At 44.0% G+C, this 122,720-nt stretch overlaps 4 protein-coding genes and 1 pseudogene across 7 annotated transcripts; 3 read left to right on the top strand and 2 right to left on the bottom strand.

The window, feature by feature from the left end:
- Positions 1 to 14,511: 14,511 nt before the first annotated feature.
- On the bottom strand, positions 14,512 to 20,441 carry RETREG2 (reticulophagy regulator family member 2). Of its 2 annotated transcripts, XM_080933152.1 has the most exons (10): positions 20,090 to 20,441; positions 19,730 to 19,836; positions 18,556 to 18,586; positions 18,062 to 18,197; positions 17,798 to 17,882; positions 17,404 to 17,547; positions 17,153 to 17,247; positions 16,690 to 16,825; positions 15,824 to 16,113; positions 14,512 to 15,712 (listed from the first exon to the last, which is right to left on the bottom strand). In XM_080933152.1, exons 1-10 carry the CDS (start codon positions 20,353 to 20,355, stop codon positions 15,488 to 15,490), a joined length of 1,515 nt encoding a protein of 504 aa, XP_080789278.1. In that variant the 5' UTR covers positions 20,356 to 20,441; the 3' UTR covers positions 14,512 to 15,487. The 2 variants fall into 2 exon arrangements, with proteins under 2 accessions (XP_080789278.1, XP_080789277.1); XM_080933151.1 differs by having other exon boundaries at positions 14,512 to 16,113.
- Positions 20,442 to 20,550: 109 nt separating this feature from the next.
- Positions 20,551 to 27,016, top strand: CNPPD1 (cyclin Pas1/PHO80 domain containing 1). 2 transcript variants are annotated; one of them, XM_080933153.1, is made up of 9 exons: positions 20,551 to 21,148; positions 21,680 to 21,767; positions 22,195 to 22,303; positions 23,171 to 23,252; positions 23,384 to 23,504; positions 23,589 to 23,717; positions 25,046 to 25,107; positions 25,421 to 25,538; positions 25,803 to 27,016. In XM_080933153.1, the coding sequence occupies exons 2-9, from the start codon at positions 21,699 to 21,701 to the stop codon at positions 26,337 to 26,339; spliced, it is 1,227 nt and encodes a 408-aa protein (XP_080789279.1). In that variant the 5' UTR covers positions 20,551 to 21,148; positions 21,680 to 21,698; the 3' UTR covers positions 26,340 to 27,016. The 2 variants fall into 2 exon arrangements, with proteins under 2 accessions (XP_080789279.1, XP_080789280.1); XM_080933154.1 differs by having other exon boundaries at positions 20,551 to 21,767.
- A 2,281-nt stretch (positions 27,017 to 29,297) lies between these two features.
- Positions 29,298 to 37,510, top strand: SLC23A3 (solute carrier family 23 member 3; the record flags this gene model as incomplete). The annotated part of the gene is made up of 12 exons (XM_080933090.1): positions 29,298 to 29,465; positions 29,592 to 29,749; positions 29,844 to 29,941; positions 30,107 to 30,183; positions 30,374 to 30,555; positions 30,860 to 30,980; positions 31,585 to 31,699; positions 33,623 to 33,876; positions 34,294 to 34,399; positions 34,657 to 34,824; positions 36,803 to 36,898; positions 37,224 to 37,510. 12 exons carry the CDS (start codon positions 29,298 to 29,300, stop codon positions 37,508 to 37,510), a joined length of 1,830 nt encoding a protein of 609 aa, XP_080789216.1.
- Positions 37,511 to 38,079: 569 nt separating this feature from the next.
- On the top strand, positions 38,080 to 120,557 carry NHEJ1 (non-homologous end joining factor 1). Its single transcript, XM_080933285.1, has 8 exons — positions 38,080 to 38,157; positions 42,418 to 42,594; positions 43,235 to 43,462; positions 52,476 to 52,614; positions 53,403 to 53,461; positions 118,983 to 119,100; positions 119,641 to 119,759; positions 120,146 to 120,557. The coding sequence occupies exons 2-8, from the start codon at positions 42,418 to 42,420 to the stop codon at positions 120,218 to 120,220; spliced, it is 915 nt and encodes a 304-aa protein (XP_080789411.1). The 5' UTR covers positions 38,080 to 38,157; the 3' UTR covers positions 120,221 to 120,557.
- LOC308433287 (calmodulin-like) lies at positions 76,687 to 77,280 on the bottom strand (annotated as a pseudogene). Its single transcript has one exon. The product of its transcript is annotated as a calmodulin-like (transcript).
- Positions 120,558 to 122,720: the final 2,163 nt, after the last annotated feature.

Here is a 122,720-nt window from a genome sequence, read left to right as displayed (position 1 = left end):
CACCTCATTGAAACCAGCTGTTCACCAACCTGGCATAGTCTCTCACGCCTATACTCCCAACACTTGGGAAGCAGATGCGGGTGGATCTTGATGAGTTCGACACCAGCATGGTCGATATAGCGAATTCTAGGATAGCAAAGACTACATAGAGACACCCAGTCTCACGAAAAAGAAAGAGAGAGAATTACCTGTCCCTCAGTTCCTTCCTAGAGAACTGTGAGTTGGCTCCCAGATAAAAGTATCTGCCACACAAAGGGGACCTGAGTGAAAAGGGACATCCACAGTGAAAGGAGAGAAAAAAAGAAAAACAACCCAGGAGAACTGCACACCCCTCCCCCCAGTGATAATTAAAATATATGGAAGTCAGAGACCAGGCTTCATATTGGCTTCTGGCACATAATGCTTAGAGTACAGCAGTCTCAGATGTGAAACTTAACCACCTACAAAGCTAGTTTAAACAGATTTCTGGGTCCTAGGACTTCTAGTTCAATGGAAAGCTCCTAAAGGAATGTTAACACATTTCTTGTATGTCTCAACTTGAAAAACATTAGCCTAGCATATTCTCAGTGTTTCTGGAATATTTTTTGAATGAAGGAACCACAGACTAAGACCTTCCTGGCTCAGCACATTTTGCTTCTCATACAGCTTCTTCTACTTGCAAATGGTGGTCTCTTTATCTTCCTGTAGACCTAGACATGGAAACAAACAGGTTAAGTAAAGAAACAGTTTCTGCCCCTCAACCTTCCCCTCCTCTTCCTTTGGTTTTCAGTGTGTCTTCTTCTTGGACCCTCACAACTCTATCTCGGCTCTAACTGTACCCAGACACCTTGACTTGGGTCACCTACCAATTTACATGCCTGCCACACTCATATGCTTGTTGTATAATATCAGCAAACTCTGGGGTTGATTGAGAGGCCTTGTCTCAATGAATAAAGAGGAAAAGCAATCAATGAGATCGATTCCTGACATCAGCCACAAGCTTCCATGTACACATAACTACAAGTCCACATGTGTGACCACACACATGCGAACACACTCACACACATAATTATGTGTACACACATAGGAAATTGGAAAAATAATAGTAATAAAGTCCAAACCTATCTTATGTGGTTTAGTTTAATTTAGTGTAAATAGTATATCTCGTTGGCAAAAAATATTTTTCTGTGACCCTCTTTTAAATCCTCAGCCTTCTAATAAAAAGTAAAAAACAGAAGCCAGGTTGAAGTGGAAATTTCATGTTTCTTTGGAGACTCAGTTGTGTCATGTAATGTTTTTCTGGAAACTGTCTTGTGAAAGGATGTTCTGCTGAGAAGAGACACATGGTGTTTTTCTGGAAGCTGCCTGGAAAGGTGAATGTGATGTTTTGCTGGCATGGATAATTGATGTTTGGAAAAGTCATAAGTATAACCCAACAGACAGTGGATGACTCTCTGGCATTGGTTTGCCTTGCCACTCTTGGCTGGTCTTCCTTTGCCTTTGTTGATGCTGGTATTTTGACAATGCTGTGGCATTGGTTCATCTTGCCTTTTTTGCTGATCATTGCTTGTTGTAACTTTGAGACTTCGTATAGAGAGAAAAGCATCAAATAACTTCTGGCTTGCCATTTCTGTGGACTCTGGCCAATTCACAGAGCCTCAGATTTTCTTCTAGGTTGAACTGCTGTTGCTGATTTGTGAATGGTGTTTGTTAGTGGATTGAGCTATCACTGATGATTCTAGTCCTGACAATGAAGATTGGAATTGCCCCCAAAGAAGTCCACATCCCCTTTTGCCCTATAAACCTTCTCTTTCCATTACCCTTGGTGGGTGGTGGGCTAGAAGAGAGGTTAAAGTGGTTAAGATCCCTTACTAAGGTAGGTTTTAAAAAAATCTAAGCCTATAGTAGGTAATGGTTATATATATGCCTTTAATCCCAGCATAGACAGTTATATTGCTGAATTCAAGGCCAGCCTGGTCTACAGGGCAAGTTCTAGGACATTCAGGACTACACAGAGAAACCATATCTCAAACAAAACAAAGTCAAAGTAAATAAATAAATAAAGATGCATGATGGCTTAAAGTCCAAGAACCACAGTCTCGGCTGCTTGGAAGGCTGAAGCAGGAGAATCACAAGTTCAAGGACAGCCTGGGGGACTCTGTGAGAACTTGCTTGAAAAAGTAAAAGGAGAGTGTCAGGATATCTCAGTGGGACAAGGACTGCTTGCCTAGTATAGGCAAGATTCTAGTTTCAGTCTTCGAGACTATAAAAATAGAAAACTCACTCTATACACCTTACAATCTGACAGGTTAGACTTTGGCCATTTTTAGCTAATAGAGTAAAAAGTAGATAACATGAGCCAATGAGCTGGCTCAGCTGGGAAAGGCACTTGCTGCCAAGCCTTCAGGACCCACATATTGGAAGGAGAGAACAAACACTTAAAGTTCTGTTCTGACCTCCAAATATGTGTTGTGGCGTATATGCATATACAACACACACACACTTTAAGAATTTAATTTTAAAAAAAGCCAGGAGGTGATAGCACACACCTTTAATCCCAGAACTCAGGAGGCAGAGGCAGGCAGACCTCTTGAGTGTGAGGCCAGCCTGGTCTACAGAGTGGGTTCCAGGACAGCAAGGGCTACGTAGAGAAACATTGTCTCAAGCAAACAAAACAAAGCAAAGATCCCCCCCCCCCAAACAAACAAAAAGACATAAAGCAAGGTGTAGTGGGTACACCTTGAGTCCCATCTTGGAAGAAAAGGCAAAGAATAACAGCAAGCCCTAAAGATACAATAGGTAGAAAACAATTTAAGCTGCTACAACATACTCCCACAGTAGCATAAAGAAGAAAGAAGCTTAGTTTGGAGTTTGGACTATAATCCTGAACTGGTATGACATTAAAGGGTCCCAGCCCCTCCTCATTTTGTTGCTCTATCGTCTCTGAGGTACTGCTGTAATCCATCGATTTCCAATTAAGTTCTTATTTCAGGCAACAATACGAGAAAAGAAAAAGGGGGAGGACCTACCTCTTATTTGAGGGCCTAGTCCTGAGTCAGCTTGTATCATCTCTGGATACTTTTCATTGGCTGACACTTAGTAACATGTCATTCTAGGCACCAGGGGAGCTGGAAAATGTAGGTGGCCATGTGCACAGATAAAATTTCAGGAAGAGATATCTGTAAAACAATCAGTGTTACAAAGGTAAGGAAAGGATGGTTTTTGAGAACATGCTAAACTTGAAGTAATGAAACAAATGTTGTGTTGTGTAAAGCTGTGGTCTTGGCTCATGGATTTTGATCTGGAGAGCAACACAGGATTTAGTGTTGCTTTGTTAGATCCTATTGTGACCTGGCTCTGTTGGCTGTCTGTCCAATATCCACATCCCATCTCTCTTCTTAAAGACAAAACCTTAATTAGTGATCATACGCTGAGCAGTTGTGTTTTCTGATGGGTGTCATTGTTCCAGATTGATCTCTCTCTCGTTCTTCTTCCTGTCAGCTTTGGGGATTGAACCAAGAATCTACAGGGTGAGGGCTGTACTATTAAATTACATCTCCAGCCCCTTTTTATTTATTTGGTTGGTTGGTTTTATTTATTTATTTGTTTGCTTTGCTTTGTTTCTCTGTGTGGCCCTGGATGTCTTGAAACTCAATCTGTAGCCCAGACTCAGATATCCACCTGCCTCTGGCACCCAAGTGCTGGGATTAAAGATGTGCTTCATCACTGCCTGGCCCTTTTGATTCTGAGATAGAGTCTCTTTAAGTTGCCCAGACTGATCTCAACTTTGTGATCCTACCCACCCACCCTGAGCCTCAGCTGTGTGAGTAGCTGGGATTGTAGACACTGACCAAGTATCTCCAGTCTTTTAACTCAGATGGTTTTGTTAATGTTGTTTTAGGTTTATGGTGGCACAAGCCTTTAATCCCAGCACATGGATGTAGAGCCATGTTTGTGAATTCCAGACTAGTCTGATCCACAGAGTAAGTTCTGGGCCAACAAAGCCTACCCAGTGAAACCCAGTTTCAAATATTTACCCATCACCCTAATTAACAAAAACTACGTTTTTCCAGGTGGTGGCACAAGCCTTTAATTCCAACACTTGGGAGGCAATGGCTGGCAGGTCTCTGTGAAATTGAGGCTAACCTGGTGCACAGAGCTAGTTACAGGACAGCCAGGGGTACACAGAGAAATCCTGTCTCAAAAAAAAAAAAATAGATAAATAAATAATAAAACATTAAAAAGTTAAAACCATGTTTTTTCAAGTGTGGTGACCTACTCCTATGATCCCAGCACTGGAGCAGGGGGATAACTAGTTTGAAGTCAGCAGCACTACATAGTGAGACCTATCTCAAAAGAAGAAGGAAGAGAAGGAAGAAGAAGAAGGCCTCTAGAGTTCCTGTGAACTTTAAACACATTTTTAAACCTGTATTTTATATTCAATGTACATATGCATATGTTCTCAGACATACATCATACATACTGAGGCACAAAATTCAGACTTGCTCTTATGTTTTGATATGTTTATTTACTTCATTAGTCTTTTTTACATTTGATATTTTATTCCATTCTATTTGTTTTTTAAAAGCTGCTGGTCGCAGTATAATATGGATTTTTTTTAAATCTCACTATGATGGTTAATTTTATGTCAACTTGACACACGCTATAGTTATATGAGAAAATGTCTCCCTAAGATCTGGATTGATAGGGTGGGGCCCAGCCCACTGTAAATAATGCCATCCCTGGGCTCGTGGTCCTCAGTCACATATGAAAGCTGAGCCATGGCCTCTGCATCAGTTCCTGTCTCCAGGTTCCTGCCCCACTTGAGTTCTTGCCCTCACCACTTTTGACTAGATGGGATTGTAAGTGAAATAAACCCTTCCCTCCAAGTTGCTTTTGGTCATGGTGTTTCATCACAGCAGGAGTAATCCTAAAACACCCACCATCCCATTAATAGATTGCAATCTAAAGTTGAGTGGAGGGAATAACTGTAAGCCAATTAAACTACCCTTATTCTCCTTGAGTATCACATGTGTAGAAGAAAAAAAAAACCTTTAAAAAGACAAACATGTTAACCTCTTTCTTTTGAAAAGATGCCACTAGTAACTTTTCTAGTAAACCACTTTACTTTCATCTGTTCCTCTTAGAAAGTGTAAATTTTGCTATAGTGTGTGACTTACAACCCCCTACTGATAAAAGCAGTTTACTCTGCACAAATTGATAAGGCCACTCCTATGTAGCCCTGAAGAGGCATTAACTCCAAATGTATCCTGGGGCTTGCTTCTGTTTGTTTTGAATTTTAAAAATATTTTGTTTGTTTATTTATTTACATGATGAGTACACCATAGCTGTCTTCAGACACACCAGAAGAGGGTATCGGATCCCATTACAGATGGTTGTGAGCCACCATGTGGTTGCTGGGAATTGAACTCAGCACCTCTGGAAGAGCAGTCAGTGCTCTTAACCACTGAGCCATCTCTTCAGCCCTTTGCTCTCTATGTGTAGCCACTAATGACCTTGAACTCTTGAGCTGCTTCTACATCCCCAGTGCTGGAATTACAGGCATGAGACACCACGCATGCTCAGTCTTAGGCAGTACAGAGGAGTAGTGGTGAATTTGTGCTATACCCTGGTTGGTTAGTTTTGCTAGAGACTATCTCACTGTAGCCCTGGCAAGTCTGGGACTTACCATGTAGGCCTATTCAAGACCTGGTCCTGAGATCAGAGTTCTATCTTCTGTCCCTGCAGTGGTGGAGTTGCCCAGCTCATGTTTGTTTGTTTGCTTTGTTTGGAATAGCCGTGCTGTGAAGCCCAGGCTAGTCTTAGATTTCCTTCTGCCTCAAGTGCTGGGATTATAGGCTTGGGCTACCATAGCCACTCTTCCTATGCATTTAAATAAAATTTTTTTTCTGCTTTGGAGTTACTTGTGACAGCTATCACTCAGCCTTTTAAACAAACCAACAAACAAAACAGAGAGCGAACTAGCCGATTTCCTGAAGATGGTAAGAAAAGTCGAAGGTCATTGGTAAAGGGGACTAACCCTAGACAGTAATCTGCACTCTAGTTACAGAAGTGAATAAAAGTCCTTGTTAGTGAGACTGTATTTTGCAACCACAAACTCTCTTTTAGATAACAGCTGTTATGGTAGCTTCTCTTAATAAGAATGAGCATTTGCCAAGTCAGAACTCTACTGGCTTACTGTCTGCATCCGGGTGGTTTTGATGGGAGCTGAAGAACAGGTGCTGAACTCTAAAGTACACCCAACATCTGGAAAGACTTCCCACAGAATGTACTGTATTAATAGTCCATTGACTAGGGCTAAGAATATCAGTCAGTAATAGAATACTTGTCAAGCATAAGTCAGGTCTTGGGTTTAAGCCTCACCAACACCAGTATATACATAGTATGTATGCATGTTCTGCTCCTTGAATTAATATTCTTTGTGAATGATGTTTATTCACTCATTAATTTAGTAGTGAACCTAGATTGGGCATGCCAAGCATACCCTCTCCCACTGACATGTATTCCTAACAACTTCATTTTGTTTATTTGTTTTCTTTTTTTGAGACAGGGTTTCTTTGTGTAGCCCTGACTGTCCTAGAACTTACTCTGTAGACCAGGCTGGTCTCTTAACTCAGAGATCTGCTGCCTCTGCCTCCTGAGTGTTGGGATTAAAGGTGTGTGCCACCAATGCCTGGCTCTAGCCACTTAATGTAGCAAGTGAATTGAAATGATTCTTTCCAAGTTAACAATAATTAGATGGTTTCAGGAGCTCTAGTTTGCTATAGTTTTTATTTTTCATGCTATGCTCATCAGTGGTTTTAGAATTGTAGGCTTCCAGTTGGAGGAACTTTGGTGGGGGACAGACAGAACAAAGATGAACATTATATCATTCCTTATTCCCACTCTATGAATGACTAAAGGGTTTGAGAACTCAAAGGGGAAGGGAGAGACGGGGGGGGGGGATTTGGGAGGTTCTCTATTGAGCATGCATCCGAATTGTTGATGACTTTCGCCTGAGCGTTTATACTGTTGGAGAGAAAAGGAACCCTTACACATGCTGAGCAAGCACTTTGCCACTGACTTTAGAACCCTAACTAGAAGAGTGTACATTTTTGTTTGATTTTGAGACAGGATTTCTCTGTCTAGTCCTGGCTGTCCTGGAGCTCTCCATAGATCAGGCTGGCTTCAAATTCAGAGACTCATCTGCCTCTGTCTCTCAAGTACTGGGATTAAAGGCATGGGCCACCACCTGACATATTTTAATTGCTATAATGAGTTTACCTCAATAAGAGAGGTTGATGCTCCCAACATCCTCTTAGATACTGTTTTCCCTACTGAACTGTTACCATCCACACAGCTGTTAGTCATTACCACTGCCTGCTACTATGTCCCTTAGTTACATCCCTGAGTTTCAGAGAGAAGGCCGGACAAACCAGTCTCCGTTCTCCCAGCACATAGCTCAGATGTACTTTCCTTGGTTCTCAAATAAAGGAGAGTGCTGAAGGAAATCTAATAACGATTTGCAACGTTCATGGCTGTTTCGGGAGATATCAACTATCAGTTGAGCAGTGCTAAATCGTGTCTTTTATAGAGCAACAAAGCATACCTGAACCTGCTAAACGGCTTTGCCCAGCAGCAGTGTTGGCCGTATTAATAAGCCATAGCCTTGTGAAACAGCAGACACTGGCACCACTAAAAATTAGCAAGTGCAGTCGTGGCCAGATATCTCTCATTTCAGCTTCCGTGGGTTTAAAGCAGACAAGGTCAAAGTGAGACTCACCAGTAAGATTGTCTTGGTCCTGATTCTACTCAAGCTGAGACTAAGAGAGATTATGTTACTTGCTTCAAGAGATAAAAATCTGGACCTACATTTTATTTATTTATTTTATGTATGAACACATGGTAGCTATCTTCAGACACACCCGAAGAGGGTTTCAGATCCTGTTACAGAGGGTTATGAGCCATCATGTGGTTGCTGGGAATTGAACTTGGGACCTCTGCAAGAGCAGTCAGTGCTCTTAACCACTGAGACATCTCTCCGGCCCTTTTTTTTTTTTTTTTTCTTGATTTTGATTTTTTAAGACAGGGTTTCTCTGTTTAGCTCTGGTTGTCCTGGACCTTGCTGTGTAGATCAGGCTGGCCTTGACCTCAGAGGTTGGATTATCTCTGCCTCCTGAGTGCTGGGACTAAAGGCATGTGCCACCACACCACACTGAATCCAGATTCTTTAAATTGTCTTTGGTTCTGTATTCTTTTGTTGTTCTATTTTTGAGACAGGGTCTCTGTACCCTGTCTGTCCTGGAACTGGTTATATAGACTAGGCTGCCTCTAACAAAGAGATCTGTCTGCTTCTGCCTCCCAAATGCTGGGATTAAAGGCATGTGCCAGCAAATTCAGCACCTGTTCTGTATATTGTACAACATCACCCTCCATAAATCTATTCTATAATGTCCTTAACAACTGAAAAATAGAGTTGTTTGTTGAAACAGGATCTAACTATACATCCCAAGATGATCTAAACCTTGTAATCCTCCTGCTTCAGCATTCTGAGTGCTGAGATTACAGGCATTCGGCACATTATTTTGGCTCACAACTCTAGTGCAAGGCAAGGGACAAGATTAGACAAAGCTGCTTATCTCTTGCCAGGTGGAAGCAGGGAGGAGAGAGAAAGGGTCTGGGGCAAGAGCATATACCCCCCCAAAGGCACCCCCTCAGAGACATAATCCTCCAGCTCAGTTCCACCCCAGTAGCCCCTTGAGCTATGGTATCATCAATGGATTAACCCATTCATAAAGTGAGCACCTTAATCTCTGCCAACTAGAAGCTGAGAACTTAACACACAAGTCTCTGTGTGTCTCTCTCTCTGTTTCTGTCTGTCTCTCGCTTGCTCGTGTGTGTGTGTGTGTGTGTGTGTGTGTGTGTGTGTGTGTGTGTGTGTGTGTGCGCGCACGCGTGCATGCGTGTGCGCTCGAGCGAGCGTGTGCTGGAGAGGGTAATGGGCAATTGAACATGAGTCAAGGTATATAGTATACCTGCATTAAAATGTCACAATGAGCCAGATGGCGGTGGCACATGCCTTAAATCTCAGCACTTTGGAAGCAGAAGCAGGCATTATCTGTGAGTTTGAGTCTAATCTGATCTACAGGGTGAGTTCTAAGACAGCCAGAGCTACACAGAAGAAACCCTATCTCAAAAAATAAAAACAAAAGTCATATGAAACCCATTATTATGTATGATAATCTAAAAAAAGCTATATAGTAGATATTATCCTCTCTCTCTCACTCTCTCTCTCTCTCTCTCTCTCTGTCTCTCTCTCTCTGTCTTTTGAGATGAGGTTTCTCTTAGCTGGCCTGCTTCTGCTTCCTGAATACTAGGATTAAAGGCATGTGGCACCACCACCCAGCCTAACATTTTCCTAAAAAGAAGAAAAAACAAGAACAACAACAAAATGGATGTGTCATGAGACTTTTTAGGGGTCTAGAGAGCCAACTCCTGAGAGTCGTCCTCTGACCTGCATACCTGCACCACGTCAGTGTGCACCTATATTACACATAAAAATTTTTTTTAAAAAGCACTCAGAAGGCAGAGGCAGGTGGATCTCTGTGAGTTTGAGACCAGCCTGATCTACAGAGCAAGTTCCAGGAAACTCAAGGCTACATAGAGAAACCCTATCCAAAACCAATCAGAACAAACCCTTCCCTGCTTACCACTACCACCAACTTCTCCAAACTGGAACTATTCTGCCAGGGTCCACATCCCAGTGCCAGTGGGCAGACAAGAGAGAGCACAGTGACCTTTGCTCGCATCCCCATGCTTACTTTCTCATCTTTACAGTGAGAAACCTATTTACCTGTCGTGATGCTCACAATCAAGTCTTGAACATGCTAAGCAAGTGTTCTACCACTCCACATTATCCCCATCCTACCAACTTAATTTAGTTTGTTTATTTATACACAGGCCATACTATATCTCAAGCTGGTCTCACACTTCCTACATAGGTAAGGACAACTTAACATTTTTTTAAGTTTGATTTTTTGCATATGGGTATCTTGCTTGTATGTATGTCTGTGACTGGGCATTAGATCTTCTAGGACTGGAGCCACAGAGAGTTTGGGTGCTGAGAATCAAACCCAGGTTCTCTGGAAGAGCAACAGTGAACTTAACCATGGAACTATCTCTCTAGTCTGACTTGGAACTTTTGACTCTCCTGCAAACATTACCCACATTTCCAGCCTTGGCAACTCATTCTTCAAGTAAAATGTTCATCATTTACTTTATAATGTTTTGTTACTGTCCTCACTATTATTGTGTGTGGTGTGTGTATATACAGGCCATGACCACATGGAAGGGTAGAGGACAAGTTTTGCAGTTGGTTCTCTCAATCTTTGAGGTAGAGTTTCTCTTGTTTCTGCTGTGATCCTTACTCTAGGCTAGCCTGTCTACAGGTTTCTGTGTGATTCTCCTGTCCTTGTCCCCCTTCTCCCTCTAGGGATTCTGGCATTATAGATGTACCCCACCAAATCCACCTTTTAAAATGCAGTTTCCAGGGATTGGACTCAGGTTGTCAGGCTTGGGCAGATCAATTAATTTTTACTACAACACACATTAACCTGCTAAACTACCTCACCATCTCAGTGTTTCTAATTTTATAAAGTAGCTAGAAGCCCAGAATAGTCACATTTACTTTCAATCCTAGCACTTGGGAGGCAGAGACAAGAAGATCTCTGCCTGTTTGCAAACTTTGTCTACATGGAAAGTTCTAGATCAGCCAAAGCTACACACTGAGACCCTGTCTCAAAAACAAATTCTTTTCTAAGGTGGAACATACCCATAATTCCAGCATTTGGGAGGTAGAAACAAAACCAGGAATACACATAACAATGTTTCAACCCCAGCACCAAAGGTGTCTACCCTTCATAACCTGCTACTATCATAGTGGGAATGGTGTAGGCCTAGCTGACCTGGAACTCACTCTGTTGACCAAGTTGGTTCCAAATTTGTGGTGGTTCTCTTCTGTGTGAACCAAGTGCTGGGATCACAGGTGTGTACTCTCACAATTGGCTGGAGATTAAATTCAACATAGGAATTTTGAGGGATGCTATGACTGAACATAATTGTGCCTAATTTCATCTATTGAAACTTAATCAATATCCTAAAACATTTTGAGCACCAATGACTATTCATCAATCACTGTTCTACAGTTCCTACTCTAGGGACTCTAAGTCCAACAATATATGAAGTCTATCTTACCTGTATCAGTCAATATATAACTAAGACCTAACACAGCAAAACCTGCAAGAAAACAATTTAATTGCTAAGGTGATAGTGTGGAACATGAGGCCTTCAGAAAGTAATTCATAAGGATGAAACTCTTATGAATAGGATTCATGATTTTATAAAATAAGTGTAAAATTGCTATTTATCCCTTTCATCCTTCTGTCATGTAAGGACATAGCCAGAGTTCTCTGGAAGACACAGTAGTTAATCCTACTTTGAAAGTGGATTAGCCTTCACCAGACAATGAATCTGTTAGATCCTTTATCTGAAGACTCCCCAGCTTCTGAAATGGTGAGAAGTAAAATAAATAAAGGAATAAAAGAAATAAATTCCATTTATAAATGATCCAGATGAAGATGTTCATTATCATCAAAATATCAGCAAGAATGGACTTGAAGCAGGGATCCATCAACATTCAGACCTCAAGTGTGACACAAATAAAAAATCAGATAGCCCAACAAATTCTCATAAACGCAATACTCCCATATAACCAGCACTCAGAATAAATCGGGGGGCTAGGAGTAGTGCAGTGATAATACTTATTTGTATTTGTGGGGCCCTTGGCTTAGTTCCAGCAGCAAAATAGAGGAAAATATAAAAACTAAATTTCAGAAGGTATATATGGCATATTCAAGTGAAGGTGCCTACGTGGAAACTCTGGGAAAGGAACTGAATCAAAATTTAGACAGTATTAGTATATGACTAAGAACCAAATAGGGGGGCATGTGGACTGTGTAGGGTGAGTAAGCAGAGCACAATGGTGAATGGGCCAGTGATGCAAAATGATTTATTCATATTTCAGATAGAAAAAGCTGATTTTAGTGCAGTGGTTCTGTGGGTTGCAACCTGTTTGGCAAACCTCTATCTGCAAAATATTTACAATTCGCAACAGCAGCAAAGTTAGTTATGAAGTGGCAATGAAAAATATTTTATGGCTAGGAGCATAACACAAGGAACTATATTAAAGGGTAGCAGCATTCTGCAGGTTAAGAACCACTGCTTTAGTTGGTCAGGAAAAACAAAGGAACAATGTTCTCTCCACGATAATATTATTCTTAGAACCACTGTAACTTTAAAGATCATCTGGGAATGTTGATGTTCGGTGGGAGAGCTCTTGTTCTGCCCCACCCAATGCTAAAGTCACTAATCTTGTCTATTCTTTGATGTTTTGTGTTGTACATCTGTAATACTAGCCCTCCAAAAACTGTGGACTGAAAACCAGGAGTTAAAGGCTAGCTTAGGCTACATAATGAGACACTGTCAAAGAAACAAAACAAAACCCCACAACCAGCTGCTCCCCCATCCTCATCAGACCATTCTGTTCTGCAGTGTCTTGGCCAGAAAAATAAATTCTATCTAGCATTTTTACGTATCCATGACCAAATAATTAATTTCTGCGTTCTGAAGTCTTTCTGGCCAAACACTTTGAAGGCTGTTGACATAACCCAACCATTTTTTAAACTAAACAGTCCCAGTTCCTTCAAGAAATTCTGCCTACAATATCCAACCTCTGGTAGTCTCTTCTTGGGCATCTTGGAATCTGTTAACTTGCCAATAAACACAATACACAAAGCCATCCTCTGGTAGTATGCTAGCTTGGACATGGCACAGAAGTATTACCTTACTCAAGACTACATTTTCATTAAGGCAGACAAATTACACTATTAGCTATTTGGACACTAAGTTAACTAAAGTGTATTGTCTTCTCCCTGAATATAAACCATGTAACAAAATCTTCTCCTTTGCTTTTTTCTCCTTTTCTTCCCCTTTCTTTCTGAAAGGATGGGGTCTTTTATATGGCTGAGGCTTGCCTCAATCTATCCTTAGTCCTTTAGTTTTGCCCTCCTGGATGCTGTGACTGTGTGTGTGTGTCCTAACAATGGATTTCATATTTTTGCTCATTTTTCTTTTACTCCGAAAAAGCTTTCTTTCCCTCAGGCTTTTCATTGGTGAGCACAAACCAATCAAGACATTTGATAGTGAAAATTATCAGCAACAATACACGCAGAAACAATAGTAAATGTGAAGGGGTGATACAGACTGCTGACCTACTTCCATATTTTGATCCACCTACAGGGTTTCAGTTCTAAGTCCAAACTTTAAAGATTAATATGTAAATGAGTTAAGGCAACAATTCTAATTGGTTATTTCCTTCTGGATCTGACTGTTTTTGCATTCTCTGCATTAGTTAGCAGCACAGAACCAGGCCTCACTCAACAGTGACTCACTCAAATATTAAACAGGAGGAAATGTCTCTTACTTCTGGGATACATCAGGACATATCTGTATAGAAATCATCCTCAGACAACATGCTACATTGTACTTGCAACTAAAGGTTGAGTACATGAACTCACTAAACAAACTATTTGCTCTGTCCTGAGCTGTTCACCAAAGTAGAAGGGCAGCCAAGAGTCCACTTTCTACAAAACTAAGATACTGGATTGGTTTTTCCAGTTCCAGGCTTTGTCCTGTGTGTGCCCATCACTGGATGTTTGCTGGCATCACTTACTGGGTTTGAATCACGCCTCCATTCATTGAGCCTGTGTGGCCCTCAGGAAGTGAAGCTGTGTTTAAAAATGGAGTTGACAGTAATACTTCTATTGTGGTGGGCTTTTGTTTTGAGAGTGTCTTCTCTCTCAATAGACCAGGCCAGCCTGAAGCTCTCAATCATCCTGCCTCAGCCTCCCAACTACTCATATTACAAATGTGAGCTACTATTGTTTAGCAATAAGAAAATTCATTTTAAAAGTTGACGAAAAGCCCCATTTTAAACACTAGTATATAAAAATCACTTAGATAAGCTAGGCAGTGGTGGTGCACACATTTAATCCCATTGCTCTGGAGGCAGAGGCAGGCAAATCAGAGTTCTAGGCCAGTCAGAACTACACAGAAAAAGCCTGTCTCTGAAAAAAAAAAAAAAACTTTTAGCAGTGCCAAGAACATATACTTTAAAAAATCTTGGATACTATTTTAGTCCCTTGGCTTTTAACCAGTTTATATAAATATTTAACCAGTTTATATAACCATTGCTGGTTAGTGGGCTTAGTACAATTAAGATTGAGTTGTTAGATATGTGACTTATACAAATAGTATTAAAGGCACATAGTAGGAAACAGTTACCATGGCTCCATGTTCCACTGACTAGGAAAAGACAAGGCAATTTCCTCCTGCATGTAATTTATTCACATATGCTAAATCTCACTGTGTATCAGTCAAGGAAGATGACTGAGCATCAGGCAGGGTTGTCAGGATAATCCCTGCCTCTGGCTTTTACAAGGAAAATAACCAAGAGAGGCGGTACTCAGATGAAGGGCATAAGGATGAGGGTACAAAGTGCAGCATGGGAGGCAGCTCACAGTGAGACAAGCAGGCAAACAGGCAGTGGTTCTAGCCAATCAACAGTTTATTTTCCAGTTAACACCTACACAGATCTTACTATCCACTTCAGACCCTAGCAGGGAGTCTCAACTGTGGTCTAGACGAGTAGGTTTTGTTCTTCCTCTCTAATACAGAAGGGAAGTCCCTCACCTCAAAAAGAGAGAGAACATGCCATCTTCAGTGCTGGCAAAGTGCGAAGGGACCCTGCCGTCCTGCATCATGGGGGTTGAACTGGGCAAGGGTACAGTGCAGGTTCAAGGCAACAGTGACCCAAGCACAGCACTGCTGGCCCGACACTACCCAGTTTCCTCAGAAGAGAACCTGCCCTAAAACTTGGCCAGTGCCTGTGGGAAAGAGAGTTAGCAAAGAGTGGGGCTCACGATGCGAAGGACAGGACACAGCAGGGCAATAAAGCTGAGGGAAGTGTGGGACAGTAGAGAAAATTATAAAGTGCCTCAACTAAACAACCAAGTGGGACAGGAGGGTGGAGCAGCACAGGTCCCTGAGGATAGGAAGAAAAAGAAAAGGTAGACCACCAGGGCTTGGGACACAGTAGAATAAGAAAGGATGAGGCAGGGAAGCAATTGCAGGCTATGGAAGGATGTCCCTAGCCTTCATCACGTCCACTAACCCAAGTGGAAAATTATTTACAGACATAAAACCAATCCTAGGCACAGGTACTATACCAGGTCCCAGGACAGCAGGCAAGCAGGCAGGCAGAGTGGGCTGGCTTCCATCTGACAGCCAGCTTTTACACAGAGTGCCTCTCCCCAGAGTGGTCAGGAGAGGAGAGTATGTGACATGCCTAGTTAGGAAGCCCTAGTGTGCCTGCAGCTCATTCTGCCATGGCTCATGGCTCAACCACTGCATGAGCCTCTTGGTCTGACTGTACCAGAGAATGGCTGTCTGGCCCCAGGGGAGGAGGAGGCAGAACATCAGGGGGCTTTGGGGGCATTTCTGGCCCCAAGCCCAGCTCTGCATTCAGTTGCTCCAGCTCCCCCTGATCCAGCAATTCAAAGTCCTCAGTGGTGAGTGCCTCTTCCTCCTCAGGAGCAGCCAGGGCTTGAGGTGAGTCCTGGGGAAGGGATGGGAGCACAGAGGGAGAGAGGAGGGTAACTGGACCACTTTCAGCAAGGCAAAGTTGGGGTGAGAGGGTGCTGGATGGAGCCATTAGGTCACCACTCACTGCCTCTGGGCTCAGGGTTTCCACTGGTCCACCAGGAGGACATGTCACTCCATCCTGGGGGGATCCTGCCCCATTGAAGTGCGTATTCACAAAGTGAAGAGGGGATGAGAGCTGAAGCAATGTTTCCTTGTCTGTAGCCCCTTCCTCTTCTGTATCCAGGGCTTGCTTAGAGAGGGCTGGAGGGGCACTTAGCAGGTCTTCAGGAGGGGCCAGCTCTGTCTCTTCCCCTTCCCCCAGTTCTCTGCTCAGAGCCTCTTCTGGCTCACTTGGCAGACTCTGCTGGTCCAAATCTGTGCAGAGAATAAAGGGTTAAGAATGAGCTGATTTCTCTAACCAGCCACAAAAGCCAGTAAGTTCATGAAGATAACTTGAGAAGCCAGGCCCTGTGGCATATGCCTATTGTAATCCCAGCATTTGGAATATGTAAAGAGGAGAGACCAGGAGTTCAGGTCATCTTCTGCTACTAATAAGAGTTAAAAGCAAGCCTAGACTATAATCCATTCTTTCTTAAAAAGCAAAGCAGAACTGAAGAAATGGCTGAGTGGTTAAGAGCACTTGCTGCTCTTACAGAGGACTCAGGTTCAATTCCCAGCACCCATATGGTGGCTCACAACCAGCTATAACTAGCTCCAGGGGATCAGATGCCTTCTTCTGAGTTTTGCAGGCACCAGGCATGCATATACAATCTTAAAACAACCAAATACTACAAACCAAAGCAAAGGGGATGAAGCTGAGGTTCTTGGGAGCTTAGGGTAGATTAGAGAATCTATGTTACAGGAAGCATTTTTGAAACTCAGAGAACACAGTTGGCAACAACTCAGTATCAAGGAGCAGAAAGATAAAGAGGGGTAATAGCCTGCTCATACCCTCAGAAACATCTGTCAGTTGCGGGGTGGTGGCCCGAGATACAGAGAAACCGCCACTCTCTAAGATAGAGGCCTCTTCATCTGACAGCTCAGAGTCAGTAATAGCCAAGGCCAGGGCTGTTTTTTTCACATCCACCTGCAGGAAAACCAGGATGAATCCAACACATGGGGAAAAGCACACTTTACCCCCAAACCTTCTTTCTGGTTCCCAACTACTTGAGAACTGGTTGCTCTAAAGCAGAAGCATTCTTGCCCCTCCCTCTGCCTTTTTCTTTCTCTTTTCTTTGGAGATTGATAGGTCTTATGTAGTCCAGGTTGATCTCAAACTCATAATAAAAATCAGGCTGGTCTTGAATTCTTGATTCTTCTGCTTCCTCCTCAAATAGGATTACATGTGTGCATCACAATACCCAGCTTCCCTTTAGCCTTCTATTCGACCACCACCATCTTCCCTGGACCTCACCACTGGAGAGAAGCCAGCCAACTCTGCCTCGCTTTCACTCTCTGTTTCTGCCAGTGGCTCATCTCCTGCTGGGGGTGCGTTCTTCCCTTGCCGCTCTAGAGAAGGGCAATAAAGCAACAATGAGCAAAGATAATGGTGGCAACAAATATGGCTAAGGAACTGGAAGTGATTTAAATTCCGGGACACACCACGAGGTGCCGTAAACTACAGGCTCTCCCTGCCTCTCCCCACCAGGTTAAGAGAATCCTTACTTCTCTTGTCATGCTTGTGGTGCAGGGCATCGGCTTCTGCTTTCATGCTGTAGTCCAGTTGCATGAGCAAGGGCTCCAGGCGTGTATACATCCTCTGGATCAACTCATGATAAACCACCAGGGGCCACAGCAGGATACTCAGCACTATGGGTTAGAAAGTCCATTCAGAGATCAGAAGGCCACTTTCCCAGGAGCCTTCATCTAAACTGTCCCCTGAACAGGTAGGTCTGAACAAAAATGAGATCCTTTCCTGAGGCAGTGATAACCCCTTCCCCCTATCTGCTACTCTCCTCCCCAGATGGGTAACTAACAAAGAAAATGGGTCTTTCCTTTGGGACAATCCAGGGAAAGAATAGAAAGGGCGTTAGAAATATCAGGGATGCCCTCCACTCACAGACGATGTAGGAAATCATAATCCCTGGAACATAGTGTCCCAACACGGCTAGCACAGCACAGCCACAACAGACTCGAACGCAGAACTGCAGAGAGGAGCACAGGATCTATGATGAACACTAGGCACAATCACAAAAACTACTATTTGTCTGGTAGAAAAAAATGGGGACCAGTCGAGGAAATTTACAATCAACACTGCGCAGCGCACACATCACTCTTCTCCCAGCCCCTCTGGCTCCTGCAACCGATACAGGATGACGTTTACCTGAGCTGGATTCTGCCTCTTGTACTGCAACAGCTCTTGCAGGTGAATCTGGAAGGTGAGCCAGCTCTCAGCCAGGTATCTGCACAACTCGGGCACACTCAGCAGGTGCGGCTGGGCGCCTGACCCCGCACCCTCACTGGGGAGACATGATATGACCCCTGGAAGCCTCAAAAACCAGTTAAGACACTCAAATCATTTAGAGACTGCTGATGAGATCTTCAATATGGAGATATGGAAAACCCCACCTCCCCCAAAGGAAGTCATTCTAGTTCTGGAAAGTAAATTCCCAGGGTGCTCAACCCTCTACCTCCACAGAAGGAACATAGCATCTGCATAGAAAGAAGCCGAGAGCCAGGAACACTGTTGCTTGCTGTAAGTCCCTTCACTATACTGGGGCCTAAGTCTACAAAAGCCACAGCCCCACTCCTCTTTGAGCTGAGCACAGCAAGCTGACCACATTTAAGCATCTTTTTCAAAAGGTGGTCTATACTCACCTGTCAGAGTGCAGTTCTTCAGGGGGTGGTGCTATGGAAAAAGGGGGTGGGGGTAAATTAAGAGTGCAAGAGGCACTTAGAGACAGATTTGAAATCAGAAAGAGCTGCCTCTCTTTAGCATTCTTGGTCTCAAATTTTTAGTAATCACCTGTCCCCTGCTTACAGGCATGAACCACTACAGGAGATTCAGGGCATTTCCTTCATACACAGCCAACAAGCTGTATGAAGTTATTTCTGTACCTTTGTTCCCTTTTTGCAGTAATGGGAATTGAGCCTGGGGTGAACACCAGGCAATGCTGTACCACTGAGCTGTATCCCCAGGGTAGGCCTTGAACTTGCACTCTCCCCTGCCTCAACCTCTTAAGAAGCTGAGATGGCAGGCAGGTCTGTGTCACCAGGTCCATCTTTGCCTCCTTTAGACTTTGCCTTTATCAAACACAGGACCCCACACTTTATACATTTGTGACCCAAGTAATTCATACACAGCCAGATATATAGCTGCTCCAAGATGCAAATTTGTATAGGAAAGCAACTCCTATTATGTTCTCTGTAGACACTCATTTAACCCGCTCCCCCTGTGATTTCCCCATTTCTACAAGTTTTTTCTTCCTTTCTTCGACAAGGTTTCTCTGTGTAGTTCTGGCTATCCTGAAACACACTCTGTATACCCAGCTGGCCTAGAGATCTGCCTGCCTCTGCCTCCCAAATTCTAGGATTAAAGGCATATGCTACCATGCCCATCACTTTTGCAATTTCTTACAAGGCCAAACAGGCTGCCTGCAAAGGAAACAGAACTCAGGTGCTTTGGCCACAAACTTCACACTTATTTATTTACTTATTGAAACATTGTCTCACAATGTAACTCAGGCTGGCCAGTAATTTCCCAGAGATTTCCCCCCTGCCTCTGTCTCCAGAGTTCTGGGATTAAAGATATGCACCACCACACCCAGCTTTAAACGCTATAATTTTGACTACTAAACTCACAAGAACATTATTTTTGGAAAAGAAACAACTCTTGTTTGGGGTAATTTTCTCTTAAAAAAAAAAAAAAAAAAAGATGGAAGGGCATGCAGGATGCCTTAGGAGATAAATGGCCTTGCTGTCCCTTTCCTCAAGTAGCAGGGTGATGTACAGGGCAGGTGCACAATAGTGCATGTGGAATGAAGAAACTCACCTGAAACGTCAGGGAGAAAGCGAGGATGCCAGAGATCCAGGAGAAAATAGGTCAAAAGTGAGATGCTGAGCAGGAAGAAGGGCCGGAGGGACGACGAAGACAACAACCTTAGGGAGACAGGCATCTCAGCCGAGAGTGGGTGAGAGGCTCCCAAATCCATCGAAAATCACAGAAAGACCCAATGATGGGGAGATGGCCCTCTAAGCCTTACCCGTCACTAAAAGACTAAGAAATGGAGCAACCTTGGTGCAGGATCACCACCTCAGACGCTGACAGCCCTCGAAGGGAGGAAGCACCAGGTCCTCCCGCCCCCGCTCTCCCCGCGCAGCCCGACCCCGCCCCCTCCTCCGCGGCCGTTACCAGAAGAGGCCGTTGAGTGTGGCCGCCGTGACCAGGCTGTGCAGCGGCTTCTCCCATACCAGCAGTCGCTGTGCGGCCGCCAGCACCGCCTCCCAGCCGCGGAGCCGCAGCCACAGGGACGTGGCCAGGCGTCCCACCGCCTCGGCTGCGGCCGCCTCTTCCTCCGCGTCGCCGGTGGCCTCACCCATGCCGAGGCTCAGCCCCAGGCCCAGCCCCAGCCCCGAGGTGCCACCCGCGCCGGTGTTACCGCCACCGCTGCTCGCCATCACCGCGCCGCAGCCGCTGCCGGAGCCCGCGAGGAGCCAGGGCTGCGCGGCCGCCGCCGAGGGCGCGTCAGACGGAAGGGGGCGCACGCCCGGGCGAGCAAAAAACCTGCGGCCAAGCGTCACGTGTTCAGGCGCGCAGTCATGTGACGTGCCCTAACAGCCCGGATGGGAGGCCCGCGCGTGCGCGTTGGCCGCTGCCGTGATCCTGCACCCACGAAGGTGTGCTTACAGGGTGCTGGAGTGGTGACCCGGGGCGGGTGTCGAGGCTCCGCAGTCTGAGGTCTTCTCCTGGTGTTTACAAGGCGACAGGAGACCTCTATCTCGCGTTAGGCCTCGCCCGGAGGAAGTGGGCTTCCAGGCCCCCAGGATCTTGGCTAGGATCTGCTTGGGATCGGGAAGGGCGGTGCCATCCCCCTTACTCAACCGTCTTCGCCTCCAGTCCCCTCCCCTCGGCGGATAAACAAACACCGGCGCGTGACTTTAATGACTTCAAAGCAGCTTCACCAACTTCGAAAAGTTGTTTGTTCCTCCTTCGGGCGTCGATTCTTCCCAAAATCTTTCAGCGGCAAATTGGGTGGAAGGCGTGTTTGAAAATTGAAACATCCAGGCGCTGTTTACTTTGGGGAGTCTTGTTTAACATCGTAACATTGAGGCTTCATATCTTTTGAGATTACTTAATTGCTGGAGTAACCCTACAAAATAAAGTATGTATTCGAGCTTTACAATTTCAAATTTCTAAGGGACATAAAGGTTCAACAGATTCCTTTCCACCTTGTTCACAGTTCTCCCACGGGTAAGTTTCTTGCTCATCTTTCCTGTGCACTGGCGATAGAGTGCACCTTCCCTAAAACCCGGGAAACAACTCGCCGTGTTGCCTCTGTTAGGCTCGTCAATATCTGTATCACGGCCACAAAATCTGATCAGCGCCTTCACCCTTGGTGTGTCGCGGTCCCCTGGGAACCGTATCCCAGTTCAACCCCGGGTGCTCGGCGGGAGGTTGGGCTGCGCTGGAGGCGCTTCCTGCGGGGCGTGCAGACTCGTCGGTGACACTCCCGCAGCTTATAAACGCCAGGCGGACGCGGTACGGGCCGAGAACACTTCTGATCGTCGTACCTCCTAGTTCGCCTGGTGAGCGCCGCGCGTGTCGCCGAGCGCCGAGAGGCCCAGTCGCACGCGGAACAGGAAGAGGCGTCCCACGGCTGCCTGCAAGAAGGGAGGAGGCTGCGCGCAGTCGGGCGGCGGCCCTTTTGGGAGAGGTGGGCCACCGGGTGAGGACGGTCTACGGGTCACTTACGATTCCTTCTCTTCCTCTCCACCTTTTCAGGGTGGCGGCTGACGGTACGATGGACCTGGCCGGGCTCCTACTGGACGAAGAAGGCACCTTCTCCCTCACTGGTTTCCAGGACTTCACGGTGAGAGCTCAGTCCGCCTGTTCTCTGCCTCTGGGAGCTGGTACTCCTTGGGTTCTCCTCCAGATCCTAGCGGAATGGGAGCTCTCTCACTTACTTGCTATGCCCTGGATTGGGTGGCTTTTGAGAGCAATGCCTACTTGGAGGCCCATGCTGCCTGGGCCTGAAGGCAAAGCCTTCGGTTATAAGAGGGAAACTACGAGTGATTAGACTGAGGTCCATCTGGTTTCTAGTTGTATAGTCTTATACTGGGATCCCTCAGTGATGGCAGGAACAGGGTGATTGCCTTTCTCTCCCTGTGGATGAGAGTAGGCTGCCATTAACAAATGATCCTGGGAACTTGGGGCTGAGTAGAGTATAGGCAGTACCCAGGATTTCCACCAAACCCTTCCCTGCCCTTCACCCTCCACTACTCCTGGCCCTGTTTCAGTTCCTTCCAGGACACCAAAAGCTGAGCGCTAGAATCCGAAGGAGACTCTATTATGGCTGGGACTTAGAGACAGACTGCAGCCTGGAGGAGCTCTCCAGCCCTGTGGCAGGTTAGACTGTGAGTTTGTGTGTGTGTGTGTGTGTGTGTGTGTGTGTGTGTGAGAGAGAGAGAGAGAGAGAGAGAGAGAGACTGAGCGAGTGAAAACTTGGAGGACTGGGTTGTCAGTCACCCAAATGCCTGGAGGTTTGCCGTCTGAGCTGCACTGTGTCTCATTATAACTAACTCAGTTGGTACTTGGTTTGACAATGCAGGCCATGCTTCAAATTCTTTTCGCCCACATGTGTAAAAACAGCTCATAAATTGCAGTCACTTATTTTTAGGGCTTTGTGTATACTCGGCAAGCATTCTAGCACAGAACTATATCCCAGGTTCTGCTTCCCCTTTTGATTTATAGGTCAGAAATAGTTTCCTAAGTATACATGTTACATGTCTCTCAAGTAAACAAGGCACACTTCTCAAACATTAGGGAAAGATAAACACTAGTAACTTAGAAAAACACGTCTTTCTGATGGACAAAGCTGGGAATCACCCTTGGAGTGTGCTTTTACCCACTTAGAATTTGGGGTGGGGTATGGTGGGGAAATCGAGGGCTGAAGGGTTGAGACAGTATCTTACTATACAGATCTGAGTAGCTTGGAACTCACTGTGTAGACATGGGTGGCCTCCACCTTGTAGTAATCCCTCTGCCTTTATGGCTTGAGTTTGGGGATTACCGGCGTGTTGCATCATGCCTTCCCTCCCATCTTAGGAGAATTTGGTTTTTAGGTTTTTTTTTTTTTTTTTTTTTTTTTTTTTTTTTTTTTTTTTTTTGTGACAGTCCCCAAAGCCTCAGAAACTACAGACCTAGGTCTTCCCTGACAGGAGTGGGGACTGCTGTATATGTTGGAGTTGCTTATTCTCCCCTATCTCCTTGCAGACATCACTGTGGAACTTCTTCAGAAGGCAGCACCCAGTCCCATTCGACGACTCCAGAAAAAATACGTAGCCCACGTGTCCCGGTGAGCCGGGTTTGAGGGGATGGAATGAGATGGGGTGTGTGGATGTTATTGTCTCTAAAGAGACAGTGTGGTAAGCATCTTGAAAGATGAAGGGCCCTTGGGTTTAATTACTGATCCTTTCTACCTCCCAGAGAGGCTTGTATCTCCCCCTGTGCTATGATGTTAGCTCTGGTGTACATTGAGAGGCTCCGGCACCGAAACCCAGATTATCTGCAGCACGTGTCATCTTCTGACTTGTTTCTGATCTCCATGGTAAGATACCTACTCCCTTTATCTTCCCAGTGAGCCAAGCACCAGGTATGAACTCCACTGATGCCATCCCTGGTCTCTCTGCAGATGGTGGCCAGTAAATACCTTTATGATGAAGGGGAAGAAGAGGAGGTCTTCAATGATGAATGGGGAGCTGCTGGGGGAATTGCTGTGCCTACTCTCAATGCCTTGGAAAGGAGCTTCCTGAGTGCCATGGTGAGGGATTCTTCTCTCATCTGTCTTTGTTCATTTTGTTTCCAGACAGGGTTTCTCTGTGTAGCCCTGAGTGTCCTTAAATCTTTGTGTACTGGGCTGACCTTGAATTCAGAGATCCTCTCAAGTGCTGGGATTAGAGGTGTGCACCACCACCACTCAGCTTCTCATTTGTCTCTGTGTTCCTTCATTCTTGTTCTCTCTCAGCTTTCTGTTTTTTATATATTTTCTCTCTCTCTCTCTCTCTCTCTCTCTCTCTCTCTCTCTCTCTCTGTGTGTGTGTGTGTGTGTGTGTGTGTGCCCAAGATAAACTTGAATGTTTTCCTGGGGACTTTTATACCTTGCCTTTTGAAGTAGGGTCTCTTTATTTAGCCTGGTATGCACGGAGAAGGTTAGGCTGCCTGGCAGACCAGCATGTCTTCGGTTTTTGTTTTTGTCTGCTTGTTTTTGGTTTCTTTGTTTTGAGATTGTAAGTGCATACTGTCATTCAGGACAGTTAGGTCTACATAGTCAGACCACCCTTAAAGATTTATCTGTTTTATGTATATGAATACACTGTAGCTTTCTTCAGACACACCAGAAGAGGGCATCAGATCCCATTACAGATAGTTGTGAACCACCATGTGTTTGCTGGGAATTGAACTCGGGACCTCTGGAAGAGCAGTCAGTGCTCTTAACCACTGAGCCATCTGTCTAGTCCCCAGACCCTGACTCTTACTTAATGAATACATTTTAAATCAGGCCGAGCTAGAACTCACTGTGTAGACAAGGCTGGTCTTGATCTTGTGATGAGCCTCCCGTTGCTTCTCCTGCTTTTGTTTCTCTGCTGATTAGATGTATATACTGCACCTGGCTTTGTATGTCTTTTTTGGTAGGCTCTCCCTTTCCTGTCTTTTCAGGAGTAGTTTAGAGGTTCCTGAAGCAATGGGTCTCAAAGTAGAGGGTTTTTTCCTTTTATTCCAAGAACACACTTTGCGGTAGAGCCTGTAGTACTAGCCTTTGAATATTTGCTATCAAGCTTTTTATGCCTTAGCTTTTGAGCTCCATATGGAAACTGACCTTCTTAGGATTATGTTCTCTGTTTGCACTTTATAGAGGGGATAGCTTGTCAGGTTGTTGGGGATAGCACAATACAATATGTGAAAGCTCTTCGGAGAGTAGCTAGCACATCTTGCTGCTGGTGTAGCTGCTCTGTTCGGGTCAGCGTGGTTTGTGGCTAACATTTGTGTGGCTCTTTCCTGTTCTTACTTGTTTAAGATTTGTTGAGGTAGTCTTATACTGTAGTTCAGACTGGCCTAGAACTTTGTTGCCTTTTTTTTCCTTGCACACAGGATTGGCGTCTCTACACTGATCCTCGGGAGATCTTTGAGGTGCTGAGTTGGCTGGAGAGCTGGTAAGAAAGAGGGGTTTGAGGCATTTAGAGGCCTAGGCAAATACCATTGGTGCTAGAGATAAGATCTGTGTACCTGGGAGAAAGAAGAGAAAGAATTACTCAAACTGGTCATTGCCTAACTCTTCTGCCCTCCTTTGGTGGTGTGAGCAACTTATTTAAAGTTTAGATCTTGGTCTCACCTTCTGGATCAATGGGTAGCCTAAGGATCTGTGCATGTAGTCAACTCCTTGATGCCTTCTGATGGATCCTGAAAAGGTTAAAGGTGTCCCTGGGCTAGCTGCAGAGAGTCTCCAACCCCTCATCTTTCTATTAGTGTGGCTGAGCAGCAGGGACGGCGGCGGGGCTGGTACACCTACACAGATCTGTGTGTGCTGCTGGAGCAGCCAGCGTGGCAGCTGTCTCTGGGCTCCCTCTGCCAGCGGCTGGTAAAGGTGAGGAGAGGTTATGAAGAAGAGGGGCTTGTAGGCTTGGACAAGCATATGTGAGAGCTAGTGTGTGTGTGTGTGTGTGTGTGTGTGTGTGTGTGTGTGTGTGTAAAAGCAAGTTCTGAAAGGCTCAGAAGAAGTTGAGAATAGATGGGAGGGTGGAGGAGGCAAAGGGAGCTACAGAGAACTTCAACTTGAGAGACTAGGAGTAGGGAATAGTCAAAGACAGTCAACAGCCTGCCTGTCTGTTTCTTATCTTCTCCCCTACAGCTATCCTGCCTGTTAGCCGTGGCCTATGTGAGCAGCGTGGCCCTGGCGGTGGCATCAGTGGCTGTAATGCACCAGTCCTTGGGGCTGTCCTCCAGCCCCTCACCAAGTCCTCCTGAACTCACAGTGCTCTCCAAAAGCCTCTTGCAGCCCTGCGTGCCTGCCCCTGTGCCACAGTGCCTGACTAATGTCTCCAGCTGCCGGGAAGGCAATGTAGAACTGCCGTCACTCTGGGGCAGTCTTCTGGCCCCATTGACACCCCCTCTGATACCTCCCCCAGACCCTCCTGCCCCACCTACTCCTCTCTACAAATGCCCCTTTTGCCAGAAGTTCCAGAGAAACACCCCCAACTGCCATGCCTCTCACCAGCCTAACCGTACGGTGTCTATTGGTCCTCTCCATCCCTTTTACCATACCTACGGCTTAGCCCCACCCTGGCTCTGGAGCCCTGTGGCCCCTCCATTCCTCCAGCCCCAGCAGTGTTCTCTTTTTAGTGTCATGGAGCTGGCTCGTCTCAAGTCCGTCATTTTCCCAGGCTAGGTCGGGCTCTGAGGAATGCATGAAGAGGGTTTGGGAGTCCTTGAGAATCTGAAAGAGGAAAACTTGATTTAGATTTTTGCTACCTCTCTGGGCCCTTGGCTAGTCCTCTGTCCTCCTGGGTAGGAGCATAAGGGATTGTGGGGGCAGTACAAGGTCACTCACTCTCTTAGACCTCAGAGCTGGCTAGTAGGCCAGGACACCAGTGGTGCCTGGGACAATGTCAGCTCAGTGACCAGGGGCATCACAGATGATGAGATCACCTGTCTCTCTGCCTTCACAAGCCCAGAGAAGTAGATTTTTTGCTTTGAAGTTTCCTAAGATGGAAAGGTAGAGGTGGGAGGTGTGGGAAGTGGGTGAGGAGAGGAGGAAGGCATTGATGGGATTCTCTGTGATGCCTCTGAGTCAGGAAAACCAAGATTAGAGATGCCTAGGGACGGAAAGCTCCCTGAGGCAGGAAGCTTGCCACACCTGTCCCTTGGATTCATTTGTCACAGCCAAGAATTGCTGGGTCCTTTAACATTGTCCCTTTGTCTTCCAATCTTAGCATCCTGGTCCAAGGCTTCCCACTCTGCCTTTTTGGGTGTTCTCTTCACAGGCCTCTCTGGGCACCACTGCTTTTTATCTGGGTTTTTCATGCTTTTATAGAACTGAGGTTTCAATAAACAGTTTCTGTTCCATGGTCTGGCCTTTTCCTTCTGCAGCATTCTTTGATGACCTCCCATCCCCCATCTGTCTCCCAATTCAGATGCACAGTCTGTAATCAACATGTAGGTGTTTTCTCTGAGCTGTTTTAGAACTTCCTAATAGTTATTGGTTCCTGTTTCAAGCTCTCCTGCATCCCTTCTGCTACTTCCTTGGGGGCCCTTGATGTGGCCTGCCATTGGATACAAGTGGTGACTGTCCTAGGCCTGGGGAAGCCTTGTCTGCCGTTGCTTACCCTAAGTGGGTACTGGCTTTGTGGGTCCTTATGGTTCAAAGCACATCCAGTTGAGCTTCTATAACAAGCTCTGCCAGTCTGCACAAAGTGATTTATGGAGGTATCCGGTGCTGAAGAACCAGAACTGGCTTATCACTAGAAGAATGACCTTTGGTGTATTTGGACCTCTAGCCTACTGCTAAAGATCATTTAGGGAGTGTGAGGGCTGGGAATAAAGTTCTGTAGGGTGGTGGGAGCTGCTACCCCCAAGGAGTCATTGTATAATCTGTTAAAATCTTTAGGATTCTACTGGTATTTCTTTCAGCCCAAGTGGAATGTCAGATATTCTAAAGGGCTTAAAACATCCTTTACTATGAGCAATTCCCAAGACATTATCACCACACCTATGAAAATCCTGTTTTATCTGAGCCTGGAGCTTTACCAACCTGCTTTTGGGAATGGTCTCACTAGGTTCAGACTAATCTGGAACTTGCAACTTGCTATCTGCTTACATCTGCCTTCAGAGTGACAGGATGCAGGCATGTGCCACCAACCCTACCCAATCCTAATGTTATATTTTAAGTGTGAACATTTTTGTGCATTTAATAAAAAATAGAGACCTGAGGCCTCAACCCCACTCAAAGAAAGGTGCCTAAAGAATGCTGGGCCTTGGGGGATGGGGGGGGAGTAGTCTTCCTTAGGGATAACAACAGTTGGTCATCCAATTCGGGATGGTCAGCTCCAAAAGCATACCTAGGAATAACTGTACAAACTGACTGGTTACATTCAGGAACATGTATATATATATATATATATATACATATATTCATGTAATAACAATGAAAAAGACAATGAATTTGGAAAATTGGAGAAACATGGGAAAAGGGAAGGGAGAAATAATGATAATCTCAAAAATACAAAAAATTAACCTCAATTTGCAGGGAATTATAAGAAAATGTATACTTTGTTCAATGTTTTACCAAAAGATCACTCACTATTATAGAAAACTGGTTCACCAATGCCCATGATGTCTGAGTTATTAGTAAAGTGTCATTATTGGCTAGCAATGTAGCTGTCACATCCACAGTATTATAGATGTGGGCAGCAGATGGTTCCACTGTCTTCTGGTTTATTTGTGTCCATTCACATTTTGCAATACATGTTGCTGTTAAGTACTCTTGCTTTACAGTGAGTGTGTTCTATACAGTAGTCATTATGGGATGTGTTGGAACCATGACAACCCCCCCATCTGTTTAGGGTTAGCTGCACTGCCCACCTCTGAGAGAGATAACCCCCTTTTGTTATGCTAATTGGTCCAATCGCAAGCCACTCCATGTCAGGCCTTCCTGTTCCCAGTTGCTCAAAGTTATAGACTTCACCCTAGGGGGTGACTCTTACACCCAGCAGCTAGGGAACTTGCACACCTCCCCAGTAATTACCTGAGTGTGTATTACTGAGACTGAAGTCAGTTGTGAGAGACTGCAGTTCAAGATGGAGTAAACTTTCTGGTAACACGAATAATGGACTTGTGTCTTTCTTTCAAACCCTTAGGCCTTCGCCCGGTTCAGAGTAGCCCCACGGGGCCCTGAAGGATGAAGGCATTCTATGGACAGGATTTATTTTGAATTGACCTGGGGCATGCCTTGTTTGGCTGAAGAATGTGTTCCTAACTAACCAAGGCAATGCTGAATGTGATGCTGAGAAGAGGCGGTTCACACAATTTCCTCAAGCTGTTTTAATAGATGTCCCCTAACCCTTATTTCCAGATCCTGGTCTGGAAGCAGAGAATATGGATGGACATTCTTGAGGGAGGGGTCCAGGACTCAGCTGCTAGGTTAATGGCTGATGGAATTTGCACAAGAGCTGGGCAAAGGTGAAAGAGCCATGTCCTGTTCCCAAACCCTTATCCCTTCTTTTCGCTTCGTTGACACCCCCCCACTCCCTCCCCACCGAAGCCAGCTTACTCCACCCAAACTCTGACCTCTTCTTACTCTCTACTCAACTAGCCTCGGGCAGTCAAGACGCAATCGAGTCAGGGCAGCATGAGCCGATCACCTCTCCATCCCATTCCACTTCTATCTGTGGGCTCCCAGGATGCCCCTGCCCCCCTGCCACCACTGCTTCCCTCTCTCCAGAATCCCTCCTCCCGCCCTTGGGCCTCCCGGTGTGGGCCTTCCACCTGGGGGCTCAGCTGTCTTCTGGCTCTACAGGTAGGAGGTGGAGGCGGTAGGAGTTGCCACGGTCTGAAATGGGTATTTGGAGGCAGTCAGTGAGTCATGAGAAACCTACAGATAGGTATTTTGGAAGCCTCTCCCTCTCCATTCCTCTATCTCCAGCATTTCCTGGTCTTGACATCTCTGCTCTGGGCCTCCCACCTGCTGCTGCTTCACAGTCTTCCCTCAGGAGGGCTCTCATACCCACCTGCTCAGCTCCTGTCTTCCAGTTTCTTTTCCTGTGGCATGTCTACCATCCTGCAGACTTGGCTGGGCAGCAGGTGAGGGGAACTCCTTTGAGAGAGGGAGGATTCTCCAGACTCCAGGGAATCCTGTTGACTGCCACACAGTTTCCAAACCTGCTGTTTCTTACAGGCTGCCTCTAATCCAGGCTCCGTCCCTAGAGTTTCTTATCCCCGCACTGGTGCTGACAAACCAGAAGCTACCTCTGCTGACCAAGACACCTGGAAATGGTGGGTACAGAGTAAAGGTGGGCTAGTGGCGGAGGCACATTCTGGCTGGAGGTTGGGCAGTACTAGGCATCGTACAGGTCTTGGGGTTATGCCAGGCATCAGCTAGGACAGGAGAGCACAGAATCTCCATTCCACGTACATCTTCTCTGCACCCCAAACTTCCAGCCTCTCTCTCACTGCGCCTGTGTAATGTGACAAGAAGCTGCCATGGCCTGGAGCTCTGGAACACTTCTCTCCGAGAGGTGAGTACCTAGAAGACAGCAGAGGGACTGGATGGTCCCAGCTTGGAGTGGCTCTTGTTCCCATCATCAGACACTGGTGCTTTGGGGAGGAGTTAGACAGGGGCTTGTCCTTGGTGATAGTTAGAAATCCCAGGCTGAGGTCAACTTGATTGAGTGGAAATTCTATCTGTCCTCCCCTCTACTCCCTTAGGTGTCGGGGGCAGTGGTGGTGTCCGGGCTGCTGCAGGGCACTATAGGACTTCTAGGGGTACCCGGCCGTGTGTTTCCCTACTGTGGGCCACTGGTGCTGGCTCCCAGCCTGGTTGTGGCAGGGCTCTCTGCCCACAAGGAGGTGGCCCAGTTCTGTTCTGCTCACTGGGGCCTGGCCTTACTGTACGTGAGTCCTGAGAGGTGTGGGTGGTAGCCCAGTAGGAGTATAGACTGTGGGAGGGCAGAGCTGCTCAGATTTCATAGACACTTGGGCAGGGATAACAATTTTTGGATTTGGAATCCAAGGCTTTCCCTTAATTTATTCAGTCTCCCTGATATTGATAGTCACATAGTGCTTCAGGGTACCTCGCTACCCTCCCATGGGGAGGTTCTGCCCTGGGACCCCCTTTTATGATGTTCTGCACACTTACATTGCCATCATTTTGGGATTCCGATGCTTCTGACCCGCGAGCTTTCTCTTTCCCAGGCTCATTCTGCTCATGGTGCTATGCTCTCAGCACTTGGGTTCGTGCCAGGTACCCCTTTGCTCCTGGAGGCCAGCTTCAACAGCAACTCACATTTATATCCCGGTCTTCCGACTCCTTTCGGTAGGTGGGGCTCTGGGCAGATGATGCTAGAAGAACTGACTGATGTGCATAGCCAGGTGAGGCACACAGCTGTAATCACACACTGGGGAGGTGGAGGCAGGAAAATTCAGGAGTTCAAGTTCTGCTACTTAGAAAGTTTCAGCCCATCGTGGGATATTCGAACAAAAAAACTGTTAAGATATTGATGCTTTTCCTGAGGACCCAAGGATCCCTGTTTGGTTTCCAGTGCACATGTGGGTAGCTTATAACTGCCTGTAACTCTTGCTTCAGAACCCAAGTCCTTCTTCTCCCTTCAAGCACCCTCCTACCCATAGAAATAAAGTGGTTGAGCTGAGTGTGGTGGCACACACCTTTAATCCTAGCACTTGGTAGGCAGACGGAGGTAGATCTCTGTGAATTTGAGGCCAGCCTGGTTTATAGAGTGAGTTACAGGACAGCCAAAGCTATATAAGAGGCATGTCTCAAAAATAAGATAAAATAAAATAGTAGAAATCACAAAAAAAAAAAAAAATCCTTTGGACTCCTTTCTGAGTTTCTGTTAGGGGTTGCTTCAGAAGGTTCAAGGGAGGAGGGAACTCTTTGTCATGTCAGTATTGGTCTCCAGGTGCTTGTCCCTGTGGCCTGTGTGTGGCTCATCTCTGCCTTTCTGGGTCTGGGTGTTATCCCCCTGCAGCTGCCTGAGCCCTCCGATGCACCATGGGTTTGGCTGCCTCACCCAGGTAGGCTTTTCCCCATGCTCTCTTGCTCAAATAATCAAACCAAGATCTAATAGACTCCAGCCGGATGAGTTGGCACACATCTATAACCCTAGTAGTTGGGAAGTAGAGACAGGAGGAGCCGAAATTCAAAGTTGTCCTCAGTTACATATCAAGTTTAAGGCTGACCTGGGCTATGTGAAGCCCTGCTTCAAAAAAACAAAAAACAAAAAAAACAAAAAAAAAAAAAAAAAAACAAAAACAAAAACAAACAAACAAACAAAAAAAAAAACCACACACACACAGAAAAACCTAACACAAAAGATTTAATGGAACTCACTTTTCACTTCTGAGTTAAATCTCATATTTTCTCAAACACAGGTGGAGAAATTGCCAACTTTCAGGGTACCCCCCCCCAACAATAGCTAGTACGAGGTGTATTGCTTGGGTCAGTGTTAGGAGGTTAACATGTATATTTCTTTCCATCCCACTGTTTACTCCTGACACTCCTGATCAATTAACAACCTGACATTATCAGCCTCCGTGGACATTTCTATTAGTAAATGGTTGTTACAGCCGTAGAGTCAGTGTATGTGAAATTTTGTCATTCATGTTTATTTCTCATGGTGGTATAGGGGTCAAGCCACTCAGAGCCTTGTGTATACGCCACAAGTGCTTTACATGGAACTCTCTACCCCAGCCCTTCAGTTAACAGCTAAATAATGGCCCATTGAGTTCTGATTAGGACCTAAACATATGGTAGGCACAGTGAGAAATACAGGCGTAATAATACCTGATTCATGGAGCTGACCATCTATTGGGGTAGGAATCACATAAGCAACTAAGTAAAGGTGAAATTGTCGTTGTGGTAAGTGTACCTAAGCGCAACTAGGCTTTGTGATGAGAGAATAACAGGGAATCAGATACTATTAGAGGAGTTGAGAATTTTTTTTTAAATTTAGATGATCTTTCCAGAAGTGTTCTTTTTAAGTATATTTTTTATTTATTGATTGATATGTTCCATACACACATACAATGCACCTTGATCATATCCAGCTCTTCCTCCCACACCCTGCCAGCACATCACCATCTCCTTTTCACGGCCTTTAAAAAATTATTCACTGAGTCTGATTAGTGCTGCCTGTATGTGCATGGGGGTGGGGTCATCTACTAGAGCACAGGAAGCACCTCCTCTGAAGGAAAACGACAGTCCTTTCCCCAGCAGCTATCACCTAACATGGCTCCTCAGCTAGGGATGAAACCTCATGGGCCTTTAGTCCATTCATGCTTCCGTGCTGAGTGCTGGCTGGCTTGACCTTGTATGGTCCTGTGTATGTACCCACAGCTGCTGAGAGTTCATGAGTGCAGTGGTCCTGTCACATCCTTAAGACTTCTCCCAGCTCCACCCTCCCCCACTTTGAGACAGAATTTCACATGGCCTTGGTCAGTCTTGAACTTGCAGTATAGTCAAGGATAGTCTTATACTCCAATTCATTCTGCCTGTACCTAGCAAGTGCACCATCCCCTCACCTGACTAGGAGAAATACCCTTGAAGAAGTGAGATGAGATGTTAAGAGAAGGAGAGAGTAGCAGCTAGTTGGATAGGAGGCAGGAGACCAGAGTGTCCTGGGTAAACAGCAGATCAGATGCAAGGGCCCTGTGGTTTTCAGGAACACAGCAAATCCAGGGCCTAAAGCAAGGCTAATGTGTTTGAAGTAAGATGGCCTATGACAGGAAATGAGGCTAGGAACAGAATGTCAGGCCGAAGATGACCTTGTAGATTATAGTGAAGAGAAGGGTCTCTCTCTGAGGATGCAGTAGTTTTGCCTCCACAGTACTATTTCAAAAAGCTAGAACATGTGGGGTTCTCGTGGCACAGGTGTTTAGAGGCAGAGGGATGCTCCAGGCTTGAGTCTGGTCTCCAGGTGATTCCTTTTTCTTTGTTAGGTGAGTGGGAATGGCCCTTGCTGACACTCAGGGCCCTGACTGCAGGCATCTCCATGGCTTTGGCAGCCTCCACCAGCTCCTTGGGTTGCTACGCCCTGTGTGGCCAGCAGCTGCATTGGTCTCCTCCACCACCACATGCCTGCAGTCGAGGGCTGAGCCTGGAGGGGCTGGGCAGTGTGCTGGCAGGGCTGCTGGGGAGCCCCCTGGGCACTGCATCCAGCTTCCCCAATGTAGGCACAGTGAGTCTTTTCCAGGTACGTGGATCTGAGACAGGGCTGGAGAACTGAAGGTACAGGGGCTGGAGCTCACATTGACTGACTGTCAGGCCTTACACTGAGGGAGGTGCCTTGAGGTGCTAAGTGCTTTGACTGTGGAGAAATTGCCATGTCAGGTGCATCAGGAGCTCTGCCAAGGCTCAGTAGAGTGACGAATGAGTTAGAGGAAGCCCTGTTCTTTGAGAACTTCATTTAAGAAGGAAGTCTATAGCCTGGTTTGAGGGAGTAAATACAATCATGAAAGCAGCGGTGTATGGGCCGAGTCAAAGAGGTACCTTTGAATGAGTGGCTAGGATGCTTAGAAGGATCATGTTTAAGCTAGGATACAAAGAATGAGGAGTTGGCCAGGCAAGGAAGTGGCTGTGTTTTCTAGTTACCTCTCCTTCCTCCATACAGACTGGCTCTCGGCGAGTGGCCCACCTAGTGGGGCTGTTCTGCCTGGGGCTTGGGCTCTCCCCAAGGCTGGCTCAGCTATTTACCAACATCCCACTGCCTGTGCTTGGTGAGTAAACAGGTGAAAAGACAAGCACCGAAGTACTATTTCCCCCAGTTGGCTAGGCTGATATTGTTTTTTTTTCTTTCCCTAAATAGCTTCTCTGAATGGGTATGAACCTATGATCTTGTTTTCTTAGCTGAACCCGAGTCTTGCAGAATCAGAAACAAGCCTGCTGGTAGCATTTCCTCATTGCAACCCGCCTGTCCTACAAACTCTGAACTTTGCCCTCTTCCCACCTCCTTGTTTTCTTCTGTGTGAGACAGGTGGGGTACTGGGAGTGACCCAAGCTGTAGTTCTGTCTGCTGGATTCTCCAGCTTCTATCTGGCTGACATTGACTCTGGGCGAAACGTCTTCATTGTGGGCTTCTCCATCTTCATGGCCTTGCTTTTGCCAAGGTGGCTTCGGGATGCTCCAATCCTGCTCAATACAGGTAGGTGGGGTGGAGAAGAAAAGGAGTTCCTCAGTAGTGGAGTTGAGGCTTTAGGCTCTCTGGATTCTATTGATTGATTGATTGATTGATTGATTGATTGATTGTGATTACACTGTAGCTGTTTTCAGACACACCAGAAGAGGGCATCAGATCCCATTACAGATGGTTGTGAGCCACGATGTGATTGCTGGGAATTGAACTCAGGACCTCTGGAAGAGTAGTCAGTGCTCTTAACCACTGAGCCGTCTCTCCAGCCCAGGCTCTCTGGATTCTTAACTCTCACAATGGGATTTTGCATGTACTTCATTCTGTTGTTTAACAAATATCCATTGAGCACTGTGCTAAGTGCATGCCCTGGTCTTATTTCTCTTACTGTGGTAACATGCTTAGATCAAAAGCATTTTAAGGGCAAGCCATGGCAGGAACTCAAGACAGAACCTTGAAGGCAGGCCTGCTTTTGAAGCTATACAGCTTTATCTCCAAACAAGGAACTCACTTCACAGCCCTAGAAGTACAGCAGGAACCATGGAGGATGCTCACAGGCTGGCTTACATGCAGCTAACTTTTGTATACAGTTCAAGACCACCTGTCAAAGAAAGGTACTGCCTGTGGTGGGCCAGGCCCTACTAACTCAATTTCCAATAAAGACAATCTCCCACATATATGCTCAGTAGCCAGTCTGATGTAGGTGATTCCTCAATTGAGACTCTGCTCTCAGATGACTCTAGGTGGTGACAAGTTGACAGTTAAAGCTAACTAATTACAAAACCCTCTCCTCAAACACATTAAAAAAACAAACATCTAACTAGGTCAGAGCACAAAAGTCCTTCTAGGCTGGAGGGTAGTGGTGCATACCTTTAATCCCAGAACTTTGGAGGCAAAGGCAGGTGGATCTTTGTGAGTTTGAGGCCAGCCTGGTCTACAGAGTGAGTTCCAGGATAACCCGGGACACACAGAGAAACTCTGTTTCAAAACAAACAAACAAACAAAGTGTCTAAACCTAGCACCTAGGAAGAAGGTGGGTTTCTATGTGAATTTGAGACCAGATGCTTACATAGTTAGTTCCAGGCCAGTCAGGACTATGTAGTGAGATCCTGACAAAACAAAAACAAAACAACAAAAACCTGTGGTATTCAATGACAAGAGTAGCTTCTACCTGAACTACTGAGGTGACCCAATAGAACTGGACTGGTCTTTGAGGATGGAAAAACTTAAATATTTTTTGGCTAGAGACCATTTCTGTGTGTGAGATAGGGTCTCATTTTGGAACTTAGGCTGGCTTCAAATTCTTGGTAATCTTCCTGCTTCCTCCCAAGTGTCACGATTATAGATGTAAGCCACATGCACAGTTAATAAGGTCATTCTTGATCATGTCTCCATCATATGCAAAGATAAAATATGTGATTATAGGATAGAAATAGCATATGATGAAAGCCTATTTTACCTCGAGCAGCGGTTTTCAACTGGGGGCAATTTGCCTCATGGGGAACATATAGCAATGTCTGGAGACTTTTTTTCTTTTGGATGTCCTAAATGGGGAGAAAGAGGATTGTTATTGGGATTCTGTGCTTAGAGAGGTTATTAAACACTTTGATTCATCAGACAGCTCCTTATAACCGAATTATCTGGTCCACAGTGTTAGTAGTATTGAAGTTGAGGGACCCAGGGTGGAGCAGAGAAGGTCAGAAGTGGGAGAGACTAGGGCTTTGTAATGCCACACTTTCCAGAGAAAGGGGGCTTGGGACAAAGGGTAGTTGGAGAGAATGTGGATGCTTAGAAAACATGGTGCTGAGAAGGGATGCTATGGGAAGAGCCTGAGTGTGGGAAATGGAATGTATAGAGGGACAAAGGTAAATGGGATGGAATGACAGTGTAGTGAGATGTGTCCCTGGTCCGAGACTTAGTTTAGGTCTGAAAGGAAAGACTCATTACTGGGACAGTATCAGTTATCTTCCTTCCTGGCCCCAACTCTTTGTAGGCTGGAGCCCCCTGGATATGTTTCTGCGTTCTTTGCTGGCAGAACCCATTTTCCTAGCTGGTCTGCTGGGTTTTCTCCTAGAAAACACTATATCTGGTAAGTTGAGATGAGGTCCTAAGGGAATGTCTGGGTAGTCATTACTCCCTGGGTTAAACAGTGATCTGAACAACTCCCCCTTTTACTTATTTTTTTTCATTTAAAGATGTATTTTTGTTTTAAATTATACATATGTGTGTTTGTGGTTATCTGTATTTATATAATGCAGAGACCAGTGATGACAGAACCTCCCAGGCCTGGAGATACAGGCAGTTCTGAACATCTGGTATGGGTGCTGGGACTTGGAACTTGGGTCCTCTGTAAGAGCAGTACCAGCTCCTAAGAGCTGAGCTATTATGCTAGCCTGACTATCTCTCTTTTACAGGTACACAGGTTGAGAGAGGCTTAGGTCAGGGGCTGCCAACTTCTTTTGCTGCCCAAGAAACTCAAATACTTCAGAAGTCCAGGAAGAAGGCCACTCAAGAGTATGGGCTTCCCTTACCTATCAAAAACCTGGGTTCCTGCATCCCACAGCCTCTCCGTTGCCTCTGTCCAAAGCCTGAAGACTCTGGGGATGAAGGATCCTCTAAAGCAGGAGAGACAGCCGACTTGTTGCCTAACTCTGGGGAGTCATGCTCTACAGCTGGCAGAGAAGGGTTTAGGGCCCAGTAATTACCAAGACCATCATTTTTGTCTTAATTAGTTTAGCAGTAACTCCCACTTTGCTGGAGTCTCGCCCCCAAGGCTGTACTTTCTCCCAGTGGACGTGTGTGTAGCCCACTAGTAGAATGGGCTGCCTTTCCTCCTCTTAATAAGACTTGAGTGTTCAGGAGCAGAGGCCGTGGTTTAGTGGGTCAGAAGTGAATAAATTAGATTTTTTGCCTGTAAACTGCCAAGGTCGCTTGAATGAACTCTAGCATTCAAATATTTACTGAGTGCTTCCCATGAGCAAGGTTCTACATCAACGGATATGATTACGACAGGGTTCCTGTCCCCTCCCTGCATTTGAGACTTAAATCAGTAACTAACATGTAAAGCAGAAGACAGTCTATAATAAAGATAAAAATAAAGATGAAGAAGCAAGAAGGAAGTAGTATTTTGTTTCAACTGAGGGCAACAGGAAAGGAAAGCTGCAGAGTTGGTCTTAACAAGTGAGGCTTCGGGCCCTGCCCACCAAGGCTTTGGCTCCGCCCCACACTCCAAGACCCCGCCTTCCCGAGTGTGAGTGTGGGGGGGTGGCCGCTACCCTGGGCCTTTCAGTTTGCGCACCAGGGCAGGCCGGCCGTGAGGAGGGGTGGGACTTCCCGCAGCCGTTGACGGTAGGTGGGATCGGTTTCGAATCGGCGCCGAGATCTCGGTCCATCTGGACGCTGAAAAGCAGAGATAACCTTGTACAGCGGGCCCAGACCCGGACACTTTTTCCCAGAAGGGACCGCGCGCAGCCCGAACTTTAGGGCAGACCTCCAGGAGTGGGCGGGCCTGCGCATGCGCAGTCCGCTCTCGACGTCTGTCTGCGGGTGGCTTGTGAGGCTCTTCCCTGGCTGGTTTCGTGTTTCGCCCGCTGTGCTGAATTAGCTTTGTTACCCTTTGGGGCCTTGAGCCGTACCTTTGTGCAGCGGGTGTTGTAAAAATGAGAGACGGGCGACAAAGTTTCTGCAGGGGAGGCGGATGGACGCCTAGGGCGCTGAGGGGTGGGGTGACCTCTGGCGGCAGGGCCTAAGGTTTGCCCTCTTTGGTGGCACAGGGCATGAGCCCGCCCGATGATCTGTAGAGCCTTGCTGCCCCCTTCAGGGTTTTCTAGGACCTATCCCTGAGAGAGGAACCTGAGTGGCAGAATGTGCAACTTGACGTTCTCCCTGTTAAAAGACAAATTAAACCGGCGAGGTTGGTTAACGTGATCTTGGAATACCAACTTGTGTGAGGACTTAGATTTCTTCTCTCTCCATGTTGGGAACAGTCTCAGGCCCCAGTCCATTCTACCACTGGGTTACCTTTGTTTATTTGGCTTTTGTTTGTTTCTTTATTTGTTTTTTTGTTTTGTTTTGTTTTGTTTTTTTGAGAGGCTCTTGCTATGTTGTCCAGGTTTGCCTCCAAATCAGGATCCTTCTGCCTCAGCCTCCTGTGTGCTAGGATTATGGGCATGCCTCATCATGCCTGACTCACTGAGTTATACTTACCTCAGACCAGGCTGAGTGGTAGGAGCAGCCAGACTGAGTCTGGTACTGAATGTTCAGACATTTTTATAGGGCCAGCTGTCCCTGGCCACATTAAAACAGCTTCCTCCCATTCAGACAAAACCATCGATTTGTGGGTTTTGACCTTCAGAACTTAAGGAGGGACCAGTTAGGCCAATAAGCTCAATTTTGGTGAGTTTTGGAGTGCACGCCAGGATGTGCCTATAAGGGAAATTAGAGGGTTTGGCAACTTCATTTGTATTTCGAATCTTTTTCCCAATGTAAACTATTGCCCAGTGAAGACTCTTTAATCATTCCAAGACCAGTCTATCCTGTTGGAACAGCACATGATACAGATAACCATCTCCATACATGACGTATCGAGGCGGCTGCAAACCAACATATATGCAGTCCTATGTCACTTGAAATGGCTTTTTTTTTTTTTTGAGAACTGTGTTGTTAGGTATTTTTATCCCATGCAGATACAGATATCACACAGTGCATGTACTTGAACCAAGATGGCAGTAAGATTACTAGGCTCTATGCTCTTTTAAGGTCCCTGTCATGTGTGCAGTCTTTCTGAGCATATCCATTTATATTCCATTGTGTTAACTGTAGTGCAGGCTAATTAGTGCCACAAGACAGTGCTTTGAGAACTAGGAAAGTAATGGCTTAGGCCAAGTTGGAAATGACTGTTACTCAGATTAAAAATGAGAATTCTGTTATTTTCTTTGTAGTCTTAAGTTTTCACCTCCTGGCACTGCCCTTCCTTTTTGTATTTATGGATGAAAATAATGAAGGAAACTCTATGACTTTTTGTGCCCACAGGTTAAATACATTCTGTCAGACTTAGTTGCTATGTATTTAGGCTGAAGATGCAGCATTCTTGATTGAGGTAAAAGCATCGGTGTCCAGTTCCAAGCTGTGCAGAAGGCATGTTGTTGGTGATGTGGGCCTTAGAGTGGGCATGTACCCAGTGAGTGAAGTGGAATCGTCATTTCCTCTGAGGTGTGAAATGTGCTGCCTGTTCATCTGTTGAGTGGCACTTGGGACATTTCTGTTGTCTTTATTAACATCTTGTGTGTTCCTGTGTGTCTGTCATGTAATGTGAGGTCCCACCATGAATATACGCATGACTTTTCCAGTTGTAGAGGATTAACTTGAATGGACTCTAGGTAAGATTTCTGTTTTAGATTAGGGGGACTATGATTAAGTACACTATATATGTATGAAATTGTGAGAGGACAGATAAATTAAGACTTAAAAAATTAACCCCTGTTTTAGATAGTTTTTTGAAACAGGATTTCATGTAGTCCAGGCTGGCCTTGAACTCACCACTATGTAGGTTGGACTTAGGTTTATTTAATTGAAAACAAATTTTAATATTTATTTTATTTATGAGTATTCTACTGGCATGTGTACCTGCACACCAGAAGAGGGCAATACATCCCAGTATAGATGTTTGTGAGCCACCATGTGGTTGCTGGAAATTGAACTCAGGACCTCTGGAAGGGCAGACAGTGCTCTTACCACTGAGCCATCTCTCCAGCCCCCTGAAGAAAAATTTTATTTCTTTTATTGTGTGTGGGATTAAGGATGTGTGTTTATGTGTGCATGTTCATAGAGGAGTATTTATATGCAAACGAATATGAAGTCAGATGAAGATGATCTCAGAGGTCATCCTCAGGTGCCTCCCACTGTATGTTTGAGGTAGAATCTCTTGTTAACCTAAAACTTTATTATCTAGGCCTGGGCAGCTACACCCTCCTTAGTCTTTCTTGTCAGTGATGGGATTACAAACACATAGCATCCCACCAGCCTTTTATGTAGGTTCTGGGGATCTGAACCCAGGTCCTTATAAGGCAAGCATTTTACTAGTAGGACTAGTTTTACCCTAGCCCAAACCTTGATGCTCTTACCTCTGTCTCCCCAGTGCTGGGATTACAGGTACATCAAGTCTGCTTTAGGATTTTACTGTTCATTCCCAATCTTCCTGAGTTTTGCCTTTTCACTATCTTTTTTTCTTATAAAAATTATAGCACTTAATTTGGTGCATATGTGGAAGTTAGAGGACAAGTTACAGGAGATTTTTTTTCTTTCTAGCATGAGTCCTGGTGACCCAACTCAGGTCATCCAGCTTGGCAGAAGTATCCTTTCTGCTGATCCAGCTTACTGGCCCAAACTTTGCCTTTAGCAATCAATCAATCAATCAATCAATCAATCACTTTGTTTATTTTTGAGACAGGGTTTCTCTGTTCAGCTCTGGCTGTCCTGGAAATCATTCTGTAGACCAGTTTGGCCTGGAATTCAGAGATTTGCCTGCCTCTACTGGCACAAAAGGCCTGTGCTATCATGGCTCAGTGTCCTCCTCACTCAGGACTTCGATTTTGTGTGTGTGTGTGTGTGTGTTTTTTTTTTTTTTTTGTGTGTGTGTGTGTGTATGTGTGTGTGTGTGATGGGGGGGGAGGTAATCATTCTTTTCCTTCTAAAATTTCTGGGAAAGATAGGATTCAAATAAAGATTCAATAGGAATGACTAGGGTCTCCATATTATCTATTTTTTAAAAAAGATTTATTTATTATATATGTACATTGTAGCTGTCTTCAGACACACCCAGAAGAGGGCATCAGGTCTCATTTCAGATGGTTGGGAACCACTATGTAGTTGCTGGAATTTGAACTCAGGACCTCTGGAAGAACAGTCAGTGCCCTTAACCACTGAGCCATCTCTCCAGCCTCCTCCATATTATATTAAATGCATCAATATGCTGAGTTTTAAACACAATGAAAGAAAAAGATCTCTTTTTCTTCCCCTTTCTTCTCTTCCTTTTTTTCTTTTCTTCTTCCCCAAGGTTAGCCTGTCTCATGCATCTTTAACTGGTCTGGGAATCCTGAACTTTCTGCCTCCATCAAGTTCTGGGATTACAGGCAGGCAGCACCTTAATGATAAAGACCTATTTTATATTCTTTAGGAACTTAATGTGAGAACTGTTCTGATCTTTCAAAAAGATGTTACTTATTTTAACTTTATGTGTATGAGTGTTTGCCTGCACATATGCAGATACTACAAGTGCAGTGTTTGAAGAGGTCAGAAGAGGGCGCTGGATCCCCTGGCACTGGAGTTGCAGATGGTTGTGAGCTGCCACGTCACGGGTACTGGGAATCGAATCTCCATCTTCTGGAAGAACAACCAGTGTTCTTAACCTCTGTGCCATTTCTCCAGCCACAGATTCTGAATACATTTTAGGTTGATGCTAGGCTGCTTATATGAAGGGAGATTGTACTTTCATGTCTGTACTCTACTGGGGAGGATTTTCATGCCATTTCAGTTGACAGGGAATTGTGAGTGGCCCTCTTGAGGGCTGAATTTCCTGAGGCTCCGTGCTAAATTAGGACTTTTCTGCAGATGGAAGAACTAGAGCAAGACCTGTTGATGCAGCCATGGGCATGGTTACAACTTGCTGAGAACTCACTCTTGGCCAAGGCTTCTGTCACCAAGCATGGTTATGCCTTGCTGATTTCGGATCTTCAACAGGTGTGGCATGAAAAGGTGGACACTTTGGTGGTCAGCCAGCGAGCCAAGGTAAGAATGTTAGTGTGAAAAGAAGTGTCACTGTGGAGTGGCATGCTGGCTCTAGGACATTAACATCAGCCAGTCTGGCTGGCTGTACAGGAAGGCTGGATTGGTTTGAGGCAAGTTTAGATTCAACATCCTTATTCGAAAGATCCAACCTCTAAAATGCTCTAAACTATGACATTTTTCACATCTTCGAAACTCAAGCACTCCAAAAGTTCTAGATTTTCAAATCATTTCAGATTTTGGATTTGGGATTAAAGTTGTGCAACTGGTTAAAAAAAAATCAATTCATGCATTCCAAAGTCCAAGGAACTCAGAGATTTGAAACATTCTGAAATAAAGATAGATAGATAGATAGGTGGGTAGGTAGATAGATAGATAGGTAGATTCTGCACAAACAATAATGCATTATGTCATCTATATTATATGATTTATATAGTCCCTCATTGATCTTGCCCAGGACAGAACTGTGTTGATTTTGTGACTTTTTGTTGTCTTCATTCTGCTTCCCCTTTGCCCTGTTCTTTCCTCCCCACTGTGTTCATGGGCTCCCCCTTTGCTCCCCACTGTGTTCATGGGCTCCCCTTTGCTCCCCTTTGAGGCATTTTCCTCTCCCACCCTCACTCTGTACTGCTTTTGTCTCTAGGAGCTGAACAAGCGCATCACTGCTCCCCCTGCAGCTTTTCTCAGTCACTTGGATGAAGTGCTTCGCCCACTGTTTAAAGATTCTGCTCACCAGGATGCTGCTCACCCTAGTAAAGCTACTTTCTCCTGTGATCACGGAGAGGAGGTACTGATTCTGCGGGTGCGGAGTGAGCTCTCTGGTCTCCCCTTCAATTGGTATTTCCACTGTCTTCCAGCTAGTTCTTCACTGGTAAGTGCAATTTAGATATGGAGTATAGGTGGGGATCCCAGCTTTACTTCTGGTAAAGACCTGGGTGCCTTTGTATTTCCTGTAAACCTTGTTTAAAATTCTTTTCTAATAATAGTAATAATAAAAGTCTCCCTGACTATACAGGAAGCTAAGGAGATTCTTGACTGATATAGTCCTATTTTGCAAAGGGAGCAGAGTTTGGATCTGCATACTTTATTTGATGACTTCATTCAATATTATTATTTTAATGACAGGGTCTCAAGTATGCTAGGCTCTGCTAGAGTGACCTTATCCTTTTACCTGGGTGTTAGGATTACAGTGCACCATCATGCTCAGTTTATGCAGTATTTATGCAGTGGTGGGGGGTTGAAACCAGGGCTTTGTGCTGGGCAAGCACTCTACCAACTGGAGTACATCCTGGCTTTCTTGATTTATTTTATTTTGAGATAGGGTTTCAGTGCAGCCCCAACAGAGATCTGTCCGCTCTGCTTCTGGTGAGTGTTCTTACCATGCACAATTTTCTTGATTTTTTTTTTTTTTTTTAGAGTTATATTCTGAAGCCTGAGCTGCCATGAACTCACAGTACAGTGAAAGCTGGCTTTGAACTTGAAGCAATCCTCCTGTGTCAACTTCCAAGTGCTGGGATTTACCACCCCTGGCTTAAAGCAGAGTTTTTAATAGTTCCAACTTGTGATTTATCGAGACCACTTTGGGAACAGAGTAGAGTGTGACCTTTTATAAGCATTTTCTCCTCTTTTAGTCCTTATAATTTTTCTACTAGATATTATTTCCTTTTTCTTTTTAGAACAGGAAACCTAAAACTATCCAGCTTATTAATAACTGAGCTAGAATTTGAACTCCAAATTAGTCTGGTCAACTTAAAGCCCTCTTTCTAAGACTAGGAGGATCATACTTTCCTCTTTCTTGTAGCTTTAGTACCCTGAGAGCTTTTGTTTTCTTTCTTTAAAAAATGAATGAATGAATGAATGAATGACTATCTTATGTGCCGTGGTGTTTTGCCTGCATGTATGTCTGTGTGAAGGTGTCAGGTTCCCTGGAACTGGAGTTGTAGACAGTTGTGAAGTTTCATGTTGATACTGGGAATTGAACTCAGGTCCTGGAAAAGCAGCCAGTGCTCTTAACCACTGAGCCATATTTCCAGCCCCGTCCCACAAACTTTTATTAGTAATTAATGATGAAATTCAAGAACACATTTTCAGCTGGATGTGGTTATGAATACCTTGAGCACTCGGAAGGTTGAGACAGGTGGATCCCTGTAGGTTTGAGGTCGGCCTGGTCTATGTAGCAAGTTCTAGGACAATGAAAGTTAGATAATAGAGAGACACTGTCTCAAAAAACTAAAAAAGCCAACCAAATAGCCAAAGGGCAAGTTTTGAAGGCTGGGCATGATGATACATATAATCATAGCATTAGGAAGACAGGCAGGAGGATCCTGAGTTCAAGGCCATCCTCAGCTACATAGTGAGTTTGAGTGTAGCTTGGGCTACATGGCACTCTGTTTCAAAAACCAATGAGTTGCTGACCATGGTGATAAATGCCTTTAGTCCTAGCACTTGGGAGGCAGAGGCAGGCAGATCTCAAAGACTGCCTGCTAGACAGGGAGTTCCAGGATGGCCAGGGCTGCTAAACAGAGAAAGTCTGTCTTGAAAAACAAAACAAAACAATAACAAGAAAAAGAAAAGAAAAGAAAAAGAAAAACTGACTTTGACGTTGGATTTAGTTTGACTGATTTGAATCCCATGTAGCCCAGCAGTGGTAGCTCACACCTCTAATCGCTGTGAGTTTTAGGCCAGCCTTGTCTACAGAGTGAGATCCAGAACAGCCAGAGCTTTACACAAAGAAGCCCTGTCTTAAGAAAAACAAACAAAAGCCTAAACAACAACAAAAACCAAACTTAAGCTAGAAGCCTCGAATTTCTTCCAAATATCCATGGTGGTTGATGGGAATGTAGTAAAATGACATGCTCAGTTTGGAGAATAATGTGTGTGTGTGTGTGTGTGTGTGTGTGTGTGTGTGTGTGTGTGTGTGCATATGCATGCGTGTGAGTAGGTGCATGTGCAAGAATGTTAGAGTAAGTAGAGAGGCCAGATGTCAGCCTCAGGTCCCCCCGACCCCACCTGCCACACACACAGAGTCTGTCTGTGTAGTTGTGACTGCCCTGGAACTCATTAGGTAGACCAGACTGGGGTTAAAGGCATGCATCACCACTGCCCAGTTGCTTCAGTTGTCTTCCAGAGTGACTTCTCTCCCGTGTTTTCTGAGCCATAGTCTCACAAATCCTGGAGCTTGCTCGCTCCTGTCTGCCTCATTAGTGTGGGATAAGGTGTTTACCACTTTTTATGTGGGGGTTGGAGCCTCAAACTCAGGTTCTCATGATTGCACGACAAAACACTTTACTGAGCTCTTTCTTGCCCCTCAATTTGAAGTTGAGTGTACCCTACTTAATCCAGTTGTTCTATTCCATAGATATTTACTTAGGAATGATAGAAAACAGCCTGGAGGTGGTGGTACATGCTTTTAATTCCAGCTCTCAGGAATTAAATTCTCCAGAAACAGAGGGAGGTGTATCTCTCTGAGTGCAAGGCCAGCCTGCTCTACAGAACTAGTTCCTAGAAAGCCAGGGGTGCACAGAAAAACTCTGTCTTAAGAAGAAGAAAAGAACGATGGAAATATAGCCAGGTATAGAGGTGCATGCATGTAATTCCAGTACTCTGCAGCTTGAGGCAGGAAAGCACTGCAAGTTTGAGGGCAGCCTAGGCTATGTGTTGAGTTCTAGGCCAGTCAGAGCTCCAAGGTGAGACCCGGTGTCCCAGAACAAGGGGTATGTCTCCCAGCTTCCTTTTCCCACATTGATCCCCTCAAACATTTCTTCACAGAGGCTTTGTTTATTTGCTTTACTTTTACTTTTTTTTATGTGTATAGGTGTTTTGCCTACATATATGTCTATGCACCACATGTGTGCCTGGTGCCTGCAGAGGTCAGAAGAGGTCATCAGACCCCCTGGACCTGTAGTTACTGATGGTTGTGAGGTGCCGTGTGGGTATTTGAATGAACCCAGGTCCTCTGAAGAGCAAATGTTGCTTGGAACTCCTAAGCCACCTCTCCAGTCTTTGTTTCTAAGCCAGAAATAACCCAAAAACTTAAGAAAATTATAGGATATTCACAATACGTATTTTAAAAAGAACAAACTCTCAGAATCAACACATGCTGTTTGTTATGTTCACTAGCACTCAGTAATCAGAGTATTGTTCGAGAAGTGTGGGGCTCAGGTCAGCCACAGAAGAATCTGCAAAGGTATTTTTTTAGTTCCTGCTTCAAGGTATAGTGTACTTGAAGTTTCCTATAGGCATCACTTGGGCCTGAAGTTACAGGTGCTGTAACTCCCAAACCAAAGTGGGTGCTGACACACCCAAACTTGTGTCCTGTGGAAGAGCTATCTCTCCAGCCCAGCAAAAGATTTCTTGAGAGACTGTTTACTGGTGTTTGTTCATTTATTTATTTTTGTGTGGAACGTTGCAAAGCTGCACTTGAGTGCTGGAACTGCTTATTCATCACAGGCTTGTTTGTAGTTCTGGGTTCAAGCCCAGGGCCTCACACTCAGTAGGCATATGCTCTACCACTGAGCTATACTCCAGCTACGGATGTTCTCTAATATTACCAAGGCAACCGACCACATCAATTTTCCAAGTAGTAGTGACTACAGGTGCGCACCATGTGACTGATTTCATGAAGAAATTTCGAGGCCCATCCACAGGTCCTGCTGTGTAGTAAGCGCTCACATTTGTTGACTTTAATCAAATTTCTTGTGAAATCTTCCATCCTACTTTAGATACAGAATTTTATAACCATTCAAAACTTGTGACACCAGAGGGCACTGTTTCCTCAGTGATGCTTGATCTGGCATCTAACCATTTGGACTACCTTTGAGAATTCCTAGCATTAGCTGGTCTCTTCATGTATTAGTCCCACAAATTCAGAATGGTGTGAAAGCTGTGGGGACGCAGCTTTCCTGGAGGTTGATGGGCTCTAGTATGTCCTTCTTTCAAAGGTGCAGAGTGAGTGGGGTTGCAGCTCGATGTTGGAGCACTTGTTTAGCATGGGGCAGGATCAGCCCAGCTCTGGGTTGGGGATGGCAGTAAAGAACACTTGAATAGTAATAAAAACGTTGAAGGGGAATGAAAGGAGAAGCTAATTCTCTTAGTGCAGTCTTCCAGCTAAGGAGCTGTCCTTCAGTGTTTAGAGGATAAGGAGGCTTGTGATTGACCTAAAGTGGGTGCTGACACCCACACTCGTGTTTTCTGTACAAGCTGTCTCTCCTGCCCAGCAAAGGACTTCTTGAGAGATAGAACAAGTATATTTTAAGTTCAGATTAAGTTCTTATCACTAAATGAAGAAGACATCCCAGGGAAGCCCCGGGGCTACAGGGAGGGAGCTAAACTGGTAGATACTATCAGGGCTGTAGGCGGCCACTATTTCAGGCTGGTGTGTGTGTGTGTGAGGTCATGCGGTTGGAAGCTTGTTACTCATTCTTGTGATAGTTTTCATTTACTTTTTTTTCTGAATGGGTAATTCATGCCAAAGGCAAACATTTCAAGCAGCATTTAAAGATATACAGTCTAAGAAACAAATAAACAAGCTTTCTGTCTACTCTGTTTTTCTTCTAAAGCAATTACTGAGATCAACTTTCTGTTTACCCATCCCCTCTCCCCACACACTTTTTTTTTTTTTTTTTTTTTTTTTTGGAGTCAGTCTTACATAGTGCAGGCTATCCTCAAAATTATCATGTAGCTGAGGACCTTTAAACTTCGACCTCGGGCCTTCACCTCCCTAGCCTGGGATTACAGGTGAGTACCACCTGGTTCCATGCATTCTCGACAAGCACTGTACAAGCTGAGGCACATCCTTAGCCATCTGTTTTCCTTGATATAATGTTACTATAGCCCAGCTCAAGTTTGAAACCCTCTGTCTCTTCTCCCAGATGCAGAGATTATTAATATGAGCCACCACACTTTATTAATTCTGGGGACTTAATAATTCTTAATTCTCAGTAGGAATTGTGCTTTGGGTGTCTGCTTCATAATTCTGCATCTGTCTGCACTTGTGAGGGCTTTCTCTTCATTGCTTCCTGTTTCCTATTGTCTGTTCTTTCCAGTATCTAATATAACTGTTTTCCTGCTTTTTGCGTTTAACTGTTTTTTATTAGACTTATTTATTTTATGTATTTATCTTGCTTGCTTGCATCACATACATGCCTGGTGCCTAAAGAGGCCAGAAGAGGGCATTAGATCTCTTAGAACTGGAGTTACAGATGTTCGTGAGCTACTATGTGGGTGCTGGGAACTGAACCCAGGTCCTCTGCAAGAGCAGCCAGTGCTCTTAACCACAGAGCCATCTCTCCTGCCCCTGTGCTTGTGAGACTAAGTTTTTTGAGACTAGGTTTCACTGTGTGGCTTAGACTGTCCCCATACTTGTGATCTTCCTGCTCCTGCCTCCCTTTCTGCTGAGATTACAGGTGTGCATCTGATATTCTTGATATTTTGTATTTTCATTTACAGATTTGTCATCCCTTTGGTTGTTTATGATCCCCAGGGGTTACATTCCTGAGTTTCGTAGTAGTAGGAAGAACACAAGCTTTGGAACAAGCAGACAAATTCACAATCAACCCTATTACCTTTCTATTATTTAGAATATTACCTTGAATTAGTACAGAATTTTTTGTGACTCAGCTTCTCCATCTGTCAAATACAAGATGGCTTTGCGCTTATGATTAAAGAAGAGGACATGAACAGCATTGGTATAGGAGTGTGGTGGGCTGTGAGAGGCAGTGTCTCAACACTCATTCTTTCCTGTTACAGAGGATAAGGATACTGGAGGCTGAGGTCAAGTGAGGTGCTGGCAGAGCGGGAAGTAGAGTCAGTCTCCTGATCCCCAGTCTGTGGACAGTCTTGCCGGATTATCTGATATGACTTGGTATCTGGGACAACTCTCCTTCTTGGGGCTCTTAAATGTTCTGTGGGGAGTCAGAAGACTTCAGGGGTAGGATTAGAGGTGTCCCCCTTCTGGGGAAGAGTGACAACCTCTGTTGTATCCATCCCAGCCTGTCATGGAGCTCTTCAAAGGCAGAAGCCTCAGAGCCATGGTCCCAGTGGGTACAGGCTGAATTGGCTTGTGATGGAATGTCTTCACATTTTACTTTACTTGAATGTAAGGAGGTGTCCCTGACCTAAAGCATTGTACAGTTTGTTGTTGCTGTTGTGCCTTTGGAGGTATACTGATCTTTCCACATGGTTGCATGCCTTTTATTTTTTTTAATTTTTTACTAGTCTTTTTATGACCATTAATACATATTTTGGAGACTTCTAATCAGCATTCCTCTAAGCTTGAAAACAGAACAAGGCTCTTAGGCCTAAGAGAAATCATTTTAATGTTCATGTAGCTTTGAAATTAATTATAGCTTAGGAATTCAGAGTGGTGTGAAATTATTTGGGAAGTTGAAATATTTCCTGATTAAAAACTCTTTTTCTTTGTATATAGATCTTGCAGTCCAATAGATCATTCCAGTCACCCGAGGCCAGTGTCCTATTTCAGTAGACATGCCATTGGTTAAGAACTATTCCTCTCCATGTTTCATGCTGTTATATTTAGTACCTCAAAGGTGGTATCCCCTCCTCCCTGCCCACCATGGTGAGAGGCTGGTTATTAACATTAGGAGTTTCTGTTTTTGAGGGGTGTCTCCAAATGACCACTGTGGCTGCTTGGTTAGCAATGATAATTATTTTCAGTTCAATCCACCAAACCTCTATTGGCTTGCATACAATTATCCAACTGTTTTTCTAATCTACCTTGACCAGGACCAAACTTATCAAAACTATTTCTAGGGCATAGAGTCTTAATCACTGTATTGAGTTAATTATTATATGTGTGCTTGAACATATAATGTGCATGTGGAGATTGGATGACAACTTGCAGGAATCGGTTCTTCTATCATGTGGGCCTGGAGGACTGAACTCAGGTCACTAAGCTTGGCAGCTTGCTGAGCCATCTCATAGGCCCAGGATATAGCTTAAGGTCAGGAGTTCTGAGCAGTACTTCTTAGAGGCCTAAGTCCTTTCTGAGGACTTCGGATAGAACTCAGTACTAGGTTGGCATTTTCCGGTACCAAAAAAAATAAGGTTATCCATGGCTAGACTTGACTCTGGCTTTCCACCCTGTGCCAGGGTACCTACACTTTTTTTGGATGATAGTAGAAAAAGCTGCTATCCTTATCTGCCCACCCATACCTCCACAGCCAGTGTTTTTTCTTTTCTGACGTAGAAAAGTCTTTTCCTTAGAATCTGAGCTGCATACTAAGCATACTTTAGTTTCCTCTAGAGACTTACTGGAAAGTGTGAACAGAGGTGCCTGGAGACTCATCACCGGGATCCTGACCCAAGTGACTCTGCACAGCACCTCTGATGGCACACTTGTCACCTTTTCCTTATTCCAGGCTTGCAATGGGATATCTTGTCTAAAGTGCTCCCTTTTTAGATCTAGCCAGGGATGAGCATTCTATGGCCAGCAGGCCAAATCTGGCCTGCTGCCTGCTTTTGTAGAATTATATTGGAGCGCAGCCACCTCATTTGTTTACATACTGTCTGTGGCTGCTTTCGAGTGCCACAACAGCGAAGTTGAGTAGCTGCAGCAGAGACTGTGGACCACAAAGCTGAAAATATTGATTATCTGGTCTCTTTGAGAAAAGCTTGCTGACCCCTGATCTAGGACATCTTTTGCATAATGTCTCTTTTGGTTTGTGCCCTTGGGGCTGATGCCATGCTCTAGCCACAGGCTGATGGGCACTGTACGTAGGTGACTTAGGTGACTGTATAGATGCGTGTCATTGTATGGGTACTTGGTGTAGCGGCGCTGTAACAAAGCTACACCTGTGTCCATGCGTGCAGTGGGCTCAGTAACTGGCTACTTTTGTTTTTATTATTATTTTACAATAACTTTAAATTCTGCTGTATTTTTTTTGAGAATGTGTTAAAACTCTGACCTCTTATCAGCCCTGAAATGGTTCTTAAAAAATATCTAGTCAAGTTTGGTGACTTTCTGTTTCCTTTTTTCTCTTGCTTATATTGTTTCAGCCACGATTCTTTCTTGAAGATTCCTTGGATCTTCTGCTTTTCTCTCTGTTGGGAGTTGAGCGAGCACTTCCCTTTTCTCAACAAGACCACCCTTTTATTTTTAGTTATTTTTAAGATTTTTCTTTTATCTTTGTATGTGTATGGGTGTTTTTCCTGCATGTATGTCTGCATACCATGTGTATATATGGTTTATGGAAGCCAGAAGAGAATGCCTGGTCCTCTGATCTGGAGTTACAGATGGTTTTCAGCTATCATGTTGGCTCTGGGAATAGAACCCATGTCTTCAGGAAGAACAGCCAGTGTTCTTACCCATTGAACAGTCTCTCCAGCTCTGTCAGTGGGTCTCAGCCTGTGGGTTGTGGGCCCTTTTCAGTGGGTCTCAACCTGTGGGTCATGACCCCCTTTGGGGTTTGCATATTAGGTATCATGCACATCAGATATTTGCTTTCATAACTGTAGCATAACAGTAGCAAAATTGCAGCTATGAAGTAGCAATGAAATAATTTTATAATTGGGGTCCCCACAACACGAGGAGCTATATTAAAGGGTTGCAGCATTAGGAAAGTCGAGAAACACTGCCCCATCTCTTTTTCTTTAAATCACAACTGTAGATTTTTCTGTCCATTCATATTTTTGTTTTAGTCTTTCCATTCCATATCTGGGCCAAAAGGAAAATCTGAGCCTCTTTAATATGTAAATTTAATATTGTATTTGTGTTTATGTTCATGTAAATTAATTGCTTGTCTATGAAATTGTAAGTTTCTGAGAAAATGTTTGTTCTTGAGTATTTTTCTTCTAGTAGCTCATGCAGTATTTGGTGGTACTTTATAAGCACCTCTTGGCTAATTGACAGCTCTTCTTTATCAAAGGTCTTTCAGCATTTGATTTGCCCTCTGATGGGTGTGAGCCTGGCATTGCAGAGTCATGGGAGGGAGCTGGTGACATTGCTTCGGATGAAGGACCTTGAGATCCAGGCCTACCAGGAGAGTGGGGCTGTGCTGAGCCGAAGTAAGAGGGCATTCCTAGAGGAATGGGTGGGGAGTCCAAGGGTCTTCGAAAGGGGAATATAGTTTTCATTAAGGAATCTTATTGAGCTGGAGGTGTTGGGGGCATGGATCAGTTGGGGGCATGCTTGCTTAGCATACACCAACTCCTGGGTTTGAAATACAGAACTGCATAAATGGGAGTGTTGACATATGCATATGATCACAGCACTCAAGTAGAGGCAGGACATTATTCTTGGTGACACAAGTTCAAAGCTGGCCTGGGGTACATTAGACCTTGTCTCAAACAAAACAAAACAAACCTCCCAAACAACAAATTTTCTCTTCCTAGATAGAAACTCTAGCAGCTGGGGACTTGATACTAGATGTCTCCTCTGTCTGCCTTAGGCTCGGGCCCTTGTGCCCAGTAAAAGCCACAACCAAGTCTAGGCAGTGATGAAGGGAAAGGGGTCAACAACTTTTCAAAACCCTATTAGCAGAACATGGACTCCAGAGTCAAGAAGCCCCTGTAACTCTAGTTTTAAAATGAAAGTTCTATGCAACCTTTATCATTGTGGCATGACAGTTCCCTAGAGCAAATGCTGCTGCTGAACCATTGTTGCTAATTGCACCTGGTCTTCTCCTTTTATTTATCAAAAAACCTCAACCCTCTTCTTGAGGGCCTGGGACCCTGTGGATGTTTGATTGCTGACTTGCTTCCCTAGAAGTCCTGGGCCCACTTCCCTATCATCTGATCAGTGTGAAGCTCATCCTTAGGCTCATGTTCCTTTTTCTATCTCTTCTTAATTACAGGTCGATTGAAGACAGAGCCATTTGAAGAAAATTCTTTCTTGGAACAGTTTATGGTAGAGGTAGGATATTTGTTGTTCCCTTTCTCCTTCTATAAATTTGGGCAGAGTGCCTGGGTGGCAACCTGCAGTTTGGGCGTTAGGTGGCTTGTGTGGTTGGAAAGCCCTTTGCCTGAAAAAGTTGCTTGTGGAAACTTTGATGAAGTTTGGGATGTGTGTAGAGAAGGTGGGAGGAAGAGAGAAGATGGTGAAAGTGGGCTTTTCCTACTTAACATCTCTGTTAAGGTGCCATGTGGGTGTCCTTTAGAATTCTTTTGCCTCAAGAAGGTCGTTTGACCGGTGTTCACTTCTGCTTCCTGAGATTAGTAGAAGGGTGGTCATTTGTTGTCTGGTCCCTTTAGCATCTAGCAATAGAGGAAGGTGTAAAAAGCTCAGGGCTACCATTTGGGGACTGTCTTGTGGGCACGGCAGGCTGTGGAAAATCACAGTGTTTATACAAAGGGACTGGCACAGGAATGAATGGGGAGTAGATAATTGTGGCCTGTCAGAAGCTTCTGCCTAGGTTTCCCTTCTAAGGATTGAGCTTGGCCAAAAGGAATACTCACTGGATGCCAAACAGTGGGAACATTAATAATAGTGACCTTTGATAATACCAGTCAATATTAGTCTTTCCCTTCTCCACTCTTCTGGAACTTGTTGGTTATGTGGGTAGTACCTTAGTATTGTTGCTCCATTTTAAACTGTACATGTTAGTTACCTATGCTGCTGCTTTAGGATAAAAGTAGACAGTGCCTTTATAATACTATGTATGGATTGTTCATATTTCTGTCTTGCCATCTAGACTAATTGTAAGCTTTTTATGGACAAAGTCTATGTCTCATACTTTTCCTGAACCAGAAAGTTAGCATTCCCCCCCTCCCCCCAGGGAGGGACATAAAGTGAGTGTACTTGACTGAAAACCTTCTGTTCTTCCTCTGAACATTGGCTAAGCTCTTATATCCAGACCCTTAAGAAAAACTGTGAGATGGGTGCTCTGTCCTTGTGCTGGAAAAGTAATGGTCTGCAGGAGTCATACATGTAACGTCTTGAAGCTTAGTAGGAGTTAGCTTAACACATGTTTTCTTTATTATAGCGTGCATGTGTAAATGGTCTACATGAGTGGGAGCACACATGTGGCACAACTCTCAGGAGCTGGCTCTCCCCTTCCAGCCTGGTGTCCTGGGATTATGTGGCAAGTGCTTTTGTCCAGTGAGCCATGCTGCTGGCCCCAGGTGTTAATCTTGTATGGAAAAAGAGGTAATATTAAACAGAACTTGTAAGCGTGGCTTCTTCTCTCTATTAAGTTGAGCATGGGGAGGTTAATGTAGTCCAGGAGAGATTAGTGATGTGCTAGTTCCCTGCTTGAGAGACTCAGGGAAGCAGTACAGTGCTAATTCTCCTGCCTCACACCTCTCCAGTTTAGCTTCTACATATTTTACTCTGTATGCTTTCTGTGTTAGCAATGTGGAATGTCTTTCAGTTTTCCCAAGGGTTATTTTCCTTTGCCTGTATCTTTGCATACATTCTTCCCTTTGTCAAGAGTGTCCAGTGGCTTCCCCTAATCTACCCTGAACACTTCTATTCATCTTTTAAAGCAATAGTTGCAGGTTCTTGGGAGACCTTTCTAGACCTTCCTTGTAAGGGTAATCCTTCCCTACTACTAAAGTGCTGTGGCTTAAATCTATACTTTCTGGCTCACTGCTTCTATGTCAGTAAGACTGTGGCTCTCTTTTGTACTGACCTGTGGGCATGTCTGAGATCAAGGACTGGGTCAGTGCATTTCTACATCCTTTACACGGATGGCAGTGGCTAGAAGTGGTCTAAGGTTTTTGAATGACTATTTTGATACATTTGTGCAAAGGGAATCTTGTGAAAATTATGGCAGGGGTCCTGAGTTCAATTCCCAGCAATCACATGGTGGCTCACAACCATCTGTAATGGGATCTGATGCTCTCTTCTGGTGTGTCTGAAGACAGCTACAGTGTACTTACATATAATAAATAAATTCATCTTTAAAACAAATGGAAAAGATTGGAAAGGCAGGAAGCTATAGCCTTCTGGTTTTTTTTTTTTTTAATTCTTTTTTAAGTTTGAGAGGCTTGACTGTATTCTATTCAGCTCCCAGAGGACCAGAATTATTAGAGCAGTTGGTTCTAAAACATAATCCTAAGTCAAGTGTGTGGCTCATGTCTATAAAGTCCTAGTCATAAGGAGACCGAGGCAGGAAGATTTAGGCTACCTTGGGCAGTGAGTACCAAGCAGCTTACATAGTAAGACCCTATAAAACAAAATTGTGTGTGTGTGTGTGTGTGTGTGTGTGTGTGTGTGTAGTTTAGAGCACTTGTGGGAGTCAGTTCTCTTCTTCTACCATGTGTGTTCTGAGGATGAAGGCCATTGGGGTTGGTGGCCTTTTGCTCTCTGAGCTATCTCACCAGTTTCAGATTTCTACTGTGAAGATAAGGAACTGAGCCCCAGCAGGTAAGTGGCTGAAGTCTGTATGCTTAAGGCCCTCTCCATCTACCCCTATTATATCTCTCCTATCTAACTGCATATACACTCCAGTGAGGAAAGCCATGAATGCTTGGGAAATGAGAATTCTCGGAACCTCCGTGCTGTCTTCAGAATGTCTCACGGAGCTGGTAGGACTGAAAGGTGGGTACTGGGACTGTAGAGCTACAGTATCTTTTCAGTTACTCTGCTTGTCTGGGGTCCTATAAACAGGACATAAAAGGGTCAGGAGGTCATCCAAGACTGGATTGAAAGGATGTGCCATCAAAATAAGCAACATGGAATAGAAAATAAACAAACCAGAGAGACAGTTTGGGATGAACAGGCAAGAAGGCCAGGCCAGTGTCAGAGAGCCATACAGTCAGTGCCTGGGGTTACTTCTATTGCCATTGGAGATCAACAGACAGAGCACAGGGCCTCAAGGGCATAGAGAGTTCTAGAGAAGATATTTATGTACTGAACAGGGGTTACTTCCTCATATTTGGTCTCTTTGCTTTACTTCTTCCTTTAAGAAACTCTGACTTAGTCAGGTGCATACCTTTAGTCCCAGTACTCGGGAGGTAGAAGAAGCAGGCAGATCTCTGCAAATTCAAGGCTAACCTAGTCTATATGGAAAGTTCCAGGCCAAATAGGACAGCATAGAGACCCTGTGTCAAACAAACAAACTACAATAAAATAAAGAACCTCTAATTTTTCTCTTTCAGAGAACATATGGACACCAATTACTAGTGACCCAACTAAAGGGGAAATTTGCTATGGAGAGCATCTTGATCTTGAACTCATAGAGATCTGCCTGCTTCTGCCTACTAAGTGCTGGGGCTAAAGGTGTGCACATGGCTATGTCAGAGTTTCTTAAAGGTAGCAGTAAAGCAAAAAGATCAAATATTGGGGAAGTAAGCCCATTCAGTGGTTAAATTAATCTTCTCTAACTTTGGCATTCTAGAACATTCCTAGTAATGATGATAGTGTGGTGTGCATTGGCATGATCCTTATACAGGCTAAGATTCCCATAGACAGTTATGCTCAAGACTAGCAGCTGAGAGGCACCTTTAGGGAAAGAGAAGCTGAGAAGCTGGGGACTGTTACACACAGCAGCATGACTATGTTAAGGATGAGAATGGGCTGGTGAAGCTCTTTAGGCTGTTCTGTTGGAAGAGTTCCTTTCCCCGCCCCTGCCCATACCCATGCCTTTCTCCCCATCTGCTTGCTATCAGGCTATGGCTGCTGGCAGGCTCTTTATTTATTTATCCCAGTGTAATGGGGTGAGGAGGGAGCTGGCCTGAGGTTGTCTTTCTGAGGCCATGCCACTGAGCCACAGGCGGTTAGAATGGGTGTGTGAGTCACTGGGGCTGCATGCTGCTCAAACCAGACTTGACCAGGCTCAGGGACAGCGGGCAGCCCAAAATAGAGCCCCGCCCTCTGCAGCTGGCAACCTCTGGCTAGAAATCAGCCTTTTACACCAAAACCTGGGCAAATGCACGGCATTGGCTTTCTCTGGGTGGGGGCACTTAACAGAGATAGGGATTTTGTAGTTTTCTTCTCAGACTTTACACAGGATAGCCAGCACACCAACATCTCCCATTGCTGTGCTTTGAATGTCTCAGAGCACTTAAATAATTTTCTTGCTATAAAATGCTAGCTAAGAAGTTTGGGGGCAATACTTAACATTGATCTCACTTAGTATCCTAAGTGTAGCCATAGTTGTAGTCTAGTTCCAGCCTCATTCTAGAGCGTTACTTTACGTTAAGTTACCCACTGCTGCTCTTCCTAAGCTTGAGTTTATGCCAAAGGCACTGGACAGACTTGGGGAGACTCAGGAGCAACATGAAAACTGCTATCTATATCTGTTACGTGCATCCATAGTGGGTTCTCCTTTGTTTTCTCTGGGTGGGTCGGTCTATCTATCTATCTATCTATCTATCTATCTATCTATCTATCTATTTATCTATCTATCTATCTATCCATCCATCCATCCATCCATCCATCCATCCATCCATCCATCCATCTATCTATCTATCTATCCATTTTTATCTCCCTCGGGAATGTTCATGGTACCCAGGATTGGATCCAAGATATTATTCATTCTCCCTTCCCCTAGGTTGTCTCATTGAGAGCCCAGTCTCCACACCACTATTAACTACTGAGAGCCAGTTTTATAGCACCACGTCATAGAGACCCCTGGCTTTGTCTGCATCCTTGATCTTTCTGCATGGATATCTCACTAGTACCATTGCCTCCCATGCATGCCCCACAGGAATTATTTACTTCTTTCTTTAAACCCATTCTTTATTTGTATTCTTTACTTTGGCAAATTGAACCATCATCAATCAGTTCCACAGTGGAGTCTGTTCTTCTTTAGTCTAGTTTTTGTTGCTTTAGATAAGCCAATACCCTTTTGCTTTCTCCATCATCCCCGTTCTGCTTCTCAGTTGAATTTACGTTTATCAGAACAGTCTCTTTGAAAAAGAGCCCTGATTGTCTTGCTTTCTTGCTTATAGTCCTTTAGTGGTTCTTAATAGTGACATGGAGGGTAAAGCTCAAACTCCTTGTATGCTATACAAGACCATTCACTATTTACCTCTTTGCCTTGGTCCTCCAACGTGGTGCCTTGCACTTATACACCTAAAGAGTTGATAGCTTCCTGCTTGTACACATCTCATTCATTTGTTTGGTATTGTTTATTCTCATCCTATTTAATATTCCTAGCTCTGTGTGGGTATTATCTCTTTGTGGGCCTTGGTCTTTCTTTCCTTCAGCCTGCTATTCTTTCAGATCATGGTGTTATTCCTGTAACCCTCTGCAGACTGTTTGGCATTTGGGATGATCCAGATATCAAGAAGGGAGGCAGGGGAAATTGAGTTGGCCAACCCTTCTCCATTTAGATTTTTTCCTGTATGGTGCTTGGTAAGTCCTTTTCTTCACTTTTCTTTTTTTCTTTTGAGACAGTCTCATTAAGAGGCCAAATTGGCCTCAAACTCATGATCCTCCTCCCCTAGACTCTCAAGGGTTGGAATTATGGAAATGTGCCAGGGTGCTGCAGTGTTTCTTAGTATGGTTTCTACAGCACAATCCTGCCTTCTTTTCCCACTACGTCACTGTTTGATTCCTCTCACAAGCCGTGCCACTGCATTGCTGCACTGTTGGAGTGCCCTTGGAGCCAGTCCGTGGTCTTCTTATGTTGCCCTCGCTGTCATTCGTCTCAGCTGGCCCAGCAATCCCGAGTACTCACTGACAGCCTTCCTTACAACTCCAAACTTTTTCCTCAGTATTTCCAAGTGGCAGCCTGGCGTGCTGGTACACAGTGTAGTCTGAACACTCAGAAGGCTATGGCAGGAGGGCAATGCAGTTTCAAGTCATCCTGGGTATATAGTGAGCTCAAAGCCAGTCTAAACTACTCAGTAAGACTCAGTCTTAAAAACAAAACAAAACAAAACAAAAACCCTCAAACATATGCAAATAAACAACAAACCAATAAACATTTCTGTGTGGAGATATTGTAGACATTTTTACATTCAATATTTCCCAGACTGAATTCTTACTCTTATATACCAAGTTGCTTTCTCCAAGAACCCAGTAACTTCCTATTTAAGTTAGTTAAATTAAACCTCACTTAACGGAGCCAAAAACCTTGTCGTCACCCTTGGTTTTTATCCTCTTGCATCCTATATCCAGTCCCTCAGAAAGCGCCATTGGCTCTGTCTGAAAGAAGAAAACCATAATCTCACTGCCTTTTTTCACTGCCCTGAGCTGCCATCATCATAACTGCACTTCGGAAATGGCCTCCCCACTGGCATCTGTTGCAACCTCAGGAATCTAGGAGTGTTTAGCTGGTCAGTTCTAGTGAAGAGTCAGAGTTTCTCATGAAGCTGGTTACTCCCATAACCACCAACGCCAGTATTTCACCTGTAGATACAGCTTCTGGGGAGGTTGGTATAACATGCAGGGTCTGGTGCTAATTAAAACCATGGATGTCTTTTCTTCCCCAGTAGCCAGCAGGGAACCAGTTTCCTGATCAGTTTAAGGTTGGTTTCTTTATGTCCTGCATCCAAAGAAAATGATGTGTCTTCAGTAATTTAGTCTTATAATATAGATATCTAACAGTAACATGGTTTTACAGTATAGTTATGGTGAACAATTAAGAGTAATGGCAATAACCTGTGTTGTTCTTGGTACCTCTGGGGCTTTTCTAGCCAATAGCTTGTAGGGTGTATCCCATGCCAGGTACTGAGATTTGTATTTAATAATCTGTCTATTTCCGGAGTAGCATTCTCCATTCAGAGAAGGCATTTCTGTTCAAACTCCTTTTAAAATATATTTTAATTAGCCTGTAAACTAATGGATTTTCATAAGGCCTCTTCATATATCCTTGGGTTGAAATAAGGACCTATAAGGAAGATATGGTGAAACATGCCTTTAAATCTCAGAACTTGGGAGTTAAAGGCAAATGGATCTCTGTAAGTTTAAGCCAGGTCAGTCAGCATAGTGATTTCCAGGCAGCCAAGGCTATATAGTGAAACTATCTCAAGACCTTCAGGAAGAGAAGGAAAAAGGAACCTTTGGAAATTGAAGCTTAGATTTTAAAGACACAGACACAGATTTGAGAATCTTCTGCAAAGGAGCAGTGTTCAAAATCATGAGGATGGATTCATCATTTGCTGAAAAAAGCAGAGAGAAAAGACAAAGGCTTGGTGATGGAGATTTGGGGAACTTTCATAATTGAATGGAGCAGGAATTTGTGAAAGAAATTTTAGGGATGAAGAGAGTAAGGATAGAGTAGTAGATAGCCAAGAAAGAGAAACTATTAAGTTCCTCTTATATAAAATATGCAGTGTGTGTGTGTGTGTGTGTGTGTGTGTGTGTGTGTGTGTGTGTATGTGTGGTGTATGTGGGTACTAAACCCCATACTGCTTCTTCATCTAAGCCATAACTTTAAATTTGTCTTTGTTACTTTCCTATTGCTGTGAAGAGGCACCATGACTAAGGCAACATATAGGAGAAAGAGTTTATTGGGAGCTGACAGTTTCAGAGGCTAAGTTCATGATTACCATGGTAGGGAGTGTAGCAGCAGATAGGCATGGCACTGGAACACTAAGCACTGGAAGCTTCTATCTTGGGGCACAATTATAAGGTAGAAAGAACCAACTGGGAATGGGGTGGGCTTTCCAAACCTCAAAGCCTACTCCCCAGTGATATGCCTCCTCTAACAAGACCACACATCCTAATCCTTCCCAAACAGTTCCATCAGCTAAGGACCAAACATTCAGATATATGAGCCTCTGGAATCCATTCTCAGTTAAACTACCACAGAATCCTTACAACAAACCTAAGTATAGCTATTGTCTTTGTGATAACGATAGAATAGCAGAGTGTTAGGAGGAAAGCAATTTGCTTAAGGTCATTAAGCTGATTCACCTTTATTTGTCTTGAATCAGATACTGTGCTGTTGTCATCACCAGAGAGAATGTATGAGCCACAGTGCCAGAGAATGACTGACTGACAAAGAACAGATCTTAGGAAATGTGTAACCTTGGACAGTCTCTGCAAACTGTAGTCAGTTCAAGAAGGATAATAAATAATACAGAGGAGATAATTAATACAGATCTCTTGTCAGAGAAGTTTCACAACAAGTAAGAAAGAGAGAACCAGAAGAATGGGGTTAGCCAAAATAAAATGGGGAGGCTCATGCATTTGAAGGCAAAGGAGAAAGGTGGAAAGGGGGAGTGTGTTCTGGCAAAGAGATGGGGGAAATGTGGGAGCAACAGTCTGTGGGGCTGACTGTGGGATATATGAATGGCATGCAAGTGGTAGTTTGAACATAGATGACTAGTTTTATGCTTTCTTTTCAGCTTCTTTCTCCCAAGAAATGCAGTATTTTCATTCAAGAATTTAAAACTCTTTTCTGAGGGCACCCCATTCATCCTTCACTAAAAATAGGGACATGAGGGTCTCCTTATAATAATATAGGAAAAAAAAAAGAGAGGGTCAAATGATTGTATGATTTGTGTGTGTGTGTGTGTGTGTGTGTGTGTGTGTGTGTGTGTGTTAGGAATGGTGGAAAGAACAGAATTTAGAGTCTGAGTGATACTCTCCTCTTCTGAATTCCTATAACGTACTAGATTTTTCCTGTGTTTTACTGATGCTGCTGTTAGAAAAAAAATCTGTACTTGTTTCCCAAGTGTTTTTTGATGGGAAAGACATGGCAGCAGGAGGGTGAGGCAGCTGCTCACATTGTATCTACGTTCAGGAAGTGGAGAGAGATGGATACTGCTGTTCAATTGATTTTCTCCTTTTTATTCATCCCATGGCTTAGCCTATGGTGTGATGCTGCTTCAATTTAGGGCAGGTCTTCCTCCCTCAAACTAGACACTGTCACATTCACACACCCAGAAGTGTGCCTCCTAGATAATTCTAGATCTTGTCAAGGGGATAGTCAATATTGTTTATCACATGATGGTTTAAGGGAATCCTTTAAGAGCTCATTTAGTCCAGTTAATTTTATACTTAAAGTCTGAGAAATTTTGATGTTATATATTGACCTTTTAGAATCTTTATTCCAAGATCTCCTTCCAATCCAGTGCAGGTGAAGACAGGAATGGGGCAGCACATGGAGATGTTAATTTAAAGAAGAAATGATTAAGGTCTGGTTACATGACTCACCAGGAAAAGATACTAAGTCTGACAACCAGAGTTTGATTCCCAAGACCCACATAGAGGAAGGAGAGAACCTACCTCCACAAGGTGTTCTCTGACCTTTACATATGGCATACATGTGTCCACATACAGCTACATATATACAAATGTAATTTTAAAAATTAAAAAGAACAAAGGAACAGTTAGTTATCTAGGTGTAGTGGCTTATAATTCTTGCAGTTGAGTATGGACTGACACAGGAGGTTTACCATGAGCTTGTGGCTAGCCTTGGCTATGTTGTGAGGCCCTGTCTCAAAGAACAAAATTAATTAAAGAAAGAACAGTTAGTGGAAACTGCAGTGTTCTATTGAGAGGCTAAGGGAGAGCAGAGTGAACTTGTTTAATTTAATGTCCTTATACACAATTTAATAAAAACATTTCATGATGTTTGAGGGCATGTAGTAACAGAAAAGATAAATCAAAGGATAATTATGTACTTAGCATTTTGGGAAAGATTGGCCCAGTGTAACAGCACAAGTTTAGCTCATACAATGTATGAGAACTCCCTGTAAAACTGTTTGCTACTTTTTACCTTTTCTGGTTTTAGCAAGTAGCTTTCTCAGTGTGTTTTCAAAATAACAGCTGCAGATGTTTTAGTTATTGGAAGAGCATAACTTCCAAGTAGTAAGTAATAAATTGGTTTTAAATGTCTTCATTTCTAAATGAACTAACAAAAACCAGGTTAAAGGTGTTAAACCTTTCTGTTTTGACTAGGCTGGTGGGACCAGCCTGTCTCTGCTTACTCTGTGTGCTAGGGCGTGCGCCTGGCCTTTACATGGGTAATGGAGATTCTAACTCAGTTCCCCATGCTTACACAAAAAGTGTTCTTACCCACCGAGTCAGCTCAACCCCAGCAAAGGCCTTCCAACCCATACATTTCTTTCCTACTCCAGCTCTGTCTCCTGCTCTCCTCCTCCTCCTCCTCCTCCTCCTCCTCCTCCTCTTCCTCCTCCTCCTCCTCCTCCTCCTCCATCATTCCCTTTTTATCTTCAGTGGAAGCCTGTTCCCTAACATGTCCTTGAGCCCATAGCTTGTACCCAACGTTCCAGGTAACCAGAACAGCAGGCTTAGGTTTACCTCCCTTTCTTGTTTGTACTGTCATCAGAAATTCCGGGTCGGGGGTACCTTCATGGTTACCAGATGATGCCAGGGATAACAGTGTTTCCTCTTGGTGTTCTTGGTCTCATTAATAAAGGAATTTAAGAATGGGCTCAAGTAGAAGCTTGAGGACAATTTTATTGGAGTAAAAAAAAAAAAAAAAAAACCCACAGGGCAGGCAAGCTAAATCTCTATAATGCCTGGGAGAGGATAATGGAGGAGAGCAGGAGAAAGGCCATGTTGTTAGGGTTAAACTGGCATAGAGATGAGGCACAGGGCGGCAGGCAGTCACATGGTGGGAAAGGAAGCTCCAGAGAAAGAATAAGAAAGTCCAACATGCTAGGGAAGCTCAAAGTGTTAGAGAAAGCATGCTTAGAAAAGAGATAGGGAAAAAAAAGGAAGTAACCCTTTTCTGGGTAATTTAGAAAAGTGGGCAGATGTATTATCTTCCACCTATCTCATTAGCATGGCTTAAGGAGAACCCACTTTCCTAGGTGTAGTCCCATCTCCCTGAGGGGTGGTTCCTCTTGGCCTGGTGATGGAGATGTCTAATCCACCCACACTAGAGATTCTATTCTCTTGACCAGTTTTCTCATGAGTCTTCTTACTGCTTTTGTGTCACTGTGTGTGAGTGTGTGTGTGTGTGTGTGTGTGTGTGTGTGTGTACAGATCTTTGTAGAGGAGGCAGAGATCAATATTTGAGTGTTTTCACCAATCATTCTCCCCCTTGCTTGAAAATTCATCCAGACTGCCTGGCCAGCTCACTTGCCCCTGTGCTGGGACTTTAAGCATGTGCTGCTGCATTTGGCTTTTTACATGGGTGCTAGGGATCAAACTCTGGACCTTATGCTTACAGGGTGAGCACTTTACCAGCTGAGCCATCTCTAAACTGCCCTCCCTCCTTTTTGGGCCTTCTGCTTTTTCTTACAAACACTGAAGATGGGAGGGGGCATTCCTCTAATTGTATATTGAGTTTAAAAGTGTCACAGATGTTTGGAGGTTGGTTTTTGGATGTTGTGCCCTTCTTCAATGAATGGTGCAGATTCAGTTATACAACTTTCATTGAATCTCATGAATTCAGTGAGAAATCCTCCCTCACTTCTAGGACTTTGCTGTCTAGAGAAGTTCTGGATAGTAAGTGAGCAGTGTACAAGTTCCAATTTGGAAAAGACCCATCTCTTAACTCACAGCTGCCTTTCTGTACCTGTGTTGGCCAGAGAAGGACTAAACATCTGTGGCCATTGGCTTTCTGTTGTTTTTCTGTATTTTGGACAGTTTAGGATCTAGAGTTTTTAATTCTTCCTGGTCCTAGAGAGCCCCAATGACCAGGGGAATGTTCTAGCTGTACTGGCTTCTCAGAACCACCCAGGTGGACCAGCAGCAATATGTAGACCAGGAGCCGACTCTCCTAAAACCATTCCTAAAGCTGGAAGCCTGAATCAAATGGCCATTATACTGCTCGTATCAGGGCTCCTAGTGCCAGTGTGCAGCTTGTCCTCACATATAAATATAGGTCTCTCTAGATATAAAAAGTGAGAGAGTCTGTGAATCGCTTTTTTTCTATACTCCCTTTCATGAGGCAAGCTAATGAGATGCGTATCGTTAAAGGTATGATGTTTTGTGGGATGGAGTCTTTTAAACTGGATGTGCCTGGCTTAGTTATGGCAAATATTTACAAAAAAAGGGACATACCATATAAAATTAGAGTTCTGAAAATAGCACTGAGAGAGGGAAGGGGAAAAAAAAACAGGACAGAAAATACAGGCCAGTCTGTTTGGGGAAAAGGGGAAAAGATAAAATGAGAGAAGCGCCGGCAGTAAAAACAGCATCTTAGTAAACAGACTATAAAAAAAATTGTGACCTGCTTTCTGGCAACCCTGGCGGCTGTTGAGCGGGTGAAGGTGGCAGAGCTGGCGTCTGTGTGGACACACGGTGCCCGGGGCGCATGGCTCCCCTGGCCTCGCAGGGCGTTAAATTTAGCCACATAATTATGGGCCTGAGTCGCTGCCTCTTGTTGACCACACCATAATTACTGCTTTGCTTTATGAATTTTATTTTGCTTATTCTGTTTCCTCCTTCTTTGGCACAAAAAAGGCCTGGAGTGGGGGGAGTCCCGTCCCCACACCCCTCCCCTTACTGGACAAATGAGTCTTCACAGAAACTTGGGCTCTTGGGCCATCAGAGTATAGAGTAAGAGCCATTGATTAATCAGAGTGGGTGGGGGTTCCTGGCCTCCAATGGTTTTGCCTCGCTGGCCCTGATTCTCAGGTCCTGTCCTTCAGTCTTTGGCCTTAGGTGAAGCTTTTATGTGAGTCTGAAATGTTAAGACTTACTTTATTTACACCTTCAAGAGTGAGAATCTTCCAGGTGTTGTTGGATGCTTCTAGAGTTTGGGCCTAAGCCTTCCCCCAGCCACCTCCCTCCAGTTAAATTCTTCGAAGCCTAGAAGATTTGACAGCATTTTGCATCAAGAACAAGTACAGCTGGGCATAGGGGTGCATACCTTTCATCCTAGCAGTCGGGAAGCAGAGGCAAGCGGGTCTCTGTAGTTTGATGTCAGCCTGGTAAAGACAGTTCCAGGACAGCCTGGACTATGTAGAGCCCCCTTCAAAACCAAACCAAAACAACAGGTGCATTGGTTTGCATACTTTCATTATAGTGATAACAGAACTTTTAACATATTAGTGACTCTTTGATAACAGAAAACATGTATAGAAGGCTGGGGAGATAGCTCAGCAGGCAAACTCATGATCTGAGCTTGCCTTCATTTATTTATTCATGTGTAGAGGTGGGAGAAAAGGTGCACATGTGGAGAGAGAGAGGACAACTTGAGAGTGTTAGCTCTCTCCTTCCACCATGTGAACTTCAAACTCAGGCCATTAATCTTGGCAGCAGGCACCTTTACTGACTGAACTATCTCATTGGTTTGTATCCTTAGCAGCCATGTAAAAAGCCAGGTGTGGTGACACATGTCTAACCCCAGCTCTAAGGAGGGCAAAGGCAGGTGGATCCTCGGGGCTCAGACAGCCTAACCAATGTAAGCTTCAGGTTCACTGAGAACCTGTCTCAGAAATGAGATTAAAAAGTTAGTGAGATGGCTCGGTGGGTCAGGATGCCTGCTGCCAAGCCCGATGAGTAGAGTTTGATTCCTGGACCACTAGAACATACGTGGTGGGAGAAGAATGTTGACTATAGAAAGTTGTTCTCCACATATGCTATACACACACACACACACAAATAAATATTTAAACATTAAAAAAAAAAATAAAAGAACCCAGTGGAGAGCAGCAAAGGAAGGTGCCTGGTGTAGACCTTTGTCACATGCACATTAACTTGAATTTTTCAAATACCTATTCACACATACACGCAAATTTGTGCTCAGAATATTTTGGTGAAAACTTCAGGTGTTCTTAAACTTAGATAGGTGCTGCCTGGGACTTAGTTTGCTATAGAACATGCCATGGTCTTCCTTGGAGAGGTATGTTGAACCTTAGCTTAGCTTCAGTCCCAGAGAATGGGCCAGAATCTTTGGCCTGAGACCAAAAGTACAATACTGGGGAGAGAACATAGGCTGTAAGGGCATTAGGAGAGTTGTATGGACGAGGTGCTGGGTCATTGGGGGTGAAGTTACTGACTGTGACCTAGGCTGCCATCTACCTATGTCCCCAGAATGGCCCTGCAACTGAGGAAGTGGTGGAAAAGGAAGGGCAAACAGGGGTTGTGGTCAGGGTGCTGGCTTATCCGTCACTGGCCAGAACTGTCCTATTTGTGCGTTGGGGGGGGGGGGTGCACTCTGCTAAAGCCAGGCACGAACGTGTCAAAGAAAAGCTTCTTGCAGCTCTTGTTTTCTCAAAACAAAGGAAGCTCCTTGCATTGCTGGAAGTCGCGTGCTTGAGTACTGAGTTTGTTATTGCCTGATAACCTGGCCACCAATTCCTGCCCTCCTCTTCACCCCATACAGCCAGTGATTTAGTGGGAACAGCTTCCTGTCCCTACCCAAGGCAGCAGGTTCACTCTCTCTTGACCCCAGAAAGAAAGAAGAAAGGAGTTAGCTTTCTACCCAGGACCTATTGGTATCTTCTATTGAGACCTTTAGCAAGTGCTTTTCAAAATCATTTGAATTGCACATAATTGATAGGTGACATGAGCTCCACCTTGTACAAGTTCAAGTGCATCCAAGCTATTCTCTAGATGAGTCCTCTGAACACATGTTTGGGTGTCACGACAATGTGGGCGTGTTATAGACGTGTTTAAAGGCTTGTGCTCAGGTTCTTTAACTCTCTTATCAAACCTCAGCATAAGTTATGGATTGGCACCGGTTGTCTGATCACACTGTTTATATTTATTTTAAAGAGAGGACCTTGCTGTGTTGCTCAGATTGCCTTTGCATTCAAGGCCCTCCCTTCAGCCTCCTGAGTAGATTGCTGGGAATAGAGGTACAGGCCACAGCACCCAGGCTCTGCTCTTACTTTAAATAGCATTGTCCTAGAATTTAGAGATGTTGCACAGCTGGCTGTGGAAAATTAGGCTTGAGAGGCAAATTTGAGGTCCACCTAACAAGTTCCAGGCCAAGCAGAGCTCCATAGGAAGACCCTGTTTCAGAAAACTAAAATCACCCAAATAAAAGAATATTGTGAGTGGAATAGTGGAATTCATGTCTTTGGATCTATCAACATAGTGATCATACCCTAAAGTAAGGGGGGGGGGGATTTCTTTCTTATTTTTTTCAAGTTTTGCTTTATTTATTTATTTTTGAAATAGGATCTATTATGAAGCCCTGAATAGCCTAGTACTTACTAGGTAGCTCAAGATAACCTTGAACTTATGACAATCCTTTTGCCTTAGCCTTCTGAGTGCTTGGATTACAGGTATGAGCCACCCTGGAAAAAAGATTTCTTGCTCAGTGGTTAAGAGCACTGGCTGCCCTTGCAGAAGACCCAGGTTCGGTTCCCAATACCCAGGTGCTAACTCATAACCAACTATAAACAGTTCCCGCAGATCTGACGCCCTCTTCTGGCCTCCTCCATCATTGAATACACAACACATGGAGAGAAAATGGCCATACAGAGAAAATCAAAATAAATAAATCTTGGCTGGATGTGGTGGTTCATACCTTTAATTCCAGCATCGGGAGGCAGAGTGAGGCAGATCTTTGTGAGTTCCAGGCCAACCTGGACTACAGAGCTGATTTTAGGGCAGCCAAGGCTACACAAAGAAGCCCTGTCTCAAAATCAAATCAAATCAAATCAAACAAAAACTCAAAACAAAACAGAAAGAAAGATAAACAAGAATTTCTAGAAAACTGGCTGTTAGAATCATGGAGCCTCAGTTGCTAGTTCATGCTAAAGGGCTCTGACATGAGGTGGAAGGGTGAACTAAAGCTTTCTTTCTCATTGCCAAGGTTCTGAGATTCTAAGGTTAAATGGTGTAAGCACGAGATAAAGTTAAGGACTGGTGATTTTCCGGTGGGGCATTGATTCTAAGCCTTAAGCTACACTGTAGGTAACTTAATGAGGTACTTTATGGGAGAAGGGGAAGGAGGGGAGGCTTTCATTTGGTTTATTTTTTAGTCTACCATTATCAGCTAGATATGAGGTCTTTTTTACCCAGATTGATCACATGTTTGGCCAGCATTATCTTAGTCTTCTGGTTGAGGGCCACCAAATTGTTTCTAGAGGTTGAGGGATCTAGGATTGAGGAGAGAAGTAAATATTGACAGACTTGGTGGGACTCAGGTGAGAGATAAGAAATGGGCTTTGGATTAGAAATGTGGATTATTGGCAGGGTCACTTGGCAGCCCGATTTGGAGGATGGTGTTGGTGAGGAAATAATCAAGAAAAGAGGCTAAGAGCTCAGGTCAATAGGACAGCTCAGTGGAAGGCATCAGCTGCGCAATCAAAGGGTTTTCCTTGCTGGGTGGGGGCGGTAATAAGGGGGCCTGAGAGGGAGCCTGTTTGGAAAGTAAACCAAGCATTTAAAGGACCAGAGAGTTTCATGAGGGAAGAGGTGGGAACTGCTGAATTCCTCTGTTGCTAAAGGGTGAAAAGGAATAAGCAGACCAAGCCTGAGCCTCTGTTTCTTTAGCTCAGGAGATTCACAATCAGGAAAGGAAATCAGGTAGAAGCAAGTCACAAAGAGAATCTTAAAAGGTTGATGGCTTCCAATTACCCTTAAGATAAAGTCCAAACTCTCTAATCTGTCAAAGGCCCTTTATAATCTAAGTACTACTTTTACCTCTACCTTTATTTATCCCCATCCTTATACTAGATAGGCCACACCCACACCCACACATCTTCACTTTCAGTCACTGCAAGCTGCTGTCAGTTTCTGGAGCCCATTCTTTTCTGTGGGTGCTGGGAATTGAACCCAGGTTCTCTGGGAGAGCAGCCAGTGCTCTTAACTGCTGAGTCATTGCTCCATTCTATCCATTGTTTTCTTATCTGTAGTTTTTAGCATGTGGGGTTTGCATGTAGTTTTAGCATGTGGGGTTCCTCCTTCTAATACTGCCAGAGTATTACACATACAACAGCAACAAAGATTTTCAGCTTGTTCTGTTTTTCTATGTGAAGCAAGTGCTCTACCACCAAGCTCCATTGTTTGCCTCTCTTCATGTTTGGATTTCAGTGAGGATGTTCCCTCCCCTGAGAGTATGTCATCTGGGCCTCTCTGTTCTGCCTTGCTTACATGCTTGCTATTCACCTTCGCTGTTATAAGCCTTCTCAACAGTACTGTAACTACTATCTTTTGTGGCCTCCCTCCCTAGGGACATTACATATTGTTTAATTTGGCTGATCCATTGAAAGCTTTCTGTACTTTTTATTTCATCTCCTCTCTCTTCTGCCCTTTCATCCCCTCCTTCCCACACCTCTCCTCCCCTCCCCTCCCCTCTTCTTCTCTCTTCTTTCTTGACAGGGTCTTATTTATAGTTTAGGCTAGCCTAGAAATCATAATCTTCCTGCCCCAGCTTCCCAAGTGCTAGGATTACAGGCATACACTACCCCTACCAGCAGCTGCAGCGTGTTCAAAGGACTTTTGTCTTTATGATGCTATAGCTATCTGTGAAATAGGCAGGTTCCACTGAGTACAATCAACATTAGAGTTTGATCACCTACTTAGATTAAAAAAAGAATAAAAATAAGCTGGTCTAGTGCCAGCCTTTAATCCCTGCACTGTGAAGGCTGAGGCAGGCAAATCTCTAAGTTCAAAGACAGCCTTGTCTATATAACAAGTTCAAGGACAGCTAGGACTACATGGTGAGACCTTACCTCAAAATAAATAAAATAAATAAAAATAAGGTACCAACTTACATTGTCATTGTTTTGTGTTAAGCCCACTAGGACATTTAAGCCAAAGGAGATATGATGGTTTGGCTCAGAAACTGAGTAAATGGAAGTCTCACAAGTCACTGTGGTGGAGACGTTATCCTTTGACTTCTAGTATGACTCTTTCCCTACAGTCCCACATTATCTATGAGACTCAGTTCTAGTGAGATATATTTGAAGTGAAAGCACTACTATATCTCATTGTAAACCTGCCAGTTGAAGTGAAAGGATCATGGGTAAGCAGGAATTATTCTCACACAGAAGGTCAAGGAAAAATGTTAGAACAATGCAACATGAGAATGAGCTGAAGGGGATTGGAAGGACTCCTTTATTCTGGAGAAGGGTCTGAGACACAGCAACATTTCAGCTGTCAAATGCTTTTCTTGGAGCTAAGAATAGACTGGCTGAGTGGGGTGAGAACAGAGATGGGGGTGGGCACATATTCAGCAACCATCTTCTAAGACTATCAATTCTTTAATCCCTAATCAAATAAGGTGGAGAAGCTATAATGTAATCAACCAGGAGGGATGCCTCTCAGCTCTTTTTATCCCTCAGCTTGGGAACTGGAGTGATGGGTGTTATCATCCAATTCAGTGGGAAACCTATTTTGTAGGGAGAGCTCACACAGGACCAGGTTCAGAATTTATCCCTATGTCCTGCCTTAGGGCAGAGAAGAGAATGGCCCTTCAGGGTCAGTGGATTCTAGCCTTCAGGACCAGACACTCTCTGTCCTGCTGTTTCCCAAGTGTCTCCTGGGGAGTGATTCAAGGCCAAGGTGACAGTGGGTTTGGAGCCCAGATGAAAGGATTTCAGGGACCACAAGACAAGATCCCTTGTGTGGTGGCCACTGGAAAGAGGAGGGAGTGTGTGAGGGTCAGTGACGCAATTGCCCTGGCTCGCAGGCAAGGAGGAGGAGAAGGCTCGCAGTGTGTCTCCTTATAAAGAGGGCTTCACCACATGAAGCAGGGGGTGAAGGTGATCCCACTGTGAGTCACCCAGGAAGGGACGCTGTGTGCCCAGAGCTCAGAAGGGAGGATCTGTGGATTTCCCACTCTTCCTTCTATGATCTTGTGCGTAGTCTGGGTTGTTTCAGTCCGGCCAGTTACATTGCTCCTCTCCTGCCTCTAACCACCCCCATGGACTATTCTTGATATGTCTGGGTTTTGACTCTGTCAGTTTGTTCTTGAGTTCTAGTTGTTTTGTTTTATTTTGTTTTCTACTGAAATTTGGAATCTATTGATTTCAGGAAGCCCAAACCATAACTAATTGTGTTTGTCTTTGAGAAGATGGCCTGATGGCTCTTTGCCAACCACAGTCCTGGCTCTTAGATAGTGTTTGCTTTTCTCCTTATCTTTAGCCAAGGTAGGTATCACATCCTGGACTGGAATCTGGAGGGATTCTAGGGCGCCCTGGATCCAACGGCTGCTCACTTGATGGCAGCTATAGTCTGTCCTTTATTGAGGTTTGGGACTGTAGAGAGCTCTGGGGAGTTTCCCTGTAATCAGCCAGCCACCAGCTCCACACTGCCTTGTAATAAAGCAACTCTATATTTGTTCTGTTTATAGTCTCCTCTGTAATAATGCCACAGCCCTCACTTCTCTTTCTCTTTAGGGAGATTTTCTGGGTAATAGAAAATTCTGAAATGTTAAAAGAGGAATGTAGACTCAGAAGACATTTTTATCTAGATTGTCTTCATCTGGGAAGGTGTCCAGGAAAGGCAGGTAGTCTGTGCCTTGAGGAAGCACTGTGCTGCAGGGAGCATGCATGTGCTCACATGTGTGTACATGTGTATGTTTATGTGTTCATTTGTATATTGTATGTGCCTATGCACTAACATACATGTATATTGTGGCCCTGAGGATGCATGTATGAAGATGGGCCCTGTGGGAGAAGCTGTGGCTGGGGCAGATGCAGGTATAGCATCCTTGTGCAGAATGTGAGTGGCATATGAAAGGGGTGAGCACATTATGGGCAGGTTTCGGAACTGTTAGCTATGATAAGCAGGCTAGTTTACGTTCAGAATAGACTCTTTCAAAGCCATCCTTCCATTCATTCTTACAATGACACCCCTTTTTTCTGTCCCCCAGCCTTTTGGGGCCTAGGCCCAGTGATTTTGCTAGTGTCCTATATTCTTCTTGCCTTTCCTCACCTCACTTGCAGCAAGTCAGAGAGAAGCCAGAGACACACTGCTGAGGAAAGGGTCTGTGCTGTGAGTTGTGTTCATGCTGTTCCTTCCCCCACAGTGGAGGCTCTGCATTCAGATGTAACCTGAATGGCTGACACTGAGAACTGTTGTTGTCAGGTTGTTACTAACAATTCTGATTCTGCCCATTTCCCTCCCCATGACCCCCCTTCAAGATTCTATAAATACTTTATTATATGGCACTAATAAAACTTCAAGTATTTCTTTTTATTAGAACCACATAATATGGTAATTGTGTGACAGAACACAGCTCCCATGAGCAGCCCCCACCTTCCTAGGTGTGGCCTCTCAGCACCTCAGCTTGAGTTAAGTCCACAGTCCCCTCTGTTCCTGAGTGTGTGTGAAGGGGGCTGGGTTGGTGCTTTCAGACAGAACTAAGGGGTCAAGGCCTTTGAGCAAGATAGGCCTAGAGGAGTGAAGAGATACTTTATAAGTTTTCAGAGTAGTTTGTCCTCAAGGTAGCAAGGATTTTTTCATTTAGCATTAAGTCTAACTAACGCAGAGGCTTTTCCTTTTAGTAGGACTGTCATGTGGTGTAGAGATAGGCTTTGAACTTAGACCTGGAATAAGGGCAAGAGTTATTTGGTCATTTTTGATTCACAATACTACTTAAAATAAAAGTCATTCTTTTTGATGTCTCCTGGCTCAAAATATGTAGATGTATCTTTATATCTGTACATATATAAAACCATATATTCATGTATACACACACCATACACACATGTATATGTGTATGTATATTATGTGATTGAGGCTGTACATTGTGCATACCTGAAAAGTTCTCTATCACTTAAATATACCCCTAGCTATGGGTATAGAGATTTACCCTTTACATTTCTTGCTTCTTCAGCCTGAAAATGTCTTTTCTCTTAAACCTGTCATCCTTTCCTTTGTCTACTAATTCAGTTTATATATCTTTCATTACTGTTAATATGTGACCTGCAAAGTCCATATTTTGTTAACTGACTGAGTCTTATTTGATCCTCAGTTCTTTCCAACGTGATCTGACTTTGAACCTTGTCTGCTTTTCTGCTTTAGCAATTGAGTTAGGTCAGTGTATTTGTACCAAAGCTTTTTTTCCTGAATTGTGTGTGATTTAGCTTCTATAACCTAACTTGCAAAGCATGAGAACTGGGGATTCCTGCCTGGGTAGCAGCTAACAGAGTCTCCAGTGCCAGGGATGTGAGGCACATGTTTAGTCTTTTCTTAATTGCCCATGTGCCCATGTTTGCATAGAGGCAAACTCCTAAACTGGCCCCTACTGTCCACCCATTACTCCCCATGGGGATGTATGGGCATATGCTTATTCCACCTTTCTGGCCTAGCCAAGGTTAATATTAGACCTTCTAGCTGGGCAGTTATTCCCGAAAGCCACAGGGTGTTGTTAATATTCATGTGACCGCAGGGACCATCAATATTCATGAGGTATCCGCAGTCTTCCTTCAGGCTCTTAGCTTGAAGAAAACAAGAATGATTAGAGTTTCTAGAACTTAAAACTAACCCTATTTCCTAGAGTCTTTTGAGGAGGAGGCAAACCTTAAGAGTAAATGTCTGTGCCAAGAGTAAGAGAAGTTTTCATGCCAGTATCCTGAACTGGTCTGACAACTTAGTGGAGTTGTACTGGACTGCTGATGTTAATGGTATTGTCCTTACCTAGTATTTACTGAGCACTACTGCATTTAGAGTTCTTGAGCACAGGCACTGGAGTGGGGAATAGGAAACTAGCATCTCTGTGTGTGTCTATATGTGTTTGTATGTGCATGTGTACTCAATTCGTCGGCTGGCTAACAAGCTTCATGGATCCTCTTATTTCTGCCTTCCCCAGTGCTAGGATTATAGATACATACATAGATATATACGTGTGTGTGTGTGTGTGTGTGTGTGTGTGTGTGTGTGTGTGTGTGTGTTGAACTCAGGTCCTTCTGCCTGTACAACGAATACTTTGCCAATGGCGTCCTTTTAGACACAGAAACTAGCATTTTTAATACTAGTTAAGTGCTGGTAATACAAAGATGAATGACTGACGTGATTCCTGTCCCAAGCATCAGATGTCTTAGAAATGGGGACAGGTATTCACGCACGCACAAGAAAGAGTGCTACACAGGGGGAAACGAAGTGAGGACAAATGGAGCATTCTCTGGGGAAATTATGGTATCTCAGAAAGTTCAGGAGAAACGGCTAGATGTAAGGTAGTGGTTTTCAACCTGTGGTTCTTGACCCCTTTGACCTTTAAATGACCTTTTCATAGTGGTTGCATATCAGATATCCTTCATATCAGATTTTTACACTACAATTCATAACAGTGGTAAAATTATAGTTATGAAATAGCAACTAAATAATCTTATAGCTGGGGGTAACCAGAGCGTGAGGAACTGTATTAAAATGTCACAGCATTAGGAAGGTTGAGAACCCCTGATAAGGAAGGCTTACTTTGAGGATCCTCCTTCTGGTTTTCCTGTTTGTTAGTGTGACTGCTGCCTTTGTTGGGGTTTCCCCTGCCCTTAGAGCTGTTTGAGTAGAACTTGTAAATGTGCATTCTAGGGTGGGGAATAGTCTGGTGTTCTCCCCCTGGTGTTTTTAATTTTATTTTTCTCTTGAAAGATTTAACTTGGTTTGCCCAACTGTGGTCTGTTCTTTGGTTCAGTTTGGGAACTTAGCATCACTGTTAGCCATGGTGGTGATGTATACCTTGGAGGTGGGGTAATTATGGAGTCTTAGAAAGCTCACAAGAAATGGCTAGATGTAAGGCAGGAGGATTTGGAGCTCACAACCATCCCCTGTAGCCAGCTGAGGCTAGCTCAGAAAAGCACACATATAATCCAGTACTTAGTAAGCTAGGACAAGAAGACAGTTGGAAGTTCAAGGTCAGCCTGGGCTACACAGTAAAAAGCAATGGTTTTTTGTTTGTTTGTTCGTTTGTTTTGTTTCATTTTTTTAATTGTAATTTTTTTATTGGAAAGCAAATATACAACTTGGAATGGATTTGAGGCAAATTGTGCCATAAGCAGATTTTCCTTAAGTGGCTAAACAAAGTTTAAAAAGCAAGTAACAATAAAAGAAACTGTTTCTGGTACAATACCAGCAGTACAAAAAAATAGTGTACGGAGTACCTGGATACAATAGTGCAACTTTTAAGTACATATTGTTGACTGTCCACAGTCCACGCAGAGTTAGAACTCCACACTTCACAACAACATGCTGACAGTTCCTAAAAGCTACTTTAAAAAAGGCATAGCCCAGATGTTCCCTCATTTGACCAACTCCATCTAAGGTTAGATGTACAGAAGGGCTTAGATATATCCAGAGGAAGCCACATGCAACATGGTCCTTGATCAATTTTCTAAAATAAGGTTTAAGGACAATGACATAAGATAAGGGAAGAAAACATGGAGGAATGAAGTCCTAATTACTATACATGCATGTTTTTGACAGTAGGGGAAACCTTTTACAGATAAGTTACAAACAAAGAAAAGGCAAATAAACAATTTTGTACAAAAAATTTAACACATTCTGTACAGTGTCTTCACTTCGCTGTCATCGTTTGTACAAACTCTTCGTAGTTTACCTGACCGTCCCCATCAATGTCTGCTTCCCTGATCATTTCATCAACCTCTTCATCTGTTAACTTCTCCCCAAGGTTTGTCATCATGTGGCGAAGTTCTGCTGCACTAATATAGCCATTGCCGTCCTTATCAAACACACGGAATGCTTCTCTAATCTCCTCTTCACTGTCTGTGTCTTTCTTGCCATCATTGTCAGAAATTCGGGGAAGTCAATTGTGCCATTACCATCCGCATCTACTTCATTGATCATGTCCTGCAGCTCTGCTTCTGTGGGGTTCTGCCCCAGAAGCCTCATCAGTGTCCTCAGCTCCTTTGTTGTTATTGTCCCATCCCCATCCTTGTCAAATAGTGAGAAAGCTTCTTTAAATTCTGCAATCTGCTCTTCAGTCAGTTGGTCAGCCATGCTGCAAGGGCTACCGGTTTCCGAGACGCGAACACACAACCACTCGACTGGCTCGCTCCACTCGGATTTGTTTTGTTTCATTTTTAAGACAAGAAAAAGTCTATTGCTTTTTTTGGATTTTTCTTTTTTTGTTGTTTTGTTTTTGTTTTGTTGTTGTTGTTTTTGAGACAGGGCCTCATGCAGCCCAGATTGGCCTCAAACTCACTAGATTGGCTTTGGATTCTTGATCTTTCTTTCTTCAACTCTTAAATTCTGGGATTACAGACAGGAGAATCTGCCTAAAAAATATAAACAAAATATAGCAACAACAAAATTCCAAACAAAAGCCCAGTTATCCAACTAAACAAACAAAAACCCTGAGATGACAGTGCAGCTAAAGAAAGGATGGCACTATGCTCAGGCCACCTCCTATTGTATTTAGGATTAATTTGCTCTTGGAATTTTGGTGTCAAGCCTGAATAACTCATGGGGCCTTAGTTTTCCCATAGGGAAGCCAGTACAATAATAAATGAGTTGTACTCCTAGGCCTTCCATTCATGATAGTTCCAAAGAGATAAATACAATAATAGCAAACATAATAATAAACGATGATGATGGTGTAGTTGAAGTAGAGGGAATGTTCTGATATTAACAGAAGCTTTGGGAACCCTTTCTAGAATTCAAGGTGCCTTTTTTAATGGGCAGTGTATCCATCTCACTTGGGAAACTGGGGAGCTAGATTAGGAAAGGACACGTGTATCCTACAATTCTTTGGCTGACTTTAGTCCCTGTTATTTACCAGCTTACGATGGGATCAGTTAAAAACCTCTTTCTTCTTCTAGAGAATCAGGGCTTGATTCTTAGCACCCACATGGCGGTTCATAACCATCTGTGACTCTACTTCAAAGGGGGAGTCGATGTGCTTTTCTGGGCTCTGTGGACACTGCATGCATGTGGTACATAGACATACATGCAGGCAAAACACCCTGTGTGTGTGTGTGTGTGTGTGTGTGTGTGTGAGAGAGAGAGAGAGAGAGAGAGAGAGAGAGAGAGAGAGAGAGAGAGAGAGAGAGAGATATCCTGGCCTGTCCTCAAACTCAGAGATCCGCAGAGATCCACCTGTCTCTGCTTCCCAGATGCTGTGATCAAATATGTGTGCCACCACTGGCACAGCTACCACTGGTGTTATCAAATATCTCCATATCAGATCTTTACCTTATGATTTATAGCAGTAGCAAAATGACAGTTATGAAGTAGCAACAAAAATAATTTTATAGTTGTGGGGTCACCACAATATGAACAACTGTATAAAAGGGTTGCAGCATTAGGAAGGTTGAGAACCACTGCTCTGGATGAGCCAGAAATGTTTCTAAGATATCAGACCACGACACCAGAGTAAATTTCTCCAGTGGTCACTCTTTAATTAGAAATTAAGCAGGTGCTGTACCCCTGAGCTGAATCGTTGTCCCAGAACTTATAGTATAGTTAATGTTGTCTTAAACTTTTCTTTCTTTAGCATTTGTGATGAATTAAGGCAGGCAAATGTCAGGTCCATCTTGTCCATCAGCTATCAGGGAGTAGACAGCAGGTGGCGCCAAAACCTTGGGATACTTGGGCTTCAGGGAACTGGAGATTCAGAGAGGGAGGGAGTTTCTTGAATTGGGGGTAGGGTGTTGGAGAATTGGTTGTCTGAATGTGGCTCAGATAAGAAATTCTTGTAGGCATAGCGTCTTCTAGCTCCCCTTCTCCCCTATACAGGTGTTGTATCTTGACAATACTTTGGCAAGAAGATTAATGTTAGGGAGGGGTCCCCACAGATCTGAGCGGGTGAGCCTGGTCACTCCTGACTGTCTCTTCTGAGCCTTGTTCTACCAGATGCAATGGTTTGAGAAGCTCTCACTCATTTTGTGGCTGTCCTTTTCTCTCTGTAAATTTGGGTTGTTTTGTTTCTGGTAGTGCTAAGCATGTTCTCTGTTGATAACTGACCTTCATCTGCATCTCTGTTTTCTTTTTGTTATTATCCCTTTTTCCCCCTTGAGACAAGGTCTCACTATGTAGCTCAAACTGTCCTCAAACCGCTTACCTCAGACTCACAGCAATCCTGCTGCAGCCGCCTTGGTGCTGGGAATACAGATGCGTGCCATCACACCTGACTTGATTCTATTTTTATGATGATTTTTCTTCTTGGCATACTTTCTTTGCCTTAAGACATTTCCTAAGGATACATTTTCTTTTCTTTTTTTTTTTCACTGTCCTCAGCTTCATTTTCTCTAGGAGGTTAGGACTAAGTGAGGAAGAAATGCACACTAGCTCCTGGTCTAATTTAAAGTGGAGGTGCTAGTTGGGAGAATAAGACCAGGGGAACAAATTGATCAGTAGCTTTTTGGCTCTGAGATGGAAGCATTGCACGGTCAAGGGTCAAGACAGTGGGACGTCAAGGCAGACAAGTCTCTGATCAAACTCCCCAAGTCTGGTTTCTTAGCATCCCTGAGCTGACCTGGGCCTAGGTTGTCCCCAACTTTGATTGATTCCAACAGCCTAGTTGTTAGTTCCCTTCTAGCATTGTCCCTGAGACGCCCCTAATTTCCCCACTCCCTTGGCAAACCCGCCGTGCTGTCTCCAGCCTTCATTCCTGGAGCTTGTTCCTTGGGCCTCCCCCTTCCCTGAGGCGTGTTTAAGGGCTGGGCGGAGCTGGCTGCCTGAATCCCCTGTGGCTCCTTTGGTTCCTGGTTCTATATATATCCCTGTCCTTCTCTGCACAGGGTTTGATATGGCTTTATGGGCATTTCCATCCGCTTTACAGACACAGCTACACCACAGAGGCCTATTTCTCCCGAGAAACCTCAGCGGAGCCTGGCCTGTAGAGAACTCAGTCTGGTCGCTGAATCAAAGCTCTCTTCTCTTCCTGCCCTCCCCAGCCCTCCTGCCCTCCGCCTCCATCTCCTGGCTCCTTAACCCCAAGTGAACAACTGAACCCTAGGGGAGTGCTCCATCTCCTTGGCAGAGCAATTGGAGCCCCAGAGACTAGCAGAGAATTCCTTAGTGTCCATTCTCAGCCAAGTTAATTGGGGGAAGGTCTGACCCTGATTTCTGGCTTAGGCTCTGTGGTAAGAGGGCATTTTAGGGAAAAAACAGATTCCAGCAGTGTTGGCAGGTTCTCTGGAGGTCTGTGATGAGAAAGCATAGCTTTTGGCACTGAAGCTGAGGGAGCTTTTGGGATATATGAGGAGACACAGAAGCAGATGTAGATTTTAGGTGTTCAAAGTGATGATACTACATTACTCAAGATAGGAAAATCGAGACATGGGGATCCACATCTGTAATTCCAGCACTTTGGAGGCTGAGGCAAGTGGCTCCCCAGCTTAAGTTTATATAATGAGTTCCAGGCTTGTCTAGGCTAGAGAGAGAGACACTGTTTCAGAAAACAAAAAACAAAGACGGTAAAACAGACACTACTAGGAAACTTCCTTTGGCTTATTCTTGGGTTGGATCAATCAATGGAATCTGGTTTTGAAAGGGAAAGTTTGCCCAGAATAAAGGAGAAACCCTGTTGAAAGTTTAACTAGGAATACTAATAGGAATAGGAAGGAATCGGAACTGCTACCCTACCCCCATCTTTCAGATGCTTAATGTCCCAGAGCACAATAGCTCCTCTGCTGTGTATGCCAGTACTTGGCTGTGACTCTGACCACTGTCACATTGGTATCTCCTATAGTATAGAGAGTAAAACTGAGATCCAGGTGTGGCTTTAGTCCCATGAAGGATCAGCTCATCTGTGTGCAGCTGCTTCTTACTGTCTAGGTGGGTCCAGGAAAGAAAGCAGCTCTCTGCTTGTGCTTAGAGGCCTTCATCCCTGGCTTAGACGTCCATCCATTTGTGACTTTTGCTGTTCTGAGTAGCCTGGACAGGTATTTTCTTTCCCTTGTGGTGTTTGTTTACTGTTCTTTCGTGGGATTTCAGATTTCCATGATGGTGAAAGGCTTGTAAAATGAAAGGGTAGAAAAGGGTTACCGTGGCAGGAGCCAGTGCTGGGCCGGGTTGAGCCAGCAGCACAGACATCTTTTATAATGGTGTGTAGGGCTGGGAGGCTTATAAAGCCGATGCAGGCAGATAGGGGGGATAAATCATGTAAGCAGTGGGCAGGGTGGTGAAGTCGAGGTTAGGAATTAACTTTGTGTTGGATAGAGCCCAGGTTGTGGGATGGGAAGAGAGGCCTCTCCTCTTTTCCTCTCCTCAACTCTGTTCTTTGCCTTTTCTTTTTGTCAGCCCTATTCACTTTAGGCTGTGACATGTTTGCCCTAGCCCTTCCTGTCCCTTCTCCAAGTTGCCTGAATTAAATCAACAAGGGACAGTATACCCCAGAGCAAGGTGGGGAGTGTATTCCATGCTGCCTGATCAAACTGCTTTGAGTCTTGCAAATTTGAGTGGAACAGGCTGTTTTCTCACCTCTTGCTCTGTATACAAGACTGCGTACCTGGTTCCTTGTTATGTGTTCTTGGAAATTCCGGCCTTCCTACAGAAAGTGGACTTAAATCCTCTCAGGTCACAAAGAAGATACACATTGCTGTTCCAGTCACTCTGTATTCGTCTCAATGTGTGATATCCCAGCCTACCTGATATTGTAAGCTTCACCTGGCTTCTTTTGAGAGCTGGGGCAGATCTAGATCTCTTCATTCAGGAATAGCTAGTGATAGAATGACTTTCTTCCAATTCTCTGCGTAGCATATAAAAACATTAGTATGCTCTGAGAGGAATGCAGAGAGGCCATGTGAGTTATCCATGTGGATTTGTGTCTCACAAAAAGTAGAATGTAATTTCTGGAACCCTTGTGTATATGTGTATGATGGTGAATGCTGAGTGACATCCTTTCCCTCACTGCCCTCTGTGTAATGCTTTACACATGTGGCTGATCAGTGGGCGCTTCAGGACTATCTGTTCTGGCCCTTGACTTGTAGGATTGGCTAGCCCCAAGCCCTCTTCTGCTCCCTCTTCTCACCATAAGTTGTCCCTCTCTAATCACCACAGCTTTCAAGTGGATGGCTCAGCCCATAAGGGCCGACTGCGTTTCCCCAGATCCGTCAGCAGGGCCGCTTCTCTTTCTAATTAGGCCCTAATTGAAACCTGGTTGCGTTTGGACTTCTTCTTTTTCACTTTTTAGTTCCAGTGGTGGGAAAACATTAAGTTGAGGTTTGGGGTTTTTCCTCCCCATACCCCACCTCCATTTCTCTTCTTCTCTTTAAATATGGTGAGATGCTTTTGGAAAAGTTGTCCCAGCCTGTTGGAGCCCCTGCTCACAAACCCCAGCCTTCTCCTAAAAGATTGGGTCTTTTTAAGTGGTTTGCATAGAACATGTCGGAGGCCCCTGATGCCTGTGACAGTCTCTGTTAATTATAGAGGCTCTTTCCCCTCTCACATTAGTCAAAGGAGTTTTGTATGTTTTAACAGCATTTTCCCTTGGCCTGAATAAGACTCTATTCAGGCTGTTTCCTGGGGCTTGTGAGTCGGCAGCACTCACAGGTACCCGGTAGCAATGTTTCCTTATTTGCTTCTCTGAGAGCTTCAAAGAGTACGGTGGAGCAGTTCTTCCTAGTATGCTTCAAGTTCAGTCATTTCTGAGTTTCAGACAGTCCTATGGCAGCCAGAAACTTCTGCTATGCTTGGGTCTCAGATAAAAAGTTGCTTGTATGTGGCCACGTCTACTGGGTCTGTGAGTCTCTCCTTCCCTCTCTCTGTCTGTCTCTCTCTTTAACACAGGGCCTAGCCCTGACTGGTCTAGAGCTCATGGCATACCAAGCTGACCTCAAACTCACAGAGATCTGCCTGCCTCTACCTCCCTGGTTCTGGGATTAAAGTTGTATGCTCCAACATCTGCCAGCATCCAGCTGAGTCAGTCGTCAGTCTCCCCCCACCTCTCTCTTTCGTGTGTGTGTGTGTGTGTGTGTGTGTGTGTGTGTGTGTGTGTGTGTGTATGTTGGGCCACATGTGCTCATTTTCCCAGGACCCTGGCTTCCAAGTCTATCTGTGTATAAGCCTTTTGTGTCTTACTGACCAATGAAATACTTACATTGTTATTATTATCTTCACGGTTAAAGGACTCTCTGGTCAGAAGCCCCCAGGAATAATATTTTGCTTACTTAGACTAAGACATTTCTAAATAGGAATCAGTCCTAATGTCACATGATCTGTTTAGGAATGTCTCAGAGAGACCAGTCTACAAACTTGGACAGGAGAACACAGACCATGGAAAACAAATAGTATGTAACTGCTAATCTCATGTGAGGTTGTAGTTTTCAAACTGTTGAAGTTAGGTAGCCTACATTTAGTCTGGGGAATATCAGGATGGTTTCATAAATGGAATGGTGGGTAGAGTCAGGAAACCCCTTGTAGACAAATGGGTGTGCCACATTTTCTGCTGGATGACTGTCCATTGTCCTATTGTGTGCCTGTTTGTTCTTTTCATAGGTTTACCTAGTTTGTGCAAAGCCCTGGATTTCTTCTGAAGAATATTTTGCTTTCTATGATGTTTGTTTACAGCCTCTGCCACACTTTCCTCCCTGCTAGACTTATTGGATTGGGGGGGAGGGGGGATAAGAATATTGTGGGAAGAAGAATCTGGAGAATGGTAGACCGAATTCTATCTCAGGCTTCTCCTGGGAGCCTGGGCACTTAGAAAAGAATGGTTCTCAGCCTTTTCTCTCTGTCTCTGCCTCACTCTCTCTCTCTGTTTTTGTCTCACTCTCAATGTCTCTGTCTCTGTCTGTCTCTCTGTCTCTGTCTCTGTCTCCCTCCCCCCACCTCTCTCTCTCTCTCTCTCTCTCTCTCTCTCTCTCTCTCTCTCTCTCTCTCTCTCTCTCTCTCTCTGTGTGTGTGTGTGTGTGTTTAAATGGATAACAATTTTAATTATGGAATGAAATTTTTCCTTCTCTTTTCTACTAGTATGAAATAAAATAATACCCATTCTGGCTATAGCTTGCCTTATGGGCTTGACCAGAAATCTTAGGTTTGTACAGGGAAGGCCAGCTAGTTCTCCTATTCCTCATTTTTGTAGAAGAGACTACTGAGGTTAGCCATTTGTCCACAATGTGAGGAAAGGACTCTTTCTGATCCTGAAAGTTCCTTTTTGGAGCCTGTCAAGGGCAAAGCTAAAGATTGTATTCACGTACATTCTTGGATATCCAAGGGAGGCGTTCTTCCACCTGGAGCTTAATTCCCCACCCACTCCTGCCATCCCTGTACATTTGTCCCTCCCCAGTTTGTTTTGAATCTGTTTCTGCACGTATTTGGTGCAGTGAATGCAAAAACATCTTCCTGCCTTGTGACTCCAGAGACTGCAGTGTTGGGAATTCTTCCTGAGTTGCTGACATGGCTCTGCTGTGCATTGTTTATGTTTTATGACACACATTCAACAATATAAACTGTGATATATTAAGGTAAAAGATTGAACAAGCAAAGCAGAGTCAAAAGTCACTAGTGGTTTAATTTTGCTTAGCACCAAGAAGGTAAAGGACTTTAATTTAGTCATTACCTTTTGAGATGCAAAAATGGTAGTAGCTTATCCACTCCATGGTTTTAAGATGTATAGTGTGAGCAATGTACCACATATAGGCACAGGAATATCATGTAAAACTGGACATTTGGGAGAAGAAATCTTTTTAATGTACTTTTTGTTTTGCTTTGTTTTTTTTTTATTTGTTTGTTTTGTTTATCCAGACAGGGTTTCTTTATATAGTCCTGGCTGTCCTGGAACTCACTCTGTAGACCAGGCTGGCCTCAAACTCAGAGATTCCCCCAGCCTCTGCCTTCCAAGTTCTGGGATTAAAGGTGTGTGTCACTACCACCTGGCTTTTATGTATTTTTTTATTTGCAATACTTTCTGAATTTTAGTGGGTATGTTAGTCAGCTTTCTGCTACAGAGACAGAAACACTTGAGAAAATGAATTTAAGGAAGAAAAAAGGGATATTTGGCTTAGTGTTTCAGGCATTTCTATGTAGATGTGAAATGGGTTTCTGGGCTGTAGTGAAATAGAACACCATGGTGAAGAACAAGTATGGAAGCAAAGATGCTCATATTATGGTACCTGAGAAGCAGGGAGGGTAGAATGAGGGGGCCTGATGACAGGATATAGCCTCTAAAAGCATGCTGCCAAGGTTCCATTTTCTTGAACTAGGTCCTGCTGTCTAAATTTTCTGTCATCTACCAATAGCACCATCGAGTTAGGAATCCATTGATAAGGTCAGAGCCTCATAGTTCAATTACACCTCCCACAACCTACTTCTTCTGATCATTGATCTATTTGCAAACAAACTTTTAACTCTTGAGCTTTGGGGGTATTTCACATTCAATCTTATAATAGTGAGGGGATGTGTGTCGCGCTACACGAGAGTGGATCTAGACTTTTATGCTTCTTGCTGTACAGTGTGGGTCATGGGCATAAACGGGAGGATAAAGGAGGAAGAAAGCAGAGATTTGAGTGGAGCTGGTTTTCTCAGCATCTTTGATGCTTGTTCCTGTAAAACCTTGAATTGCCTGAATTCAGCTTTCAGGGAAGTAAGATCTCATTATGAGTTCTTTCTCCTCCTCCATGTCTGACCCAAGTCTGGATTGGGGGTGGGGCTATATTCCCTCAGGCTGGCTCCCCTGTTATCTTACTGCAAGGGGAGGATCAAGGTGTGTCCCTGAGGAGACTTTAAACTGTTGAGGGTAAGGTTAAACTCTTCTATGACTTGCCCAAGAGAGATTTTAACTTGCTCTCAGATTTGTAATATGACATAAGATACAAACGTAGCAGGCACAGAGTTAATAAAATGATTGATATCTTCATGGTCTTTATAGTTGGTCAGACACTCTCCCCATGTTGCCTTGTTTTATATTCTAGTCTTGGTAAATTAGGTCAATATTTTGTTTTTGTTTTTTAAGACAGGGTTTCTCTGTATACCCCTGGCTATCCTGGAACTTGCTCCGTAGACCAGGCTGGCCTTGAACTCATAGAGATCCTCCTGTCTCTGCTTCCTGAGTGTTGGGATTAAACATGTGCTCTAGGCTAATTTTTTAAGTTAGTATCTCTATTTTATAGATGAGGAAATGTGGGGGAGGGTAGTTGAGTTCCCTGGGTTACATGTCCAGTAAGAAGCATAGCCCATACTCAAACCAGGGCAGTTCTTGTTGTTCTGCTGGGTTACTTAAATTGGTCACCTGGTCTACCTTCTGACTCTTAGTTTGACTAAGTGCCAGGGTTCAAAAGGATAAGCTCCTCAGTGTTCTCTGAATTCTGCTTCCATGGATTCTGCATCTCATTCTTCTTAGCATTTGCCTTTTGGATATTTCCCTTTTCTTCTCTATTCCTATTTCTCTAACACCCCTATCCCCACTTTCAGAGACTTTCTTATTTGCTTTCCTAGAAATTCCACTGTAATGCTTTTGGGAACTTTGACCCACCAAGAGTAAGTACATTTCAGAAAGTGTTTAAAATGTATTCTGTTCCTCTCACTGATCTCTCACCCCCAATGTGGGGCCTCACCCCATCCTGCCATCATGTTGGCCAAGCACGTGGGGCAGCTGTGGTCAATCCCATTTATAAGGCTGGTAAATATGGGACCAGTTTCTGTCCCCTCCAAAGGTCAATATTTGTGCAGAGTTTAATTTTAACTTAACAAGCAGTTGTTTTCTGCAGCTGCTCTGGTGTGTTGTGTTGTATGTGCTTTCCTTTCCTTGCCACTGACTGTACACGTTTGTGCATGCATATACAAACTCTCTTTCTCCTCTCTCTCTGTGTCTCTGTCTCTCTCTGTCTCTATCCGTGTCTGTGTGTCTGTCTGTCTCTGTGTCTATGTGTCTAGATTTATGCTATAGCTTTATTTGTGGTCTTCAGAGCCTACATCCCTTGGCCAGTGAAGCTTCTGTCTTCCAAGAACATTAAGTTGTAGGGCGTTTGATAAAGGACAGTGGACCTAGACTTTTTCTAAGGGTCAGAGGACAGAAGGTACTCTTTAGTCTTCTGTGATCGTGATGTCATCACCATATCTTTCCTTGTAGGAGAGTTTCTAGAGTGTGAGATTTGAAAAAGCTGGTTTCTCTTTTTTTTTTTTTAAAAAAAAAAAAGCTGTAGCATGTTTTTCTCTAAGGAGTGTTAACCTCTTACTTAGGAAACATGAAATTCACTTTTGCTGCCTGCTTCTTAAGTAAGATGAGGGCTAGGAAAGGTAATCTGCCTCATATTTTTTATTATTCTGTGATTTTTATGCCTAGGGAACCATGGGCCAGGGTAACAAGAACAAATTCCTATTCCAGCTCTAGCTTTAGAATCATTGTTAAATGATCCCTCTCTTCTTGCTAGTTCTTAACTGAAGGATAGACTACTTTTCCTTACAAGGATTCTGTGAGGGTGGATGAGATTAACTTGAAGACAAATAAAGAGAAATCCTTTAGTATTAAGTTCATCTTACTTCACATGAGTTCTTCTTCCACCAAGCTACTTAAGTTTGTTTCTGCTTGTGGGCACATCGCTGGCCTGGATGACTTCATACTACCCTGTCCAAGTCAGAGGAAGAGCCCTGTGGCAGCCAGTGGTATCTAGGCTCAGCTCTGGGGCCACCACCGTATACCGGTGTATCTAATGATACACCAGACATGTGCCCCAATTTCAAACCTTCTCATTTGCTCTTATTCGGATATGTGCATGGCTCATTGTCTCTCTTTAAGTTTTGTTTTTATTTATTTTGTGTGCATGTGTATGGTAGGGTTTGAAGCATCAGGAAATGTTTGGAAGTGAGAGGCAGTGAATTAATGTCTCTCTTCTTCCATTATGTAGAGCCTGGGGGTTGACCTCAGGAGTTCAGGTTTGCTAAGTGGCAGGTGTCCTTAACTGCTGACCCAGCTTGCCAGCACTTTTCTTTCTTTAGGTCTTTTCTCAAGAGCTACCTTATCTACAGTTTCAGCCTCACCTTCATCCCTACCCAACTACTAGCACTATTTGAGAGATTTTAGCCTGAGCTAGCCTTGAACTTGTAGTTCTCCTGTCTCAACCTCTGGAAGGTTTGATTGACATGTAGAACTATGTTCCCAGCTCTTCCTATCCCTCTACTCTGTTTTGTTTGTTTGTTTGTTTTCGTCTTTGTCTTTGTCTTTGTGTGTGTGTGTGTGTGTGTGTGTGTGTGTGTGTGTGTGTGTGTGTTAGCATTTACTGGGGCCCATATTCTGAAGATGTTGCTGGGCTTAGAGTGGGAATTTGGGTTTGTATGGTCATGCTTTTTTTTCCTGGTGTTCTAGAACAATGCCTGGAAGAGAAGCTCTCAGGTGTATTTATTGAATACACCTTCCATGTGGAAGGAAAGGAGTGAGGAAGAGGTCTCCCCAAATTCATGTTTTTCTGTTACTCCACAGAACAGGTGGATGATTTGGAATGGGAGTGATTTGGAAGGCTATTCATACTTTTATCAAAATAACTCCCATAGGCACCCCCTTGTCCCAGGATAAGTCAGGGTCATTGTATAATGAATCCCAGTAACCAGTGGAAATCTGTGCTGAGCCTTGTGTGCAATGGGTGGAAAGAAAAGCTGAGAACTGCTGTCTGGCAAGGTCTGTTTCCTCCTGGTCTGTGGGTCTCAGGCAGTCTTCCTTGTACGAGAGATCTTGGGCGTGTCTTCCTCTTTTCTCCCTGTTCCTACCTCCTACACCCCAAACCACACCTCCTTGTCCCTCCTCTCCTTTTTCTTTGCAGCCAGACAAACAGAGGCTATATCATGAGCAGTTGTAGTTAGGACACAGAGAGCCCTTGATGGCTGCAAGTGCTTCTTGTGACATCAGCTGTGTGGCAGGAGGCTGTGGCTCTGGGTCTTAAAGGGAGGGGGCTATTTTTCTCTTCTTGATCATTCACTTGGTGCCCGTCTGACTTATAAACTTTAATGGCCAGTTTTAAAGGTTACTGCCATGGGGCACCTTTGTTGCCAGTTTTAGTTTTTTAATTTGGAAACTTTTTCCCCTTGTGGTCTTGAGAGGAAAGATTTGGGGCTGGGAATGGGTATTTGTGGGTGATGATGAGGTAGCTCAGCAGCATTCTGGTTCCTGCTTCAGAGTAACTAGAATCCCTGGCATATGACCCAGTGGCTAAATTGAACCCCTCATGAGAAGATGACTGGCATCAGGGTGTGTAGTCTTGAGTGGTCTAACTCAAGGGCACAGAGGGTGGAGACTTGTTGCACTGTCTGGGGAGAATGGTGACCATGGTTTGGGAAGGAAGGGACTGTCTTCTGTTATTATACCTTTTCCTTCGTTGCTCGTCTCTGTCCTTTGTTCTGAATCTGATCATCATCGATAACTGTCAGCTTTAACTGGGATGAATGGGACCAAGGGATCGGATATAGAGTCCATGGTGGAGATAGTGATCTGTTGGTGGCTCTCCAGTGCAACTCAGGGCACAGATCTAACATAAGACAGACAGACAGAACCTTAGCAAGTCTTTGGGCTAAGCTTTGTCTTTTGCTCATATGTATGAGACCTTTTCTGCTCTCAGGATAACTCACATAGCCTCATATGCCAAAACATAGTCATTGCAATTTTAATATTCTGCGTCTCTGGGTAAAGTGTACTATTGTAGAATAATACTCAAATAATAGTGTTTATACTATTGTAATATATATATATATATATATATATATATATATATATATACTATTATATATAATACAATAATATATAGCGTATATGTGTATATGCTAATATTATAATTTATACCATTATAGTATCTGTCTCTTGATGTCAGAGACATTATTCACAACATTCTCAGAAAACTCATACTCAGGGTCTCTATCTGGAACTAAGAATGTTGAAGACTTAAGTATATTCTGCTTGAGAAACATTTTGAAACGTTTAATTCTGAGCATGCCTTCTCTCTGATTACTCCCCTTGCTGTGGACGACTGGAATAGTAATACAAATGGATGAACAGGCTAACAGACCCAGGAAAAGGCACACAGCTTCACAAATGCTTTGACACTTAGTCAAACTCTCATCTTCCCTCTTTATTGTGGTAATGAGGTAAACTGAACTCGGAATTTACTTCGATGCACCTAGAATATTTAGAAGAGATATAAGCTAGAGGGTGAGACAGCTCAGCTCTCCAGCACATGCAGTACAAGGGCAGCAGACCTTAGACAATGTTGATATTCTGCAAGGCAATATATAATCTGGTCTTGGGTTCAGGTCTTGTTTCTGGCTGTGCTCAGCTGGACAAAGCTGGGTTTGCTTCTTGTTCCTTGTGTTGAAGGGCGGAGAAGGAGGTGTGGAGTTGGCTCTGGGTTGGGCCACAATTAGTGACCTGGAAGCTGGGCTGGGCACCCAGAGACTATAAATAGCAGCATGGAGCAGTCACTGAGCAGACTGGAAGCCCAGCCAGACTAGCCGCGTTTCAAGTGGTCTGGGTGGGATTTTTCCCCCTCTGTTAACCATTTGTACATCTGGTTTCCTTAGCATTGGTGGGAACAAGAGAGGAGGGTGGAGTTGTGAGCAGAGCCAGTTCGTATATGGAGTGACTTCAGCTAACTGTGCCATATGTGAAACACCATGTTTCTTGAGCCCTTAGCATCAGGAGGCATCAGGGAATGAGGATGGTGTCCCTCAGAGGAGAAGCAGGTCCCAGAGCTGGACACATTGGTGAAGAATATAGAGGCTCTGTTGGGCCCTATTGCTGATTCAAGGTGTGGCAGTAGTCCTGAGGAGAAGGGACCCCTAAGATTACTTACCCCACCCCCATCCCAGCCAATCCACTGCTTAGCCTGCCCTTACAGACTGGGCCATTTCTTGCTTCTTTTCATCTATCCCTATCATCTGCCCTAGATTTGAAGTCAAAGTACTTAGGTTTGTATTCTAACTCTTCTTTTAATAAATGTGTCACTTGGATATATTAATGAAGTTCCCTGATTTCTGTTTAATTCATCTGTCGAACAAGCAATTTTGACAGCATACATATTAAAATTGCTTTCAGCTAATCAATGTTTATCTTTCTTCCCTGGGAAGCTCATCTGTGGCAGGAAGCTCTCCTCTTACCTCCCCACATTTCACAGTAGTTATGTAGTTTACCCCGTATTCCCTTGTGATAGTTGTATTTTTTCTTAGTATTTTCTTGGATTTTCACATACTTATTTTTTATATATCTTATTTTTCTTACGATGTTCTCATGAAGAACACAAAGTGTTCCTTATCCTAGTCACTGTTGGTGTCATGGGAACCACTGAGGCCCACTAGGCAAACTTTACTGAGATAGAAAGTGGGAAGGCAAGAAGAGCATGCGCTCTTCAAACTCTAGTTTGAGGGTCACTGGTCACGGACAGGAGGGATAGTGAAGGAGAATGAATGCGCCTGGGATACTTTGCTCATTTGCCCACACATAGGGTTAGGGGAGTCCAGTTCCATGACTTTGCTGAGTCTGTGCTTTTCTGCTTTCATCTTGTGTTCAAGGTACATCTGGAGCAGTCAGAATCAGTGGGGTTTTAGACACCACTTTAATAACACTGGGTATGGGACTATAGATTTGCAAACTGGGTAAAGGACTAACTATGACAAGCATACATGTTTATATCAAGATTCAGTTCTTCTAGTTTTAGTGGTCCATCTGTTTGTAGACTTCCTTTATCCCTAATACTGAGGACAGTAACACTTGTGGCTGTGACAGTGTATATGGCATTGCTTTCTTCAGGCCAAACAGAGCAGTGTCTCTCTTACTTCATCCTCCTGTCATAGGTCCTTGATCTCTCTTTCTGGTTTCATTCTTTCTCTTGCTTTGAGCTTGTTGGGCCAGGCTAAACAATTCCTCCCCCTTAGGTGTTTATACTCTCCCGTGCTGGCAGGAGGTTATCATGTCTAGTTTCACTTAGTACATCTGCCTAGCTTCCCTTTTTATTCTAGCCCACATCACTTAAGGTACTTTTATTTTATGTTTTTGTACTTTCATGTGTGTGTGTGTGTGTGTGTGTGTGTGTGTGTCTGTGTGTCTGTGTATCTGTACATGTTTGCATGTGTACTCAACACATACATGTGTGCACATGCAAGTGTGTGAGTAGGCCTGATGCTGGAAATTGTTCTTTATTGGTCTTCCACCTTACTAATTGAGGCAGTCAGACCCAGAACTCACCAATTTGGCTAGTCACACTAACAAGCTTGCTCTGTATAGATCCCTCGTCTCTGCCTTTGGAAGCTAGAATGACAGGCAGACCACATTTTTCATCTGACTTCTGTGTGGGTTCTGGGAACCTGAACTCTGGCCCTAACTCTCGTGAAGGAAGCATTCTAACTACTTAGCCATGTCCCAGCCTCAGTTACTGTATGTCTTATGAACTCCCTCAGACTCAGCTCTACAGTTTTGGTGCTAGAGTGCTCAACAGTGGTGCAGGGTTAGGCAAGGTCTTTGAGTCATTTTGAGAACAAATGAGAAAATGCCCCCACCAGGTTGGCCTGTGGGCAAGCTTGTGGTGCATTTTCCTGACTGATGATTCATTTTGGAGGGTCCCAGCGCACGGTGGGGGATGTCACCCTGCACAGTCCCTGAGCTAGGAAGTAGCACTTTACCTTAGTTTCTGCTTCCACTCCTGTCTTCAAGTTCTTCCTTGAGTTCCTGCCCTGACTTCCTTCAGTGATGGAGTGTGACCTGAGAGTTAGGAGAAGAGATTAACCCTTTCCTCTCCAAGTTACTTTTGGTCATGGTATTTTATCACAGCTGTAGATACCCTAACTAGGGCAGTCTGCTTAGAAACAAGGGAAAGAGAGAGATTATTTCTTTATATTTGAGGTATGATGTTTCCCAACCCTGGGATTTGAAGCACCTTAGTTGTTTTGGAATTACCTTTCTTTCAATTAATTCATGAAATGAACACTTGTGAGCATCTAATATATGCTGGTATCTTATTGGACACCAAGAATATAATTTTATTTTATGAAAACCAGCAGACATTTAAGTATTTGTTATTATGCTGGAAGATGAAAGTTTATGCTGGGCATGATAGTAATCCTAGTACTTAGAAGGTTGAGACAAGGGCTGGAGAGATGGCTCAGTGGTTAAGAGTGCTAACTGCTCTTCCAGAGGTCCTGAGTTCAAATCCCAGCAACCACATGATGGCTCACAACCATCTGTAATGGGATCTGATGCCCTCTTCTGGTGTGTCTGAAGATAGCGACAGTGTACTTACATATAAAGTAAACAAATCTTTCAAAAAAAGAAGGTTGAAGCAAGGGAATTATAAATTCCAAGTTATCCTGGGCTTATATAAAGAGACTGGGGGGGGGGAAGACAATGACATACAAGTATAACTAAAACTAGAACCTTGTCCTTGTAGAGTTTATAGCTCGTAGACCAGTCAAAGAAGTAAACATTATAGTTTAACATGGAATGAATGAGACAGACCTGGTTCTGTGGGTTTTGTAATCTTTGCTATGGGCAGGAAATAATGAGTTGAAGGGCTGCTTGGTCTGCACAGTGACTTAAAGTCCAGCATGTGTCATTTAATTATATATATATTATCTCAAACAATAACAAGATAAATATGGAATGACCAAGTAGTGTACTATAGAGAATAAAGAAGGTTTAATTCTGGCTCTTTGAGGGAGGCAGGACTGTGGGCAGTAGGAGAGATGTGGGAAAACTGAGGAAGTGAAATTTGAGCTAGACCCTGAAGTAGGAAAATCTCCTCAATTAAGGAAAAAGTTACATTAGATATATCATTCACGCTTGTTTCAGAGAACGCTTTAGAAGGAAGGGGCCGCATATTAAAGGAACTCACATTCCTTCTGCAAGCCAATACTTTGAGAGCCTACTGTGCATCAGTCAGTGTTCTGCCTACTGTGTACCAGGCAATGCAGGAGTGATAGGATAATGACTGATGCAAACGGCTTGCTGTTAGTGACCTGCTGTCAGAAGGTGGCTTTTCTGTCCCTCTCCACTGTTGCTATTTACTGTGCCTGTGAAGTACTAAATCTTTGAACAACAAAGAATGTCTCTTTTGTTTGTTTGTTTGTTTGTTTGTGTATTATCATTTCCTTCCTTGGTGCCATCTAAGTCTGTATAGGTATTTTTCTTTGCCAACTCTTTGACAGGTCTGTAACTGAAACCAGATTCTTCACAATCTTTAGACAACAGTGATGATTGGCACCTTTGATGAACTCTCCATGTTTTTGCAAGATTATGCGAAAATTTATATTTTCGTGTTGTTTTTATTTTATAATATACCTTCTAATTCATTGAAAATTGCTAATCTATATAAGAAACAAATGGTAAACATTAAAGTAGAAAATGTGATTAGCCAGAGGATGTCCTTCTCAATCAACCAGCGACCAGCACTCAGCTGTGATCATGGGAACTGTGGATGGAGCTTCTCCATCTGCTCCAGTCGTCACTGACTCTTGGCTTCTCCTCTGCCCTAGCTGATGTGTGTTTCTGTTTTACCCATGGTCTCTTCATGGCTTTAGGCCATTTTAATTTGGTCAAGTTAAGCCTTTCTTCCCAAGTCTGCAATTGCCTTTCCCTCAATTCTAAGAGAGGCTGACAGTAGGGATGAATCCAAAATTCCATTCATTTTATACTTACCACATCTGGGTTTCTTTTAGCATCATTTTCTCTCTTGAGAACATTTTCAAGGTTTTCCTAATCTTCTAGTGCTTTGTGTGTGTGTGTGTAGGGGGGTGTCATTGGAACATTGTGTGGAAGTTTCCAGGCCTGATGATCTTGAGTCTGTTTCTGTATGTGTATGTGTGTATCCCCTTCTTGGCCACCTTTCTTCTTGTGATACAAGTTGCTACTGTCCAGTCATCGTTTACTTTGTGAATGTGTTGTTCTTGGACCTGAGTGTCTGTGAGCTGGTTGTCCGTACAGCAGACTTGGTAGATGTTGCACACTCACAGGGAACACCCAGGATAGAGAAGGCAGTGATGCTTTGGTGTCTCCTGAGCCCACCTGAGCAGCTACTACACCAGTTCTCCATTCTGGACTTCAGGCTGGACTCTTGCGAAGCACAATGCCACTCTCAACCACCAGGGGACACTCCGTTCTCCTTAACTCTCAGCAACCTGTGAGCAGAAAATTTCCCTTTCCTGTAGTCAGCCTGCATGTGGTCTTGGGCCATCATGTAGAGTGTCATGTGTACCATTCACACAACAAGACGCCTCTGGAAAGATGCAATGCAGTGGTTGTTAGTTTGTCAGGGCAATGACAAAAAACCCCCAAAATATCAAAATTATAACCTAAAACATGTTTGGACATAGTGTTAAAAATCTCAATACTGTCTTCTTATTATTTATATAGATAATGTAAATTATATGAAGCAAAACCTCACCTGGGTTTGAATTCTGACTGTATTACTTACTTGCTATTCTACTTGAGGTGAGCAAGTTGTTTAATTTGTCTAAATGGGGGCTTCACAGTCACGTGTTCTGGGTTCAGATCTGACTCTACATTTTTACTCTTGTGTGACTTTGAAAAAAAATCGGTCCATATGGTTTCAGTTTTTTTTTGTACACTAAGGCTAATGTACTCTATTGAGTTGTGAGAGCTCAAAGTTAGAATAAATAGCAATATTTTTGGTGTCTGTACATTATGCGCATTCAGAAGTAATAGCTTTGCTGGAGAGATGGCTCAGTGGTTAAGAGCACAGACTGCTCTTCTAGAGGTCCTGAGTTCAATTCCCAGCAACCACATGATGGCTCAGGACCATCTGTAGGATCTGATGTACTCTTCTGGTGTGTCTGAAAAACAGCTACAATGTGCTCATATACATAAAATGAATAAATAAATAAATCTTTTTAAAAGTAAGTAAAATAGAAGAAAAGAAAAGAAAAAGAAAAACATGGTTAAAAAAATAATAGCTTTGCCTGTGATAGACACTGTTCATGTGATAGACACATTGTTTAAGTGATAGATACACTGTTCATGTGATAGATACACTGTTCATGTGATAGACACTGTTCATGTGATAGACACTGTTCATGTGATAGACACTGTTCATGTGATAGACACTGTTCATGTGATTAGACACTGTTCATGTGATAGACACTGTTCATGTGATAGACACATTGTTTAAGTGATAGATACACTGTTCATGTGATAGACACTGTTCATGTGATAGACACATTGTTTAAGTGATAGATACACTGTTCATGTGATAGACACTGTTCATGTGATAGACACTGTTCATGTGATTAGACACTGTTCATGTGATAGACAGTGTTCATGTGATAGACACTGTTCATGTGATAGACACTGTTCATGTGATAAACACTGTTCATGTGATAGACACATTGTTTAAGTGATAGACACATTGTTTAAGTGATAGATACACTGTTCATGTGATAGACACACTGTTCATGTGATAGACACTGTTCATGTGATAGACACACTGTTTAAGTGATAGATACACTGTTCCCAAGCTTCCTCCCATTCACCAGAGTAGTCAAGGAAAATGACATCTTTTGTTTCATTGTTTTATGCACATGAATTTGAAGTCTACTCTCAGTATTCTTAGACAGACATACTACATACTCCTTATTCACCAAAACAAGCAAATGTTCACATTAAAGCAAGAGTGAGATTCTTTTCTATTAGTTAACAAACTTTAAGATTGTTACAGCTTAACCAGGAGAGTGGGAGATTGATTCCTCTATTCAAATTTGGTAGGAAGATAAATTGATAGCTTGGGGATGGTGTGTGGCAGCCTCAGATATGTCCTTTAGTTAGTAGGTAGGGATGTACTCTGAAGTTATTCATGTGCAAAGACATCTACATAAGCATTTTCAAAGTAGTGTTGCTGGGCTGGGGAGATGGTTCAGCTAGGAAAGTGCTTTCTGTGCAAGCATGAGGACCCGAGTTCAATACTCAACACTCACAGAAAAGCTAGGTCCACCTGCTGTCTCAATGCTGATGGCTAGAGATAGGATCCTCGAGGCTTGATGGCCAGCTAGCCTTGCCAGACAGATGAGTCACAAGTTCAGTAAGAGATTCTATCTCAAAAAAGTAAGGTGGAGAGCAATTGAGGAAGACACCCAGTATTGACTTCTGGCCTCTACCATACACATACACATATAAACACATGCACATACTTACACAAAAACAGCATTGTTTATAATATAAAAACTTAGAAATATGAAAGTATCCAGGAGTGGTGGCACACACCTAATACTCTGGAAATCAGGACCCAGAGGTAAGAGGATCTGTGCAAATTAGAAGTCAGACTGGTCCTCATAGTAAGCTGCAGATCAGCCAAGGCTACATGGCAGGACCCTGTCACAAAGCAATAACAACAAATACAAAGGAAAGAGGAAAATATGGATAAATCATGGTTTATCTCTGTGGTGGAATGCAGGGAAGCCATTGAAAATAAGATAAGCACATATACATACATACATACCTTTAAAAGATGGCTTTGGTATGCTATAAAGATATATAGTAATATACACATGTTAAACAAAGCATCAGAGTACATGCCCATAATTCCAGCCCTTAGGAGGATGAGGCAGAAGGATCACTTCAACTTCAAGGCTAGCCTGATCTTTATAATAAGACTCTGTCTCCAAAAAAGAGGGAAAAGAAAAAGAAAAAAAAAATGACAAATATATGTAGTATTGCCCCATTTGGGAATCACTGCGGTGGGTCATTTTGTGTTTCTTAATATTCTTTAATGTTTTTATACACACATGTCCTATGGGTCCTTTTCACCTCTTGTTATACTCACCTATACTTGTCCTGCTCTCATTGTGCCTCCCCAAAAGGTCTCTCTCATTTCCACACCTGTTTTGTTGTATTGTGTTCTATTTGTGGCCCATTTACTTTAATTAGGATTGATTGTGTAATCATGGTTGTATGTTATTTACTGGAACATGGGTGACTACACCATTGAAGAAAACATGTATAGAAGGCTGGGGAGATAGCTCAGCAGGCAAACTCATGAGGACCTGAGCTTACCTTCATTTATTTATTCATGTGTAGAGGTGGGAGAAAAGGTGCACATGTGGAGAGAGAGAGGACAACTTGAGAGTGTTAGCTCTCTCCTTCCACCATGTGAACTTCAAACTCAGGCCATTAACCTTGGCAGCAGGCACCTTTACTGACTGAACTATCTCATTGATTTGTATCCTTAGCAGCCATGTAAAAAGCCAGGTGTGGTGACACATGTCTAACCCCAGCTCTCAGGAGGGCAAAGGCAGGTGGATCCTTGGGGCTCAGACAGCCTAACCAATGTAAGCTTCAGGTTCACTGAGAACCTGTCTCAGAAATGAGATTAAAAAGTTAGTGAGAGAGATTACACTGAGCCATCTCACCAGTCCTATTAGTGGCTTTTTAAAAGTAGCCTTTGCAGATACTATCTCTTCTACACCACTTCAGGGCCTTTCTAGTCTCTGTTAGTGATCCCATTCAGCCGCGTAGCTTCAGACACCATCTCTAAGCCTTTATTTCCACACCAGCCAGCGTAGATGACTGCTGAACAATTTCCACTTGGAGGCCTGATATGTCAAGTTCACATATCAAACCGAACTCCCAGTTCCTCCCCTTGACATCTCAAGCCTGCTGTAGCCAAAGCCTTCTCAACTGGCGACAAAAATCATCCCTTCATTTGCTCAGGCTGAAAGTCCTGGAAGCATGTTTGACATGTCTCAGGAGATCCTGATGGCTCATCTTCTAAAATTAAATTCAGAATCTGCTTTCAGTTCTACCACTGGATCTGAGATCCACTTCCCCCTTCCTTAGGCTTGCTTACTGGACTGCTTTCACTCCACAGTGGCCTGCTTGTTGGTCTCTGGACATTCAGCCCTGCTCCTTCCATCTCTCCTGAGTGGAACCTAAAATGATCATTTAAATTTTTATCTCTTCATGCCACTCCATGTATATGCAGTCCATGCATGCACATGTGTGTGCCTATGTTTGTGCATATGCATGCATGTGTGTGCCAGCAAAAGCTCTAAGGATCCTCCATTTCTTCATCTCTACCCATTGCTGGGGTGACAGGCTTGAGACCACCCTGTTTCTAATGTGTGTTCTGAGGATATGAACTCAGGCCCTCATGCTTGCTCCTTGGACTCTGGCTTCCATTTGTAAAGTATTTCCAGATAAAACACAATGCTGTTTACCCAGCAGATCCTTAGTAAGCAAGGCTTTGTCTTTCCCCAGGCTACATTTTGTTTTGTTTGCTTTGTTTTGTGTGTGTTTTTTTAGTTCATTTGCTTTGTCTGTTTTACTGGTTTGTTTGTTGTTTGTGTGTATGTGCCATACAAGCGTGGAGATCAGAAAACAACTTTCAGGAGTCAGTTTTTTCTTTCCACCCTGTGAGTTCAGGAGACCAAACTCAGGCCATCAGGGTGTAGGCAAGTGTTGAGCAACCTCGCTGGTTCAGTTTGCCAGATTTTGAAGTTTCTCTACCTGATCCCAGTTCTGATGTCATCTCTTTGATACATTTATCATTTTGCTCAGCTCTTTACCCACCCTTCTCCTTATTACCTCACTGAAATATTGTTTTTTCAAGACAGGGAGACAGGTACACAAGGTTTCTCTGTGCAGTCCAGGTTGCTGAAAATATTTTTCAGGGTGTACCTTGATGTCTGCCTTTAGCGCTCCAATTGTCATTTATTACACTGGCCACTTTGATAAAGAAACCAATCCCTGCTCTATTGGTGCCATCTTATTTTGGAATTATCTCTCATTTTGATTTAAAGACTAGCCTGAGCCAGATCAAGCTTGGGCACAAGGAGTTAGCAGAGATGAAGACTTAACTGTCTCAAGTTTTGATTGTAGGGTGAGGCAGCTCTTAGGCGAGTCTTAATTGTAAAGTCTTATACTATGTTATCTAGAAGCACACAGCAAGAAAAGGAGGTGAAGAAGGAAAGAAAGAAAGGAAGGAAGGAAGGAAGGAAGAAAACATAATCAATTGAGAGGGTACAAGAAATGAGATCTCAGTAGTTAGAAGTACTGAGAGAAAATAATGGGTTACCCCTCAGAATCATGTTCCCTTTCAACTGAAACCTAGCATCTTGGGTCAGAACTCTACCCACTGCTTAGGTCTCTCCTTAAAAAAAGAAAGAAAACTCTCCCATTCTTGTTTATTTATTATCTATCTGTTACACATGCACCCACACACATGCATGCACACACGTTTTCACCTGAAGATGAGTCCAAGGCCCCACACATGCTGGGCAAGCACGCCACTACTAAGGGACAACCTCAGCCCCTTGCAGAAGTCTCTATTTTGTATAATGGACCTTTCCCCATTCTTCCCGTTATGTTCTTTCACACATCTTACAGAAGCTGACTTGACAGTTAAGCCCACTGGAGGTGGAAAGCTCACTTGCTCATTGGCCAGGTTTCCTTTTACCCTTGTCCCTTATCTGGGAGAGATTGGTACAACTCCTCTCACTGTGGTAGCAGCATTTTCTGAGTCATTTGGTGCTCTTCCCCACTAGTGAGTAGCTTTTGGGGTGGAGTGTGGGGGTGATTATTCCCTGGGGTGCAAATCAGAGGGTATTAAATTCCTGTCTCATCCCTCCCCTCTGCTTTAGTGGGTTGGAGGCTAAGGCCTTGACAGACGTGTTTTATTAAGAGCAGGTGTTCTAGATGCCCTGTAACCAGAGCCTAGATCATGTTCTCCCTTCAGTCCCTCACCTGAAGATGAACCCTGAGGGAGCAGCTATGTTGCTTAGGGTCAGCCTGGTGTCAGACTGCCTGCTTTTGCCTCCAGGCTTGAGGATGGGGCATTAACAAATTACAGAATTGTACACTCACAAACCATGGCTTACTGCAGGGAAGTGAGGAGTTTAGCTTTAGGAAATTCTAAATTAAGTAACGCAGTAAAACCATATCTAAAAGAGTGTGAGATGCACTATACAAGGTCAGAACTGATTTAGGCCATTAGGATACCTGTTTTTTTTCCAGTAGTAAGGACAGAGATGCAGAAAATCTGGACTAGAAGACCAGAAGCCTCGGGAAGTCACTCAGCTCTGAGACTGATCACATTATTTAGAATTCTCTTCTAATCTGGTCCATCTTGGCTCCTCTGCAGATTCTTATGTCTCTGTTTCCCTGGTTTTTGCTCCCAGAATCTATCCCATTCCCTGATAGCACCTACATATACCTGTTTTGAGTTGAATTCTGAACTGAAGAATAGCCATGCGCTCTGCATGACTAATAGTCAACAATGGGCCTCGTTTATAATGATGGTCCCATAAGATTATATTGCCTGATAGCATTGTCGCCCTCTCAGTTTATGTAAGTACACTATGGTATTCTCACAACAGTGGAACACCTAATAATGTACTTCTCAGAATGTGCCCCCTACTAAGTAACATGCACCTGAGCATCATTTATTCTTCCACTTTGTTTTCCTTCCTATAATATATCTTCCTGGACACTCTATAAATACCTGAACTTTCCCCTAAGGGCTGGATGTAGGGATTAAACACAACAGAATTTTAGCTGGAGAAGCCTTGAGAGACCTGTTCCCTTTCTCATAGAAGTGGCTGCTTGCCTACATCATCTGGTGATGGGCTAAGCATTGACCATTCTGTGTTACTTTTGTAAGAAAGTTTTCAGGGCATGTTTTCTCTTCCTTGACTTTTCCTTCTTCAGGAAAATAGAACAGCTTTGGTTTCTTCTAGCCTTCCTGTCTCTTGTCCTTGGTTCCTGAAACTGGAGACATATGATTCAGATATGTGACTTTATCCACGATTATTCATGCCGCTCCATTTGTCTGGCTCCTGTGAGCTCCATGTATCTCCATATAGACAGACATGAGACAAATTTCTCTGTCTTAGAAACATTAGTGTCTTCTGCAGAAGGTTTATGGAACTCAGCAGCCATGGTTCTGTGTAATGGAGAACATTTACACTCTGAAATAATGCTTTATAACCCATCCAGTATTAATACTAACCAAACTTTAATTCAGTATCCAAGACATGAAATGTTCCAATACCAAAACTTGTTTGTTTTAAAACAGTCTTTCGTAGCCCAGAATGGCTGGATATGAGTTTAATTTGTAGCCTGGGATGACCTTGATCTTAATATGTAGCCCAGGATGACCTTGAGCTTCTGATCCTTTTGCTTTCACCTCCTAAGTGTTGGAATTACAAACATTTACCACCAAGCAGGGTTCCCCATGTCAGAAACTTAAATATATATGTGTTATATTTTTTGGTAATTCTTTGAGAATTTCTTACATTACATAATGAATTTTCTTATTATTCACTCCCCTGATGTACCTTTTATCTCCTCACTCCCTCCCAAGTTTATGTCCTGCCCCCCCCACCCCCTAATAATCACCAAATCAAGTTTGTGCTGTCCATATCCATGGGGCCGTCCACTCGACTATGGTTGGCCTACCAGAGGCAATACTCTTGAAAGAAAATGTCTCTCCTTCCCCTGAAAGCCATCAGCTGACAATAGTTCTTCAGCTAGCAGTAAGGGTTCATGAGCCCTTTCTTACCCTAAACTGGAATGTTGATCTTATACTAGCTCAATCTTTTATAGGTCCTGTGCAGGCTCCTACAGTTGCTGTGAGTTTATGAGCAATCCTGTAATGTCCAGAAGACACTGTTTACTCCGATACTTTCTGACTTCTGGGTCTTAGGGTCTTTGTACCCCCTCTTCCATGATGGTCCATGAGCCTTAAGAGAGGGGTTGAGAATATTCCACCCCTTAATATCTACACTTTGATCACTTGTAGGCTTCTGAGTTAGCCACTATCCACTGCACAAAGAAGCTTTTGTAGTGAAGTCTGAGAGTTTCACTAACCGATGGGAAAGAGATATGAATTAGAGAAGAATTTAATACTATGTCCACTTAGCAGAATAGTAGTAGCAGGTTCACCCTTGGAGCCTGTGACGTCCCCAGTTATGGGTTCTTGGCCGTATTTATAGAATGAGGCATATATTTCTTCTTGCAGAGAGGGCTCTAAATTCAACCAGAAAGTGATTGGTTACCTTTATACCATTGTGCCATTATTGCACCACGGGCTTGTCTTGAGATACCAGCTATTCTTTTAGTTCGTTGAACTCACAGCTGGGTAAGATTGTTGATGGCTTTTCTCCCCTAGAGCCTTTATAGCACCATCTGGTACTATGGGTTAGAAGTTTCTTGGACAGCTTGATTTCTCCATGTCTTATGGCAAAAGTATGTCTTATCTGAAACTTTGAGTGCTGACGTAACACCTGGGAAATTTCCCACTGACGTCATGTGATGGGTCGCAGACAATCTTATATAAATTGCTTTCAGTAAGTGCATGTGAGGTAGATACAAAACATAAAACATTTCATAGCTGAGCAGTGATGGCGCATGTCTTCAGTTCCAACACTTGGAGGCAGAGGCAGGCAGATCTTTGAGTTTGAGACCAGCCTGTTCTACAGAATGAGTTCTAGGCAAGATCTACACAGAGAAACCTTGTCTCTAAAACCAAAAAATAAAAATAAAAAAATTATGTTTACTCTATTGTCAAAGCATCTTATTATGCATATGCAAATATTCTAAAATCTGACCTTCCAACACTTTTGCTCCCATGAATTTGGATAAGGGGTGCTGTACTAAGACACAACCTGCACAAACAAATATATGCTATAAACACATGTGGATAAAATATTTAAAATGATCTTTCTACAATTTAGGCAATTAGTCAACTTAATATTTTGATTTAATGATACATATATTAAAGTTATATTGTGCATGCACGTACACACACACACACACACACACACACACACACCCAAGTACATGCAAGTGCCTAAGTAGTTAGAAGAGAACATTGGATTTCCTGGAACTGGAGTTACGGGTGTTTGTGAGCCACCTGATGTGGGTGCTGGGAACCAACCTGTTCTCCAAGTGTTGTTCACTGCTGAGCATCTCTCCAGCACTTTTCTTATAGTGGAGAATATCTTACCATGTGTAACTTTGGCTAACCTTGAGCTTTCAGTCTTCCTGTCTCAGTGTCATGAGTACCAGGATTACAGGTACCCACTGTCATGGCTGACTTCAAGGGAGGCTTCCGGGGAACATGGCTGAGCTAGTCACCCTGTTAATTTTGTTGTTATCATATTTGATAAAAAGTTCCCTTTGTTGGTCATATTGTTCCATTCATCTGAAAAATGTGTGCTATAGTCATTGAAGGAACCAAGTAGTGAAGTGCAGATAATCAATATGAATTCAAAGTGAGCACTATTTGGTCATGGTATTAAGGAGCACATTAATATGATATGCAAGGACAAGATGGCTCAGTGGACAGAGGTGCTTGCTACACAAGCTTGATATCTGAATTCAGTCTCTGGAATCCACATGAAACTGGAGGGCAATAACTGACTCGACAGTCTCTTATAACCTCCAAATGTTTGCTATAGCATGCTTGTTCTCACATATACATCACACACACACACACACACACACACACACACACACTTCATTCTGCATCAAACTTTATTATCTCAGTTTCTGTGTTTTCTTACCATATATATCATTTGTGTATGAGTGTTTGAGGATGACTAGATGATATAGTAACACTATCACCAGGAGCTACTGATCCTGGGAAAGCTGCTGTTCTTCCACATCTATTTCCCTTCAAATGAGAGCTTATTCCAACATACATCTGCAATTGATGCACTTAGAATGTTGGCATATAATTGCAAAGTTCTTACACTAGAACAACATAATGCCCGCTACATTCCCAAAGATCAGCAGAGATTAATGTTAAGGACATGAATTCTCCTAACCTAGGGCTAAATTTGCAACTGGAATGTGAAGATCCAGAGAATTTCATTTGCCCATTTAGATAGAGCGTTTGCCTCAAATGCATGACACCCTGGGTTCAATTCCTAGCACAAAAAAAAAAAAAAAAAAAAAAAAAACTCATCTCCCCAGGACAAACTACTAGATTACTTGCAAAACATTGCTGCCCACGTGAGGCCTCCTTGTCAGCTTGCCTGCAATTGCATCAGTAATTCCAGCAGGTCAGTCATTGGCAGTGGTAATTTGAACCACAGCTATTAGTTGGCTGGCTCCTGTGGATTTCCTTCCTCTGTTCCTCTATTCAACTCTTCAGAGTTCATGGGTTTGTCTGTACCCTGCTCTATCTCCTCCAGAACCACCAGATGCCATCCTATTGTGTCTGTTCTAATGAAGGTGGGGAGCTGGGGGTGGGACAAGAAAAATTCCTGACAGAGTTGAACAAACCTGTGGACTTTCTGTTCTTCTCTCAAAGGATGATATGAAGACCTGTATCATAGAACTCAACAGATTTTGCTAAATACATAGACATTTGTTTATTTCTTTGTACCTAAAACAGCCTGGTTCAGTGAAGGTACCTGCCTGGTCAGTGGTTCTTTCTCTTCCTCCCTCCCTCCCTCCCTCCCTCCCTCCCTTCCTTCCTTCCTTCCTTCCTTCCTTCCTTCCTTCCTTCCTTTTCCCCCCCTGCCTCCCTAGTGCTAGGATTAAAGGTGTACACAGTTTTGTAAGAGAAGAGCTTTTGGAAATGTCTCAGTGATAGTGCTCTGTGCCCTAGGATGCTTTTGAACAATGACCGAGAGTATCCAGGGATGCAGGAGGAGGCACTGTTTTCTAGCTTCTGCTTTTTAAAACTTTAAATTAATAGTCAAGAACCCATATCCAAGTAGGCCAGTCAGAATAGGGGTCTCAACCAGAACTGGGATAAATATTCATCTCAAAACTATTTTATAAACATAGACCATATGTTTCGCTCCCATCTAAACTTCAAGCACCTACTGGCACATAGTAGGTACTCAGTGCACACTAGCTGAGTGAATGGTTCCTAGATACCAGAACCTCACAGCTTAGGAGAGGGATTGGAAACCGTTGAGCAATTGGTAGTCGAGGCTTGGCACTGTGGTATATTCCCCTATATCTCAGAACTCGGGGGCTGAGGAGGAGGGTTGAGGGTTTGAGGCCAGTCGGAATGTATGAGTTTGCTTCAAAACAGAAACAGCAAAATCTCACTAACTAATAATGTTGTAGGGGTTTTGAGGAGAAGCTCAGAGTGTTCCAAAATCAGATACTACGGATGATGTGAGCACCTGAGTGATGTAGGTCCAGCCTCAGTAGGCACGGGGGACAGATAAAGAGGCATCCTCAGTTCCTGACCATCTAGTGGGAGGAAGTCAGCATGGCTGTTCATCTAGACTTTCATAGGCGATTTGTGGGAAAAGAAGGGTCCTTTCAGCACTGCCCCCTCCCCATAGTGTTCCTTACATATCCAGCTTTGTTCCACGATGCCCGGATCTGCTGCTATTGACTGAATCAAAGGCTGCACTGTGTGGCTGACCTAAGAACAATTGGTTGTTTATGTATCTGACTCCCTAGCCAGACCATGTATGAGCTTCTTGAGGGCAGTGAAGCTTGTTCCATCCCAGGACACAGCTTGCGGCTGGCTATGCAATAATTTTCTTTATTGACTGGATATAGTGACAGTCCGTACTTACTTTGCATTTCCTAGGTGTCGGGCACTGCAGTGAGTATGAGTTCTGTGTTCTCTTTACACGGTTGCAGAAACAAAGGCTTAGACAGATGAAGTCATAGACCCATAGATTTAAATAATAGCTGTTTGTTGAATCTACTGTTGTGCTAAAACTAAGTATCTTTCCTGGTTGCTTTCAAGTAATTAACTGAGACTGTTTGGAACTCTCAAGGAAGCAGAATTAATCCATCACTTACATCATCTCATTTGACAATCATTGTGACGGTCCTCATGGATAACTATTGTGTGTGTGTGTTAAATCTAAGGCCTCACACATGCTAGTCAACCACTCTACCTCTGAGCAGCATCCCAGCCTTTATTTCACTAATTTTATTGTATGAAAGTTGAAGCTCAAAAAATTAAATTGTTTGTCCAAGATAATGAAGCAAGTATGGATTAATTCAAAACTAGGTCTGTTTGATTCTAGATTCTGAGATTTTCCTCGATCAGGCCCTGGACACCTGTGTTATTGACTGTGTGGAAGCCCTTTAAAGGCTGTCTAGGTCTCTGGGCTCTTGCATTAGTCTCTATTTACCCCTTCCCCACACCTAGGAATCACTGAGCTACTCTGTTTCAGGAATGTATCCATTCTTAGCATTTCAGATTCATGAAACCCAGTCACCTTTTGTGCTTGGCTTCTTTCATTTAGCATTGTGTTTCCAAGGTACATGTATTGAAGCAAGTATCAGTAGTCATGCCTTGTTATGGAAAAACAATACACAAGTCTATGGATATATGGCATATTTGGGGGTTATTTTGTTTGTTTGAGACATGCTCTCATTATGTAGTTCTAGGTCTCCTGAAACTTGATGTGTAGATCAGGTTGGCCTGGAACTCACAGATCTGCCTACCTCTGCTTCCTGAGTGTTGGATTAAATTGCACTCAGCAGGGGATGTTTTTAACCAGTTATTTATTTGTGTATGTGTATGGTGCTATAATAAGCATATGGAGGCCAGAGGACAACATGCAGGAGTCATTTGATTCCTTCTACTATGTGGGTCCCAGAAATCAAACTTAGGTTGTCTGGCTTGGTGGCCCCTTTAAAAATTTTATTGTATCATTATTATTATTATTATTATTATTATTATTGTTGTTGTTGTTGTTGTTATGTGTATGTAAGTATGTGTGTGGGCATGATTGGGGTGGGGAGGCAAGGGCACCATGTTGTGATATGAGCTCTGATGACTGAACTCAGGTCACCAAGCATACCTGGAGAAGCACCTTATCCACTGAGCCCTCTCACCAGCCCAGATATGCCAGTGTTTTGTTTGTCCATTCATTTGTGATGGCCGTTTGATTTCTCCCCACTTTTTGGCTATCATGAACAATGCTGTAGTGAATAATTGTGCATAGTTTTTGTGGTGCTGAGGTTTGAGCTTTACCCTCTTATGAAAAACCTGCATCCTTATCCACATCCTCCAAAATGTACACATTACCATGTGATCATGTTTCCAGCTTTCAAGATGTATGTCTCAGAGTAATCTATTGTTTCCTCTTTGAGGAATTATCTGTTTTCAGGGAATTCTTTTTTTTATTAATAAGTACTTTGAATCAAAATGTAAGATGTGGCTGGATATTGTGGTGCATGTCTTTATGAGGCAGAAGCAGGTACAGCCCCATGAGCTTGAATCTAGTCTATGCTTAAAGCTCCAGGCCAGTCAGGTCTACATAGTAGGATCTGGTCTCAAAACAACAAGAAACCTACTTAAAGTATTGGATGCTCAATTTTTAAAAAGATTTATTTATTTATTTCATGTATGTGAGTGCACTGTAGCTGTCTTCAGACACACCAGAAGAGAGCATCAGATCCTGTTACAGGTGATTGTGAGCCACCATGTGGTTGCTGGGAACTGAACTCAGGACCTCTGGAAGAGCAGTCAGTGTTCTTAACTGCTGAGCCATCTCTCCAGCCCTAGGATGCTCATATTTTAAAATGCCAATAAGCATCTAAGTTGAAAATTTTTGTAAAATGCTGTGTAACCAGCACCCAAATCAAAAATTTTAAATTTGGGGGCTGGAGAGATGGCTCAGTTGTTAAGAACACTGGCATTCCTTCCAGATGACCCACGTTCAATTCCCAGCACCCACATGTGGTTCACAACCATCTGAAGCTCAGGTCCTAGGAGCTCTGACACCCTCTTCTGTGCCTCTGAGGGGACTGCACTTATGTGGCACAGACATAGTCGTACATACAAAATAAAGATAAATAGCCTCTAAAATGTTTGAAAAGAATTAGAAAATTTCAGTTCTCAGAAATACTCACCTCCTACCTCAGAGGTGACCAGTGTCCCGACTTCTCACATCATCATTAAATTCGCCTGTTTTAGAATCTTCCCCAAGTGCTGTAATCTCAAACACATTCATTTTGTCTGACCTCTTCACTCTGCTTATGGAATTTTCCCATCGTGTATATGGCAGGTTTTCCTTTCTGTGTGCTGTTTCACTGTGGGACTGTGCCGTCATCTGTCCCTCTGTGTTTGAATGAGCACAGTGAACTGGAGTGGTCGGCTCATAGGTAATTTGTGAATATTTAGATTTCGTAGATACTGACAAAACATTTTTCAAAGTGATCACATCATTTTATTCCCATAAAGCAGTATTTGAGAGTTTACATTCTTAAAAAATGTTTACTACTGATGTGTGTGTGTGTGTGTCTGTGTGTGTGTATGTGTGTGGGGGGAGCACACATGTGAAGATCAGAGGACTGCTTTCTGGAGTCAGTTCTCTTTGTCCATTGTGGATTCCAGGGTTGAACTCAGATTGTCAGACTTGCAAGGGAAGGTACTTTTGCTAGCTTAGCCATTTTGCTGGTCTTAAAATTATAAGAGTTTAGTTTATTTTACATATTTTCCAGTACCTGCCAAATGTGTATGTGCATGTGTGTGTGCATATGTGCACATATGTATGTTTGGGAAAGTGGCACACCATTCAGTGGAACAGGACTTCTTGGAGAGGACAGTGTTTTACCCTCCAGAGAGCAGGCAGTAGGCGGATGAAGGCAGGAAGCCCTTGAACCTGCCATAGGCTGTGTTCCCAGCTGTCAAGCATGTAATTTGGGTGTAAGAGAATCTCCCCAGTGGCAGAGGTCTTGCAGAGAACACTCCTGGTCCTCCACTTCACCTTTGCACCTGCAGGCCCAGCTGACTCCTGTCCTCTCATCTCTACAAAACCAGGAAGGAGTGAAGTCCGCACAGCACTAGTGGCCCAGGGCAGAGCTGCCAGTTTGTTGTTAAATGTGAAGCTCTACCTTTCTGGTTTCACCACATTGTTTCATTTCCATTTGGAAAGGGATGTTGAGGTGGCAGAATTTGGGAGATGTGATAACCTGATGTTGAGACTGCCTGTCTCCCTTCGAGGCCAGCTGGAGCCAGAGGGACAGGAGCTGCTTGTTTGGGGCAAAAAAAAGGAGTGGGGAGCAAAGCAGAGGAACGGGAGTTGTGATTGCACATACTATGGGGCTCAGAGGACTCATCCCCCCAGGAAACCACTTTGGTCCCTCGAGCCCCTTTGCTACTCATTAGTTGCTGTGCAGACTAGAAAGCCATGGTTTGTGCTGGGGCTGGGTGGGGCTCCAGGGACAGTTTGGGCTCTGGCCCTCCAAAGGAAAGGGGGTTGGTTATGGAGTGAGTGGAGGGTCACAGCTCAGTCTGTGCCATTTGCTTGTCACCTTGAGAAGTTCCACCTTGTCTAGCAAAACCTCCTTTCAGAGGCAGCTACCACAAAGGGCTCTTATAAGAGCAGCTGCCCTGCCCCCACCCCACTTCCACTCCCTCTGCCATTATTTTTCTTTGGGGCCTTCCTGCAATGACTCTGGGAGGCTGTGCTTCTTTCTAAAGGCAATTCAGAATCTAGGGTCTCCCTGCAGTTATTTTGTGATTTTTCTGGTGCCCTGGGAGATTGTAGAGGGATTAAGCATAGTTTAAAGGGCATTTTGCTTCTTCCTCTCTCTGCAGCTTGGGTCATTTGGAGACTTAAGAAGGGAGATAGAGCTACTTTCTACTGACTGCTGGACCTTAGAACAGGAACCAGCCTCCTCTCAGGGGAGAAATGGACTTGTCCATGGTGGTGATGTGAGGTCTTCTACCTAGCGAGTCAAGGGAAGGTTCTGAAGGTCACCCCTCTGGATCTACATTTTCATTCTGCTGTGCATTGGGAGGACCAATGAATCCTTCAGGCCTTTGCTTTTTTCATATATGAAATAAGAATGATTCTGATGCCTGATTGGAAAGGTAAACATGGAGGTTTGTTGGGTTAATTTGTTAGTTATTCTTGATACCTGACCACTGTACCCAGAAAGCGCTGACCCCATGGCGAGCCTCTCACTCACTTGTAGCATCCATGGTGCTGGGCTAGAGAGAAAAATAACTGAGCAGTCTGGGCACTGTCCCAATGGTAGCGAATGTGCTTAGCATGTGTGATTCTCCAGATCACAAGCAAGCTCAAGGCCAGCTACGCAGTGGGATGCTTTTTCCAAAAATCAAAGCAAATCAACAAAATTCTTAGTCTTGGGAGCACTGTTCAGCCTCTTGCCTGGATCTTTCCCGTGTAGTCTTCCTTCTAACTTCCCTTCTCATTCGGAATACACACTAGACCTGAGCTGTCTCTCTGGAACTGTGTGAGCTCTTCTCTATGTTAATCTCTGTTGTGGTCCCAGTGTGGGTGAGAACCAGATGTTAAAAGTACCCCACTTTCAAGCGAGGCCTCAGGAAGTGACCAGGGAAGTTGACTGGGTGAGCACATGTGCTTTTGCACAGGCACCGTGAGCATGCCTCCATTCTCCCACCTTGCTGCAAATGGGAAAGGAGCAAAGTAGACTATTTGTTAAATAAGTTTCAAGATCCCTATACCACATTAATTTGTAAGGCCTCTAAACTCAAGATTGTACCCAGATTGCTCAGTTATTTTTCTCTCTAGCCCAGCACTGTGGATGCTACAAATGAGAGAGACTCACTGTGGAGGTCAGCGGTGGCAGGGCACAGTGGTCAGAGGTGGCCTTGTGACAGGCACAGACCCAAACAAAGCGAAATCAGACCAAACACTGAGCAGTGTCAGCTGTGTTGTTAATCTCCCACATGGACCTTAAAGGACAGTGTGCCCTTAGGGTATTGTGTGTTCTTTCCCCAAGTCACCAAGGTTTCTCATCACTGAGCAGATAGAGGAGTCATTTTCTTTTTCCTTCACGACTGGCCGTTATTTGTATAAAACAATGGATCCTACTGTGTCATTTTTCATAATTCCTTTGGGGTATTTTGGTCATATTTAGCTGATATGGGATTGTTATTTATCCAGGTGAACTGCTGTGAAGAATCAGGATGGGACAGTTGGCAGTTGTCATCTGAAGCCTGGGCCTCAGCTCTGTGTTACTGTTCTCTCCGTCTTTTTTATCTTTCCCTCTCATGTGCCAAGCAATTGAGAGATTAATCCCACCCCAAACCATTTGACCATCAGCCCTCTGGGTGGCTGATTGCAGTGCATGTTTTTCTGCTTTCCAAATGCCCTTGTGAATGATGTAGCAGAGCCTTTCCTAGCCCTGTTAGGAAGGAAGCAGGAAATATAAGTAGATATAAAAAAGCATTTCCAGTTGAAACACTGCTAGGCAGTTTGGGCTCTGCTAATACTTTAAAAATTATTTAAAGTGCGTGTGTGTGTGTGTGTGTGTGTGTGTGTGTGTGTGTGTGTGTGTGCGTGTGTGTGTTGCTTTGTATGTTTCACAGAGATAGTTATAACTGAACTTCTTTTGTTTCTGTTCCCTGCCTGCAAAGGTCAGATGGAATGAGGGTAAAGCCTTGGCCTCTTGAGCAGGTTCTGAGAAAATGTCTTACAGCTGGATCTCATGGAGGCATTTCCTCAGCTGAAGCTTTTTTCTCTGATGATTTTAGCTCATGTCAAGTTGACACACGAAATCAGCCAGTACAGATCACCAACACACCTTCAAGCTCATATACCGGGTGTCACATGAGAGGAGTCAGGCACAGGGCAGATGTAACAAAGGACTGATATAGAAATTTAAAATGAAATCCCTAAGTCAAAGGGAGGCTGGGGCTGGATCATAGCTCAGAGGTAGGATGTTTGTCTAGCATAGTGAAGCCCTAGATTTGATCCCCAGCAATGTATGAGGAGGAGAAGAAGAGGAGGAGGAAGAAAAGAAGAAGAAAACAAGCCTGAGCTTCCACAACACCCGATTCATATATTTATTTTGTTTTGAAGGAAGGGGAAGAAGAGCAGGTCAAGAATGTGAAGACCTATTCCACAGAGCTAGTGAGGGAGTTAATAAGAGAACAAAGCAAGTATTGGGGGCGTTTCCTTTCAAAGGGCACACTGGGGCACTGCTGTGTGCCTTAGACTGGCTTCACACATATTATATGTTATGAGGTATCAGGGACTGTTTTGAAATTCTGATCCTTCTTCCACTTCCTTCTTGCCTGGCCCTATTCCTATGCCAACCTAACTCATGGCATGTGCAAAGGATAGCACTTACAGAGAAGCTGGGGTGTGCTCTCGTTAACTTATTTCAACTGGCATCTGATACCCAGGCAATGTTTTATATATATATACACACACATATACACACACACATTCATTCATTGGTTGGTAGATAGATGAGTGATAGATAGTAGGTAGGTAGATTGATAGATAGATAGACAGATAGACAGACAGACAGATAGTAGATAGTAGATAGATAGATAGATAGATAGATAGATAGATAGATAGATAGATGAAATAGTACATAACATTTTTGTCCCATTCTACAATACTTTATTTTATTTCTAAATTATTTTATTTCATGGGCTGGGCTTTTTTCTTTTTTCCCATGACTTTCACTTTCTCTCTCTCTCTCTCTGTGTGTGTGGGGGGGGGGGGGGGAAGGGTGAGGGGAGAGAGGAAGAGAGAGGGAGAGAGAGTGAGGGGGAGAATTTAGCGTGCCACACTTGTGCCATGGCACCCATGTGGGAAGTCAGAGGACAGTGTTGTGGGAGTTGCTTCTTTTCTTCTACCATGTAGGTCCTAGGTAGTGAACTCAGAACATCAGGGGCTTGGAGGCCTTTATCCCACGGAGCTATCTTGCCAACCCCTAAGAGTATGAAATTGGTCTTCTTTTTAGATAGAGTGTAAGCCTCAAGAGGGCAGCACCTGCTCAGTCCTGAGCTCCTTGGTGTTTCTTAGACTTGAGTAGGCTGGTAGAGATGGCCGAAAAGACCGTCTCTCATTTGTGCTGTTCCCGTTTATTTATTTGGCAAACCCTTTTGCAGTTAAGCCCTTGGAGGAGTTTTCTAATGCTGTTTCTTACCTCTAAGAGAAGCTAATTGAGAGAGTCACCTAAGTCCCAGGATGGAGATGGGGGCACTATAGGGAGACAGCAGAGTTTGCCACAGTGCAAGAAGGAGGTGAGAACTTCTTACCTTTAAGGAAATCTCATGTTGGAGGTCTGACCTTGATGGCTATTACAGGGCAAGGGCTTGGAATGATGCTAGCTCTGGGACAAATGCCAGAAGCAAACCCCAAAGAGGTTGCTGGAGGATTCTGGTTAGCTTGCTTCCCCCTGATCTTTATATTCGTTTAATTTGTCCTCAGACAGAAGCACATATCCATAGGGGAGCTGTGTATTTGTATGAGCTTTTCTTAGGACTCTAAAGCTTCCTTTTCTGGAACATTTCAGAAGAAAGAATGAGGGAACAGACTACATACCTCAAGTTGAAAGTGCTCATTGAGTTCTTGCTAACAAATTCTCTGTGATTCTTCAAAGTTCTGCATCTCTGCACTGTGGGTATGAGTTTTGGATTTGATCAAGTGGCAATGAAGGTGGTGAGTTTGGTTGGGTCCTAGAAGCAAAGATGGGCTGCAACAAGGGACCAAAAAAAAAAAAAAAAAAAAAGACATCCTATGAACGTTCTATCATTTCGCTTTTCCTAAAGTCCCTTACATAGTGTAAGCAGGAACCAGAGCCCTAGTGAAAACTGTCTCAGGAGGGTAAACATTTGTTGGCAATGGAAGAATTATACAGTGATTAATGGAGAGTTATATAGTGACTGATGCAAAGATCATACAGAGTCTGCTGGGGGTTGTACAGTGGTGAGGGGATGGTTGTACAGTGGTGAGGGGATGGTTGTACAGTGGTGAGGAGATGGTTGTACAGTGGTGAGGGAATGGTTGTACAGTGGCAATAAAAGGGCTATACAGTGGCTGATGGGGGGTCTACAGTGGTGAGGGGATGGTTGTACAGTGGTGAGGGGATGGTTGTACAGTGGTGAGGGGATGGTTGTATAGTGGTGAGGGGATGGTTGTACAGTGGTGAGGGGATGGTTGTACAGTGGTGAGGAGATGGTTGTTCAGTGGTGAGGGAATGGTTGTACAGTGGCAATAAAAGGGCTATACAGTGGCTGATGGGGGGTCTACAGTGGTGAGGGGATGGTTGTACAGTGGTGAGGGGATGGTTGTACAGTGGTGAGGGGATGGTTGTACAGTGGTGAGGGGATGGTTGTACAGTGGCAATAAGAGGGCTATACAGTGGCTGATGGTGGTCTACAGTGGTGAGGGGCGGCTATACAGCTATACGGTGCTTGTGACTATTGACACCAATGATGAAGAACTAGTAGTGAAGTAAATGTAAGGAAGAGTTCTGAGTCCACATTGCTTCAGATTATTTGGGGGCCAAAGAAGCTTTGGCAAACACTATCAAGTAGAGAAAGTAAGTTATGAAACACAAGGAAATCTCCATGATGTGACCCTAATTCAGAAGGAATTAGGGTTACAATCCAGTGGGTGTGAGTTTTCTCATTGCACTCTGCATGACATAGCCCATGTATTCACACTTTCGTGCCACACATATTCCCATGGTGCTGAGTGGAACTGTGCAAGGCTCACCTGGATGCCACCACTTCTGAAGCTTTTTCAGGGAGCTCACTTGGAGGTCACCCTGTTTTCTCTGGGTTCTTGTCACTGTTGGCTTATAATTCTGTAACAGCAGATCACTTGACACACAGAACAAAAAGTATGCCTGTCACACACATGCAAATGTGAGTTCTCAGAGGTTAGCTTTCACTGATGGCTGGTCAATGTTTCACTCAGATCTGTTCTGAGGAGGGCAGGACTGAGGTGTCCACCCCCAGTACCTCCTCCTATAGTGCCTGCTATCTATAATCCCAGCCCCCCCCCCCCACTCTAGGGGGCGAGGCTTGAATTGTCTCTGGGCTAATCAGATGGACGGTCATGCTGTAGACTCACCTGACTCTTCTTGCCCTGCCGTTCTGGTCAGTGACCCGCTCTATGCTGGTACATGGTGCTCCTGGCTAAGCATACCTACAGCAGGAGACACTATTTACTTTGCTCAGTTCCGACTCCAGCATTCTTGCTTTGATCTCTGTGGCCTGCCCTACCTCAGCCCTGCCATTGTCCTGCTCTGGGAGCTAATGCTGCTCTTTTCCTAGCTCGGGTGGCCATATTCCTCTCTTCCCTGACCATTCTGGGAGCATGTGCAGGGACCCAGTGATGCTGGGGAGCCCTTAAGGGCTCAGGTCTGTTCCTTGCGGCTTCCCCCACATTCATTCAGTTGCTTCCTTTTTATCTGTTCTGTTTTCTTGTCACCTTAGTGATAACAGATAAACTATGATGTAAGGGATTATAGATTGTGAACCTGGTAAGAGCTAGATTTTCATTTGACTAATTCTGCTGTACAGAGAAGCAAATGAATAGTGGTTTTATTTTTATTTCCTAAAGGCAGACTGCTTAGAATTTAACTCTGTTTTTCTGCTTGCTAGTTGAGACTGACTACCTCAACCAAATGTGCACCACTAGTGCCTGCCATGTTCATTCAGTCACCCCCAACGGGCCAGGAGCTATTCTAGGTGACAGAAAAGTGGTAATGAAGGGGGGATGGGTTAATATTTAAAGTACTGAGAGCAGTGCATAAGGTAGGCATTTAGTAAGTGATATTGCTGGTATTTTTCTGAGACTAGACCTGTGAGTGGGATAGTCATTGGTGGGTATGGGGCCAGGCTCTCCGAAAAGGGGAGAATAGAAGAAAGACCAAGGTTAGGTTTCTAGACTTGGATTTAGGTTCAGAGTAACTATGGCTTGAATCCATTTTTACTTCTAATACTTCATTTCAGAGTTAAGAACATGTGCCAGATAAAAAAAATCAAGCCTAGAAAATGTAAAGGGTAGAAGGCAGTGACCCTGGACTGCCTGGACCCTGCCCAGCCTATTATGCAGGCTGCTGTACCTACCCAGTCACCTGTGGGTGACTAGAGAGGGTGTGCGTTTCTTGAGGAAGACACCAAAGGAGAGAATCTTTTGGTCTCCTGCTGCCTGGGCTTGCTGCCCACGTAGTAGAGGGCTATCTTTTGGAAGAGGCGGCCTATGGAGTAGAGAGCTTAACCTGGTAAAGAGAGGTAGGGTAGAGTGCCATGGCCTGCTGTTTATCTTTGGTTTCAGTTCCCTCCTCAGGGAGTGTAGTTGAAGATGGCTGGTATGATAACTCACGGGGATTACTGCTGGAGGCAAAGTTTAGACTCTAGGCTCCCTGATTCATTGTCTGTAGTTTCCAGTGAAAGTCCAAGCCTTATTAAAACATGGGTTATATTGCAATAAAATAAAAGAAAGTCCAAGTCTGAGGTAGTCTTTATGAGGCGAGGCTGGAGGAAGATGAATGTTTATTATCCCCTGTTGGATCAACAGATTCGTCAACCTCTGCCCTACTCCAGGGAGACTAACTGTAATCCTAATGGTCCAGCACCCAGTCCACCACTTCTCACGAGTTCTTTTTCCATCGTTTCTTCACAGTGTGTATGTGTGTATGAAGCCTTGGGTTTGTACCCAGCACTGTAAAGAAAAGAGTCCTTATAGCATAGGAGAGGTGTCCTTGACATAAGATGTGTATGGGCTAAAAATTTTAGGGTTGTTTCTCATGTAAGCTTCTGGCCTGACTACTCACATGGACCTGCTGATTTGGCTGGGAACTATCATTGTTGAAATGCTTAGGGACAGGTGAGGTACTTTCTGGACTTGTTCCAGGACCCTGGAGTGCAGCTGGATTTGCTTCACCACACCCTCGGCACATGTTTTATTGTATTCGCTTCAGTCTTCAGCCATTCTTTCATCTCAGTTCAGCTGAGAAGAGAACTGGGCGAAGCGTGTTCCTGTGAGTGTGAGCTCACCATTCATCCTATCGCAGGGAACTGGGCAAAGCGTGTTCCTGTGAGTGTGAGCTCACCATTCATCCTATCGCAGGGAACTGGGCGAAGCGTGTTGCTGTGATATGCACTGCTCAGCACATCAAAAAGCTAATATATTGAGAGCAGTCCCTCAGCTTTTATTCCATCATCATCTCCTTAAGGAATCGTTCAACTCTTTTCTAATCACTCCCTCCCAGGAAACTGTAATTCCACAGCTATAGCAAAAGTCGGTTTCTGGAGCCTCTAAGATGGCTCAGTAGATAAAGGTGCTGGCTGCAAAGTCTTACGGCCCGAGTTCCACCCTCAGGACCTATGTGATAGGAGGAAAGAACCACCTCTCACAGTGTGTCTGCTGACTGCTGCATATGTGTTTGCATACATGCATGCATAAATAAATGCAAAAAATAGCATCTGTGTGCTATATGTGTCTTTATGTTATTGTTCTTTAAAGAGGAACTTTTCTCACCCCTCAAAAACCTTACGGCCTTGGGAGAAGTATCACCTCCACTGATGAGCATGTGGAGCCCAGTAAAACACAGCTGGCTGACAGTCCAGTGTGTCAGCTGGCGATGGGTCTCCAAGATCTGCTGACTCTGACTAGCATCATGTCATAACGTTTTTCTTCTTTCTTACTCTGTTGTTCTGTCCCTTTTCCCATTCCGGATTTCATTTATTTCTTTCTCATTCTTCTGTGGAAGTTCAGGAGTAAACTTAGTTAGGTTGGCAAACCACACAGCCTAGAGACACTTAGGGCAGATAATCTCTTTTGTGTATGGTGGGGCTCCTGGGGACTGAATGTTAGGTGCTAGGCAAGTGCTCTATGAAGGAACTGTCAACCCAGGAAGACAGTGTCCTAAAACAGCCCTGGAAGAGGTCATCTCTTAGGAAGAAAGAGGTCAGAGACATGTTGGATATTCACAGGAAGCAGAAGCAGAGTGAGAGGTCGAGTTGCTTTTCAGAGGAAAGCGTGCAGGGAGCTCTGGGCTGGCAGTGGCAGCAGGCTTTCAATTGGAAGCCCTGTGTTAGATCAAACTTCCTCGTACAGATTTGTTTGGGGTTGATGGCAATTCTGTCAGTGGGATATCAGCCGTCTTTTCTCTACATCTCCAGGCAGATCAATAACAGTATCCCCTTTCCTCTAGAAATTGCCAGAGGCCTGTGCTGTTGGTGATGGAAGGTCGTTTGCCACGAATCTGCAGAGTCTGTATGTGGCAGTCACAAAACAGCAGGTCCAAGCAAGGCAGAAGCATAAAGGCTCTGGTGAGTGTCCCAGTAACAGCTGTGTCTGCTTGGGGTGGTCTGCTTAGAGCTTAGGTCTGTGCTATCTGATTAGCAGTTCTAACCATATAATCTATCTACATTTCAATTAATAAAAACTAAATAAATTTAAAAATTAATTTCCTGTGTACTTTAGCCACATATCAAGTACTCAGTAGCCATGTGGCCAGTGCAGTGACAGAACACTTGTCTCACCCAGAATATTCTCATAGCTAGCACTGGCCCAGGTGCTCATGATAGCAAGAGAGCTAGAAGGAAAATTAATCTCCTGACTGAGGGAATCAGGAGATGTTTAGAGATTTGACTACCTCTTGTGAGTCAAGGAAACTGGACCTACGTGCTGAAGTTGGGTTGGGAATTTTCATAGGAACAGAGTTTGCTCAGTGTCAGCTAAAAGCTGGCTCCTTCAATCTGTTAATATATTAATAGCAAACTCTGCCCTTCGTCCGCCGAATGCTTGGTGGATGCTTCTCTTCTGAGAGTGGGCATCTCTCTGCCTTCTGTTGATCTCTCTGATTTCAGGAGAGACTCAGACATCAAGCAGCACTTCCCCTCAAGGAACTGATAACCAGCTTCAGAACCAGCCAGAAGAGTCGGTCTCTCACGCTCCAACCCTGTCAGAGTCTGAATATGAGCCTATGGTGAGTCACACATGGGCAGTTTCCTGGGCGGCCATCTGAGCACTGCAGATAAGTTGGCACCTGTAACCTCAGAGCCATGGTCTCTGCAGTTGCTGCCTAGTTGACACAGTCTTGATAGTATGAGAGAGATTGTGAGCCGATTCTAAATCGCAGAGCATCTTGCTTGCCCATAGCCTTCCTTGCTGTCTCCTGCCACTCGGCTGAATGATGAACCCTTTTTACCTTATTCTACTTCCAGTGATGGCCTGTGAGGGACATGCCCACTTAGACTCTCACAGCACTGCCTAGAATCAAAACGTATGTCAGATACTTTAAGAAAGCTTCAACCAACCAGGAGCCAAGAGGTCTGTTTCAAAACAGAGTAACTGAGCTTCCTTTCCCTCTAGGCTGCTCCAGGCCCTATGCATAGACCTCAGCTGGTAAAGTCCAAGAGGAAGAAGCCCAGGGGACTCTTCAGTTAGCTCACCATGTCTCAGCCACAAAGAAGAGAACACCACCACTTCCTAGCATCACCCGGAAAGGAGCTTACATGGCAGAGCATCCCTCAGAGGCCTGAGCTTGTATTGATGGGCCACGTGAATGGGGACTTCACCAGTGGAAGCCTGACTCCAACTCATTGAATATTCCGGATATGAGCAACGCCAGCTCCTTGTTTGGTAGCGATCTTTCTCTCGAACTAGCACCAAGTGGCAAACTTTGATACATGAAGCAGGTTTGCAAAGAGGCCCGTGCCCAGAGCACCTGGCTGCCCTTCACAGGAGTCTCTTACCAGTGCCACCTGACCCTCAGAAAACTGTCCCTCCCTCAACACAGAATAAAAGATGCTCACACTCCTCAACCATTGAGGTTACCTGTTTGTGGTCTCAGGACTCCAAAAGTCCCCTAGAACAGAACTGGGTTTCCCCTTGTCCTGTTGGGTCATGTCTGAGCTATCAGCTCCATCCTATAGACCCTTTATCAGCTTCTCTCATGAGGCCTGAGGTCAGTCACAGTTAGAAACCTTGATCTCAGGAACTCTCTCCATGGTGGCACAAGACAGATTACATTTCTGTCAAACTTGGGTATGCTTTTTTTGTCTCCTTCCAAAGCGTAGAGAATAGGCTAAACCATAATGTCAGGACAAATTACAAATGACTTCAAGTAATAGGGCTAAAGTCAGGTCCCATGAATGGGAGAAAAAGAAATTTGACATTTGTGTGTGTGTGTGTGTGTATGGACACACATGTGTGTGTCTATGGCTGTGTCCCTGTATGTCTGTCTTTCTACACATACCCACACATACCACCACCACTCTGGCTCAAGACAGTAGCCCAAGACACTCTGTGTAGCCCCAGCTGGCCTGGAACTCACTATGTAGACCAAGCTAGCCTATGAACTGAGAGATCTGCCTCCCAAGTACTGGAACTAAAGACGCGCACTGGCTTAAACTATGTACAGGAGGATGGCCTTGAATTTCTTGTCCTTCTGCCTACATCTAAGTGTTAGGGTTATAAGCATGTGTACTACCACACATGGTTTATACAGTGCTGGAGATCAGTCGAGAGCTTCCTGCATGCTAGGCAAGCACTCTACCAACTAGGCTATACCCACTCCTAATTTTGACTTTCTCTTTCTTCACTTTAGATAATGAAGTAATGATGCTAGGGAGCAGGAACTGACCCCAGAAGAACCCTAGAACAGAAATGGCATCTTACAGTGTCTAGTAGGAAAAAGTATTAAGGCTAGGATGCCCCAAGAAGATTGCTATGAGTTCGAGGCCAGCCTGGGCTACAGAGTAAGATAGTGTCTGAAAAGGAGAGATGGTTGTGTGAGACAAGCAGAATCCAAAAATCACTCCTGGGCACCTCGGCTTGTCTGCACAGCCCCTGACCTTCTATGCCATGCCTTCCTGCACAGTAAGTCCACCTGAAACCTGACCTTGATAGTGGAATGTGAACTCAGAGAGTTGCTGGGAACAAATGGTAGAGGCAGAGGCAGAGGCAGAAGGTACTTTGGTGTGTTTGCTTTGGAGGGCTTCTCCATCCGTGTCTCTTCCTTCTCTCTGAGACTGATGTCTCTGCCCGGTGTTAGTCCACAGAGACAGGACCGGACCGTACAAACTATGCTAAAGTACTAATTATTGCAACAGTTTGAACAACAGTATTAAGCTGGGCGGTGGTGCTGCACACCCTTAATCCCAGCACTCGGGAGGCAGAGCCATAGAGAACTCTTGAGTTTGAGGTCAGCCCTGTGTACAGAGCTAGTTCCAGAACAACCAGGGCTACACAGAGAAACCCTGTCTCAAAAAAAAAAAAAAAAAAAAAAAAAAAAAAAAAAAAAAAAAAAAAGCCACAGTAATAAATGGCTAGCTTTCTTTGAGCAGTTTGTGTACCAAGTAGTCTGCCCAGATGATTGTCTCACAGCATCATCTAGAGATGGCATCAGTAGCCCACCAAGAGACCTAGTCGTGAAATGATTGACTTGTTAAAACTCATGGAGCTAATGAGTGACAGCCCAGTTTGTCACATCACAGCTTATTAGATACTTACTTGACTGAAAATATTTCCAGGAAGATTTTTCATCTTCCTGCAGTCTTCCCCAGTCTACGCCTCTATCCTGGACCCTGCCTTCAGGCGGGATGGCTCTCCTCCATGCAGGCTCTCCAGGGCAGGAGCCCCCGAGGATGCTGGGACTTTCTGCTGGCCACACATTCTGCTACGTTCTTTGCTTTACCTTCGGGCAGGGCTGCAGCACCTCAGGGTGTGCCCTGTGGTAGACACTCTTACCACAGTGAAGCTCTGTGTCCTACCCTGGCTAATCCTTCTGCCCAAATGGCAGCCTCAAGCAAGCATTCTTAATTATGACTCCCCTAAAATTACAAGGAAAGTTCTCCAAATAACGTTGTTCGTCTTCTCATGAGATTGTGGGACTCTGTCAAAAGAGTATGCCTAGTCACCTTTCAGTCCACTGCTCCTGTGTTCC

This window comes from Micromys minutus (genome assembly GCF_963924665.1).
Source record: "Micromys minutus genome assembly, chromosome: 19".
In the NCBI taxonomy this organism is placed as follows: Eukaryota; Metazoa; Chordata; class Mammalia; order Rodentia; family Muridae; genus Micromys; species Micromys minutus.
Note: the sequence above shows the minus strand (reverse complement) of the source record. Positions and strands in the feature narration are given on the sequence as shown.

What these genes read in the sequence shown, in the direction of transcription:
- RETREG2 (XM_080933151.1), bottom strand. Translation starts at nt 20,355, where the DNA reads ATGGCGAGCAGCGGTGGCGGTAACACCGGCGCGGGTGGCACCTCGGGG. An exon ending in CTTTCTCCCTGACGTTTCAG is followed by an intron (nt 18,587 to 19,729) that starts GTGAGTTTCTTC and finishes CTTTTTCCATAG; the next exon opens with CACCACCCCCTGAAGAACTG. An exon ending in GAAGAACTGCACTCTGACAG is followed by an intron (nt 18,198 to 18,555) that starts GTGAGTATAGAC and finishes ATGTCTCCCCAG; the next exon opens with TGAGGGTGCGGGGTCAGGCG.
- CNPPD1 (XM_080933153.1), top strand. Translation starts at nt 21,699, where the DNA reads ATGGACCTGGCCGGGCTCCTACTGGACGAAGAAGGCACCTTCTCCCTC. An exon ending in GCTCTCCAGCCCTGTGGCAG is followed by an intron (nt 22,304 to 23,170) that starts GTTAGACTGTGA and finishes ATCTCCTTGCAG; the next exon opens with ACATCACTGTGGAACTTCTT. An exon ending in GGAGCTTCCTGAGTGCCATG is followed by an intron (nt 23,718 to 25,045) that starts GTGAGGGATTCT and finishes CCTTGCACACAG; the next exon opens with GATTGGCGTCTCTACACTGA.
- NHEJ1 (XM_080933285.1), top strand. Translation starts at nt 42,418, where the DNA reads ATGGAAGAACTAGAGCAAGACCTGTTGATGCAGCCATGGGCATGGTTA. An exon ending in TTCCAGCTAGTTCTTCACTG is followed by an intron (nt 43,463 to 52,475) that starts GTAAGTGCAATT and finishes TCTTTATCAAAG; the next exon opens with GTCTTTCAGCATTTGATTTG. An exon ending in GCAGAAGCATAAAGGCTCTG is followed by an intron (nt 119,101 to 119,640) that starts GTGAGTGTCCCA and finishes CTCTGATTTCAG; the next exon opens with GAGAGACTCAGACATCAAGC.